Here is a 121,282-nt window from a genome sequence, read left to right on the forward strand (position 1 = left end):
TTTAACTTAAACAACTCATGTAAGTCGAAACTGCCTGTGAGCTTCTCCTGTACTATACGGTAATTCCTCTACTATGCGACAGTAAGTCGCTTAGTTATGACACAATCGTTAGCCTATTTTTTATAAAAGCGTCTGCTACGGAGCCATAACGTGAGCTACAAGGTAATGGAGCCTTTTATACATTGTCGTGTTTCTTTAGAAATAAACAACGGAGAAATAGAGTCTTTAAACGCTTCAGATGTAAAGTTATTCTCTGTCAAAGTGACGCCAAAATGAATGGGAGTCAATGGGATTCTAACGGGAGGTGAAGGCTTGTTAGCATCAAAATGGCGCCATAGGAGGTTTGAGTTCTGAAGAGAGGCTTACCCCCTTATCTCAGGCTTGTACACCGGAGGGGTAGAGTATGCACAGCGGGGCAAGGAGGCATTTCATTGGTTCTTTCCAAGGTGAACACGAGGCCGTTATTGGTGGGCGTATTTACAGGTTTACAGCAGCTACAGTGACGGGTGTTTTTCCCTCCTTTTTCAGAGCCCATAAGTTATTTATTGCTGTTAGGGTGTAAAGACCATTTCAAACAATAAGGTATATAGAAAAGTGTATATTACTACAATATAGTTACCAACCCTGCCTTTAAGTACCGGAACGCACCTATGCCACACTCAGTTAAGTTGTGGCTGGTTTCAGAGGTCATGTAACCACTGTTCCTACGGTGGAAAGTTACACATTAGTTAACATAACTATAAAATGAAAGGATGTTTGGCCGCCTTTTCATCTTTACTAGTTAACAGCCGGCTGTAGACTGAGAAAAAATGATTTAATTCACAGTGCCGCTCAAAGGCTGCAGCTACAGCTACCTGCAACTTTTCAGGTGGAATGTTTTTTTGCATTTGTTACTCGATGCATGAGTTGATGTCGCGATTGAATCTACACACATACTCTTAAGTGATGATTGTATTTTCAAGCGCTTAAAAAAATATGAATTTCAACCGGATTATGCAAATTGCGAATATTCTAATTCCTCACTTAGAGAAAAGAAGTGATGGGTCGCCGCTCCGTTGCACTCTGGGAGAACTACGCCCCTGTGTGTAACCATTTGATATGATGGACGTCTGCCAATGCAAAATATGACATTTAGAGGTCAGAAAAAAAAACAGTGCCAATCTCAACTCTCAATCTCGCCAATTTCCAGTATTTACTCTTCGAATGCGGCATTATGAAAAACGCTTCCATCCCCATGAGCCACAATCGTGTGTGTGTTGAACACGTGCAGTCTCCTTACGCTGCATACATCATGGATGCTGGTGTGTGAAATGAGTGGCTGATGTTCAATGCCTACACAATTTATATACACTATTTGATTCCACATTACAAGTTAAATTTCATTAGGAATCACATTTCCTGAATGATTCAACATATTAGCACACTGTTATGAATTATACAAAACAAGTGTACAGGAAACATTGCTTTTTCCATATAAACATGCTGCCTATAGTTGCTGAGATTGAACAGTACACACACACACACACACACACACACACACACACACACACTTGTTCGCAGTGTGCGTAGTGTAATCACCACGTGTCACACATGCATCTGCCTTCCATTATACCAAATGTGGAAATTAAGTCAAAACTAATTTTTGGTATCTAACAAACATTATTACTGTAAATAATTTCAGACACATCTCCCCTCTGTTTGTTTTCAACATAACATATCCTGTTGCTAGGTAACTGCTAATTGTTAAATGCAGGTACTTCATGAAGAGTAGAAAGAGAAGAGGGTAGAAAAAAAGGAAGGAGGGAGAGCTGTAGATACTGGTGCGACACACACACACACACACACACACACACACACACACACACACACACACACACACACACACACACACACACACACACAAAGCTGAGCAATATTCTGCAAACCAATGAGTCTTTTAAGGTCACAAGTTTCAAGGATAGAGTGTGTTGTATCAGTGAAGTGGAAGCTTGCTTTATTGGACTTATGGAAGTGCTGTAGACCCTCTGTCATCTGTCCTTTTTACCCCTCTTCTCCCTCCATCCTGTTCCCCCTCTCATTCTCCATAATACAGTGAACTCTCCTCCATAACTCACCGGCCCCTCTTTCTTTTATTACCCATTGCCCCTCCCACCACCACCACCTATCCCTCCATCCTAATAATTCAAGCTGACGCACCATATAAGGGGGCATTGGAGAGAGAGGTGAGATACAGAGGAGAGGTGAGACAGAGAAGTAGGGTTGAAAAAGGTTAGAAGGAAGGAAAGCAGTCTTTGTGTAAGAGAGTATCAGGAGAAAGATAGGAGAAAAGGAAGGAGTGACAGGACAAAGCAACGCCAGGAGGCAGACGGACAGAGAGGGGGAGAGGCAGATAGAGAGAAAGGTTTTGCCGAATGTTTCGGCCTTCAGAGGCACACGTCGGCTTTCTGTTCAGACGCTCAGACTGTCCATCTCTCCAAACCAGAAAAAACAAAAAATTCTTTACCTTTTCAGCTAATCACTGACAGTAGCAAAAGTACCACACTGTAGCAGTTATGGATATTTCACATTAAAGGCGGTATGCAACCTCACACGTGAATCTCTAGCTTACTAATATTTCAGTCAGACAACTCACATTTGAAATGTTTATTATAACAGCAGAACATTGTGTTTGGCGGCCAGACTCCAACCTCATCACTCAGTTTCGCAGTTTGGGTTTTACGTGAGATATTGGGGAGTGATGATAAAGTAGCTTCCCCCTGTCCGGAGCTTGCAGGTGGATGCTGGGGCTAACAGCGGGCAGCGATACAGGTGCAGGGCAGCAGCAGCGTTGACAAGGCAGAGATAGGGAAATTGTGCAGCTTAAATAGACAGCCAAATTGAGGGGGTGCGTTTGGTAAATGATACGGGGAGTGAGGCATGTCACGTGTGTACACGCAGTGCAGCTCGAGTTGGCTGCCTGAACTAGCTCGCAGGCGTCATCCTTTTCACCCTCACACCTCACTCCCTCCATCAATAATTTAATAAGCCTTGCTCGCTAGTGTGACTGAAAAATTAATGTGAGCTAGGTGTCGGGGGGCGGGGGGCTTCCAGGGATGATGGATGAGGAGGTGGGTGTCATCATAGCTGGGTGGGGGACAGGCGGGCTGCTGAGTGCAGGTATAAGAGCTGAGAGTAGGTCAGATATTTAGCATACAGAGTGGATGCTAAGTTAGTTAGTTATAGACCAAACCACCGTGACTTGTGGCTAACATTAAAATCACCTCCAGGTAGGCAACTGGCAGTTGATTTGAATTGCGGAGATATGGGAAATTGGCCAACTTGTTTATTTCTGTTGTCATTTTCAGCCATTACTGTAATGTTTAAAGATATATCGTTAAAGCTAAAGTGCGTAGTTTCTGTCGCCCCCCAGGAGGAATGACAACATCACTGTTGTTGCATCCACAGGATACAAGCCTTCCGTAATCACGCAACACCCCCACCCCTCCTCCACGCAGTTGCTAGTAGCCAAGGAGGACACGGAGGATTAAAAAAACATGACGGACTCTTCAGAAGAGGTAATTATCTTGTTTCTGCGCGCAAAGACGCCGGACGAGAACAATTTCTAAGCACAGCTATGCTGAGAAATACAGATACAGTTTTGTGAAGCTGAATAAGCTTTGTATCAACTTATTTGGCAACGGGCTTGAATGTAACAGACGTTCATTAATATCAAAAGTTACGCACTAAAGCTTTGAACACGTAGGTCCGACCTATCTGACATTACTGCTGTGCCTATTTTCTGTACTGTTTTGCTTTGCTAGCGTCTTTGATAAACCAAATCTAGTGTTCAAACAGCAACATCTCCGCGCCGGTCACACTGACTGCTAGCTGGGGTGGTCGCATTTTCTTTAGTCTGTGGCCCAACAGGTAAATTAGGTCTCCAACCTAATGTTGAGTGAAAGTGTTGACATATGAAAGCATCAAACATTAATTTTAGATGAATGAGATTAGAGTTTCCAGTTGTTCCTTGTCCCTGTTTGCTCAGCACATACATACGAGCAGGGATTTTCTACCCGCAAGTTATTGTAAACATTGTAATTGGGTCTATAGTATAGAGAGGCAAAGTCCCTCCCCTTCAGGTGGACCACCATGGGACCTTAATTTGGAAAAAAAATATGAATGGTGGTGAATGGGGAAAGACAAAAAAAATAATTTCCCGTTTGAATTGAGCCATGAATTACACATACAGTATGAGGTTCGTCAGTTTAAAAGATGATTTTGCAAGTCAAGAAAGTCTCAGTTTATTGTTAAACTGTTGAAGTATAAGACGAAAAAATACATAATTAGACAGACAAATCAAAGTCGCATGGATGTTGTCTGTGTGTATCGTACCAGGAATAACGTTACACAAGCAGAGGATTCAGCTTGTCCTTAAGCTTCCTGGCTGATAAAACTTCGCTGAATAAAATACAGCAGGTAGGATAACATTACGTGTGTTGTGGAACAGCGCTAAGCTGGCTAAAAATAATTTGCCTCTCCTCGTTCACTACCGTTCATATATTTTTCCGAATTGAGGTCCCATGAGGTCCACTGGAAGGGGACAGACTTCGCCGGATGTAACGTTACTCGCACAAACGATGAGTCAAGCTCGTTCTTTCCTTTCCCGGCTGATAAAAAGACACTGGATAGAACACATCGTGTAAGATAACGTTACGTGTTGTGGAACATAGCTAAGCTAGCTAGCTAGTGAGCAAGGTGAGCGGTTTCACACAAAACTAAGAGATACTACAACAAACCTACGACAAATCTATATTTGCAAAATTATCTTTTAAATTCACAAACATCATATGTGTAAGTCATGGCTCAATTCAAACATGATAAAAAAAAATATTTGTTCCTCCCCATTTACTACCATACATATTTTTTAGCAAAATTAGTTCCCATGGGGTCACTTGGGAACTTATGAGTCTGAGTGCAGAGTCTGACTGTGTTTACCTAGTTTGCTCTTGTCAGAAAGTTTTCCATCATGTCTCTGAACTTCCAGGTTCCCTGGCAGACATCTATTATCTAGCTGTGGTCTGTGGGGAGCGCAGGTGAGAGTCTGCTTAGAGAGACAGTCTAGCCACTTTATCTCAACTTCACTATTTTGGGAGGTAGGTGAAATGATGAGTCTGAGCTCCTAAATGCAACTCTCTCATGCTCTGGTTTTCTGAAAACCCTTTCTCCTCCCCTGTAGCTACACTTCAATCGATCAGTCTTCCTTAAAGGGGAACTATGCAGTTTTTTTTAGCTTAATTTACCTTAACTGAACAGCTTCGGAGTCATTGGAATGGTTATATGACTTTTTTCGAGTTGAATGGTGGTCGTCTCGCTCCCCCTAGCGCCTGTGAGTGGAAAACCCACCCTTGCAACTTTCGACCGGCGAGCAGCCGGCCTCATCGCTAAGAAGTATCGCGTGATATCAGGTCTCGCGATGTAACAAATTGCTTCACGGCAATGCACACATACGCCCATTCAGGAACCGGCTAACAAGGTAGTGATGGAGTTTTTCACACTATCGTCACGGCTGAGCCAGAAAGCAGAAAGCTAGGAAAACATTGTTGGAGGAACAGAGAAAGAGGAAACGGTAGACTGACCGAGCGAGGAGTCAGACGCAAGTAAACATAGGAGCTGCCAAATATCTATTCCGAAGCTGTAGGGGGAGCTCTATAGAGAAACCTGCGAGCAAAAGCAAGAAAAACAGTGAAGAAATAGCCGAAAGTGCATTGCGCCTCTTTAACTCCTTCCAGCTTCCCTCTAACACCTATACCTTTTTAGCCAGGCTAGCAGCATTGGTTCCGGGGATAGCACTGTCGTTAAAGTAGTTTTTGGTCCAGACTGAAATACCTCAACAACTATTTGATGGCTTGTCATAACAAACTTGTACAGGCATTCATGTTCCCTAGAGGATGCACCGACGGCATAATGACATTGGTAATCCCCTGACTTTTCCCCTTGTGCACATTTATGATTTTGAGTAAAATAGCTCAACAACTCTTGGATGGATTGCCAATAAATTTGATATGCATTCATACCATGCACAGGATTAATTGTAATTGATTATTGTTCTACTTGCTCCAAGTCTTTGTACCAAATTTGGCAAATACCGGTCATTAGGGGGTGTTACAATCAACTTAGACGCGTTTTGGCCAATAATTCAATGCATATAAATGGGGAATTTGCAAGTGCAATTTACTACAGACCTTGCAGCTCATATTTCCTGACGTTTGCCTCACCCCCATCGTAGTTTTTTATTAAATTTGGATTGTGCAATAAGGCAGGCCTGCTTGGTTCTTTTGGGGAATGATTGTACTGATTGGTGGGATTACTGTGGACGAAGTACACACGGAGATACACTGGTAAGAGCCAATGACGTTTAACCCTTGTGTTGTCTTCCTGTCAACCTTGAACACGCTTTGTTTTTGCTTTTTCCAACGTTTTAATTTGTACAAATTTTTTTATTTATATGTCCCATTTGTTCTGATATAAAACAAAAATTAAAAACGGGTGAATGCGACCCGAAGTCAACACAAGGTTAACCATGTATTGAGCTAATTTATATAGCTCACATTACGGTTTTGTGTGAACAGTTAATTTAATATTGTATGTGGCATTTTCTTTTGTGGGGTGCAAATGTTCCACCAAAACAAGTTCCTTGCCGAGACTATTTCGCAGAGCCACCGTCACTGTGTCCAGAGCTTAATGCCCCCACGATTGTGATTGGTTTAAAAAATGACCCAGAATGTATCTGTGGTGTAGCCACACCTTACTCCACAGCTGGCAATGCGAGACTACTACTAACTTCAGTAACCGGTGATCAGGGAATTGCCTAAGTGTTGACAGGTGTGTGGCCGAGCTGAGAGCTTCGACACTGACAGAACTGCACGAATTTCATTCTTCTCAGAGCCGAAATTCCACAAACTGTTTGAGTTAAGTGATGATGTGTCACGGTGCAAAATAACACTGCGTGAGCACGAAATGCATTTGTGGAGCTGGTTTACTCACGCAGGACACCCATCCTCCATCTCTGACAAGCTGAGAATGTGAGAGGTAGGGAGCGCCGAAAGCCTCGGTGCCTGGCAAAGTAATCACTGAGTCATGGATCAACAACCCTGTCAACCCCTGTAGATATATCGTGGTCATTTTGTAGTATGGGGCAGTAAAAATCTTAATGCATCTTTAAGTCACTCTGGATTGTTAAAATGTAAAAATATAAAATTTACAGACTTCACAGCCCAGCTCCGTTCAACAGTGATGTGAGGGGTTTTTAATAATGTGAGAAGTCAAAACATCTAATCACACCTCCAGTTTGAATATGTCTTTCCATCTTCATGAAGCATTATCATTCAAACTTGGCTAGAAGCTGTTTTTTATACAGAATAAATGAAATGTTTTAAATGCACAATGCTGAAAAAGAGCTTACGTATATCCAGACATTAGTAGCCGAGTTAAATGCACATGCTTTGATTTTCTATGGATGTTTTGCTTGTATGTATATTATTCATACATTTCAATACATTTACACAAGGGACCTGCTCAGTACAAGCACAATATTATACTATTGGTGACTGAACAGTGTCAGAGACTGCTGCTGCAAGATAAATGCCCTTCTTGCTGAGATGGGGGAGGGTTCTCTTCATTTACTTCCATCAACCAGATTTTTCAATCTGTCCCGCTTCCCTGACCTCAAGGCAGTTATTGCGCATTGTGAAAGACATACTCCACCTCACTGTTGATCTCTCTCGGATAAATACGTGTAAATACGTGTCAGTTCAGTTTGACAACTTTTTTTTAAGCTATAGTGTGTAGTTTCTGTCGCCCCCATGAGGAATTCTAAGTAATGACTACACGCAGTTGCTGGTAGCGTTTATCCTGTCAAATCAAAGAACATAAAAAAAAAAAACACGATGGACTCTTCAGAGAAGGTAATTATGTTATTTGTCTCCAACGCTGAACGCTGCGGTTGTCCTTTATCTGCGGTGACGTTAAACGCATCACTCGAGCTTCTGCGCGCAAATGTCGCCCGACTACATCGTTTTGTAAACATAGCCATACTGAGAAATACCGAGAGAGTTCTGTGGAGCTGATAGGCTTAATTATCAACTCATCTGGCAATGGCTTGAATTAAACGGACGTTCATTATTTTTAAAATAGTTGCGCGCTATCTATAAATTGCAGGAACGTCTGTCTGTGTGGGTATTATTCGCATATCTCTCGAACCGTCAGTCCGATGGATTGCAAACTTGACAGGTGTCTTGCTACGGGCACGAGTAAGTGCAGTGCAAGCAAGGTTGACGTTGTTTGGATTAGAAATGCAAAAGATATCGTTAAATATATATATCGGTAAAAGAAGCACACATTGGCTTTTGCCGCTCTAGCCACTGGCCACTCCCCCTCTCACACTGCATGCACACTGACCAGTTTGAATTGTGACTCACTCGGATCTTTCACCAGTTTCTTTAATTTAACTCGTGAGTCGCTCATACTACACAGACAACACTGTCTCTCTCTATCTCTATCTCTCTGCACGCACACACACACACACACACACACACACACACACACACACACACACACACACACACACACACACACACACACAGTCCGGTTCTGGAGGTGATTAACACATACAGTACAGGCCAAAAGTTTGGACACACCTTCTCATTCAATGTGTTTCTTTATTTTCATGACTATTTACATTGTAGATTCTCACTGAAGGCATCAAAACTATGAATGAACACATATGGAATTATGTACTTAACAAAAAAGTGTGAAATAACTGAAAACATGTCTTATATTTTAGATTCTTCAAAGTAGCCACCCTTTGCTTTTTTTGATAACTCTGCAAACCCTTGGTGTTCTCTCAATGAGCTTCATGAGGTAGTCACCTCAAGTTTTTCTCTTATTAATAAAAAAGCAAAGGGTGGCTACTTTGAAGAATCTAAAATATAAGACATGTTTTCAGTTATTTCACACTTTTTTGTTAAGTACATAATTCCATATGTGTTCATTCATAGTTGTGATGCCTTCAGTGAGAATCTACAATGTAAATAGTCATGAAAATAAAAAGGAAACGCATTGAATTAGAAGGTGTGTCCAAACCTTTGGCCTGTACTGTATGTGCTGTTTAGCGCTCATGACAGGCCAGGTGGGTAGCACACTACCATGAGTCCATGGCGCCAATGTCTGATTACTCCACATTTTCATTGTGATATTTTGTTTTTTTATTACATTCTGAATCTGCAACGTTCTCTGTCAGGTAAATCAGTAAGTTAATAGTAGACTATACAGGGGAGTTGCATTTGAAGTGGTTTGGGGGTCCTTCTGTAAGTAATTTTGGGGTACAATTTGGTCTTGATGAATTCTACAAGCAGCAACACCACAGGCCAAGCAATCGGCCCGTTCCAAACAGGGACATTTTCAACGTGCACCGCACTAGTAGCTTTAAAATTGAGAGAGAACACACAACAGGTCTCAGACAGGACTACTGTTGTACTGCACAGTCCAGGAGGAGCAGCGATGGTGTAGGGGGAAAGAGGAGAGAGCAGCCTGAGAGAACCCTGAGGGGGCTGGACGGCATCAGCAGGGTTGTGTGGAGCGCCAGCAGCAGTGTGGGTTGTTGAGGGGGCAAACCCAGACCCAACCACTCCACCATACAGTCACCATATGGCCCTCCTCTCCCCCTCTTCCTGGAATTCCTGTCTGAGAGCGGGAGAGAGAGCTTGTGTGTGACAGAAAGAGCATGCATTTAAGGGCCCTTTCACACCTACCGGTCTGGATTTTCTGAATTTATAAGTTTGATCCGAACCAGATTCACAGGTGTGAAACCTCCGCTGGACCACGGTTTTGGACCAAACAGACAAAATTTGGTCATCTCGGTCCGGGTCAAACTCAACCATGGTTTGGTTCGTTTCTAGTGTGAAATAAAAAAAATGTTATGGTTCGGACCAAATACGGGAAGTTACGGCATTCCTGCATTAAACAACCGAGACAAGAAGACGTAGCAGGAGAGAATGGGGTTGGGAGGAAACGTTTTTAATTGAAATATGGTCTGACATTGAGTACAAATTTTCTTCTTTCTTGGTAGCAACGAGAAAACTAGCCTTGAGTATAGCTGGTGCTGCAGGTAATAATGCTATAATAATAACAATATAGTGGCAACGACATGCATCTGATAAGTCATTCTTGTCAAGGCCAAAGAGTATTGTCTATACGCCGGATTGACAACACGCTGACGTCAGACGCACGTCCATTTACAAACCAATCAATGTCAGGTATAGGAAGAGGCAGCCCACATACTGTATATGATGACGACAGGACGCAAGTATATCATGTAAAGTTCCTTAGTTCGCTCACGTAATTGCAACGTTAAACCAAACCAAAACTAACACAATGTATCAAAACATCAACTTTGGTTCGGGCCTTGGTGCGGACTTTCAGATGTGAAAGGGCCCTTAGTGTGTGAAAGAAAGCAAGAAAGTGGGAGGAGGACTCTAACCTGGCTCCGCCCTCCTACGTACTTCAGCTCAATTTTCATTTCCCTTCAGTACTCCGCCTGGGTTTGCGGTATATTCGTGGGTTTTCTCCGGCCAAATATTTGGCAGTCCAATCAGCGAACAGAGGGAGTGGCTAAGAACGACGACGTTAAGGTTGTGCGCTAGTTTGAGTAGTTCGGTAATGGCGGCGGAGAAAGATGCGAACGAAGCCATTCGGTCCATTGTGGCAACCCCCCCGAATATCCAGAAGTTAAAGCCCGAGCAAGTACAATCTTTGCTGAGTTGTGTTGGTGGCCATGATGTCGTGGCCCTCCTCCCCACGGGGTTCGGGAACAGTTAGTGGTGAAGGAGTTGGCTAAGGCTAACGCTAGCGATGCTAAGCCGACGTCACGACGAAAGGTTAGCGATTGGTTCTGGCAGATCCAGAGTGGCTCTGGGCAGATCCAATAGTTTTAAACTTCAACAGAGTACCCGCCTTCAAGGAAGTTAACACTTGTCAATGGAGAGTGGCCAGACTCTCTGGACAAATGAAATGGAGCAGAGTCTGGTAGGACCAGGCAACTGGACCAGAGTCTGGTAGGACCAGGCTAGTGTACCAGAGTCTGGTAGGACCAGGCTAGTGGACCAGAGTCTGGTAGGACCAGGCTAGTGGACCAGAGTCTGGTAGGACCAGGCTAATGTACCAGAGTCTGGTAGGACCAGGATAGTGTACCAGAGTCTGGTAGGATCAGGCTAGAGTACCAGAGTCTGGTAGGACCAGGCTAATGGACCAGAGTCTGGTAGGACCAGGATAGTGTACCAGAGTCTGGTAGGACCAGGCTAGAGTACCAGAGTCTGGTAGGACCAGGCTAATGGACCAGAGTCTGGTAGGACCAGGCTAGAGTACCAGAGTCTGGTAGGACCAGGCAAATGGACCAGAGTCTGGTAGGACCAGGCTAGGGGGACTCAACCAAGGGTTTCAGATTATGCAAGCGTGAAATGAATCAAGAGGATGCAGAGGTGTGCGTGTCTGTGTCAATATTCAGAGGTAAACACAAAAAAAGCTTAAAAAGACAAATGTGTGAAACTTAGTTTTTTTTTTTATTATTAATACTCAACACTTCATTTTGTTCATCATGTACAAAGAGAAAGAATAGTCTTATTTGAGCACTTATAATTGTAGATATCAATATTATCCTTATTAGAAGTACCTTAATGTGTTTTTAATTTTTTTGCAATTTTGTCATGACGTGGTTAATTTTGTTATTGAGATTACTTTGATAGTTTCCATACAAAAAAAAAACAAGGTAAATGTCTCACCGCAGTATTCAGTATTTACACAACCTGTACAATTATTTGTTTTTGTGTCGTTTTCTGTTCGTATGGTGTAAAAATGTGGGTTGTTTTATTTTTTATTTCAAAGAAAAGGGCCACAAAAAGAGAAAAGAATGGCCAAGAATAATATTATGTATATCATTATGTATACAATTGATACTATTCATATGTTACACGTTTGTCAACCCACAGTAAATTGAATCAGGCTATGTAGTTTCAGTGAAGATGTGAGTTCACCTTGTGAAATACATTTAGTAGCAACCCCTTATGTCATTTTTCATTCAGCTAAAGCAATCCCTTCTTAACTGTACCAATGGGGAGGATGGAAAATAGCAATATTAAACAAACAAAACTGTACACAATTTAATAGAAAATGCTGCGTCAATATAAAGCAATATCAATACATATTAATACACGTACACACAGATTGAACTTTTAAAATATGAGTAACCAAGTTCTGCAATGAATTAGGGTGAATTGGAAAATGATAAGCAGCTAAATTACAAATGGACCTTCACAACAACTCAATCATATAATATCACAGTATAATCCTTCCTATCTGCATGTGCGAAAACGCAATTAGCAACTCAATATGATAAAAATACCGACTTCAAATACCTTTTCCTCCAAAACACACACACACACACAAAAAAAAAAAAGAGATACATTTTCACGAGTCAGTTTAACCGGTAACATCGATCCCTGTAGCCGACCACGTCACGCTCTTATTTGGTCCCGTGTGTCAGTAATCTCTGACGGACAGAACACGCGTCAGCTGAGGTGATGTGTACATCCTCCACCTTCAGGATGTTCTTTGCCACGGCCGTTTCTTGTGTTGTAAAAAAAGTGACACAGTGTTTTTATTTTTATTTTTTTTGCTCTACACGACCCATTTGAACAAATGCGTTGTGGCATGCTCGTGTGCGGAGAAGTGAGCCCTGGTACCGATTCGGCCGTTAGGGAAATAAAGACTTCTGACGAGCCGTGCTGCTCGGCATCGATGCTGCACGCTGGCTGCAGAGCAGAGCAGCTGGAGGTGGTAAAGGCCTGGTGATAGCATGTTTGCCACAGTGTCAGGCGCACCTTGACTTCCCGACCAGCAGCTGGAAAATGGCCTTAGCTCGCCCTTTCCAACGCATGGGGAAAAAAAACACACAATTTTTTTTTGCAAATTGCAAATAAGGGAGGAGGAGCGTGGTGGCTTGTAAGAAAATTATGCAATCCTACACGGAGTTTACGTGCACAGACACATTTTTCATATTTCAATCAACCCTGTAGACATGAAAGCAGTTGAGGAGAAGAGATAGAGAGAGAGATATGAATTTCTTCTCTCCGGGCTGAGGCAAAGATTATAGAGACTTATTGGAATCAGTACCATACAGAAGTGTGTGTGTGTGTGTGTGTGTGTGTTTGGGTGGGGGGGGGAGGAGATTTCTGACTACATGGGGTCAAAACTGCATATGTGCACAACAAATTATATTTCCAGTCTCGTACTGAGAAGCAAGCAGTACACAAAGTTGCACAAACGTAAGTCAGTGTCCGAGGCTCTCTAATAACAGTTTAGTAATATGTGAGCTTGATTGTAGCAACAGCAGTTGATTCCCCTGAAGCAAAACTCTCCATAACATGAGACATGACAGAACAAATGCTGCACCTTTTAATAATAAGGGGTTGCACAAATGCATTTCAGCTTTAAATGGATTCTCAATGAGATGAAACTACACTCACTCCTGGTTTTCCCACAAGATTGTGCTGAAATCCTCCGCAACATTAACGCCGTCAACACTGGGGAATGGCCAGCGTGCATTTGTGTGTGTGTGTGTGTGTGTGTGTGTGCGTGTGTGTATTTCTTTACCACAGTGATGTCTATCCCGAACACAGAGAGGGAAGAGGATAGGCCAGGCCGACGATGGCTCTAAATTCTGTGTGCAAACGCCGTTAAAGAGCCCAGGTGAGAAGAAAAAAAAAAGAAACGGGCAACAAAAACACAAATATCTTGTAAGTTTTTTTAACAAGGAGTGCTGCTTAAAAATGAAGGATCACAATATACTGCCTCTATATGCAAATATCATCTATGTATACATGTAATATTGTATTCCATAAATGTGTAGATAATTGAGTTGATCTCAAAAAGCATGACGAAGAGCTTACCTTAAAAGAGAGAATCTAACACAATTCAAGGGAAACTTAGCGAAGACTCCTAAAACTAAACTTTCCCCCTTTTTTATCACCAAACGTCTACACCTACAGTAAAGTATCCTCGATTTCCAACACGTTAGTGAAAATATGAAAAAAAGCATAATTCTTAACATAATAAGTATACTGATTGGTAAACTATTATAATTAAGTAAACATGAGACTTAAAGTAAAAAGGTGCAATTATATCACTTATGATTAGTAATATTTGTGTCTTAAGTATATTTTTGCATAATTTTGTCGATGACTTTTTTCGTTTTTATCAGTTTTTTATTATCATTTTGTTTATTTCTTAAATTGCTGTAAAACATATTGAAAGTTACATCCTGTCTGTCTGTCGACTGTACAAAGTGAAAAGAGTTTTAAATATATTATTTACAAGGAAAAGATTGAACGTACAAATGCTGACACTGATTGATGCCCGCTCCAAAGTCTCTCTTCTTCTGCTCCTTCTTATTTCCCCGTCATTTCCCGTTCTCCTTCATATACCGTCTCGCTGATAATGGTTGACCTGAACTCTCGAAAATGTGTGCGTATAAAAATTCCAGAGATCCCAATCTATTCATTAGGAGAGTCATGGGGTTGCGGGGGGGTGGGTGTGGTGGGTGGGGGTAGATGGATGGATCAGTTTGATTTAAGGCTAACTCGATCAGTCTCACTTTCATGGTGTTGTCTGTGGAGCGAGGGACGAGTAGGAGGAGAGGCTGTTGAACTTATGATTAGTTATCAGAAAAAAAAACAGCGGTTATCATTCAATCGTGATTTGCTTCCTTCAGCACAAACGCACGCACGCACGCACGCACGCACGCACGCACGCACGCACGCACGGCAACCTATTACATTGGTGCATTTAGATAAGGGTATAAGATAGAAGTCTGCAAGGACAAAGATCACACTCTACACACTCCAGCAGCTCCAGGCTCAGGCCAGAACTCCTTCGCAATCTCCCGCAGCCCTTGAACTTCTGACGCCGCCAGCTAATCGAAGATCAAACCTTTTAATAGTACATACACATTTACAGTTAATATAATCATCAGACAGCTCTAGGGGGGTTGAGGGGGGGGCATGGTGATGGGATGATGATGTCTACTGAAGTGCCTGAACCTACACTGAGTTAAAAAGGTCCTGTGCAATACAATGAGGCCTCTCCAGCAAGAAAAGAAAATACTATCTACATCAGTTAAAGTGAAAAAGCTGGAAAGCGTTCGCAAGATGGCCGCCTTCGGGACGCCTCTGACAGTGTCGAAGAGGCCTCTCCCAAATAGACATCCTCCTCGGCTCGGTCTTTAATCGGCATCCTTGTCACGGGGCGACACCATTTTTCCTACACATTTTTCGGTTTCCAGCAGTGCATATATTTATCATACACAATGTACAAACAAAGCGTTCTGTGCGCGCCTCTCAGACTGCTTACGTGAGTGAATAAGTTAACGCCTTCTACGAGATACTGGTGAGAGGCGGGAAAATAAATTACATAGAAAGGTGAGTGCCTGGTGAGTGCCTGGTGACTGTCATCATGTAACCTGAATAAAAGAAGTGGTCTAAAGGCTGCCGTGTTGTGAAGTGAGACGCGGTCGGTCTATCCGTGACATCCTAAAAATACATCTGGCTCGTAAAGCGCTGCCCACATTCGACATATGAAATCAATTTTCTTACGAAGTTAAAAAACATCTCCTCTTGGAGCTAAACCATCAGCTGCAGTGTCTCAAAGCCTTGCTGTAAATTCCCACAGCAGCTTTGGCTCAATAGAACGTGAAGAGAGTCTCCGAGGGGCCTAAGAAAGCGTGCCGGTCCGTCCCGGTGCTGCCTGCCGCGCGGGGACGGGCGTGTGAACCGGAGGACACATCCACTGGAGACCATTAAGGCTCGTCCTTCCTCTCAGCCTCTTCAGCTGTCGGACGGAACGCGCCGATCACAGTAACACAAGTTCAGACCGACAAAATCCGCGTGTGTTTAAAGTGTGAGTGTGTGTGTGTGTGTGTGTGTGTGCACTTCATTTGTAACGTCTTGAAACATCAAAGAAGGATCTGTCAGCTCTAAATAAGTCTTTCCAGATCCAGATTTTTTTCCACAAGGAGCAAATAAATGTATGAGCATGAAGTAGAATATTCTACAGAAACCACTGAAAAGAAGAAGTTAAGGACTCAGTCTTTCTGGCTTGTTGGCTGAACTCAGAACAGCCACAGCAGGCCCACAGGATACAACTACAGGTACTAAAACAGTAGTGAAATATCATACCAGCGGAACTTAAAACAAATAAAAAAACAAAACAACTTATATCATAAGCAGTGTTATCATAATCAGCGCTAACATCTTTGTTATTCACAATGTTATCAATATTATTGTTGTTCTTATACCCTGTTTTTTTTTCTATAAGAATATCTTATTATCATTCATGATTGTATTTCTCAAAGCAAACAAGATCAGCTCATTTGGCGAGGGGGGGGGGGGGGAGGAGGGGGTGGACATGGACAGGTCGGGCTGTCTCCTTCCAGAGAGACAAGCTGAGAGTTGTCTCCTGTGTCGCCGGCTCCGGTAAGCGCGACGACGTCTCCGTTCTGCGGTGACACAGGGGCAGATGGGATCGCTCGCTCTCGCCAGTCTTTTCCCCGGAGGCGCCTCGGCGGGGGAGCTCTCGCGTCGACAAGCCAATCGCATCGCACCAGGCTCACACGTCCAGTATCAAACTAAAAGATGAGCTGTCGCCTCTTTGCGATAACAGCCGAGTACATCGACTTCTGCGTCACCGGTGGGTGAAAATGATGGACTTGGGGAGTTGAGCACATTTGTGTTATGTTGAGGGAGGGAGAGGTGGGGGGGATGTTGATTGATCGTGAGTGGACATAAAAGTAGAGTAGCTTTGGCCGTGTCTGAGAGAGGGTTAACATCCCCCACCTCCTCAGAGTGTCCTGATTTTTTAACCCAGATTAGTTTTTTTTGCTAAAACAGGATTTTGTACTCTATGTTTTCTCTATGTCACAGTCTTTAGCTCTCGCTTCTTACCTAATCGTGCTGTCCCAATATGGGCTAGGGTTGCAGTGTGTGGACAGTGTCTTTTAAAATCATCCCTGATCTCCTAACACTAGTACATGCCTCTATTACTCCCCCCCACCCCCTCTTGCTCCCTCGCCATCCTCCTCCCTTTGTTTTGTTCTCACACGTCAGACTCAATGCTGGAGAGTTTCTCGTACACATGGCCATTGCTTCCGTTGAAGGGGCGCGGGGGGCCAACCCCCAGCATGGAGCCGTGGTGGTTCATTCCACCGTGGCTGAGCTCTTTCGGGAATCGGGGGGTCACGTTGGACATCACCCCGGCCGTGGCGGACGCCGGCAGGTATGACGTCGTGCTCATCTGGCTCCTGAAGTCACTTCGGCTGCTTTTGGCAACTTGTTGCTGCTGCTGCTGCTGCTGCTGCTGCTGCTTTTTCATGTAATATTGTTTGGCTCCGTGCATCAGACACTGGTCGTCCCCAAAGGTGGGTATAAAGGGGTTTTGGTTTACCCTGTCTGGGTAAAGAGATTTGGATAAAGAGAACCCTCCCCCACCTCCTCCTTCCATCAAAGACCTGTCCCGGTCTCGCATGTCTCTCTCTCCGATGGAGCGGCGGTGGAGGCCCTCGCCGCCTCTGAACAGGCCGAATGGCGAGCCGGGTCTTTTCCGGCCCTCACCCGCGTAAAACAATGGGTCCCGGTCTCTTTCCCTTTCTCTCTCCGAGCCCCCGTGACGCTCAAATATGTTTGCGAAGGGGCTGGAGCCCTCCATGTAGCGTTCTTTCTCCTTCAAGCTAACACTCCTGGGTGGGGGCAGCATCCCTCCCATACCCGCGCCGCTCATCCCTCCAACGCCCCCTAGGCCCATCAGACTTCCCATCCCACCTGACTCCTCTTTCTGAAGGTCCACAAACGCGTCATACGAGTGCTGCCGCCTCAGTTGTTTGCCCAATCCTCCACTCTTTCTCCTCTGCTGGCCCTGAGGTTGAGACTGAGGGCCTGCGCCCATGCCGCCTCCTCCTCCACCTCCTCCTCCTCCCCCGCCTTTCCCTCCCCCCATCTGTTCCAAGAGGTGGTTGTTGTCCTCGCTGATATCGTAGAGGTTTCCTGTCTTTTTACAGCCCTCGCAGCGCATGCAGGTCGCAGAGCTGGGGCGGCTGTTTCCTCCGCCTCCAGAGGACCCGCAGCTCATACCACCACCGTACCCAACACCACCACCCCCTCCTCCATGCATGGACATCTGCTTGCCCACTCCTCCCCCGCTAGCCCGACAGTTCCTGCACTCCCACTCTCCCCCTGCCAGCCCAGATCCTCCCCCACTCTTTGAATCTGACTTTTTGGGTTTGCCCTTAAGAAAGTCATCCACTGGAACCAGGGTGGTGCAGGTCGGCACTCCTCCATCTCTACTCCCAGTGCCCTCCGTCAGGTCCACATGTTCCCACTGAGGGACGCCCTCTTTGGGCCGAAACTGGTCCAAATAAAAATCCCTAACGCTCTCCTTTTCTCTGAAGAGATAGGAGTTCCCGTCATTGTTACCTCCTCCACCTCCTCCTCCTCCTCCTCTCTTCCGTTCAGCGGGCAAAAGCGGTGGGGAGGTAGAGCGGTGGCCGTGGTAATGGTGGTGGCTGATGTGGTAGGGTTTCCTCCTGTAGCCCAGCTCGATCTCGTCCAGCTCCCGTCTGGACTTGGCAGAGGCCGGCCTCTTTTTCAGGCTATCGCGGTACTGTTTGCGCTTCTTGGCATTACCCTCCAGGTTCCCATAAGTTACCGTGTGCGTGGAAATGTCCGAGACATCCGAGCGTATATTCCCATCGTCATCTCCTCTGCCTCCACAGTAGCCGTGCCCAGGGATAAACGTGGAACTTGAGGCGCCTCCCTTGAAGGAGAACTTCCCGTACAGGTCCGGCAGGCCTCCCTTAAAGCTCTGGCTCGAGGGGGGAGTCTGTCCAGACAGCAGGTCAAACTTGCTCATGTTCCTGTGGGTCAGTGCTGAGCATGGCTGGGTGGTGAAAATAGGGGCCATCCCTCCGCCGAGGCTGTCACAGTCGAACATGCCCCCCTCCAGAGAACTAGCACTGCCCAGACTGTGGGGCCTGTTGGGAGCCGGTCCGCTGAGCCCCAGTGTTGAGCCATGGTGGTGCAGGTAGTGGTCCTGGTACAGATTACTGTCCTTCAGGTGGAGGTTGCCAAACGTCCTCTCCACCTCACTGATGTAGTCGCTGAACATGTTGTCTTCCGGGATGTAAGGTGGCTTGCAGTCGGAGTGGCCCGCCAAGCTGCGCCGGTGTTCAGAGATGTCATAAACAGAGGATTCCCGGCGGATAAAGTCCAGAGCGCTGTGGGGTGAGCCGTTCACCCCCGACAGGGAGGCCATGTTCTTGGCGGTGCGTAGGAGGCGCATAATGTTGGAATGCGTGTTGTTCATGGTGGCTGATGGGGAGTTCAATGCCGAGCTGCTCTTCTCCTCAATCTGCACACCGTGGATACAGCTGTAGATGCCCTGTGTGGGGAAATAGAGGCATTAAACAGTGACATTTGGTACATTTACAGTAACCATCATTATTCACTAATATTGTAATTTAAGTTGACAAAAACAACAGACTGCAGCTGCATTGCACCGTGACCATCCCCCATTTTAGAACCTACGGTAGATGACATAACGTGAATAAAGCTCTTTCTGCCGATGCCGTCCATCCATTGATCATTAAACACAATATGTCACAAGTAAAAACAGATGCTATTTATAAACAGTAACCTGTAATATATTAGCCGGCGTGAGATAAAGTGAGACAGTGCATAGAGTATGAAGACTCAGAGAGTATAGTGTAGCTGCACAGTGGATGATCGATAAAGGCAAAGGGGCTGCAAAAAAAAACCTGGGTCCCACTTGTCAATACCTTCAATCAATGTGATTAGAATTCAGCTGAACAATATCCTCCGGCAGTTATTAAACACCTCAGTTCCACTGGTGCTCGACGCCGCAGCACAATTCCCTCCGAAGAAAAAGGCCAAGCCAAGGAGAATCCGGCCGAGCGTTAAAGTGACAAAAAAGATAAACTGCTCCATTTGCATTCAGTGATGTACGATACAATATTCAGATAAAAACGATTGTACGGAGGAGAGCAAACCAGGCATGACAGATGGGGGACAGTAAAAGGATCAGATCAATTCCAAACAATGATTTTGCTCAGTTTTTCTGAATTTCTGTAGATGACTATGGAAAGAAAAGGATACTACTTAAAGATCGATGATCAGCTGACCTCCGACCTGCTCGCCACTACAGAAGGCAGGACAAGAGGTTACAGGTCAGCTAGCTGTCAAGCTTCAACTCTTCCAAACCTCCTCATTTTATCCACTAACATTGACTCATTGACCCACAGCTCTCCTTTCCCTCGACGCTCGTTTCTGCTAGTTAATTAGCTCCATGGACAGTGCCTGCATTTCAGCCAAAAAGGCCTTCAGCCCTCATTCCGCTTTTATAGATAATGTTATTACTTCTTTCCATTTCACAATCTGTAAAGGACAATTCCGGCACAAAACCAACCTAGGGTTAATAACCGATGTGTACCCACTCAATCACTGACTGAGAAATGTTTTCATGCAAATGTGTTTTTAGCTTGAAAGAAGCTAGCGCGGACCGCCGATTAGCTTACAACGCTAGTATTCGGAGCACAGGGAAAGTTAAAACAAATTGCTATTTATACACCACTAAAAAGGCTCAAAATATCACCACACTTCAACAATAGCATAATGAGGGTCCCTAAATGTTAACCAAAGCATTGAAGTGTACAGACAGTTTATTGAATGAAGAGCTGCGGGAGCTCCGTGAAAGGGCTACGAGAGATAGAGAGCTACCGGTAGTCAATGCTGCAACGCAGCCTCGTACTTCGGGAAACTGGTGGTGTACCTGTGGACATTGTGAAGCTATGGCCGCCGAACAGGAGTGTCTGTGTTGCACAGAGTGGGACCTGTTGCGTTGCGACACCCAAGAGACGCTGTGTTTTGTACAGTCTGAAGATTTCCCCTCTCTGATAAACAGGGCTGTACTTGAAACTTTTTTCCATGTCCCGAAAATAAATTGGAGACAGCAACCCAGACCGGAGGGACCAGATGGACAGTTATCCACTGAGTAAGTAGCTATACTAGACCAGTTATGTTTTACATCTGTGCAATTCCATCCATCCATCCATCTTCGTCCGCTTATCCGGTGTGGGGTCGCGGGGGGAGCAGCTCCAGCAGGGGACCCCAAACTTCCCTTTCCCGAGCAACATTAACCAGCTCCGACTGGGGGATCCCGAGGCGTTCCCAGGCCAGGTTGGAGATATAATCCCTACACCTAGTCCTGGGTCTTCCCCAAGGCCTCCTCCCAGCTGGACGTGCCTGGAACACCTCCCTAGGGAGGCGCCCAGGGGGCATCCTTACCAGGGCGCCTCCCTAGGGAGGTGTTCCAGGCACGTCTGTGCAATTATTTCAGATATATTGAGAAAATTGCCTTTGACTTTAGTTTGCATCACCAGCTGTAAGTCATGACTGGTTTTCAAGACGGCAGCTGCATGTAAACATCAACGTGAGTGTCTTTATAATCTATCTTTTCAATAAACTGTCTGTACACTTACAAAGTTCTCAATGCTTCGGTTAACATGTAGGGACCCTCAATATGCTACCGTTGAAGTGTGGTGATATTTTGAGCCTTTTTAGTGGTATAAAATAGCGATCTGTTTTTACTTTCCCTGTGCCCCGAATACTAGCGTTGTAAGCTAGGTTCTTTCAAGTTACAAACACATTCAATTAGCATGAAAACGTGTCGAAAAAGAGAACGATCGAGTGGGTACACCTCTGTTATTAATCCCTAGGTTCATTTTGCCCCGGAATTGTCCTTTAACTAGGGCTGTGTATTGGCAAGAATCTGGTGATACGATACGTATCACGATACATGGGTCACGATTCAATATATTGCAATATATTTCGATACTGTGCGTAAGGCAATATATTGGGATTTTTTTAAAGTATAATTTTAGGAAAACTACTTACAAAAAAGACGATGTGCATAAAAGTCAAAGAAGTTTACTTTAGGTAAACAATTAAGTACACAGAAACTCAAACTGCCAGTCTGGGATTGGTTCTTAGTGAGCAAATTTGTATACGCTAAAGTAGGCCATTGTTAGCTTCTAGCAAATAGTCAGGCACTGCTAGGCACGGTTAGGCAAGAACTCTAGTGGTGCATCTCAGCATAGCCATCTAGAAGTCGGGGGATTAAACACAACATAAACGTGAACCACTGTTTTACACAAATATATCTGCACGTAAACTAAACATTTTAAAAATTAAAAAATAAATAAATCGATTTTTTTCTTACACCCCTACTGTTAACAGCCAAGTATGTAAAGCTTGAGAATGGCTAAAACCAAGAGCGGTTAACATAAATAAAAAAGGAGTCCTCATATTTAAGATATACTGGATTTGGATGGAAATCTTGAAGTGGAAGACAAATTTAAAATATCACGCAGGGTTTTTCCCCCACTTAGAAGCATCTTTCAATGTTTATCTGGTCCTTCTCTGTCTTATCTGTGTTCCCTTTTTCCATCTGCCTGTTTATATAACTTGTCCTCACTTCGCATCTTTTGTTTTTCTTCTTTTTATTGTCTTGATTACACCCCACCTGCTGCCAAATCTGTCACATCTTCCCTCCCATGACTATCTATGACAACATCCCATTTTGGGCCGACTTTTCCAGAAGCATCCACATTAATCTTTAGAGGATCTTCCCCACTTCAGGTTTTGACCGCGAGGTTGTGTTGTATTGAGAAATGGTGAGAGCAAGCTCAGCTCAAGCTTTTTTAAAGGTTCCATATTGTAAAAAATGAGATTTCAATGTCTTTGTTATTATAAAGAAGGTCAAGGTGCTATATAAATACTGTGAAAGTATCAATCCACAGAGAAATGCACACAGCCCGTATTCAGAAATTGTGCCTTTAAACGAGCTGTCAGGACTGATGTCACAACTATACTATATATAGGTAGAAGGTGCCGCTGCAGTGACGTTACAGTCATTCCCCGGCTGCAATGGTGGTGCAGAGACTGCCAAGAGTCCAGGGGTTGTAGACCCAAAAACGCTGACTCTTTTTCGGGAGGGGGGCTTAAAGAGACAGGTGCCAAAACAGAGTGTTTCAGACAGAGGGTGAATACAGGTATATTCAGACAGACAGTATGAAAAAAACAATGTGTTTTTTTTAATATTAAAGCATGTTACATGTTCTAGTAGAAACCCAAAATACAAAAATAAACCTGAAAATGAGCATAATATGGGACCCTTAAAGCTTTTTCTTTTATACAAACACACACACGCACAAATAAACAACAACCACAAATGAGAACAAAAAGTTAATACTGTAGTGCATCAAATCTTGTGAATGCTGCGTTGTATTCAACCGCTGATTTTGTCTACTCCACATGCCCACATAATGTAACAGTTGGCAGATTGCTGCCAGCCCAGTGCTACAGTAGCTGATTATTTGGGCAGGGTGTGTGTGTGTGTGTGTGTGTGTGTGTGTGTGTGTGTGTGGCAATAACTGTAGCCTGAGGGTTCCTAAGAATTTTCAATCCACCGGGGGATCGCAGCAAAATCTATAAGTGATTACACTGGTACAGAGAGGCAGGAAATCAACAAATAACTAGCTGCCCCCTATGTATAAATTGCATATACTGTAGAGTGCCTATTGTACATGCTGCAGCTCATAATTTAATACTGTGTGTGTGTGTGTGTGTGGTGTAAGTATACAGTATAGTGCCTAATGCTAATCAACCTAGCTGTGATGTGATGTGAGAGCTGTAAAAAAAAAGGAGTGATTAAACCTCTAATACATTTACTGTCATAAGAGGCTTTTTAAATCAATATAATTAATTTGTTTCAGTGTAGCAGGTGGGACCTGGAGGAGCAGGTAGCCAGGGGAGAGGGAACGCTAACCGACCATGAAGCCACGTGACTCACGCCAACCGTGACAGATGTCTCCTTTTTTACATTGCCAAGCTTAAATGTTAATTGCGACAATAACAATAAAGTTTATTGGATTATGCTGTGAAATTTAAAAAAGCGGAATCAATCTGAATGGTGGAGCAAGGGAGGGGGGGGGGGGGGGGGTGGTAGAGGAGGAAGAAATGGCTGAGGCTGGAGAGAAAACACTCGTGTAAATGAGAAGGAGACGATGTGAAGCTGTGGCCGAGTGTGGAAAGATAATAAACCGGAATTTCCACTGTTCGCAATGCTCTGTGCTCCGTGTGCAAATGAACACTCAGTGAACATTTCCCCTGAATATTTTAACATTCTGAAATCATACTGGCTGTAATTGCGGACACTCGGCGTTCATTTACGTTGTCACATTGTAGCAAAGACAGAGGTGATTTCTGTAAACGAGAGCGATCGCTGGATGTTACACGGAGCATAATTGCTTTCAGATCCAGTCCCCATACACATTACAATGATGTAATAATCAAAAACAACACCAAGCAGCCAGTCTGTGGAAATGAGAAGTCAACTTGACATTTTTTTGCAACTGATATTTCATGCTCCTTCTACACAAACAGACACGCACACGCGACCATAAACAAGGCGGCAGCAACAACATGAAATTAACACCATACAAAATAATCAAAGTTGGGCACTGGAGCGTAATATTAGAGCAGAGAGGGGAAAATGTTATGTTGGGTTTTTTTCGTAGCCTTGCTTTATTGGCACAAGCAGAACCGGCACCACAGCAGCGTATCAAATGTGTGTATGGGTGGAGGGGGGGCGCAGCGGTGTGTGCTCTCTGCTATAAATTAGCCACGTGGTTTAGCCTGCGGCGGTTCACCTTCAGAGGCACGCAGTGAATTACACCGAAGCCATGTCAAAACAATTGGAATGCAAATCAAATACCTCGGGGGTGACTTTGGTCTCCTGGGATCCAGTAATCTACCCTCTCCGGTTGTGTGGCTGATTTTTGTTGAGTGAAATATTGATTTTGGCTCAACATTTTTGTAAATATTTACCCCCACGGACGCCAGAAAGGCCTGACCATCTAAACAAAAAGGTAAAAAAGCTCCCCAATTTCTGTTTGGAAGTGCCACTTTTGGTGTGGCTACATGCTTATATATTATAAGAATAAAGCAGAGACATTACAGACATGACGTAGGGCTGAAAAGACAAGTAATGGAGGTTACTGTACAGACAGGAAGGAGTTGGTGGCAGTTGTAAATTAGAGACTTATAACCTATTTGGACATTTTGTTAATATAAAATTCTGACGAGAAAGTGCAGCTGGTAGTTGTTGACTTCGGCTGCCATATCATGCTAGAATTCCTCTTTAACTCTTGAATATCTCTTGTCTATGTATTTATCCTTTAATTCCTCATACCATTCTCAGCCTCTTCCGTCCCATTTAACAGTCACCAGTAACCAGTAACATAGCTCAAGCACGGCGTTCGTTGTGACTGTTTTCCCAAGATGGCGCCTGCTTGTATACAGTACAGTCCAAAAGTTTGGACACACCTTCTCATTCAATGTGTTTCTTCATTTCCATGACTATTTACATTGTACATTCTCACTGAAGTCATCAAAACTATGAATGAACACATATGTGATTATGTACTTAACAAAAAAGTGTGAAATAACTGAAAACATGTCTTATATTTTAGATTCCTCAAAGTAGCCACCCTTTGCTTTTTTTGATAACTCTGCAAACCCTTGGTGTTCTCTCAATGAGCTTCATGAGGTAGTCACCTGAAATGGTTTTCACTTCTTTGTCAGGGTTAATTAGTGGAATTTTTTCCGTTATTAATAAAAAAGCAAAGGGTGGCTACTTTGAAGAATCTAAAATATAAGACATGTTTTCAGTTATTTCACACTTTTTTGCTAAGTACATAATTCCATATGTGTTCATTCATAGTTTTTTTGCCTTCAGTGAGAATCTACAATGTAAATAGTCATGAAAATAAAAAGGAAACGCATTGAATGAGAAGGTGTGTCCAAACTTTTGGCGGTTACTGTACGTGAACGGTATTGTCTTTCTAGACTATCTTTTTAATAAACTGTCTGTCCACTTACAAAGTTCTCAATGCTTCGGTTTACATGTAGGGACCCTCATTATGCTACTGTGGATGTGTGGGGCTATTTTGAGCCTTGTTAGTGGTGTAGAAATAGAGATTTCTTTTTACTTTAGCCGTGCCCCGACGACCAGCGTTATAAGCTAATTAGTGGTTTGCGCTAAAACTGGTCACATTCAATTAGCATGAAAACATATCCCAGAGAACAGTCGACTCGGTACACATGTGTTATTAACGCCTAGGTTAATTTTGCGCCGGATTTGTCCTTTAAGGTAAGACTGTATGTTAAAGCAATAATTACGTTTGGATGTTTTAATTCATACTTGCGGATTTATCTTTGCCATCAGATGGGTTTAACACGATTACGGAATCATGGCTGAAAAACAGTGTAACAGTAGCAAGTAGAGAAGAGTCAAACAGTCAGACAAATGACTCAGTTTGACTGTACATTAGCTGGAATTTGCCGCTGAAAGCTACACTCATACCAGACAGAGTGGGTGTACTGAACGGGGCCAGGGTGTGTTTAATTGCTTCATGAATGCAACTTTTCATTTATGAGAGGAACACTGTGTTCTTTCTTCAAATGTTGCATATTCTCTTTTTAAATATTTAAGCAACAAAAAGCTGAAGTCAAAGGTCATGACAGTGTTTACACTTACTTGGCCATTAAAATTGATTCTGATTGACATGGTGCTCTTTGGATGCTTTTATATAGACCTTAGTGGTCCCCTAATACTGTATCTGAAGTCTCTTTTATATAGACCTTAGTGGTCCCCTAATACTGTATCTGAAGTCTCTTTTATATAGACCTTAGCGGTCCCCTAATACTGTATCTGAAGTCTCTTTTATATAGACCTTAGTGGTCCCCTAATAGTGTATCTGAAGTCTCTTTTATATAGGCCTTATTGGTCCCCTAATACTGTATCTGAAGTCTCTTTTATATAGACCTTAGTGGTCCCCTAATACTGTATCTGAAGTCTCTTTTATATAGACCTTAGTGGTCCCCTAATACTGTATCTGAAGTCTCTTTTATATAGACCTTAGTGGTCCCCTAATACTGTATCTGAAGTCTCTTTCCTGAAATTCAGCCTTGGTGCAGAATTACAGCCACTAGAGCCAGTCCCACAATGAGCTTTCCTTAGGATGTGCCATTTCTGTGTCTGTAGCTATTGAGGAGGAGAGGGGGGGGGCAAGGTGGAGGGTGGGGGTGTGGCCTTGACCAACTGCCACTTTGCTCGTTTGAAAGCCATGATGTCTCTCTCTCTCTCATGGGTGGGCCAAATTCTCTGGGCGGGCAAAGCAGAGAAAGGGGAGGTAACCTTGCTCCTTATGACCTCATAAGGAGAAGATTCCAGATCGGCCCATCTGAGCTTTTCTCAAAGGCAGAGCAGGATACCCAGGGCTCAGTTTACACCTATCTCCATTTCTAGCCACTGGGGGACCATAGGCAGGCTGGGGGAACTCACATTAATGTTAAAAAACCTCATAAAGTGACATTTTCATGCCATCTGACCTTTAAGGTTGCGTGGTAGTCGTCATTTATTCATATCGGCCACTACAAAAAACGTGTGATGCTACTGGGCTTTTGCTTGATTTGACGCTTGAAGACACATGGTGTAAAAAAGCATCAGCTCGGCTGTGCTGGCTCTGTCCTGAACAGAATTTAGTGGCAATCTGAATCGGTCAGTCAGAATACTCGTTAAAAAGTACAAGCCATGGAAAGCTAACTGAAATATGGTCTCCAACAGCGTTTGACCTTACAGATGGATACATTTATTGTTTATTCATTCAGTCTAACAACATTTTGTGATACCAGCTTTAAAGTTTGAGTAGTTTTCTGTCCTTCCCTTTCCCCCCCGGCCCTGTCTCACCCTGCTGATGGAGAAGACGAAGCCGGGCTGGCCGGAGCAGATGCCCATGAAGCAGAAGCGCAGCTGCCAGTAGAACCAGTGCTCGCAGACGAAGGTGATGAGCGACAGAGCCATGGCGGCGCCGAGCATGTAGAAGACGCCGGCCATGTTGTCCACGTCCAGCTGGCTGGACATCACCTCGTTCTTCTCGTGGTGGCAGATCCCCGTCAGCCACAGGGACTCCAGCTCCTCCATCTCACCTGGATGGAGAAGGGGGAAGGAGGGGAGGGAGAGATTGGCAAAGAATTGACGGAGGAACAACAAGAGGGGAGTGGGATGGAGGCAAGGAAAGGACGGAGATACAGGGATGGATAGAATGAGAGACAAGGAGACGAGACAGAGGACGGGGGGGGGGGGCATGATGACGACATGCGGAGAAGGGTTGTTATGTTTCGTACGGGAATTGAAATAAAGAGTAAGGGTGTGAAAAAAGTGGCAAGGAATGTAAAATATAAAAGGAGAGAGGAGGGACATGATGTAATAACAGGATGGGTATCAGAGGACACGAGGGATGGAGAGATGATGCAACAGAAGAAGGGAGGAGGGAAGATGGCGGGCAGACGGTGGTGGTGGTGGTGGGGGTTATGGGAGTTGAGAAGTGAAATTCAGCCTTGAGTTTCACAGCAAGCTTCATTACCGACAGGAATAGAGTAACACACACACACACACACACACACACACACACACACACACACACACACACACACACACACACACACACACACACACACACACACACACACACACACACACCATAGCTCACGTGTTAATTTCATTGATCTTTTTTGCACTCATTTCTGCAAATAATTGTGTGTCGCTAAGTGTTTACCACACAATATGTAAAAGCTTTAGCTTTAACATGTGCATGTACAGTAGCTATGCAAACTGTAAAAGACAAGTGTTTGCATTTGTGTGCGTGCATGTATGTGTGTATGTGTGTGTGTGTGTGTGTGTGTGTGTGTGTGTGTGTGTGTGTGTGTGTGTCTCCGTGCGTCTGATGCCGGTCCCTGAGCTTCTGGACTCTTTTGTGGGTCACCTTCTGTTTCATCACGAGCTGTTCTCTATCAAAGCCGACTGTGGCAGGACGGGCGATGCTTAATTAATCATACATTCAGCCGTCGTCGCTGCGCGTCAGCGCGATTCTTGCACCGGAGCACTGGCTGGCCTCTGAGCATCAACAAAAAATGCTCCACGGCATACAAAGTCAGGGCTGGAGGCACCACACACACACACACACACACACACACACACACACACACACACACACACACACACACACACACACACACACACACACACACACACAGACATGGAGTTAAAAAGCCAGATTGGAGTTAAAAGCCAAATTTTCTTTTTTTTAACTGAGGAAACCTTTTATCATTGATTCCTGGTATTGGTTTCAAGAGCGAGAGGCATTGAACTCAACTTTCCATCCAACAGCGTATCAGAAAATCACCAATCAAAACTGAAGTTTCTTTTTCACGACATCTGTGACATATTTTTTTTCCGCTCAGGCCTGCGTCAGACTACCCAGACTCCCGTTCAGCCCTGGTTCCAGGCCACTGGGCTCTCCACGTGAGTCTGATCGCTTTCTAGGCCACCAGGATGGGTGGTGGATGGTGAAGGCGTGGCAAAGTAACATTGAAATCCTGAGAGGGGTGGGACAGGGCCGCTTGGTTCCTGTATAAGTGCTTTTGCAGTGGCACAAGGGGGATGTTACTGCAAGCCGACCCATATTCAACACACACACACACACTTACAAATGTGCTTATAGAAAACACACACACACACACACACACACACACACACACACACACACACACACACACACTAGTCTTACCTACATGTTTGAAAAATAATTAAACTTCAATAAGTCAGAAACAATACATACACAATACTCTTATTGAATTTGTTTTTAGGTTGGTAAAAATGTGTTGGTAAAAAAACTGTGTTGTAACTAGTCAAAATCTTTATCTTCATTTCTCTAACACACACACACGCACACACACACACACACACACACACACACACACACACACACACACACACACACACACTCTCACTTACACAAATGCTCTAGGCCCTCTCATTTTCAGAGGCCTGACCCATATTCACATGTTCGCACACATATATATACATATATACACACACACACACACACACACACACACACACACTCATGCACACACGGTGTTAAAATACCCCGGGAGCTATGCTGGCACCCCTAACTGGGACGCACTATAGTGGGCCCCGGAGGGCCCTTGGTTCAGAATGCTCACAACACACTGGACCGTGCCCAAATAATCTAGCAACAACACAAACGCAAACTTACTGTACACAAGCGCACACACACACACACACACACACACACACACACACACACACACACACTAAACTTCCATTACAGTTAGTTAAGACTGAACGATCCACAGTAGGCAAACAGCAGCCTGCTGCGAGTCTGTGTGTAAAAGAAGAGAAAGAGGACCACGTAGTTAAAAAGCTCGACTTCATCTGCAGGAGCAGATGAAGATAAAGGCAGACATGGATGTCAACTCAGAAGCCACAGCACCTAACCACGCTAAACAGACAGAGGTAAATGCTGTGCAGGGGAACTGCGCGGAGGACTTAGCTCTATTAAGCTGTATATCAAAACTGGACATTGTGAAATTAGACTGTTAGTGTAAGTCAATAACCTGAGCGAGCAGCTGTTGGGTTTGACATTTGGACATGTTTATGACGAAGAATTTTTGCTTGAAACCATAAAGCATGTACTATACGGGTTAGGAAGGGACATTTTGAACGCATTTCCATCCATTCTTTTCTCGTTGCAAGGCTCATTAATGCTCCAGCTAGAGCTGACAGGAATGAAGTGTTTCAAAAGAACAAGTCCTGGAGAGCTTGGACAGACTCCCATAAAAGGACAGCATGGTCGTAAAGCACAGGGCCCCTATGGTGGAGCTAAATCTTAAATTATATTCCTAGCAGCACTGCCTTACCTTTTCTGTCTGTTCTTAATATGAATGCGATTACATGTACATTTGACAAGACCCTAAAATCTTACTGTCTGAGAAGCCGGTTTTTGCCTGAGTTTAGAATAGATGTTCTTCAAAATGTTGTATGATACGCTAATTTACATGAGAAGTAAACGTAGCCACTGTAATTTGTCCCTACGGCACAGCCTGGGGCAGGATTTGTTCAAAGCATATTGCCTCAAATGAGCTCTTAAAGGATAATTCATGTTTATTAGCCTACAATTTGGATCTTATCTCTTTAGGTTTGGCCATTGTATTGTACTGTTTATTATATATAACGTTGTACTCACCAAGTTAACTGGGAATTTTTTTAAACAACCCGGGTCAGCCAAGATTGTTTGCCAACGTTCACCAAAATTATCTGTTGTGAACATCCATTACAGTTTAAAGACCAACTTCCTGGTTCATCTGTGACCTACTATACAGTACTTACTGTAGCTGTGCACGCATACAATCACTGCGCAAGAAGGGGTTAGTCCCAATAATTCAGGTGCATAGTCAGAATCTTTATCTCTCTACCACACACACACACACACACACACACACACACACACACACACACACACTATTTCCGCTTTCTATGTACACATTCAAGCCTTCCATTCGTTTATTTCACTCATCATCATTGCATCATTAAAACCCAATTTCAGAAGGTACAATTATCATATGTAGGGCCACGTGATATGGGGAACCCCAAATGAGCTACTAAAAGCTTTTGGAGGGGGGCCAATTACATGAAATATTCAACAAATAATATTCAGACACTAAAAACTCAATTTAAAATAGCCACAACATAGACAAATACCACAAAATACAGACGATCCCAGTACAAATATAACACTATTATATATTATATTCAACAATCATTTGTTATAAGCAATTTGTTGTGCGATTCGGTGCGAAAATGAATGGAAACACCTTAAAATGTCTCAAATCAATTTGATATACCAATTTGATTGCAAAACAGCATGTGACGTTATTAGGCAAAGGTTTTTATTTGCTTTAAAAGGTCCAATGTGTGGGAATTTCTCTCATCTAGCGCTGAGATCACATATCGCAATCAACTCTCTCGCACCACTCAGTTCAAAGTGCGTATTACAGCTACGGTGGCCTTCACGCTTCAAAAGGCCGGTCTCTTTTCAATCTCCTTTTTCTGGGCGAAGAAGAAGACTCCTGTTCCTGAAATTTGGATTTTGGAGTGTGGTCCTCCGTGTTTCCTTCTTCAAACTTGTCGGGGCCGGGAAGCTGCAATACCTGTTAGCAGCATTAGCAGCACCTGTGAGTTTATCATGTGACAGCGAAAACGCGACAGGTGGAGCAGTATGTCCTGTATGTCCCTTACTGGCTAACGTATTTCTAGATGGAGCATGAATATGGAGCGTCTACCCCAGTTCATGCGGACGCAAATGTAAAATTTCCAGCCAAAAGGAATACTTGGAATTGATGGTGGAGGTAAATATTCATGAAAAAACAAGTTGGTGAACGGGCAACACAGATTTTGATAATGAACGACTAAACACGTTACACACCGGACCTTTAAAGCCGTCGTATGGAAACACACTTTCACCGGCTTTATTCGCATGAATGTTTTTAAGCAAACTTCAGATAATATGATTGACAAGTGGATGGAAACATAGCTCGTGTTTCTTGTCCCGTCAGACTTGCTGCCATGTTCTTGCCATGTAACTTGTTGAGTACAATGTCATTATAACCCGGAGCGAAACAGTGGCCAAAGTCAATAAACTCCAAATGAAGCCAGACTTATCCTTCAGTGTTTGCTTCAAGGCTGTTAGTAAGAAGTTCTGTTCCTTCCCTAGGAAAATATTGCATTATCTCTTTGACTAACTCGTGCATCTTTCGAGTTATTATTTATACAACTCATCACATCGGCACAGCTGTGTGCGTGATAGAGTCTCTGCTTGCTGAGTGCATTAAACTGTGAACCAGCTTTGAATAAAACAGCAGGCTGTCTCACCGTCTCCGAAGAGCTGCAGGATGGCCAGGTCCACATGTCTCTTCCAGAGCGACTCCTTCTGGATGGCGATGCCGTACCCCGTGGTGGCAAAGATGTAGCCGCTGCCAATGGTCACCAGCTTGCAGCCCTCGTCCCTGCCGGCCATGTAGTTCAGCACGGCCGCGTCGTAAATGAAAGCATCTAGTTTGCTAATGAAAGAGAGAGAGAGAGAGAGAGAAAGGGAGAAAGATAGAGAGAGGTAGGTTACAATTAATTAGCACTGAGGAGTCAGACATCCCAGCTACAGCATTCCAATTAACCTGCTAAATAGCACTAAGCTGCTGATAAGTGTAATAGACTTCCACTTGGTTTGCCAAAGGCTGGAGCTGGCACGCAGACTGGCGAAAAGGCACACTTGATGAAAAGTGAAGAGGGGGAGCGAAAGTATTATAGGAGTTAATCAGCTACTATATGTTTACATGAAGATAAGTAGGAAAGATATAAATAGGGGACTTAGGCGTTGCTTCTTTGTTTAACTATTTTCCCCACACTTTACTCTCTATTACAATATAATGACCATCGTTTGAAACTGCCATGCTTTTGATTCCCTTAAAAGTAATATTTCAATTCCGCCCCTTTAATAAATTCAACAGAATAAAAAATTCTAAAAATTAACAGGTTTTTAATATAATAAACTACAGACATAAGACATGCTTACATGCCTGAAGCCAAGGCATACATGAGGGACTTAAGTTTCAAACATATAAATGGGATCCTCTAATTTGATTTTTTTATTAAAAATCAACTGTGCAGTTTCTCACCCGGCCTTGAGAGAGGCCAGGGCCTCGTTGACGTTTCTCTGATGAAACTTTGTCATGTAGGCGTGCATTTCTGGATAGTTGTTCCTAATGTTTCTCTCCGTACTCCCGTTTGGGACCGTGCCGAACCGAAACGGAGGCGAGAAGTCGTTGGGACTCTGGAACTAAACGTGGAAGACAGAGTATGGAGAGAGAGAGAGAGAGGGGAGGAGGAGGCATGTTTTAAATAAATTCAAGGTTAGAAAAAGAAGACAGGGTGGCACAGCCTCAAACAGAAACCTTCCATCTTACCTTTTTGTCGGAGAGACCAGTTACCTGGTCCACATATTCCTCCTGGATCATGAAAGCAGCCAGGTTGGCAGTGTAGGAGGCCAGAAAGATGACAGCAAAGAAGGCCCACACGGACACCATGATCTTACTGGTGGTGCCTTTGGGGTTCTGCACCGGCACGGAGTTGTTAAAGACCAGACCCCACAGCAGCCAGATGGCCTTACCGATGGTGAAGGATGGGCCGTGAGGCTCTGGAAGAAACACAGCCGTGGTTAAAGAATACATGACGGATCACCGTTGGTTTCTAAACCGATGCGTGGGAAACACAGTTGGTCTGTTTTTACTGGTGGGTCTCCAGCTGAGCAGTGATTTTGTTTAGTAGATATTAAACTGAATGCCGCATTTATTTGATTCCTGTACTGGTCTAAAAGTTACAGTAGTTTTTAAAAGGCAACATATTGGTCCTGTGATAAGGTCCAGGAATTTTGGACCGGGATATATGATAACCTACAGTATGTCAGATTGCAGGGACCCAGGTCCATTCAGCCCAAGATTATTTGTTCTGGGAGATAGGTCAATTCTAAGCGGGATGGATAAACACATAACAAGCTGGGTCCAGACTAGTTTTTGGGGCATTTTAGGCCTTTATTTGTATAGGACAGCTGAAAACTTGAAAGGGGAGAGAGAGGGGGAATGACATGCAGCAAAGGGCCGCAGTTTGGAGTCGAGGAGTAAACCTCTATATATGGGCGAGCGCCCTACCAGGTGAGCTACCCAGGCACCCGGGTCCAGACTAGTTTAATGACAGCCAGACAGATTATTTGAAGAGGATGGAAGAATGAAGGGGGTGCCGTCAATCCAAGAGTGGGCTTGTGTGATGGCTAGGGTGGTGAAAAAATTTAAACATCATTTAACGTCATTTAAACGGTTTTCCAGATTGGATGTCTACACTAGATAATGGGAAAGTACCTGAACTTTCTGGAAGGCTCCTAAAAAGCTTTGTGCTGGAGAGAGACGTGTATGATGGGCTTATGGTGTTGTCATTTATACATATGTTTATTTGGTTTATGGTTTATTGTCTATGTTGTTACTATTTTGTTGAATGGTCTTAAATATTGGGGTTACTGTGTCATCTTTTCTTGATTTTTGTCTGGGTGGGCAGTGATGACGAGGCGGGGGGGGGATTTTTGTCATGTTGCGAGGTGTATATTTTGTACGTGGTTAAAAAATTTAAATAAAACAGGCAACATCTCATGAAAGTTGCCCTGGTCTGACGTCTATTCAGTGTTACTTTTCAGCCATGCTAGCAGTCTGTATGCGTTTATTACTAATTGCTAAAATTAGCTAAGCTCATGAACATGGTAAACATACTTGCTAAATATCATTATGTTAACTTCTTTGTGCGCTTGTTGCCATGTTAGCATTCAGTATTTGGTACACTACAGCTCCACAGAGAGGCTAGCATGGCTAGTAGACTTTTGTTATTTGATGTCACTTATAGAGTGCTGCAGGAATGAGTCCTACAACCCAGATGAGTTAGCATTTTTGCATTTCTGGATCCCTGGTCTCGAAGTCAGGGGGTTTCCTTGTATGCGTTTTTGGTTAGATGCTTGAAATAAGTTGTTTGGTTTACACAAGCTTGAGAGAGTTACACGTTTTGTGCGATATAAAATGTGTCAGTTATCACCCCGTTCGTGAATTTTGAAGCTTTTATCTGTCTTACAAAAGACGGTTGCTAAATGAGACTACAGAAGTTACATTAATCGTCACCTTCAGCTTAGTGGTGGGGACACTGAAGTCATGTGACCGTGGTCTAGTTCGTTTATAGCCGTATAACATTAGCTCTTTACGTCCGTCGATTGCATTTACGCTTCAGAAATCGTTAAAATGGTGGTCATTTTAGATGACCAAGATTATCTAGCTGAACCAAACGTGTAAGTATCATAAAGGTTTGCTTGCCATAGAGCTCATTTTCAGCAACAATCCAAAAAGCCAACAGAAGAATCCCATTGGCTTTCTGTCGAGGGAACCAGACCGATGCTAACTTCTTGGTTGGCCTACAAAAATACATCATCCCTGCAGCACTCTGTATCAACCACAGGCTATACATATACTGTATATCACACATATGAATGTAATTATTATATAATTTATTTTTTGATAAGTTAAGAATTGTGTCCGTCCAATTCATCCATAAGCTGGCAGCAGACTGCTTTATTCCAGCCATTATGCTGCGATAACGCAGTTGGCTCATGTTTGTGTGGGTATGTGTGAGCGTGTGAGAGAGAAAGAGACAGAGTGTATGCAAGCATGTGGGTGTGCATTGTTGTATGGGGGCTTTTGTTCATGGACAAACTGGCTTTATCGTGCCAAATATCTCCTTTTGTGAAGTTTGCAAGAAAGTTGGTTAGATGAATCGGGCAGAGAGACTTTACAAATCTGCAGTCAGGCCATTGATACATTATTGCGTCGAATCCTTTGAGTCCAAACTTCGATCTGCACTCTTCATGATACCAAACTCCCACAGCGCTACAAGCAGATAAAACAAGGAGGCACACAGAAGAGAACAGCGCTTTAGGTAGGGAGTACATCTCCTCCAGAACATGATGAACAATGAATGAAAAAAAAAAAAGATAGCCATTGTCTATATATAGCCACATCAGACCAAGAGTTGTGGGAAGACAATGGTTTTTTTTTTTTTTTTTTTTTTTTTTTTTTTTGGCTGGGGAGATCTAACACAAAGCTAGCCTCTTGCTGTCAGAGCTGACACATGATTTTGAAAGTATGGAAATACATGCAAGTGACTTGTCTAGTGTGAAGGAAGCAGCACTGGAGGTGTGTTGACACCCAGACAGTGAGACACACCTGTATATTATTTTATTTTTTTAAAAGCAGCGTGGAGGAGGAAGAGGAGGAGAATGAAGTCATTGGGTCAGCGAGGACGGCTGGTGTATATTTGGAGGCGGCATCCAGTGAGTTTGTGTCAGTATTTGTGCACAGTAAGACAATCTGTACAAAAGCAATCTGCTCTGGTAATGTTATAGACGGAACACATTAACCTGCTAAGCTGTACCCATGCTTGCTTTGTTTTATTGCAAATGAGTAGTTGGAGCATTACTCATCGAAAAACTCTTTCTGCGGAGGCCCAAATTGCCCGCCGCCGTAATGTTCTCTGCACACTTTGGATGCTCATTCGCTGACTTCACAAGCAAAGATGAAATGATTTCAGTGTTTTTCTTTTTTCCTTGTTGAATGTTGTAATTTGGAGGACAGAGAGCACTCGATTTGGATTTCCACCATCAGAATAGTTTTCGATTGCCAAAACTATTTGACTGCTTTCATGCGCTGGTGAAAATCTCCCATGCAGGACCTTCAAGTTGGCTGCCAACCATTCTCCCATTCACACGCGAGTCAGAAAATGAGAGAGCTAGAAAATGCCAGAAAATTAAACCCAACGGGTAACTAAACACCGGGGACTGCTGGTGCCGGAGTGTGTGTATGAGCCGTTATCATTTAATTTATCAATTAATCAGTGCAAATGGTAGCTTGATGCCACAAGAAAGGGACAAACTATTATTAGAGGCATCTGTTGTGGTTAGAAGTGTGATTTTTCAGATCCACTAAACATCATTACTGCTCATCAAAAGACAACCTGTCAACTACAAATGTGCTTATATAATTTGCTTTTTGATTTTGATTAAATGTAATTGCTGCCTGGCTCATGCTCACAGGCACAACATTTTTTTTTTTGATTTAGTCATAAATCCCCCAAAAAATGAATCATATCGCAACCACTCAGATTTTTCTGTGCAGTACAGGATATACAGTAATATCTAATAGTAGGCCGAGATCAAACTAGCTCTACTTCGACCAGCTAAAAAATCATAACTATTGTCGCTGCCGGGCGAAAACCTTGTATATCCAAAACCGTTGCTTTTAAGGGAATGAAAAAAAAAGAGAGGCTAATTTGAAAGTATAAGGGTGACCATTGATTTATGAAAAAAAATTCAAATGACAAAACATGGAGATGCAAGGTTTCTGTCCGACAGCGACGTTATGCATTGATGCATAAGCATTAACAATGTAATCATGTAATATGTAATTATATATCAGTCACAGGGGCCATTTTCTGCAAAACGAGTACTTTTACTTTTGATACTTAAATTACATTTTGGTAATTACATTTTGGGGTGGGAGATTGGGGCGTACAAAGCACAAGACCTGTGGTTTATTTTGAATATTTTAAAAGCTTGTGCATCTTGGGGTTACACTTTACTTGAAGGTATCTACATAAGAGTGGCATGACACTGTCATGAACGCGTCATAAACATCTGCCGTTGTTTACTTTTTTCTTCTTCTTCTAGTCAGTGTCGCGACCACCAGCGCAGGTATAAATAGTTACGGCGATTCCATGACGTCACATTTGCGCACGCCAGCTGGGCTGCGGCTACTGTATAACGGCCTTTAGGATTAGGGTTGATGTGTCATGACATTGTTCATGACAGTGTCATGTCATGCTTATGTAGATACCTTCAAGTAAAGCATTACGCATCTTGTGCTGTGTATCAGTGTGGACTTTTTCAACATTTCTCCAACAGCTTGATGTGATGACCATGAACCCAGTGCTTGGAGCTGCCTACAGTATGTTCAGTATGAAGAATGTGTCGGCAGATACACTCATTGTGAACGCGTTGTTGCCACGTAGATAAACGTAATCTCAACAGCATTGCTGTAGATTTCCTACTAAACCGATTGACTGTGGAGTTCTGAGAAGTCTAACTTTAATTCCAAAGTAATACGTCACTTTCAGCACATGTTGAAACGGTATACGTCCCTCCGGTAAATTCAACCTTAGCGTGCCCCTCCCATCTGGTGTGTTCTGAGCAAAAAGAGTGAGAGATGAGGGAGGCAGCGCGGCTCGAAGACTGGAAGAGAAAATCTCTGCATACACATACATCTATATCCTCAAACAAGTGCAGCCCCCCAACAGGTACCCTGCCTGTGTGTGTGTGAGTGTGTGTTTCTCTGTGTGTTGAGCAGAAGCCTCTCACCTCTGCCGTCAGCCAGACAGCGGTTGTAGCCCACAGGGCTGAAGTACTCGAATATAAACACAGCCATTGCTGACACCAGCAACAGCATCACGAACATCATCACCCACACATCCGCACTGAAGGGCTCTGGAGGGCGAGAGAGGGAAGAGAGGAGAGGGAGAGATGAAGGGAGTCGAGGGAGACGAGGGATTGAGGGAGGGAGCGTGGACGGACAGAGATTAGGAGAGGAGAAGAGAGGGGAGAAGACGGAAAAGAGACGAGGGACATGAGGAGAGGGAGGAAGAGGGAGAAAAGAGCGAGGGCGGCAGAGAGGGAGAGAAAATGAAGCGAGGGAGGGAGAGGACAAGAGAGATATGCAAATGAGCGCCAGATTGAGAAGAGGAAGCAAGAGTCAGAGAAATGGAGTAGGAGTGGGAAATTTAAGAGGGCAAAGAGACAGGGAGCGAAAAAAAAAGAAAAGAGAATAAACAGTTAGCCATATTATCATGCATTCCAGTCTGCCTCCTCATCATTCAGATGCATTAGAACTTGGCTCTAATCACTCGTGTCCACAACAATTACTTTTAGTTCAACTTCCAAAGGTGTAAAAATGGAAGTCAACCTGAAGTGACCTGACAAAGATCCATACAGCCCTCTGGATCTGTGACGAGTGTTGGCCAAAAGACAGTTAAATCAAACTCAAACAATGGCTCTTCTCATTCCAGAGAGTCTTTGGAAGCAATCTGGTGTCTCTGAGTCAGAAAATCTGCATCAAATTGGCATGAGTAGGCTTTGTATATTTCACAAATTTGCAGAAAATATCCATAATTCACTATCAAAAATGACCTAAAACCGCATGTTGCGCCTCGATGTAAATGTGACGTACGGTTTGTGACTTTATTACACTCTTTAAGACTTTTACTACTTTTTTAGCGACCTTATGGTGAACATAGATCATTTTTTCACATTTACTACCTTTCCTGCATATTTTACTTTGCACCTTGAGTGGTTTAGGCTGTAAAACCTCTTCTTTTTTTTCAAAATTTGGCATTATAATAATTATAACTAGACATGTAAGCAGGTATATCAGGGTCTAAGCACCCAACCTAACCAGAACCAAAGCCCACTGTCTCTGGGCAACCAGGCAGAGGAAATCGTTATTGAATAAATCTCAACCCTTGTGTTGTCCTTGAGATCAATTTGACTCTTTTTTTTATATCAGAAATATGGGTTTCTTTCAATCAAGTCCCCCAGAATAACATGCATGAATGGATGTACGTTGTATGGAACATGAAACATTCTTCGCAGGTAAAATCAATGATTACTTTCATTGAATTTTGGATGTTTTATTCAATTTTTCAGCATTTGAAAAACATGTTTAAATTGTTTCAAAACAGCATTTTGACCAAACTTTGATATATACCAGTCTGGAATCCACTCAGCATCCTATGATCTTAACTATTAGTCAAAATAATTCAGAATTTCATCTTCTTTAACTCAAAAAATTAGGTTTAATGTCATATAAATTAGGTTTATTGACCATGAATGAAAAAGGGTGGAAAAAAAGTGACAAAACGTTTCTAAAAAGCACACACAAGAAGTTCATTTTCAATTTTGCCTCTGAAGGACAAGAAGTGGTAGACGGGAAGAAAACACAAGGGTTAATCAGCAGGTAAAACAAGGTCAAACCGCCTACTTGCACACTTCAAACACATAGCCTTGTTGGTCTCCCCTCTTGTTGCACATGCGCATGACATACGTCACGACAAAACGTTAGCGATTGGTTCTGGCAGATCCAGAGTGGCTCTGGGCAGATCCAATAGTTTTAAACTTCAACAGAGTACCCGCCTTCAAGGAAGTTAACACTTGTCAATGGAGAGTGGCCAGACTCTCAAAATGAATGGGAGTCAATGGGATGCTAACGGGAGGCGATGGCTTTGTAGCATCAAAATGGCGCCATAGGAGATTCGAGTTCTGAAGCGAAGCTTACCCCCTTGCATAGTCACAATATCATAAAATAAAACAACATGGCCGTCAGGTGCCCATCTCTGCCCCCCCCCCCAACGTCTGACCGCTGGCTGCTGCGCTCCTCACCTAAGAAGGCCGAGGGTGAAACGGTGCCGTTGCTACGGGACACCATGACGCTGATACCCGTCTCGATGAAGGGGACGGAGAAGTCGATGACCTCCGACCTCTCCTCGTTGATGGTCAAGGAGCCGACGGCCATGTGGGCATTTTTCAACACCACCTAGTAGGGAGAGCAGAAAGACAAAGAGCATCCATTATTTAAACATCCATTATCCATCCAGTAATGAGTGGAGCACGCTTTTAAGGGAAAAATCTGTCCTCAATCTTCGACTTATCCCTGAGGGGGGTGATGTCTTGTTTGGTGCTGCCGCAACAAAAAACATACCAACAAATTCAATCAGGATAGTTAAGAATAGCTTATAGTGAAGAAGAAAAAACACAAGCCTAAAAAAACAAGCATAAAAATAGCTCATCAGTTCATTTGAAGGCAATTGTGCTGGGAGTCTTTCCAAATGTGGGTATTTCTTGTTAAGGAATGTGATAAGACAAAGCAGGAAATCGTTACAGCCATCCCTGAGTTCTAAAGGGCATTGTGCAAACATTTTAACATCGCTGAGAAACAGCTTTTCACGATGTCCCTTTGCATTTCTTTGTCCATTCTGCCGTTGGCTCTGTTGTTGTTTTCACTGGATGAATGAATAAATGTGCCTCTTCAGCAATCGAATATATCAAGAGCAAATTAGGTTTTAGTGTCAGCCCTTATAATCCAAGAGCAATATGTTCCGTCTGGATGGATTACTTTGATCACACTGATGTTCAGCGATCATACAGACAAAATCCATTGTAGAACGGGGCCAAATAGCCATTTTTAAACCGACGGCTGCGCAATTTAGAAACATGTTTGCTCTGAGTAAAAGGGAAAAGCTAGCAGCGCTAGCGCAGTTCCTCTCGCTTCTCTGTTAACATGTATAAAGCAAGCAGCAGATTCAAGCACTCTGTCTTGGTTAGCTGTCAAAAGGTATTTTGGGAAATGTAGGAAATCAAATCTGACATAATAGCAGAGCGAGCTGGTTTTAAGGGCAAGTGGAAACATAAAAAGAAAAGCAGAGAAAGAATTAGAATGAGCAAAGTGAAGCAAAGAAACTTGAGAATGGAGACATTAGAGACAAAGATAGGGCAGGGGGACAACACACACACACACACACACACACACGGCTCGGAGTGGACACTCGTGATGCGCACCGGGGGAGGGAAAGACAGAACGAGGGAGGAAGAAAGTGGGTTACCACAGTGGGTCATGGCTGCTTGAAATAGCCCGGCCCAATGCCTCTCCTTCCTCTACCTGCCTCCCTCCCGTCAGTACTTGTGCACAGGTAGTATATTTAGCCCCACATTTTGCAGCCCTACAGCACAGGGTAAAGTGGGACGAGACTGTCTTACTGAGTTACTAAGGCGTTTGTGACTGTGTGAGTCAAAGCTCCAGAATGTGCTTCAGCGCAAGAGCGTGTGTGTGTGTGTGTGTGTGTGTGTGTGTGTGTGTATGTGTATGCGTGCCTCCGTGCGTGTGTGTGTCAGTGCGTGTGTGTCTGTCTGCAGATGAGTGAGTCAAAAAAGGAAAAAATTGAAAGATTGACAGAGAAGGGAGCGATCTTCTGTTCTCTTACCTGTGAAGTGGACCTTTACAGGCAGGGAGAATATTACACATCTTCTCTGCACATTATCTGCGGTTTTCAAAGTGTTTGTGTTTGTGTGTGTGTGTGTGTGTGTGTGTGTGTGTGTGTCAATTGTAACTTTTCGATCTCGTGTGTTCTGTCAGCATGTAAGTACGGATGTGCATGTTCACTTGTGTGTATGCTGGTGCCCGAATGTGCGAAATGTGTCCCTGGGGAAGAGAGCGAGTCCATCCAGCAGTGTACTCACTTCCTCTCTCTCTCCTCTCGCTCTCTCCATCTCCCTCCTACGACTTGTTCTCTCCGTGTTATGAAAGTGACCCATGTGGGTGTTACTGAGAATGAGCGAGCGCGGATCTGCGTTTGTGTCTCAGCTGGTGTGTGTCTTTGTGGGACCCGCTAGCAAGGCCAAACTCATGTAATCAAGTGTATTGCCTCTAATATTTTAAATTAGGAGTATTCGGGGTGGCACAAGTCAATGCAGCCCGTAAAATCTGACACTGACTGCCATAATTAAGTTATGACAAAATGTCGGCCTTCTTAAAGTGTCCATTGATTTTTTTTCCGTTTTCTTTTTGATCTTCTGTCTTTCCAAGCTGTGGCAAATTGTGTTAAGGCCCTCAGTGATCCCTGTGTGTGTGTGTGTGTGTGTGTGTGTGTGTGTGTGTGTGTGTGAAATCAGTCCAGATTTTGGTCCATTAAGTCTGTGAGATATACTGTAGTTTTGGCTTTGTTCCAACTGGAGAAGGACACGGTTTGGTTTTGTTAGACACAGCATATACACGGTGAGGTGTGTGTGTGTGTGTGTGTATGTGTGCGTGTGTGTGCGTGCATGTGTGCGTGTGTGTGACATTAAGAGTGTGTCCTCTCTGTGCACATATGGAAACAGTGTATGCCTGTGACCATGTGTCCGCATTCATGCATGCATTCTTTTATTTTGGTGATTGTTGCATAAGTGGAGCTTGTGTGCATGTGTGTGTCTGTGTGTGGGTGTGGGTGTGGGTTTGGGTGTGGGTGTGTATGAGAGGAAGCTGCTCAGATGAATGCCCCCCTCCCTCCTCCTAATGACTAATCGTCTGGGGAGGTGAGAAGGAGACAGCGTTTGATTACAGGTGGTCACACTTACAGCTCAGAGCCCACTAGAGACACTGGCCGGATGACTTAAATGGTTTTATATAATAGAATAAATGGGTCCGTTTAATGTAAAATGAATAGCAAAAGTTTTACCGCACGAAAAAGAAATAGACACATCAGCTTGTCTGTGACTTCTGAAGGTTGGTCAAACTTCAGTGTCCACACGTAGAGGTAACAGAGCGTGCTTTCAACCTGTGACCTTTTAGGCCACTATCGATTGGTTTGCATTTTCCTTCATTAACAGATCGCCAACGTCAGACAGCACGAGTGCGGCTCACTCTTACAGGCTGAAGTATGAGAACTGACAACGACCTTACCTTAGGACCAATGTCGATTAAGTGAACGTTTTAGAGCCCAAAGTGAAGTGCTGCAGCTGACCAAACTGCACGCGCCCTTGGGTGAGGCGCTTAGCCCATCTGACATAAGTGTTAGGCCAGTTGGGCAGAGGGCTGACCCCGGAGAGGAAAGCTCATAATTCAAGGTATGAAAACGCACTTTTGGAGAGAGAATGAACCCTTCAGGTAGCTCCTATAAAAGCTAAATATAGCCCGTAGTTCATCGGGCACAGAGGGGAGAGCACAGACTGTAACTCTGTCTGCCCTTTGACCTTTTCTTCACAGTGACTGCATGGTAAAGGCACCTTACACATGGCTGCGTGGCTATGAGCAAATACAGCTATAACTGTTCATTAAATGAAATGCTCTTAAATTAATGGCACGGTCAAAAATAAATGGCTAACTGAAAGTGTCCAACGTTGTTTAGAATAAGAGAAAGTCAATACGTGTGAGAGGAATCTGCATGTTTAATGTCAGTGTATTCAATCGTTGTATTTCTGCTAGAGGTGTGGATTTGGGGAAGAGCTGTTATGAGGAACTGAAGATGTGTGGCACACTTTGTTAAAATCATTATTTAGTTAAATCATTTACTGGAAAGTGTAATGGAGACATAAAACTGTCTGAACAGAGTGGTAAGTCAGAGTTTGTGTTTTGCAAAAAGTGTAGGCGCAATAGGCTGTAGCTTCAGCCTACACTTTTTTCATTCGGTTGAGAAAAAAAGTCTTTGTTGGGAGTAATTTAAATGTTTTTTGTTTTTTTTCCCAAATGGTTGAATGAATTTAAATTCCAACATTTGTACAGAAGCCGACTGCTCTGTGCACCACAGCCTGTTGTGTAATCGGAGCATTTTCTGCTTCAAACGGAGGGAAAGAAGCTGATGTCTTTCTGCAGACTACTCCGCCACTCTGACAGCCCAAAATGTCTTAACGCCACATTTTAAACAGCTGGAACATCAATAAGGATAAGATGGTGTTGCAAAGTGTGAATTAGGTGCAATCTTCATTTGCACACTTTGCCAACAAACTACAAATGAGATGGTCGTATCATTTACGCGTGCGTGACCACGAACAGGCACAAAGATGCTTTACTGTTCTTGTTGACCCGAGAATCTGGCAGCCGTCCACTGACTGAACGTTTAGTAGGAGTTCAGAGAGGAGAGCTATCTGACACACACACAAGAACTGCCGAGGTAAAAGTAGGAGACAGACCATGAGAAGACAAACACAAACACACACACACACACACACACACACACACACAGACAGACAGACACACACACACACACACACACACACACACACAGACAGACAGACACACACACACACACACACACACACACACACAGACAGACAGACACACGCACACACAGAGACAGACAGACAGACAGACAGAAAAACACACACACACACACACACACACACACACACACACACACACACACACACACACAACACAAACACAGACAGACAGACACACAGACAGACACAGACATACACAGAAACACACATACACACAGACAGACAGACAGACAGACACACACACACACACACACACACACACAGACAGACAGACAGACACACACACACACAGACAGACAGACACACACACACAAAGACACACACACAGACATACAGAAACACACACACACACACACAGACAGACAGACACACAGACATACAGACAGACACACACACAGAAACACACACACACACACACACACACACAGACAGACACACACACACAGACACAGACAGACAGACAGACAGACACACACACACACACACACACACACACACACACACACACACACACAGACAGACAGAAAGAAGACAGACACACACACACAAACACACACACACACAGACACACAGACAAACAGACACACAGACATACACAGAAACACACACACACACACACACAGACAGACAGACACACACACACACAGAGACAAAGACACACACAGACATACACAGAAACACACACACACACACACAGACACACAGACACACACAGACAAAGACACACACAGACATACACAGAAACACACACACAGACACACAGACAGACAGACACACACAGACATACACAGAAACACACATACACACACACACACACACACACAAAGACACACACAGACATACACAGAAACACATACACACACACACAGACAGACAGACAGACAGACAGACAGACACACACACAGACACACACACACACACACACACACACACACACACACAGACAGACAGACACACACACACACACACACACACACACACACACACACACACACACACACACACACACACACACACACACGCACGTGTCCTCACCTCTCCCACCATGCCGTTCCATGTCCCGTTGATCTTCTTGCCGTGTTTGCCGTTAGTGACCAGGTAAAGGTCGTAGGTGAACTTCACCTGCTTGGCGATCTTCTTCAGGATGTCGATGCAGAATCCCTTACAGCAGCGCTTTATGTAGATCCCCGAATCCTTCGTCTGATTGCTGCACAGACGGACAAACAAACACGCAGACAGACAATTATTTCATTAAATATGGACTTCTGTCTGAATTTGGCAAGAGTTGTGAATCGTAGTGGCGATTTAGCGTCTCTGGCTCGGCCCCTCTCACGCCGATGAAGTGTGAACGGATTCTACCTCTGGCACCGTCAAGCTGTCCTGGGAAATTAACATCATTCGCAGGCAAAATTGAGGCAGGTTTTTTTCTTTTTAATTTCTACTTTGGTCAGTTCTGCAGTAGGTAGATGTGTGAGTCTATAATAATCTAATACTTCACAGAAATGTTTTCTTTTATTTTTTCGGCCATTTGTAACTTACACCATTCAATCAATCAATCAAACATAACATTATTGCTTTGAATTGCAACAAGAGAAACAAACAGGACCGAAAAGGTATAGGCTGAAGCCTGATCTTATTACACCTACCCTTTTAACTTGAATTATTTTCATAGTCTTACATGAGCTTATTTTGAATTCATTATTTTTTATTTGATATAGACCTTCCACCCAAAGAATCCCAAACATTGTATCTACCATCTGGTGTTCACACTTCTGTTGTATATATTTGTTAATCAGCTTCTGTTTAAATACTTTTTTGAATGTGTTATTGTCGTTTTTCTCCGACCCTGTTTACACATCCATGGTTATTTTTTACAAACGGAGCCATTTCCCTTCGTTTACACGCAAACCGAGAATTCGCCTCTGAAACCGAGTCTTTCTAAAAACTCTGGCCAGAGTGGAGATTTTTGAAATCTTGAAATAAACTGAGACAAACGGAGGTTAAGGCAGGTGAGGAAGAGAAGAGAGAGGTGTTGTTGCTATTTTCGAGATTCTGATTGGCTAACGTGGGCTTGAGCTTCTCGTTACACCGCCACCTACAGGTCTGGCGTGCTCTTGACGGCATATATACACGTGTACGTGTAAACAAACACTTTTCTGAAAACTGACAGCTGTGCACGATGTTATTTTTGAAAACGGAGAGGTTGAAATGTCCGTTTATGAAAATAGCCGGCCACTTGGAAACGTAGCATCTGACACTGGGTACATCCGAGCGGTAATTCTCACAGGATTTTGATCTGTTTCCGGCAGGGTACAGTGTTCCTCATGCACGTCCCGCTGAGCGGATCCACGTCTTCCACGATGACGAACGGAGCCTCTTCCAACGTCACGATGGACAGGTGGTCGTCCTCCCTGTTCGCTGCCCCCCCATATAGTTCATAGCGAGGCCACACGTGGTACTTCATGGACAGGGAACCATTCTCCCATTTACCCACCTGCACAGAGACATGTAAGGCAATCAAACTGAATGTGAGACACAGATTACCTCGTCTTTTTCTCGGTCTGGTTTCTAACTGCAGTCATGGGGGGCTCAGTCTGGACAAGTGGCTCATCGACTTCAATGCTAACGTAACAGAAATGAATCACTGGACAGGAATCAAATTAGAAAATGAATTCAGATTAAATTCCACGCTGCGATGAGTCCAGTCTATCAAAACTAACTGCGGCTCCTGCAAACAGTGTGTTAAAACAAATCACAAAAGCAATGCTGCTTGTAACGCAAACAACTCTCACTTTGATTTGGGTTTTATTGCCTCATTTTCTGTTTTCTGGGTTTAACTGTGACTAGTCCATCTGTCAATTACACGAGAGTATGGTCACACATGAACAGGACTGATAATGAAATGTGTAAGTGAATATAGAAAGTTAGTGGGAAGAGAGGAGAGAAGACAAACTAGAAAAGAGGAGAGGAGAGGAGAGGAGGAGAGAGGGGAGGAGAGGAGAGAAGGAAACAAGAGGAGTGTAGAGGAAAGAAGAGGAGAGGAGAGGAAATGAGATGAAAGGGGAGAGAAGGAAAATGAGAGGAGAGGAGAGCGGAGGAGAGGAGAGGAGAGGAGAGAGAGGAGAGGGAGCCAGCATAGAGAATGAGAGCAAGGTTAATGGGAAGGACGAGAGTGAAATGGGGGAAAGAGCCGAATTCAGATCAAGAGGAGAGGGTAAGGGAGAGATTTGGATGGAGAGATTAAACGAAGAAAAAGAGAGATGTGAGAAACCGCTACATTAGCAGAGAGAACGAGTCAAGTGAGAAACAAAGCCAGAGATGGAGTTCTTTCAGATGCAAAATGCCGGGAGGACTCTTCTGTAGAGGAGTGTCCAGCTGTAGTAGGTCTGGAGGGCCCTCCAGCCCTGTGGCTCTACTCCACTGAATAAACGCCATCAATTAGTAAAATCTTCCCCCAGATGCCCATCTCGTGAAACCGTACCTGCAGACTCTGCCTATGCCCTTTTCCTCTAAAAGTGCCCACTCGGCCACTTTCGCCGAGAGAAAGATGTTGGAGGAAATGGATATGGCTCATCAGCTAATTGGACACACCGTAATGGGAAGAGAGGGGCAGGACAAAGAGCTGAGGCGTGGGTGTGCACACTCGTTAAATATGTAAATGTACACACACACACACACACACACACACACACACACACACACACACACACACACACACACACACACACACACACTTTGCACTCCAGAGAACACAAATTTGCCAAGACTGCCTGGAGTGGACAAGCTAAAGCTGTGTACAGTATCTCTGGGGCACGATGCAGCGCCTCTTTTATCTGGACACAACAAGAGTGAGCAGAAGTTAGTGAAAGAGAAAGACAGGGATGGAGAGAAGGTGAGAAAGGAGGGGAGGGAGATGGAAAGAAAAAGGGTTCAAATCAGCCCGGAGGGGAAGTAAACTGGACTGGACACTACAGAGTCTCTGCACTACTTCAAAGGTGCAGTGGAAGCATGGTTGTAGGAGCTGGAACTCATTAGGATCCAAGAAAAGTGGTTCAGCTGGAAGTCAAGCTAAGAATTAAACATGAGCAAGGGAGCGGGAGGAGGGGAGGAGGGGGGGGGCTGCAAGGGGAGAAAAGAGAGAGAGAGAGAGAGAGAGAAAAAGAGGGGAGACAGGAGGGGAGCAATTCACCTTGTTCTCTGATCAGAGGACAGAATATAGATTAGAGAGGCAGAAGAAAGAGAGAAACACTGAGAATAAAGAATAGGGAGAGACAAGGCAGTCAGACTGCAGGACGCAGACACAATGGGAGCTGAGCAGAAGGAAACACAGATGCAGGCCGGTGACTTTGCAGGTGGCGCGGAGCATTAAGTCCGTTTAAGGTTGTCGGTTCGGTATGACTCAGGGTTGCACTACCACCTGTACCCAGAGAGTCTACCCTATCCATGGCTCCGCCTGCACAATTGAACAATCAAATGTTTTAACCTTCCATTATTTAGAGAAAGCTGACAGAGCACAGATAAAGTTGGGTTTTTATTCATCATGGGGCAGCGCCCCACTAACAATACACGTCATTCATAGCTGAACGTTCACTCTCCCCAGTGTAAGGGCCACAGTTCTGTGCTTAAACCACGCAGATGCTTATTTGCACACATAGAATCCAATCTATCGGTATCTTCTTGTACGTGCGAATGTGCGCCTACCAACAGACCCCTGGTGGAACACAGGCGTAATTCTAAATTACAGACACGCAAATGGCCTGAAATTAACACCCTACCACGTCCCAAATGCAGGGGAATTTTGCCATTGGCGGGTGAAACTGTCGACCTTACCTTCCACGTTGGCAGAATTGAGTTATTCGTTAAGGCCCAGACACACCGATCAGACGGCCGACCCTCGGCAGAAAAGGCTGATCAGTCTCACCGAGTTGGTCAGAAAAGTTCCTCGGAACACACCGAAGCGACGAGACGTAATACGTCCAGGAAAATGTTGGCGTCATTTTGTCACTTATTGGGAGCAGTAGGCTAGACGGAGCCGGTTACCTCCAGGATCTGTGCTAAGCTAGGCTAGATGGAGCCGGTTACCTCCAGGATCTGTGCTAAGCTAGGCTAGACGGAGCCGGTTACCTCCAGGATCTGTACTAAGCTAGGCTAGACGGAGCCGGTTACCTCCAGGATCTGTACTAAGCTAGGCTAGACGGAGCCGGTTACCTCCAGGATCTGTGCTAAGCTAGGCTAGATGGAGCCGGTTACCTCCAGGATCTGTGCTAAGCTAGGCTAGATGGAGTCGGTTACCTCAGGATCTGTGCTAAGCTAGGCTAGATGGAGCCGGTTACCTCCAGGATCTGTGCTAAGCTAGGCTAGATGGAGTCGGTTACCTCCAGGATCTGTGCTAAGCTAGGCTAGATGGAGCCGGTTACCTCCAGGATCTGTGCTAAGCTAGGCTAGATGGAGTCGGTTACCTCCAGGATCTGTGCTAAGCTAGGCTAGATGGAGCCGGTTACCTCCAGGATCTGTGCTAAGCTAGGCTAGATGGAGCCGGTTACCTCCAGGATCTGTGCTAAGCTAGGCTAGCGGTGGGTGCGTCAGACAGAGTTACGACACGCACAGAGATGAGAAGGGTATGTATGGACTTATCTAACTCCGGGGGATATGCTGAATAAGACAAAGTCCCGAAAAGTCGGCGTGGTCCTTTAAGCAAATCCAACCACAAGTTCTGTCTTCCTCGCAATGTTTGAGTGTCAACAGGTCTGACTATTACAGAGATCAGTTTTAGTGGAAGCCGGTGTATGTGACTAACTAAAGCACAATCCTCTAAGCCGGTGGTTGCCAAAGGAGGGTCCCCAGCAAAAAGGGGGAATCATTTATTTTCACAATAATACACTTCATACAATTTCTATAATTAAACATCTAAAAGCAAAAATCCTTATAGACAGGAGAAAATCTTTTCAAATGGGGGTCAGTGGTCTAATTTGTGTCAGTTTAGGGGTCCTTGACATGGAAAAGTTAAGGGTGCCACTGCTCTAAGCTACCTCAGTTACATTAAGACTGTAAAAAGGCAACTTTTTGGCAGAGTCTGCAGCACAGGCAAATTGAAGCATGAGTTTGTAAAGATACTAGATAAATGATGGGTGGTATGTAATAGCCTCCCAAACTTTTTAAAAATGAAAAGACAAGCATTCTTACTACATCTCCGCTCTGGAGCCTGTGCTGCAGCGTATTGCTCAAAGGCACCTTCGCCGAGTTGATAATATCTAATCGGAGTGGCGCCTATAAAGCTTAAGTCTTAAAATGCCTAAAAAGTGAAAATCAGATAGGAGATGAAGATAGACGGACCGATACTCGCGGACCAATCAGGTACTATACTTACAGGATACAGCTGAATATACTGTACATGCACACTTGGTCCTTCTCTGTCTCCTATGTCTCTCTCACCCTCTCCCACTGTCTCTCCTTGTTGAGCAGAATGATGACCAGCTGGGGGTGCATCTGGTATCCGTCCTCGCTGAACGACAGATTTCGACCCTCGAAAGTCACATTCATCAGGTACCTGGAGAGGGAAAACATCGAGGGGAGAGACAGAGAAAGACACTCGTTGAGACGTACATCACTTCCTGAAAAAAACATCTCAATGTCAGTGGCAGCTCCGCAACCGTTTACTCAATTCCCCAAACGTTAAAGTTTCACGCTATGTCAATTTATCCTGTAAGCATTTCTCTTTTCAGACAAACCCGTTGACATTACACAAACCAGCCAATGTCTAGGCAGGGTTTTTCATAAATAGACAAACATACATTAGCCATCAGCTTCAGACACTTGCGGCTAGAGCTGGGCAATATATCGATATTATATAGATATCATGATATGAGACTAGATATCGTCTTAGATTTTGGTGTTGTCTTTTACTAGTTTTAAAAGCTGCATTACAGTAAAGTGATGTACTTTTCTGAACTTACCAGTCTGTTCTAGCTGTTCTATTATTTGCCTTTTCCCCACTTAGACATTATGTCCACATTACTGATGATATTTATCTAAAATCTGTGAAGATATTTTGTTCAAGCACCAATTTTCAACCCTAGAATATCGCCACAATATCGATATCGAGGTATTTGGTCAAGAATATCGTGATATCTGATTTAGTCTATATTGTCCATCCCTACTTGCAGCAGTGATGATTTTAAAACTGGACTGAAGAATTCATTAATTTCAGCAATGATCTATCCAATCATCCCAGGTTCAGTGTGTGGTTCAACGCTATTGATGCAATCTTAAAGGAACAGTTCCACATTTTGGGAGATGTGCTTATTTGCTTATTTGTGTTGAGTTAGATGAAACGATTGCTACGACTCTCATGTCTGTAAATCAAATATGAAGCTACAGCCAGCTGCCGGTTCGCTTAGCTTAGCACAAAGCCTTAAAAAAAGGGGACAAACATCTAGCTTGGTACTGTCCACCTCTAAAGCTCACCAACACATTACAGCATATAAGTGTTAAAACGTTCAGCTTATTTTTTTACTAGGAGTTATGTGCTCAACTTTTTCTTGGCTGGGAGCAGTTGCCAGGCAACCAACTGAGATCCGAGCAAGTTATTAGTCATAGTTCATAACCCCTTGTTGTTTTTACACTTAACACGGTTTATGTTCAGATAGATATACAAAATATAAAGTGTTAACAAGTCAGGTGCTAGTTGGGGGATTTTGTTATCATTGGACAGAGCCATGCTAGCTGTTTCCCCCTGTTACTAGTCTTTGTGCTAAGCTAAGCGCCTTTTCTGCATGACTGACTATCAAAATATCAAGGAAGTAACAACAACATAGTAAGCACTCATCCATCCTCATTTACCATCATCATGGTGGCAGTGGTGGCCTCAAGGTTAGAGACACGAGTTTGTGACTGGGAGGTTGTCGGTTCAATCTCCAGACCGACATGATAAAATCTGGGTGGGGAAAGTGAAAGAGCAGTGCTTGTCCCTCCCTCACTACCACCACTGAGGTGCCCTTTAGCAAGGCCCTTAACCTCCAACCGCTCCAGTGGCCAGCAGATCAGACTGGGGTCGTACTGGGCAGCTTCCAGGTATGAATGTGGAGCCGTGTGAATGTGATCAGGGTGTTCCTGCTAAAAGAGAGGCTGCCTCTCAGTGATCCTTCCCTGAATAAATAAAGGTTAAAAAAATAAATCATCACATCGTCATGTCTGGGAGTTTCTAAATATTAAATCATATCTTCTCCTCTAGCGAATTTGTATAAACATGTCAATTAAAAGTTTTTTTTAAATTAAATTTGCTCTTTAAATAAGCAAATACAAATTAAATCTTTCAAAATCAAATATGTATTATTAATATTTATATGTATTTTTGTTATATCTAGCTGGACACAAAAAAAACACATTTAAATTGTTGAATATTTGGTTACATCACCTAAAAGATTTTTAAGTCTTGTTGTGTCCCATAACGACATATCCTAAAGCGAGCTCTGGAGAGAGGGGCGAGGAAAGGAGGCGCAAAAATATGCAATGCAGCTTATGTAACGTAAAAACAAGAACTATATAATGCACCAACAGCAGCTTGAAGGTTCACTCTGTGTGTGTGTGTGTGTGTGTGTGTGTGTGTGTGTGTGTGTGTGTGCGCGTGCGGCTCTGTGTGTCTGCTTTAGTCTGTTTGTGTTTGGCAGAGAAAGAGAAACCGAGAGAAAGCAGCATTGTTTCTGTCAGGTGAAATCATTTACCTCCCTTCAACTGAACACAACACACACACACACACACACACACACACACACACACACACACACACACACACACACACACACACACACCGCTGTATTCTCTTGCAGTGATTATGATGAACGTGCGTGGGAGTGTGTAAGTGTGTGTATATGAGGATAAACAGGAATGTTTATGTCAGGTAAACTCAGATCACTTCACTGTCATCCCACACACACACACACACACACACACACACTCTTAACTCTTTCACCCTTTACTCTCTTCTTCCCTCCCTCTTTTGCTCTCTGACTGTTTCCATGGAAACACTCTGCCTCAAAACCGTGCACACAATACATATATATATATATATATATATATATATATATATATATATATGTACAGTAGATGAATATATAAATGACAAAAAAAGGTGTGTGTGTGTATGTGTATCTGGCTTGGTGCTGATGGGGTCTGTATACAGCGGACTGCGTCCTGTATCAGGACACAGGATCACCAGCAGAACCAGTTTGTGCGGCTCGGTCTTGACGTTACACACCACCTCAACGCTACGCTCAGAGTTCAAACGGTTTCACCTTTAACCGCGTCTGACCTTCTAAGCTGGAACAGATCACAGATCAGATCAGGAGGAAGCCACGCAGAACACACAATAGTCTAATTTAAATGTTTAGGGTTTATTTTTTTGTTTAACCAGATCCTATGTATCCCATGGCGGTGTGATTTATGTTATAATCCAGCAACTACTCTAATGCCAGCTTCCGCATTCTATTTCCTGTATTAAATATTGATATTTTCAATGGGCTGTGATGAGCAGAATCATCCGGCATCATAGCGTCTCATGCAGTCCCGTGTGTCCAGCTAACTGCCCCGTCCTGCAGGGCCTTGGCACAGATACAAAGTGCACAGAATCTGCTGCATAAATCATAAGCCATTTACAAAATGACATGATGCTGCGGCCCCTTTAATCTTTACCGAGCAAGCTATTGTTGCGTGCAACAATGTGGGGCCTTTGTGTGTGTGTCTACGTGTGTGTGTGTCTACGTGTGTGTGTGTGTGTGTGTGTGTGTGTGTGTGTGTGTGTGTGTGTGTGCGTCCTACACACGTTGACAGCAGTAACGGAGCGAAACACAAGCATATGTGTGTTGCTATGGCACCCACAACCACTGTGACTTCCAAGCCAATCTGCTGTGTTACTATGGTAACGGTAATCTCACAGAGGGTGGAAGGGAAATTGAGAAAGAGAAGAGAAAGAGAGAGAGAGAGAGAGAGGTTGAATGGGAGATATTACTACTATCCTCTCCTCTCTCATCACACTGGGTTTACACGAAGGTTCCACATTCGCTTTGTGTCACCTCCTCGGGACTTCCTGTATCGTGACCAATCAAACTGGACACACATTTGCCTAGTGTTAATTTCGTCAGACGAGAAGAGACTAAATATGTACCGGACCGAATAGCAACGCAGATTTTGGTGCCACTCTCAGCTGTAACTGAGAGTGGGTCTGGGCAAGCTTCATTCACAGTCATTGTAGGAAAAGCACAGGTGTATTCAAAACCATTACTGATGGCTGCATTCCACTTAGGAGAGACCCTGGTATTAAACCATTAATGATGGCTGCATTCCACTTAGGAGAGGTCCTGGTATTGGTCATTCTGACTCACTGAAATATCTTACTGGGACACTTGATGGAACTGAGCCATCGTTAAGGTTATCAGTTTCAGCTGTGCTGTTCCTGCTATGACAAGTCAAAATGTCTGCCCTGAAAAAGGTCCATTGGATAGTCCTTCAACCAATCAGACCAAGAGCCGGGTGACGCAGCAGCGACAGCGACATCAACGGCTTGCTGTGCTTCAGGTGGCTGTCGTGTTGAACGTAAACAAAAAGCTGCTCTCGCCGTCGCTGCGCTATCGTCATCGTGTAAAGACCGCCACAGCGGTTGTGATTGGTGCCTCAATTTGGAAAAATTTGAAATGGGCTTGAGTGGGCTCTTGGCCAGACGGACTTGTAGAGCAAATCTCAAATTTGCCAGGAAGTTTGTCAGGGTTTTCCCAGGCTAGTTCCGAAAGTGAATTTTCCACATTCAATTGCTCCATTGACGTTTCGACATTTCGAGACACGACACTATGTAACTTTTAGCCCTACAGGTTGTCTCATTAGAACTACAACTCGCGCTACCCGACGCGAGTTGTAGTTCTAATGAGACAACCTGTAGGGGGACCGTCCCGGGTCCTACATCAACAATCATGACCATAAAAACATTTGACTCGCAAATTGCGAACAAAACGTTTTTTTCTTAAAACAAGGTTAATGTCACACGGACTACTGGCTTCTAAAGGAGCGTACACCTTTGTTTCACAGTCCCGTAGCTCGTGGTCAGACTACCTTGGATGGTTTAGACATTGTGGCTAACAATCAAAATCCTTATGGCGAAAATGAATGGGATTTTGTTTTTTTAACTACCGGAACCACGCTGTTGATCTCTAAACAGTAAATCCACATCTGGAAGCTGCCAGTCAGTCCTCCTGTGGGCCACTGAGCAGGTCCACTGGGGCAGCTGAGTGTTAAGTCCTTTGCTTGAAACTGGATGACAGATTCCCCGCCTTCTTTGCCATGCCAGAGACACAAATAAAGATGTGAACACAAACCTACCCCCACCCCCATGCTCAGAAATAGCCCCCACCCTTACACTGAACAAAGGCAGTCAACACTGTTCTGCTCATCTACCTCATGTATAGTTCAATCTTACAATTACAATATTGTTATTAATAGAATACCATTGCACTGAACTGCCTTGCATTATATTTATATTTAAATCTTAAATCTCTGACTATACTGATATTGCACTATTCCTTCCCTCTCTTCAATTGTTAAAGTATATATATTTTTGTAAATTTGATTGTATTGTTATACTGTATACTTAACAGTATTTTTTCTATTTCTTACTGTCCTTTCTGTCTTTATTCTGTATATGTTAAGTGATTGGGACTAGAGTGTTGAGTCAAATCCCTTGTTTGTTTACGCAAACCTGGCCAATAAAGCTCATTCTGATTCGGTCTATTTTTTTAAAGCTACTGTATGCGTCATTAGGTGGCATGACGTAACGTGCATGCTAAGAATGCTGTGCACACATCCAGCCACCCACTAAACCCCTTGCTTTGATATGCAGTTGAACTCGTCCAGGTTCCAGCTCAAAGCTCTGGGAGAGGGAATCTCAGCGGTACTGTACAGCAGGTGAATTAAAATTCAAACAGCAGGAGCAGCTGTCTCCACCTGGCGAACCAAAGCGAGTGACGCTGACCGGACTCTACGGTAACAGTACCTCCGTTGTTAAAGCTGCAGTGGGAAGAATGCAAAATAAAAATAAAACCGCCAGAACTTGAATAATGGTGAGACTATTCCTTCAGCTCTCCCTCTCCCCCTCTTTGTCGCACGGGCTATGCCTTCGCAGAGCAGCCAATAGGAATGGTCTCTTCCTCTGCAACCACCTGCGATTGGCCAAAGTCTCCCGTTGACAGCTAGATTTTCTAAAGCCTGAAAACAGAGCCAAAGAGGGGGTGCAGAAGTCTAGTTTTCTCTCAGACCCCTTGAATTACAATATGCTGAAGAATTTCATAGAATCTTTGTCCAACAACAGTACAATATGTATAACAACAATAACGCGCCTGCCACAGCTTTAACGGCCTCGCATTTTTGCAGACATTTCAACGAATCTTTCCTTCCATTTCCTTTTATTTGAGAACCCTCGCCGTTGTAAATCAAAACAACTTAGTGACACACACACACACACACGCGCCATGCTAACTCCATGGCCTGACACAGATACGTTTTAGCGCATGTTCTGGTGTGAATAATGGAGAAGTTGTGTGAAATATTGATGACTCAGTTTCAATAAATTAACCCCGACATGAATTAGTCATGAATTACACTCCTTAGCAATTACCGTGGTGCAATGTACTTATTGGGTTTGTAGAGGAGGAATCTATATGGAGAATGATAACCTGCCCCATATGGCAGACACAGATACTGTAAGCTTTGCTGCTGCATGCACACTTGGGGTATACAGTGTGAATGTGAGGGGAGGTGTGAATTTGTTGTGTGTGTGTGTGTGTGTGTGTGTGTGTGTGTGTGTGTGTGTGTGTGTGTGTGTGCATCTAGTGGCATGTGTGTATTCAGACATGGGAACTGAATGTGTAAACAGTGTAATAAATTGTGCTAATGGGAAGAGAGCAAAGAGATGACAAGACAGGAACAAGCTATACAGAATGGAGGGGAGAACATTCCATTTATTTTTGAAAGATTATAAACAGCACTTAATTAAAAGTAATCACAATGCAGTTCATTCAAAATGGTAGCCCGAACAGAGTGGATTCTCTACATTTCAGAGATTATTGATAAAAGACTTGAGGCAATATTGTTCTCCTCTTTTTCTAATTTCTGAGCATTTGGAATAACACTTCATAAGCCTTAAAGGGCAAACTTAACTTATAAGAATGGATAATTATAAAAGCCTGCAGAAGAAGGAATTGAGGGGAATAAGGAAACAGTAAAGAGAAAGAGAGAAAATAAAGTGATAGAAACAGAAGGAGAGGCAATGATTATGTGAGATAAAATAAAGTAAAGAACTGAATAAACCTGGCAGAGAAAAAGCGATTTAGTGACAGAGACAGAGAGGCAGCGATAAAAATAAAGAGAAGGAAGCGGGAGGAAAGAGGAGAGCATCCTGACCTAGTTCCAATCAAGCCCCATCACAAACAGGTACCTTTTTAACACCTCCCACTGGCCTGCCCCACAAACACACACTCATCTGGCCTTTATAGACTCTAGCTAAGTCTGAAACAGCAAGAGGCACACACACACACACACACACACACACACACACACACACAGAGTGACACAGACAGACACACACACAGAGAGAGACAGACAGACACACACACACACACACACACACACACACACACACACACACACACAGAGACACAGACAGACACACACACACACACACACACACACACACACAGAGACACAGACAGACACACACACACACAGAGACACAGACAGACAGACAGACACACACACACACATACACAAAGAGACAGACAGACAGACATACACACAGAGACACAGACAGACACACACACACACAAACCCAGGTGGACAGTGTCCGTCGAACTGGCACACACTCATCCCTCAGCTCAAAATGCTGTTCCAGAGTGAACTGCAGAGTGCACACACACACACACGCACACACACACACAAACAGACTCTACTGAAAGCCTCACTGGGGGCCACAGAAGTTCAAAAATGTCCACAGAGCTTAAAAGCACTTGACACCTTTCCAACTCCGAGCTCATTTGGAACCTGTCCACGTCTGGCAAGGTCAGGGCCGCTGTTGTCAAACTCATGATTCTCACACTGTTGTGTATTGCTCACCAGCGGCCTCTCGTTCTCTCTCTCTCCCGCACTCTCTGTCTCTGCTCTCTTCTTCCTCTTGCTGCTATCTTTATTTGTCAGGCTCATACTGTAGCATTAGCTGGAATGTCACAGAGCTGGCAACAGTAGACTTAATTTACTTAGCCGAGCGACGCCTCATTCTCTCGTGGTATTCTACGAAGCTCTAAGGGTCCGGACAAGGAAATGCTAAGCAGAGAGGGATCGGCATAACGTGTGGCTTATAGAGTCAAGTAGATGGCCGTGACCATACAGCAACTCTTCATCAGTCATCAGCAGACTGAAATGTAAACTAGATATGATTTACATATTTCGATGCATCCCTTACTGACCTTAGCCGTTTGTAAATCTACAAGCTTGAAAGACATGTGATGTGTGATGGGAACTACAAAGTCATGTGTGATCATCTCCATTAGTCACACAGAAAGTATCAGACTGGGATACACACAGCTGTAGAGACCCAGAAATGTAGTTTCTTTTTTTTTTTTTTCAGTGTGGCACATCTGTACTTGCTCATAACATGCAGCATTTCACAAAGATGTAAAATGAATGATCAGCAAGTGTCGTCCTCCTTTCCTTCACAATCTTCTGCCCTGCTTCCGATATTTCAATCTGAATTTTCCACTTAAAAAAATCTACTGTCAGTCTCGGATTAAATCTGAAGCGAGCATGGCCAATTTTAGATCCTTTTAGGGGGCTCAAGCCTAAATTTCATATCACCCCCCCTAAAAATTACACTAAATTAAATTATTTTTAAAATACGTTAACATATGAACTCAGCTATAGCAATTAATTTAGGTGTTATTGCAATTAAGAGTGCATCAAAAAAGTTAGTATGCGCCTAGTCTATATCCACGACGTCCCACTTCCGGGACCTTTTGGCCATATAGCCTTCTCACCTCCAGTTTGGTCCACATAAAGCCCAAAAAAGTCAGCAAAGAAGTTCCTTAGCCATCATAGAATTTAATTTTTAAAAACAAACTGTTTTCGGATGTCCGTTACCTGCCTCTTCCTTTGTGTTTCAATTCTAACCTCCGGTGGATTTGTGAGGACTATGGTTAACTGCTCCTCAGATCTCTGCAGGGTAAATCCAGACAGCTAGCTGGACTATCTGTCCAATCTGAGTTTTCTGTTGCACGACTAAAACTACTTTTGAACGTACACAAAACAAGTTCCCTCCAGAGGCTATTTAGCAGAGGCACCGTGGCTCCGTACAGCACTTAGCGCTGCCCATGACGATTGGGATTGGTTTAAAGAAATGCCAATAAACCAGAGCATGTTTCTCTCCCATCCAGGGGCTGTCGGCGTTCATTTTGGCTGACCTGACATGTTCAGTTGCCGGCAGGGCAGTCGGGACTCACCCGGAAATGGCGAGCGGGATGAGGTGACTAGAGTCTCTCAAAATCTGACAAAAATCTTAGTTGAGCTGAAATGAAGACAGATTCAGCAACTGCATGGCCTATTTCTACGCTTAAAATGTTTTCAGAAACATGTTTCGGTGAACTATTTTTGTACAATATGAGATCGTTTTCTGAACAGCCGCCATGAAAGTCCAGGTCTGAATTTCCGGAGAAAACAAACCCATGTGACGGTTTTCATTTCTTGGGCGACATTACAGATTAGTGCCGCTTGAAGGCAGCTTTATTTCACAGAAGAGAGAGAGAAAGAGAGAGAAAGAAAGGAAGGAGAGGAGCGAGACAGACCGAGTGCTTTGTTATTGCAAGAAACATCCAGCGATTACACAGACTCCCGGGCAGTTCCAACTATGAGGGTTTAGTTTAACCTCATAGTGTTTTAAATCTTTCTTGTGGCAGCGATGGAGGCAGTGATGTTTCCCGTTTACTGTACGGGACACTCGCACCGCCTCAAACCAGAGCTCAGAACACACCGACAAGTCTGATCTCTGGTTACATGATTGGCCAGCGCAGCGTGGCGTGGGGTTGCGATTCTCCAAAAGTTGAGTTGGTCTCGACTTTTCGCTGCAGGCCCGCTGCGTTTTTTTGAGTGGCTCTCCTGCAGCAATCCCTGCCGCAGACTAAACCCCCATTCAAAATGAGGGGAAAGACCTACGTTTTTGCCGGACCGTTGGACCAACGCAGGCAGTCCCAACACCAATGTCAACTGCTAAGAATTAATTGTGACTACCCGAAAGTGCCATTGAATATAAGGGTGGTCCTGCCCTACGAAAGGGCCTTGTGATTCCCTATCCAGCCAGCTTTCATCTCCTCCTCCATTGATTCACTTCGTAGTGAACCCACCAGGTGGCGGGTCATCCATCCCGCCGAACAAGCAGCTAGCCAGCAAGCCAGGCAACCAGCCGTTCATTCACTTTCTAGTAAATGGACTGTAGGCCAAAATGATAATTTCTTGATTGAACACTGGAAGACAAAGGTTATCACCAAACAAATTTAGTTTTCCGGCAGCGAGGGGCGAAGGATCGCAGCTGATCTAATCATCAACACAGCTAAGTTGATTATAAAACTGCAGGTCTGGAGCGCAGACAGTGGTGAGAGGAGAGGAGAGGAGAGGAGAGGAGAGGAGAGGAGAGGAGAGGAGAGGAGAGGAGAGGAGAGGATTCCCTTTATTGGACCATTTTCAGAGAAGAATCACAATCACAAAAATCTAAAACAAGTCAAGAAAAGAAAATCCTAAATGAAATAAAAGAAAACACAACAAAACCTGTCAAACAAATACAAATTTGCTTTCTTAATCCAAAATTAAACACCAACGCTCCATCCTCCCCCACAAAGCATAACACCCCCCCTTACAGCGCACAAGCGACTGAAATCCATCAAATTGTTATTGTTCAATAAAATGTGAATGGTCTGTTTTTTTCATACTGTATTTTTGACAGTAAATCCTCGATTCAATTACATTTTCGCTTCTAAGGTCACCGTTCGATTCTCGATTTTTACATTTATTTTTTTCAAAGCACAGGTTGCTATGCCATTTTTAGACTAGACTTTTATGCAATATAATATCTGACCTTTGTTTGCACTGTACCACACTACATTGTCAATAACTTATATATATCACCTTTGTTTGCACTGTACCACACTACATTGTCAATAACTTATATATATAACCTGCCATCTAGTTTCTCTTTTGTAACTGCAGTCTTCTTCACAGAAGATGACATTCAAGTTCACAACAAAACAAACCATGTCCATAGTTTTCTCTGAACAATGAAGTGTCTTGACAAACTATTTTCAGAACAGTTGAAAATATACCACACAGAGTAGCTGTGCCAAGAGAAATCTCAATCATTCCCAATCTTACAGAGACGGAGAGTGTAGGTATATGTAAGGAGATAACATGGACACAGGCTAATTACTGATCACTAACATGATAGTTAACATTAGTAATTAAACCTAAACAGCTAATGTAAGTCCAAACTGCCTGTGAGCTTCTCCTGTACTATACGGTAATTCCTCTACTGTGTGACAGTAAGTCTCGTGGTTATGACCCAACCGTTAGCCTATTTTTATAAAAGCGTCTGCTATGGAGCCATAACGTGAGCTACGAGGTAATGGAGCCTTTTATACATTGTCCTGTTTCTTTAGAAATAAACAATGGACAAATAGAGTCTTTAAACACTTCAGATGTAAAGTTATTCACTGTTAAAGTGGCGTTAAAATGAATGGGAGTCAATGGAATGCTAACGGGAGGTGATGGCTTGTTAGCATGAAAATGGCGCCATAGGAGGTTCGAGTTCTGAAGCGAAGCTTACCCCCCTTGCCTCGAGCAGGATACACGGGTGTGTTTTTTTTTTTTTTTCACTTGGCAATTCAAAATTCGAGATTGTGACTTAATTTCGGTCGATTTCGATTTCAAATTGAAATCGTGACACCCTTAGTTCGTGGCTATCGCCCCATGCACAATCCTCCATTGAAGGTCCGCTGCCGAGCAGAGGAGGAGAGCAGTGTTGGACAGAAAAGAATCAAGTTGAACAAAGACTAACAGAAAGCAGATGTATAAAAGTGTAGAGAGTAGAGAGAAGCACAGAAAGGACCACAGTAGAGTTGAAAAGAACAGAGCGGGGCCTGCGGTCCACAGCGAGACGCACACCAACAGAACAGGGGAATTGTATTCTGGGGCATAAACTCCACTGTTATCTCAAAGCAGTAAGCAGCAGCGGTAAAAACAACAAATGCAAAGCTTCAGAAAGGAGCGAATAAGCAAGACAGGGGTTGAAATGACATCTAAAGAGTTTACTGGAACGGACAACAAAGCCTTTGCTGCCTTAGTGCAGGATGCAGTTAAGCTCGGAGCATGAGCGGGGAAAAAAATGTATCCACATCCCTTCTACACAGTGCAATCCAACAAGGTGTGTTTCAGTTTTCAGGTTTCTGTAATCTCCTGCTGCTGTATCAGTGTGAAAACTGGTGTTTGTGGAGGAATGTGTGATTGCAGTCAGCAGTGAAATTATGGAAGAACAAGACATACAGTATGTGTCTGTAGGGCTGGCTTTCGTTCAAAAGGTTTCAATACCGGTACCGATACCAATACCGAGACTTTGATACCAGTTACAAATTTTCGAATCCAATTTTATATAACAAAAAGAAATTACAACACTACACGTTACGGCACACGTTACGGAGTTTTTCCTGCGAGTCTCTACGATGTGCAACGTTAGACAGCCAATCACAGACATTATGAGATCTTGGTAGAAGCATGCTGCGTGCTTATTGGCTCACTGACAACGATGCGACTCCTTAGTTATTGAAATTGGGTATTGCATAATGCTGCATTTTTAGATACTCAATACTTTAGAGGCAATTCGGTCGGTATGTAAAAAGTTTTAGATTCGGAACCCAGCCCTATGTTTCTGTGTGTCTGTCTGTCTGTCTTTCTGTCTGTCTGCGTCTGAATACAAGTGTGAGAGGTTTCAATATGTATTTCAGTTTGTGAGTGTGAGTGCTGCTTTTAAAAATCCCTGAAACCACAAGTGGGAAACAGGATTTTTCTATAACAGCTACCAGACTGGTGTACTAGAAGGACAGCTCCTTAGCACACACACACAAATACTCTACAATACCTGTACACACACACACACACACACACACACACACACACACACACACACACACACACACACACACACACACACACACACACACACACACACACTCACACACCTGGCCTTCACAGTCTCTCTTTAGCACAATAAAAACACAGACCCAGCTACAGTCGACACACAGAGTGGCAGAGGGGTGAAACTGCCCCTGAATATGATATAGTGCTGAGCTCTGGAGCACAGCACGACAGGGGCTAGTGTGTGTGTGTGTGTGTGTGTCGTCGACTAAAACGCCATTGGGACCAATTAGGCAGCGCGCAGAGCAAAGAGCCGCCGAACGCTGCACTTCACAACCAGTTCAAAAGGCCTGCTGTTGGGACAGACAGCTGAGGGGGTGGGGTTGGATTTTCCTGAGGAAGGGGGAAGGTGAAGGGGGTGTTTGTGTGTGTAGGGTATTATTACGTGGGGGATGATCACAGTATGCAGGGGATGAAGGGGCATGAGCGTGTGTGTGTGTGTTTTGTGTGTGCGCGCCAGCATCTGCTGCATCCGTGGTTGTGCTGATCTGTGCCAGGACTCGGGTTGACGTCACGCCACCTGAACCTGTGCACCTTCTAAAGCAGCTGCGTGTGGCATTTTAGCATCCATAAATCATTGCCACATTAATTTGGAGACATTAGTGTAATTGTAAACAAAGGACTCTAAACAAATGAGACCACTGCTGAGACACGTGGCCTCTGTACTTTATTATACGTTGTAAACCACAGAGCTAGTTTTCACGGGATGGGTGCAGGCTGCTTTTGGGGAAAAAAAGTTAGCTTTTCTTTTAAAGCACATAAGCAAGAAACAGAACATTATTCCTGCAGTGCACTCAAGAGTTTCTCACTATAACAGACACTGTAATGATTTCAATTCTGATAGAGGGAGAGTGTGGACAAGTGGCAACATTCAACAGGAAGTGTCACAGCCGCGTCTTTAGTTATTCCTTGTGTTTTCTGTGTGTGTGTGTGTGTGTGTGTGTGTGTGTGTGTGTGTGTGTGTGTGTGTGTGTGTGTGTGTGTGTGTGTGTGTGTGTGTGTGTGTGTGTGTGTGTGTGTGTGTGTGTGTGTGTGTGTGTGATGTGGGCGTGGCGCCCCGCCCACTCTCCCTGACCCGGACTGCTATTCAGCCTACACACATGCTCCAGGCCGCACACCTGCATCTACTCATCTACTCTGCAGCACATCAACCCCGGTTCTTCATCGACTCATTAGACAGAGCCAGGCTAGCTATTATCCCCTGTTTATAGTCTGTATATATATATATATATATATATATATATATATATATATATATATATAGCCAAGCTAACCATCTGCTAGATGTAGCCTTACATTTGTCAGACAAATATGAGAGGTGTCAATCATCTCATCTAACTCCCGTGCGAGAAAGCAAAGAAGCTTGTTTCCCAAAATGTCAAACAGTTCCTTAAGCCAAGTCATTTTCCTCCATTAAAAGACACTGTCAACCAGTGCTACAAATAAATGAACAGTATAGAGCTACTAGGGGTGTAAATAACCAGTTCCATCAAGATAACAATATTATATTGATTCTTTGGACGATGATACGATATTTGCTGATATCACAAAGTCTGCCGTGATGCAATTTGGTTTGGAATCATTTCAAGGCACTGTGATCAATATGAGACGGTATCATGTGCCCAGTTAACACAATCTCTTATATTTCCATCAACTCACAAAAAGTAACTAAAATATAGAATAGAATAGAACAGAATGCCTTTTATTGTCACTATACACGTGTACAATGACATTAAAAGCAACTCCTTTTCCAGTGCCAACATGTGCGTAAAATAAATATAACAACATGAAATATAATAAGTAGTGCAAAAAAGGGGGGGTAAGGTGCACATTTTTGAGTCGTTATATACATATAAAAACATAAATATGGTTTTATATACAGTGTGATATACAGTGTGGGTTATTGAAAATGATCTGAATATTGCGTGATCATATTTAATGAGTAATAGATTTGACAATTTCATTGTTGAGCTCTTCCAGACATTTAAACATAAAACAAACCACTCTTTTGAATAAAAAAAAAATGTATGTATAAAGTGGGAATTTCAGAATAAAGGCGCATCTTAAAGGTGATGTGTATCGATTTTCACCTTGCATCGATGATACTGGATCGTTGATCATTGAACTAATATATCAATCCAGATCGATCTATCGTTACACCGCTATGATATTTCTCTAATAAATTGGGAAATCTGTGTGTGTGTCCGTCTTTGAAATATCTCATTAACTGTTCATCCGATCTACTTCACATTTGGTTTCCTTGGTACCCGACGAACTCAGGGTTTAGAATTTGGAGCACTTTGGACAGCGTTGGGAATTGGATATTAATAAACTGTGAATTAAACTAAACAACCGAACAATAAAGGTTAAGGAAAAAAATTAGTGAAAAAAAGCACTGCCATAATGCTGGCTCTTCCGTGTCTACCCTTCACAATAAAAGCCCAGCTTAACCCTTGTGTTGACTTTGGGTCAAATTGACCCGTTTTAAATTTTTATATCAGAAAATATAGACGTAGAAATAAGAGCTGTAAATGTGTAGAAGAAAAACAACAATTTAAAACGTTGGAAAAAGCAAAAACAAACTGAAAAAAAAGGCATCAAAAACGTAGGAAAAAAAGTGTTTTTTTCAAGGTTGACGGGAAGACAACACAAGGCTTAAATTCACTCAAAGCATTTTGCTAAGAGGAAACATAATAAAAAGGGATTTCTCTCCCTCACAATACGTCTGTGATTACTCCACATTTTAATTGTGATATTTTGTTAGTAAAATCTGAATCTGCAACGTTCTTTTTCAGGCAGATGTAGTACAATGTTTTCCTCTGAATTAGAAGTACACAGTAAGTCAGTAGTAGGCTATACAGTACAGTGGAGTTGCATATTAAATGCTTTGGGGTCCTTCTTTAAGTCATTTTGGGGTATAATGGTTCTGGAGAATGCTACAAGCGGCAATACCACAGGCCAAGCAATCAGCCCGTTCCAAACAGGCACATTTTGAACGGGCACTGTACTGGTACAGCTAACAGGGTACACGGTTTACCAACTGTCCATCACATGTCCACAGCTTCTGCTGTCCAAACTGCTTTTACGTTCCCTCAACCCACACGATCCAGCCTCACTCACCTGAGCACTTCGTTGGGGTTGCCTGAGATGGGGGTCTTCTTGTCCGGAGCTCCGTGGCACTCAGACTTCAGCAAAGTGTGAGGTCCGCGGTCCATCATCATGGTGGAGGTTGCCATAGTGATGATGGCCACGCCATCGCGAACGCGGGCCTCCAGGTTGTAGTCCCACTCGTCATAGGACACAGAGAGCAGGCCTGGACGGACACAGCAAGAAGAGGAGAGAGGAAGGATCAGAGGAGGAAAGAAGAAAGACAGAAAAAGGTGAGATGGAGGGGGGGTGACAGAGGGATGAGAAGTCTATGTCGACCACGTTTCATATCCGGGATCGCTCCGGTGTCGCCGGAAATTCCCGCTGGATGTCACTCTTTTTTTCCACAGATCTCTGCAGGGTAAATCCAGACAGCTAGCTAGACTATCTGTCCAATCGGAGTTTTCTGTTGCACGACTAAAACAACCTTTGAACGTTGTTAGGGAAATGATGATACATACTTTCCCTCTTGTTATTATTAAACTGTTTGCATAGAATAAAATTATACTGAATACTCTAAAGATAACATGGGAGCCACTGTTTTGTCCTTTTCTGAGCACTTTGTGTTCCTGAGGGCATACAGTCATGTAAAAAAATTAGGACACCCATGCTAAAGTTTACTAAAAAGAGGAATAAAAAAATTATGTTTTGCAAATTGATCTTAATGCCTTAATTAAAACAATTAGGAAAAATCCAACCTTTAAGGACACCAATTTTCTTTTTGAATGAATCATGTATCGTAAATAAATAAATGTTCTTCCTTAAAATACAGGGGGCATAAGTAAGTACACCCCTATGTTAAATTCCCATAGAGGCAGGCAGATGTTTATTTTTAGAGGCCAGTTATTTCATGGATCCAGGATACTATGCATCCTGATAAAGTTCCCTTGGCCTTTGGAATTAAAGTAGCCCACCACATCATCACATACCCTTCACCATACCCCCACATCATCACATACCCTTCACCATACCTAGAGATTGGCATGGGATACTTTACATAAAATCATCTCTCAATGCAAATCAAACCAGCTATTAGGCTAACTGAAATAAAACCATGCCAATCTCTAAATTGGTGTCCTTAAATGTTGGATTTTTCCTCATTTTTTTTTAAAGACGCAATCGACTCTGACAAGATAACAATTGACGACATCTACTCTGTATCATGATTTATTGCATCTACACTTGGTGTCATAACAAGCAGCTGTAGAGAGCTTTTCGTTAGGTCACTGTCTGTACTATTCTGTAATGCGGAGACTGCCTCCTTGTTGGATTCTCAAGTAAAATTAACTTTGATATATCTTCAGTTGCTCCGTCTATCTTTTGATAATGAAATTATTCTAACAAACGTACACATGTTCCACCAAAACAAGTTCCTTCCCGAGGCTATTTTGCAGCGGCACCGTGGCATCCGTACAGCGCTTAGCACCGCCCATGACGATTGTGATTGGTTTAAAGAAATGCCAATAATAGGAAAAAGTGAAGAGACAGAGAGACAAATGAGAGACAGACAGATGGAGGGATGGAGGGATAATTCTGTGAGGGTATACAGAGTGTAGATGTTTTGAACACACTCCGAGAGCCAGAGTACACACTACGTGATGACTCAGAGAGCAGACGAATAGCGCTCCCGTCCCGCCTGACTAAGCGGCTATCACCTTGCTGTGTTTGTCCATCTGTCTGTTTGTTTGTTGGCCTTTGCCTTCGTCTGTACGTCCGTGTATCTGTCCTTCAGTCTCCTGTTCTCTTTTGACAATCTGTCTGTTTATGAACAACGTGTAGGTCACTGTCTCTCTGTCTGTCTGTCTGTCTCTCCGAGCATTTTTTCTAGGTGCCCTCCCAACCACCCGTTGGGCCATTCAAATGTTTGCCAGGATGCCCATCCTTCCTCCACCCCACTTTTTCTTAACCTTTATTTACCTATATTTACGCACTAAGTTTGAACTTACATTACATTTTAAATTGCCTCATAAGCTGTCTGAGAGTTGCCACTAACACAGTGCTGGAAATATAAAAAAAGATTTCATACAGAAACAACCGTGCAATGCAAAGAATGTTGACAAAATGCTACCGACATCAAAAATGTGGCTGTCCAACCTCAGGAAACAGCTGAAGGTTTGTAAGTTAAAGGTCCCATGGCATGAAAATTTAACTTTATGAGTTTTTTTAATATTAATATGAGTTCCCCCAGCCTGCCTATGGTCCCCCAGGGGCTAGAAATGGTGATAGGTGTAAACCAAGCCCTGGGTATCCTGCTCTGTGTTTGAGAAAATGAAAGCTCAGATGGACCAATCAGGAATCTTCTCCTTATGAGGTCATAAGGAGCAAGGTTACCTCCCCTTTCTCTGATTTGCCCACCCAGAGAATTTGGCCCACCCATGAGAGAGAGAGAGAGACATCATGGCTTTCAAACGAGCAAAGTGGCAGTTGGCCACACCCCCACCCTCCACCTTGCCCCCCTCTCTCCTCCTCAATAGCTACAGACACAGAAATGGCACATCCTAAGGACAGCTCATTGTGGGACTGGCTCTAGTGGCTGGAATTCTGCACCAAGGCTGAATTATGGGAAAGAGACTTCAGATACAGTATTAGGGGACCACTAAGGTCTATATAAAAGAGACTTCAGATACAGTATTAGGGGACCACTAAGGTCTATATAAAAGAGACTTCAGATACAGTATTAGGGGACCACTAAGGTCTATATAAAAGAGACTTCAGATACAGTATTAGGGGACCACTAAGGTCTATATAAAAGAGACTTCAGATACAGTATTAGGGGACCACTAAGGTCTATACAAAAGAGACTTCAGATACAGTATTAGGGGACCACTAAGGTCTATATAAAAGAGACTTCAGATACAGTATTAGGGGACCACTAAGGTCTATATAAAAGAGACTTCAGATACAGTATTAGGGGACCACTAAGGTCTATATAAAAGCATACAAAGAGCACCATGTCATGGGACCTTTAAAAGTTAGCTTACGCAGGGGTGTCAAACTAATTTTAGTTCATAGGCCACATACCCCGAATTTGATCTCAAGTAGGCCAGACCAGTAAACCACTCAGTGTTGGCAAACGCAAGTTGCTTCTGCTACGACAGCGTTCTAAGGCCATTGTAGGAAAAAAAATAATGTTACGGACACGGTAGAGAAATGACACTGGCTTACCTACATCTATTTTTGCTATATTATTAATCAAAAATAAATAAATAAAAACGCAGAGAAACACTACAAAACTTTGGCTATTACGTATGCTATCTATTCAAACACGGCTGACATTTTGATAATGAGTTTCATTTATATTAAACTGCCGCTATTGATAATGTGATTAACTCGTGACAAATAAGTCACCATTAATTGATGACACACAGTGCCGGCTGCCCAGCACTGAGCTTAGCGTGCAATGTTTATCTCTTTTTAATGAGCAATCATTTAGCTCTCTTGTTCACCGCTGTCAGGATTTTATCGGGCTGGAGCTAACAGGTAGGATTGTCCTTGGGCTCGGCTCACAATAAATTGGATCTTTATTTATTATTTTATTTGTTCAAATCCTTCATGCACGTTGGGTTTAGGTCACAGGTCCCTCAGGGTCTAATGTTTTGGACATGTAAGGGTCGCGATCACCCAATCAACCACTCAATTACACTAACAGGATTTCTCCTGCGTAGAGGAAGTTTTGGCGCCCCAAAGGAAAAATACCAGCACCAAAATGTATTGAGAATCTTCTCTAAATGTGTTTAAGAGCAATTTACCAAACAACCGTTGAACAAGCAGAATATAAACTTTAATATGAGAGCTAATCTCAGTTTTATCTCCAGAGTAGGGCTGAACCGGACTCTCCCAGTGATTGATCTAAATATTAATATTATTTTTTTAACCACTTTTGTTAACTAGGGTTTTATTTACTCAAGCATAATAAAAGTACTTTATTATCACTTACACATACATGTAGTGAAATTCATTCTCTGCATTTAACCCATCCCTCAAGGGATCAGTGGGCAGCCAATGACAGCACCCAGGGACCAACTCCAAATCTGAGCCAGTGCCTTGATCAAGGGCACTGACTGGAGAACCTAGTACATGTTTTTGATGGTGGGGGTAAACGGAGCACCTGGAGGAAACCCACGCAAACATGGGGAGAACATACCAACTCCACACAGAAAGGCCCGGAACCACCTGGATTCGAACCCAGAACCTTCTTGCTGTGAGGCCACAGTGCTAACCATTGGGCCACCATGCTGCTAATAAACATCTTTGTTCAAATTGTCAGAAATAACATGCGTGGCTGTGGCCTGGTAATGTTGCATTTCCCCCCCCGACTCATTTCCTGGTTCTCCATAAACAACATGAAATCAAGGAGAGGGTTAACTTTTCCTGCTACAGATTTCCCACCGTTAATTCGATATCAATTAGGTTAGGAACATTTCAGTTACAATACCAATTTAGCTTGGATATGAAAGAGATTCTACAAGGTTCCCTCTTACCTGGTACCTTCTTAAAAGTACCAATGTTCACATTAAGAACAAAGCAGTTACATTAATGTACTTTTCATTTAACATGAACACACAATAAAGTGCAGCTGTACAGACTCTACAGTCAGTGAGTAATGATATCTTGAGGTGACAGAGGGGCACCTTTGAAAATGGCCTTGCCAGTTTTTCCCTCACAAAAATGTGGCGAAGAAGGAATAAGAAAACGAGTGAAGGAGTCGCCGTCACAGAGTGGGTTAGCCTATCTGATGTTAGCTGTAAACGTTAGCATGCATGGCTAACCAACTGCATCAAATTAGCATGGAAACCTTCCACATCAGCAGCCTGCTCTTTAATGACAGCCAGACAGATTATCTAAAGAGGATGGAGGAGTGGGCTTGTGAGATGGCTAGGGGGATGGTGTTTGGAAAAGATGTCATTTAAATGGTTTGCCAGATTGGATGTCTACACTAGAAAATGGGGAAAGTACCTGAACTTTCTGGAGGGCTCCTAAAAATCTTTGTGCTGGAGAGAGATGTGTATGATGGGCTTACGGTGTTGTCATTTATTCATATGTTTATTTGGTTTATGGTTTATTGTCTATGTTGTTGAATGGTCTTGAATGTTGTGTCATCTTTTCTTGATTTTTGTCTGGGTGGGTGGTGATGACAAAGAGTGTAAGTTGTTAAAAAAAATAAAAATTGTTAATCACAAAAAAGAAGAAGCCTGCTCTTATATAAACTCTCTGCACCAAGTGCCCTTTTATGACTTCTGAAAATGGCCAATAAGTGATTTTTCTGTTCGGGACCCATTGGACGCCTCTGGGTCCGGGTCACGCAGCTCGCAGTGAAGCACGGACTGCCTTCAAGTCAATTTATCTGGCTATCTGTATCTCTCTCTGCCCATCAGTCGGTCGGCATCTATCTGACAGAGTATGACCACATGTCAGCCGGTGCACTACCATGTCAGTGGGCAGAAATAGACAGGCGGCCTGGCAACCTGCCTTCCTCGAGGGGGCCTCGGCACTGACAGCTCCGGCCCTCCAGGACCACATCTAATGTCACACACTGTTGACATTTTCTCAACGCTCACTCCCATCGCTTGTGCCTTTTTGCACACTTCACTTTTATTATTTTATGGCAAAGATTCTTTCATAGGAAGATGCGTAGCGGGTGTGTGCCGCCAGTGGTGGAAGAAGTATTGAGATTGTTAACTTAAATAAAGGTACTACTACCATGACACTGTAAAAGTACTCTGTTACAAGTAAAAGTCCTGCATTGAAAATGTTACATAAGTTAAAGTAAGTAGGTTTTTTCAGGAAAATGTACTTAAAGTACTCAGTGCAGAAAAAGCTTCACATTTTAGAAACTGGGAACCAATGAAAAGCACCAAAAAGAGCACCAAAAAGAGCATTAAAAGCGCGACAAAAAGGGTCAAAAGACAAATCTTTTTCACCGTAGGCTGTTATATTGTCGGATAGTTTAATTTATAATAAAACATCGGATTTTATAAACTACAGGTGTTTTGTGTGCAAATCCGTTAATTTGTAAAGTACCTAGTAACTTAAGCTGTCAGATGAATGTGGTGGAGTATAAAACTACAATATTTCTCTCTGAAATGTAGCGGAGTTGGAATAGAAAGTGGCATCAAAAGAAAAGACTCAAGTAAAGTACAAGTACCTCAAGTAAATGTACCACTGTGTGCTATGCATGTGCATGAGCCGTGCGGTGTGTTATTTTCTACATCTTGGGAACTGCTGCGTGACCTGTGTATGTTCATACATCTCTCAGGACGTGTTTGAATGTCACAACACAGACATGTCAACGGGCAGTCGTACAGCGGAACTGGCTGTAAACTGGCTACTGCCTCAGTTTGAAGGCAAATGCTGTCTCCCTGTCACAGATACGCACACATATACAGTATACAAGAAAAAAAATCACGACGACTGCAGGCAGAGTATCCAAACGCAGGCAAATTGAGTTGGAGAACGCAATGGCAGAACCACGTATCACTGAGTATTTTTGGAAACGGCTTATTATTGTCAGTGATGTCAGATTGGGTGGTTACGTTGGCACAGTCTGTGCAGCAGTAGTGTGTAACTGATCAGGGAAAGACAGACAAGCTGTTAGTAAAAGAGAGAGAGAGAGAGAGAGAGAGAGGGGATGGGGAAGAGAAAGAGGGACAGAGGAAGCAGACAGCGGCAGAGACACAAAGATGAAGAAGCAGAAGAAAGAAAAAAAAAGCTGATGGGAGTAGAGAGCTAGGAAAGAGTCAGAGGAGGCTGAAATAGTGAGACAGAAACAACAGAGAAGCGAGGGAACAGCAGCATGAAATAAAGGGGGGGAGGAAAGGAAGTAAAGGAAGTGGGAGGAGAGATGGCTCCCCAGAGCGCCACTTAAGGAAGGCATCAGTGGAATTACCCATGAGAATTAGAGGTTCTTCATCACACACGGTGCAAATTATTAAGTGTGTCTTGTAAGCAAATTTGCCCCACAGCTAGCGTGCACCTTCTGCTGAACCCAGAGCTGTTGGATTCACCCAGAGCACACGCTGCCACACCATCCGGCACATGCTGCTCCACCGTGTCCTTTCGCACCGAGTTAGTCCGGGAGTCGGTGTGGTTGACTGCCACTACAGGCTTCATGTGGCTTTTAGGATGTCGAGGTTGAAACTCAGAAATAAGGGTTGGTTGAATTGTGGAGTTTCACAATGGAGTGCCTAATGTCTACAAATATTTCCGTGCCTTGCCACTCTTGTAGAGCAGAATCTTCATCCTGTAGTCTGTTAAATATTGTCCATTCTTATTGCAAAAAATGCATTTGGTGCTTTTACCGGCAGTTTGCTATTGTCAGGATGTCAATGCTTCTGCAATAACACAATTTAAAAAAAAATACATTAAATTAGTAGTCTTTCAGGTTAGGGCTTCAAGTAAAGATTATTTTCATAGTTGATAAATCTGTAGATTATTTTCTCGTTTAGTTGTTTGGTCATTAAGCTATAAACAGAAAAACCACAGCAGGAGAGAACCCTTGTCAACCATTAAAGTAAAAAAATAGTCAGAAAATAGTATGAGAATTAACAGAAATAATAACAAAGTTGCTGCATGCAGTTAAAGGACAATTCTGGCGCAAAATGAATCTAGGGGTTAATAACATATGTGTACCGAGTCGACCGTTCTCTGGGATCTGTTTTCATGCTAATCGAATGTGTCTCTAGCTTTAAACAAGCTACCGCAAAACCGGTGATTAGCTGCTAAAGCTAGCTTTCGGTGCAGAGGGTTAATCTCTATTTCTACACCACTAACAAGGCTCAAAATAGCACCACAATTCAACGGTAGCATAATGAGGGTCCCTACATGTAAACTGAAGCATTGAGAACTTTGTAAGCGTACAGTCAGTTTATTAAAAAGAGAGTTTAGAAAGACCGTAGCGTTCACGTTTACATACAGGCGCCATCTTGGAAAACAGTCATGAGCAGTCGAACGACGAACGCCGGGCAACCAGTAATCAGTAACATAGCTCGAACACAGCGTTCGTGGTGCAGCATGAAAACAGATCCCAGAGAACATAATTTATTAAACCCTAGGTTCATTTTGCGCCGGATTTGTCCTCTAATGGGAGAAGCTGCATATGAAAGTGGGGATGTGAATGTGGATTCATTTTGTGTTGTTTACCTAAGTACGGACACAACGTGTCCATTGTTTGCTTGTTTCAAACGTTTGTTAAGAAGGACATGTGAATGTATCAGTAGAACTATATGTTATTGACAATGTGAAATGATTTCTTATATAGTATTTATATATTGTATTGACAATGTGGAAGAATTAATGTAATGTTGAATGTCTAGTGTTTTATCTTTTGTGTGGACCCCATGAAGAATAGTTGTTACTCGGCCGTGGCTCGTTGCATTTCCCCGACTCATTTCCTGGTTCTCCTTCTCCGTAAACAACATGAAATCAAGGAGAGGGTTAACTTCTCCTGCTCCAGATGTCCCACCGTGTTCAGAAAGAACAGGGGAGACACTTTGGTTCTCTCACTATGACACTTTCTCTCACTCGCTCCGAAGCTAATCGCCGTCACTCTCTCACTCACTCTACCACACACAAACACGTGCGCACCGGCCCTGCTATTCTCTTAAAGAGATCGACGCACACACCAACGCACAAGTATAAACTTCAGGCCACTTACGTAGGCCACGGCGAAGGCTCTGCGTGGAGTCTCCGCAGGACCATAAATCACGTTTAGACTATAGGCACATTCTGAATCCTATTCATCACGCAATAAATAAGTGGATGACATTTAGCTACTATCTGTCATTATGTCCCATATGATTAATCCCATGATAATTCAATGTTAACTGAAAGAGGTTTTTCCGTGTCCATCAACACAGCCACTCTGCCAGCTCCACTTTGCAATCATCCAGGCAGTATATGAGCTAGTCACGATTATCCCTCTGGCAACATAAATCAAGAGCCAAGTCGTTGTGTGATTTACATAACTGATTTGGTGATGTATCAAACTTTATAGAGTGTAACCTTAATTTGGAAGAGACAAACTGACACACACACAGTTTTACCTTCAGGTAAACACTCGCGCCCTCCACCCTATGAGACACACACAAAAGCACAAACGCACAATCGACTTGATTGCACTCACCCGGTACTTTCTCACGCAAATTAAACCATGAACCAATCACATATTTCTCAGATAAATGAACACAGACATCACACTCATAGGCACACAAACAAGCTTGCAAAAACACGCTGCTAACTCCCATTTAGAGTAAATCGTCCATGGATGCCAATAAAGGAACGAAAAAAGAAAAAAAAAAGTTTGAGTTATGGTGCTCGAACGGCACGACGATCTCAGGTTCCGCCTGGCAACCATTTCCCAGAAACTGCTGAGGACAGACGGCAGAGTAATATCTTCCCCTCGCTGCAAATCAACCAAGCACCAACAAATTATCAGGCTCGTACTGGCTGTCCAGCGCAAATATACTTCCCGCTCTAAGGTTTTTCTGAGAGTAAAACCGGCTGAAGTCGTGGAAAGTTCCACGAGTTCTTACGCTGGCACCATCACCAACGGTTAGAGTCCCGCTGAGAGTTGGCCTTTCTAAAAGTGCCCGTCCACCCCCGAGTACTGAACGTCTGGTTACATGACGCAGGCTGACAGGTGTCTCCGGCGGACTGCGTGAGCAGGTTCAGAGGTTAATGCACCCCAACTTAGATGTCACTTTGGTTCCACATTTGACCTTCAAAGGTTAGAACAACCTCCAGTGGTGTGTGTGTGTGTGTGTGTGTGTGTGTGTGTGTGTGTGTGTGTGTGTGTGTGTGTGTGTGTGTGTGGGGAGACACTCCTCATTTCTTAGTAGGAAAGGTCAGTTTGTTTTTTGTTGTCTTGCAGGAAAAATCCAAAAAGCGGAAAATACAATTTTGAAAATAACATCTCAAAGTAGAGCCGGGGCGACATGGAGAAAATTAAATAAAAAAAAAACAATATTTTTGACTCTACCTCGATATCGATTTTGCGGAGATATTGTAGGGTTGGCAATTGGTGCTTTAACAATTATTACAATAAGATTTTAGATACATAATCATCAGTAAGGTGGATATAATGACTAAAGTAGGTAAAGGCAAATAATAGAACAGTCTGGTGTGTTCAGAAAAGTACATCACTTTACTGTAATGTAGCCTTTAAAACAGGGAAGTCATATTGTGTCATATACTGTGTCATATCACGATATCCAAAATCTAAGACCATGTCTAGCCTCATATATCGATATAATAGACATATTGCCCAGCCCTATCTCAAAGGCTCAGTGTTTTTTCTGTGGTGTGTCAAGTAGGCCATGTGTAACGGGCCGGCTACATTGGAGTGGATGTTCCAACATTACGCTTTCACTATAAGTCAATAAAAAAAGGGCACAAGAGCAGCACGTAAGTGGTGCCAATGCACCGCAGAGATCCCCTCTATAAGCGTAAAAATAGGATAGTCTTTATTTAAAATATTTTACATGAGGTGTGCCTTTCGCACATATAATTCTTTTAAACTGAACTACCGATATACAGGAAATGACTTATTGACTGTCAATGAGTGTATTTGGCAGTTTGGTTTTAAGAGTTTCTATTTTTATTAATTGTTTCCCGTCACCTGCCTCCTTTGATAGAAGCTGGAAATGGATTGATGTTTTACAGCGCTGTGCCAGGTCCAAAAACTGAAGAAACAACAACAGTCCCAATGCATGCATTCGTGGTATTTTTGACGCACTGTGGATAAACATCAACTAAACGCTGCATGTAATGTAATTACTCTTGTCACAAAGGGCTTAGCATTTGAGCTCAAGGCAAGCAAACATCTTTCCATCCTGAGATTGTGTCAGATAGAAATGGGATCCAATTTGAATTCCTGATTCTGACTCAGTTTCCTACTGTACTGTACTGTATAGCACCCACATACTGTACTCAACAGGCGGACAGTGGTTCGAAATCCATACCATTTAATCCGAAGCCTTAAAGGGTAACATTTTTTCAACCTGGATCCTATTTTCCTATGTTTTTATGTCTAAGTGACTGATGGGAACAACAGTCTTTGACATCGGTCCAGTATTAAGCGAAATCGCTGCAGTCGGCGAAACAATGTAAGCTAATAGGGCAATTGTCCAGCTTGTATTTACCTTCACAAAAGTGCTTGTTTTGCCGCTGACAGACTCAGATCAATATTCTAAGTGTCTCAATAACCAATGTTAAGATTTTGCGTGTACAATTTCATATATATAGCTTTTCCTTACTGTCTTCTTCACCAGTGACAGGCTGTCATATATGTTGACAGACAGATTTATATAAATGGTCTCAAGCCTAAAGCTAGAGGAATGTACCTGCACACACATGGGCCTCTAACGGCATCTCAATATCACAGCTGAAAGAACAGTGAGAGAGTTTTGAACACTATTCTATACAGAAAATGTTCAAATGATAATAAATAAAACTGGAGGAATCATAATTCTTTAACACTTGGAAGTAAAGCTCTGAGGGCCCCGTCTGAGGGCGCAAAGCCCGACCCAAGTCTCTTTGCTAGTTTAAGACCGACGCAGTTGTCAGTTTCCCGTCCAGCGCCAGCGTCGTTTAAATAGCAAATGCACCTGCGCCCATCTGTGGCCCATGGCCGTGCTGGTCTTACAGGGAGGTGTGTTCAGGTGCATTCTGGGTGTATTGCTATCTTGAGGCAGCGGGAAGTGATCGCGCCATTGATCAACAAAAATCTGGTCTAAAGTCAATAACGCAGCATTTCATTGTTATTTTAATAATACATTGGTAATATGCACTTAGGCTGTTACGCCCAAAACATACCTCTGATAATGAAGACACTAAGGACAACCCTTTAGGACCAGGCGCCCGGCACACGGAGCCTTTTTTCCGCCGTCAAACTAGCAAAAGTGTATTCGGACACGCCCTAAACGCACCTGCGCCAGGAGCTTCACACCGTGCGCTTAGATTGTTAAAATAGGGCCCTGAGACTTGTATTTGAGTAGGCCTGTTGTAGTGGATTTCCTACCTGTGGGGAACTCTGCAGGCACTACAATAGTGTCTCCAGCTACCAGCGAGGGCACTATCCACGTGTAGCCGTAGCCCGTGATCCCAACAGAGTGGGCCACCTCGAAGATGGTGTTGGCTTCTTCTTTTGTGCAGTAGAGAAGAATGACGGGGCTCTGCAGCTTCTTCAGCTGGTTTTGGATCTTCGAATCTCCGTCGTCTACGGACATGTCGAGCAGTAGAACTTCCTCCAGCTCCCAGCCCACGAAGCTGTTCTCGATGGTGCTACGGATCTGGATGGGACGGGGGAAGAAGAGGCCGATCACAAGAGGGAAGACACTCGTACTTTTTCAATGCAATTTGCAGAGGGGGAAAGTAAAAGTAGTGTTACTTTGACAAACTTTAACTTTAGGGTGCCCTACCACACAAAACCGTTTTTACTTGCATTTTTTGAAATATGTTAGGTCAATATGTGTTTGTGTTATGTTGTGAATGTGAAAATGAACTGCTACCTCCTCTGTCAGCTCTAGCCACTGAAAAGAAATAAGCGGAGAAATCAGGCCTATTACAAAAGCTGGTCAGTCTGATGTCATATTGCCTGAGCTCATTACTATTCATGAGCTCGCACAGTTGGGCTGGGTAAAGGATTCTGACAGCCAGGCTCTCATTGGCTAGCTGTAACAAAGGCATTTTTTCCACAACATTTTTTTAGAGAGTTCATGGTAGAACTTCAGACATTACCACAAAGTCATGAAATATGTGTAGCAGGGCACCTTTAAGTACCAGTCAAAAGTAACTCATTTGAAATGTAGTAAGAGTAAATGTTTCTTAGTTACTTTTTAACAGCGGGTAACAGATGCGATTTAAAATTAATACAGTACTTACTTAACTAAAAGAAAAATTCCAGATTTTTAAAACAACTTCAAAAAGTAGAAGTACACAAAAAAACTACTTAATTACAGAAACGTAAGTCATTGTAATTAGTTACTTTCCACCTCTGGTAATTTGACATTGTTCCACAGTAAGTTTTGCATTGTCCTATGAGGATTGACAAGGATGAAAATCTTCAAAATTGGGAGTTCATACCAAACATTGAATGCTTAAAGTGCTCATATTACGCTCATTTTCAGGTTCATAATTGTACTTAGAGATTGTACCAGAATAGGTTTACATGGTTTAATTTTCAAAAAACACCATATTTTTGTTGTGCTGCAGATTGCTGCAGCTCCTCTTTTCACCCTGTGTGATGCGCTCTCTGTTTTAGTTACAGAGTGAGGCATCTCACTTCTGTCCCATCTTTGTTGGGAGTCACACATGCTGCAGTACCTAGGTAAGGACTACTAGCTAGAAGCTAGCGGTTAGCCACCTCGTTCTCAATGGCAAAACACTGCTACAACTGGAAGTGTGGTATTAGCTAAAGTGGTTAACACGCACCAAATGTTTCAGCCGATGACGTAGAAAGCCCTTTGACCAGCTCACCTGGAGACTGAAGCCAGGATACATTCAGAAACCCATATCTTATTTATATGTTATTAAATGTTTTAATATTGTCTGATTAAATGTTGTTTTGGACCCCAGGGAGACTAGCTGGTCATCTAGGCGTCAGCTAATGGGGATCCTTATAATAAATACAAATATCTCACTCAAAACAGCATGGATGTTTTTTGTTTCCAAATTTGTATGCGTGTGGAAGCACCAGAGACACTAAATAACACCCCAAATCCCAGAAAATTTCTTTTCTTTTCATAATATGGGCACTTTAAACATGTGTCTAATCAGCTTTATAAATATTATATTTATATATACAGTATATTTCCAAGAACAGGGCTGCAATATTTCTTTTGTGACATTAAAGTGGTCAGGGAAGCAAACTCATCTTCTGTTGTGTCTGTTTTGCCTTTTATGTTCTGATCATTTGTAAGTAAGTCAAGTTTATTTCTAGAGCACATTTGAACACAACTTAAGCTGACCAAAGTGCTTCACAAAGAAGCGCCAAGGTGCCGATAAAAATCATGCAAAATGTTGAAATGAAAATAAAAAAGTAGAAAGAAAACACACACACACAGAAAAGCATCCCAATCAGCGACAACAGCAAGCAGCAATTTGTGCGCCTTGTCTCAGCCGAGTGCGGTTACCTTGGTGACAAAGTCCTGGTAACCCGGGTAGTACGTGGTGACGATGGAGAAGATGTACCAGTCGTACTCCTCCATGATGTTTAGCATGACCGAGGCCTGCTGCTCGATGGAGGGGCCGAACTGAAAGAACATGGAGTCGTCATCCTGGAAGTGACAAGAGAGACGGACGCACAGAGGAACAAAGAGACACAGTGTCAGTGGTTACGTAACAACTCCTGGCCTCCACTTTAATTTAGTTGGCTTTACACACACAGGAGAGCAGATACTACTTAAAGGACGGCAGTGGTTTTGTAACATTATTGGTGGGGAACATTAATTTCGCTGCCTTTATTCTCTCGCTCGCCGAGGAGAAAGGCGAGAGGACACCAGTGGGCTTGTAATGATACCGGTCATGAGTTTCATTAGTTGCCTTTATGACTCCTTTAATGAGTTTGTGCACGGGGGCGGCTGGAGCAAATTCTGGGGACTGGAAGCCGCGGTCCTTAATCTCGTTGCTCATTTTCGCCAATTTGTTTTATTACCGTGTTGGAACAACGCAATTCCAACGTAACCTGCAAGGTGCTGGATATTAATGACACTGATTGTCCTAGAAACACACGCACGCACGCACGCACACACACATACACACACACACACACGCACACAGCTACTCGGGACACGCTGTACATAAAACATTCACTAACTACGTTAGTAGTAGCCTTTCCCTTGGAGAGGCTGAAACCAAATATGAGAGATACAGAAGGTACAACAAACCGACCGGCAGTGCAGACTGACACTTCAACAAACATCACTCACAGGCTGACATCGAAGCCTTTTGCGACCAGTGTTGAAATGGAACATCGAGCTGGACAGAAGATGAGGAGGAGGTGAGAAAACTCTCGTCTAGACGAGACTCTGCAGCTCTGCGACTGTGTGTCTGTGAGCCCAACTCCTGTACGCACGAGGCACAAAGTTCATGTTCTTCTAATGCGGCAAATGAAATGAATGGGAGCGATTTTTGTCGTGCGTTTCGATTGTGCCCTGAACGTGGGTAAAGTCAGTTGTACGGTAGTCTGGATTGACAACAGTTCATTTCAAAATCGGTTCGTACCGGGACACAACAGCAACCTTTGGATTGTGCAACAAGTGCAGGCCTGCTTGGTTCTTTCAGGGAATGATTGTAAAGATTTACAAATAATATGTTTGTACGTAGAACTGGGCAATATATCGATATTATATCCATATCGTGATATGTTTGCTTGTTTATGTGATATGTGATATGAGATTTTGGACATTGTAATATCGTGATATGACATAAGTGTTGACTTTTACTAGTTTTAAAAGCTGCATTACAGTAAAGTGATGTACTTTTCTGAACTTACCAGCCTGTTCTAGCTGTTCTATTATTTGCCTTCCCCCCCACTTAGAAATTATGGCCACATTACTGATGATTATTTATCTAAAATCTGAGGGTGAAGATATTTTGTTAAAGCACCAATTTTCAACCCTATAGAATATCGCCGCAATATCGATATCGAGGTCTTTGCTCAAGAATATCGTGATATCTGATTTACTCCACATCGCCCAGCCCTAGTTGTACGGCATTTACTCTCTAACTGAGACGTTTTGGGACCGATTGGTGGGATTGCTGTTTGGACGAAGCTCACGTTACTGTACTGTGTGACCAGTCGACTTCAGTTTAACATCGTATGTGCAAATGTTCCACCAAAACAAGTTCCATCCCGAGACTTTTTTTGCAGAGCCCGGAGCTTAGAGCCGCCCAAGACGATTATGATTGGCTTAAAAAAATAAAAAAAGGCAAAAAACCCAGAGCTTCTTTTATTCTCCTATCCTGGAGTGTATGTGTGGAGGGGCCAGACCTTACTCCGCAGTGCTGTGGAGATAGGTCTGGCAATGTGAGACTAGGCAGGCGAAATCTCTCTGGCTCCTTAGGGCGCTCCCTGTGCTTCAGTCAACATCAAAGGCTAACCTGCCCCTCCCAGGGGATGCACATGGGTTGATCCGCCACCTTATTTCTGCATTAATGAGATCAGGGCTATACCACTGAGGTGGCATGTTGAGAGCTAACGGTGCACATGTTGCAAAAGCCGAACTCTCTTTCAAATAACGCGCTGCATCTGTGAGGTTGCCATTATCGCCCCGTGCTGTGTGAAATATGAAACGAGTGCATCTAATGCTGCTTTCGAAATCATGAAATAATGATGCGCAGGCTGACGTTGCGCTCATGTTTCTCTCCGCTAACTGTAACCCATTTGTTCCTCAACTTTCGATCTCTTCTCTGCTTTCTTTTTCTCTTACCCTTCATCCATCTCCATCTATCTCTTCTCTCGCTCTGCCGTCCCATTCATACCAGTGGAATTACTGCCAGGGCACACAGTTATAATTGAATTTCCAGATTCCTGCACTCCCGCTCTACCCTTTATCCTCTGTACAGCACCCTGTTTGCCACCCATGTCCTCTGGCTTCCTCTTTCTATCTCTCTCTTCTTAAGAGCAGTATAAATGCACTGTCCAACACACTCATTCAGAGTGCTAGAGGTCTGCAGGATTTTCATTAGCCTTTAAGAAAAATACATGCTAAAAGAAGAGCACGACAGAAGCAGAAACATGGAAAGAATGAGGGTAAGAAAAAAATCACTAGTGGGAGAGCACGTTGAATGATAAGAAACCTTGGGTCAAATGAAGTGCTGCGAAACAACTCTCTTCATTTACAGCAACAATAATTAGGGCCTGTCCACATTATCGCCTTCTGTTGGCACAAGGTGATCGATTAGTGAGTATTAAAATTCCCAAAGGGCCAGCGAGTCAGTCAGCCAGACGCAGGAAGCCGGCCAGCAAGGCTTTGAATAAGCTTCTGAGCCGGTCACTGTCTTCTCTGTGGATCCACGGCTGACGTCAGCGCTGGCTACTGTATACAGACAACAATACACTATACGCCGCACAATACGGCAGGATGAATGGCCAGTGGAGACAGGGGAGAGAGAGAGATGGAGACGGCGAGAGATTAAACCCGTAGAGGAGGAAATCGATAAGAGAAAAGAGAAAAACAGACATAACTAAAAAGGGAGAGAAGAAAGAAGTAAGCACGCGGGAATGAAAGATAGAGATGTAGAAAAAGCAGCGAGGATGCAGCTGAGATTTGAAAGCCTCCAGAGGGACAGGGGCAGAGGACAATGTGGTGACAATGGGATGAATGGAGAGGAAGAGGGCAGGCTGGCAGACGGCTGTGATCCGGTATGGAGCCAGTGAGCAGCAAAGGGGCAGGAAGCCAGGAGCTGGTGAAGGAGCAGGGAAACGGAGGTGTGTGTGTGTGTGTGTGTGTGTGTGTGTGTGTGTCAGGCAGTCAGCCAGCCAATTTAGGCAGGAGGAGGCTAAGCCTGAGTTGTTCAACCACAGAGGACTGATGCTGTCAGAGAGAAAGACGTGACACGTGTGCCTTCCTCCACGGGAAACGTGTGTGTGGGTGTGGGTGTGTGTGTGTGTGTGTGTGTGTGCCAGTTTGTGTAGTTGATGTCTGTATTGTGCTTCTTATTTTGCCTGTGTGCACCTGCATGTCTGTATTTGTTTAGGCGTGGCCAAAGTAGGGCTCTCTTTTACATATGTGTGTCTGTGTGTGTGTGTGCGCGTGTGTGTGTATTCCATGGTTGACAGGCCTTGGTCTGCCAGAGTTGCCTGCTCTGCCCCAGAGCCTCCAAATGAGTGCACTCAAACACTCCTCGAGCAGTTTTTTGACTCGAAGGGGAGAGAGAGTCAATAACTCAGGTATTTCAATTACACACACAGGGACACATCAGTGACTGCAAAAGAAATAGACCCACTTCCAGTCTTGCTTTGTAATATTCACATAAACACACACAAATTTGAATGGCTTTAAACACAGACTCCGACATACACGCAAGCACGCACACACACACACACACACACACACACACACACACACACACACACACACACACACACACACACACACACACACACACACACACACACACACACACACACACACACACACTTCCAGTCTTGCTTTGTAATATTCACACACACACACAAATTTGAATGGCTTTAAACATAGACTCCGACATACACGCAAGCATGCACGCACACACACACACACACACACACACACACACAGCTGCATTCAAAATCCACCCTGTAATAGAAAGGGCACACTCAAACACACTATACAAAACGACAATTCACGACTGCAATCACAGACTAATACGAGGGTGCTGCTTTTGGACACGCACAAGCACTCATACACACTACATATACACACACACACACTTAACAGCACGATGAAACAGCATGACTCACAGTGTTAAACTGCTAAGTGTATTGTACACTGATCACATGAAGCAAATATATACGGGGGACATGGTAATAGGCTTTTATAGTTCAGGTGCATACACACATTTGCGCTACTATTCGCTGTGTTCTGTACATTCTGTACTGAGTTCAAATGTTACCACAGGAAGCACTACAGTTTGAGCTGCACAAACCATGTGTTTTCATTCGTTTACATCAAACTACACAATAACACCAGAGAATTTATTTTCAGGTAATGTACTGTTTGTGTCGGTTAGATGTTTTTAATGTTGTATTCGAGCACCCTGATATTAATATTCATATCAATATGTATTACAGGGTAAGTTTGTACTGATGTGATTTGGAGTTTAAGGTTATATTGTTTATATCTTTTTGTCTGTCTTGGTTTTGTAACATCCTGAGTTGTTGAGACATGTTATCCCTTGGATTGAATGCGTTTTGTAGATGCATGCACACAAAAGATCCTCAGTGTTATTATAAACACGTCACACATTTATTTTAGTTTTTACAGACTATCGAGCAGCAATTCGTTTAAAGGGATATTTCACCGTTGGAAAGATGAATATATCTTTAAATTGGTTCACTTATGTAGTAGAAATGTGACATGTTTTTAGAAGTTGGTGGCTTCTATGCCCGAGAAAAGCCAGAAAAAAACCTTGCTTTTCCTACAAGGAAAATTATGTACACGATTTCCTGACAGACTGGACTTTGTGCAACTAGCGCAAGCACAATAATTTACCATTATGACTTACATAAACATACATAAACTTCCTCTATATCTTGCTCTCTCTCACCACTGTAGAGTGACCCCACCAATTAGCTACAAGAGACAGAGACAAAGCGACGGATGGATCGTTTGCATAATCACATTTTTCTGGAGGGACTGCTTTAACGTAAGGCTGTGGATGTGTGGATTAAAAAAATAATAATAATAATACTAATTCACACCAAGGTTATTATAGTTTTGACTTCTCAATTTCATTTTTTTTCAGGGTGCGTTTGCTAGCTTTAGTTTAGTTTCAGTTTATCGGAATGCTCAAGTTTAAGTTTTTAGATCTTCAGTTTTTTAACCTGGCAATGTAGTTTCAGTTTAGGTTTAGTTGTTCTTCAAGGTTTTAGATTTTATTTAGTGTAAGTTTACTAAAAATATTTTTCACTGCTTATTTTCGTTAACGTTTTGGCCTACTATAACCCTGATAAACAGACGTTGGGTTTAGTAATGTTGGTTTCACATCAGGAACAACTCTTTGGAACTGTGAAGTTAAAAAAAAACAGACAAAAATAGGATAATACACAATAAGAAATCCTCAACTTCTGTGCCATGTGTTATTTTAAGATAACCGCTCGGATCAGGGTGGATTACACCTTACATGCTGTGTGACTACCTATCCTGAAATACTGATATAACATAGAAAAGCTACGACAGATCATGTGGGAGAATGTGGAATACATCCTAATTAGCCCAGAAAAAAATACTAGAATGTCATTCCCTTAGCAACACTATTGATTTCAAGGCCTTTTTAACAAACCGCTACATGTACAGTAGATACCATATAGGTATTTCTTCTTTGTAAGGATGTAGCGATGAGGCAAAGACAGACAGTAACAGTGAGAGTGAGTGGAAGAGAGACAAAGACTGAGATAGAAAGGTAGAGCAAGCCAGAGAGAGATGATGGTGGTGTCTGTTGCTGGGAGGTTTTTGGCAATGCATATTTCTATCCTGCCTATAAAGGCTGCTTTGAACTTGAGGGGGGGGAGGGGGGTGTTGCTATTGACTGCTGCTGCACTGCCTGATGGAAAGAGAAGCCAGAGAGAGAGAGAGAGAGAGAGAGAGAGAGAGAGTGGGAGATCAAGACTGAGAGAAAAAGCAATGGAGGGATGAAAAAAGAGAGAGCTGGAGTGGGAGGTGAGGCAGGAGGAAAGGGGGAGGGGGGGGACAGCTGGCCTTCACTTGAATATAGGGAATTTAAAAGACAGTGGGCAGAAGATATAAACTCAGCACAGCCACAGGCCTTCACACACACACACACACACACACACACACACACACACACACACACACACACACACACACACACACACACACAAACACACACAAACACACACAAATGTTTCAGATAAAGCCTGTGAGCACTGAAATTACATATTGCACTGAAAATTACATATTGCACTGAAAATTACATATTGCACTGAAAATTACATATTGATGAAATTACATATTGATGACAAGCCCTCCCCTTTGCTCCTAGTCATTCCTCTCTCTCACCACGCACACACGCACACACACACACAGACACACACCATCACACACACCATCACACACACCATCTCTACCTCAATTAAACCTCCTCTCATTCCCCGTCCCATCTCTTTTCCCTCTACTTCGCTCCTCTCGTGCCTCATCATCACATTTCTTATCATGGAAGCCTACTTATCTTTAATCAAACACGTACAAGCTTAATTAGCTCGCACATTTGTCAGACCATCATCTAATTAACAGTGACCTTATTTTAAGTACTTTCTGAACCTTAATTAAAAAAAAAAAAACAGGTCTTCATTAGTATATTTGACTCATTTTGCCTCAACATGATTTTGATTGCAATGTGGCCACCCAGTCACAGCCTCTGTACCCATCCAGGGGTTTAAAGAATGAAGAGACACAAAAATCCCCAAAGTCACAAAAAGAAATTGGAAGGAAATTAAAAAGACAGAGGGGGTGTTTTGTTTCATATTTTTGACGCAATTAGACGTTAATGCCACTTACACACACACACACACACACACAACTGCACAGATCGTTTCTCTCTGGCCCATTTCTGCTCTAAGTTTAGCAGACGACTCACCCAGGGGCCTCAGCAGTCTGATGCTTTTCCTGCTGCTGCTCTTGTTTGTCCCCTGGTCCTTGTGGAACGGTAATAGTTCTTTCTCTGAGTGTGTCTGTGAGCGTGTCTCGTAAAGTTAGGCCAAGGAGACTAAATAGGGTGGCTGGAGGGAAGCCTGAGTCTACAAAATATATGGACATCGTCTGGCTTTTATATCTGTGTATTTGTCTGTGGAAATGTTTGGCCGGGTGAGGCTGAGTGATAAATAATGAGGTAGAGAAGGAATGGTAACCTATGTTCCACAACATTTTGTAGGGTTAGGGTTATGCAAGGTTTCGCGGAACTTGTTTTGGTGGAACATGTGGACGTTCAAAAGTAGTTTTAGTCGTGCAACAGAAAACTCCGATTGGACAGATAGTCTAGCTAGCTGTCTGGATTTACCCTGCAGACATCCGGCCGAAATGATAGACATTCGTCGGAATTTCCGGGAGAACCTGAACCATCCCGGAAGTGGAACATCGTAGATATAGACAATGCGAGGTTATGCATATTTGCATATTTTAGTGCATATTGTAGATCACGTATACTTAAGACAGTAACAGGGCTCTTGTTTTGAAATTAATCAGATATCTAATGGAGCTAGCGTTAGCTTGATTAGCTTCCAGCTTGGCGTTATTTCAGCTGACAAAATCATTATTGGTCGACTAGAAAACAATGATCTGTTGTTTTAAAAGAAATCGGACACCGTTGTCACCGTACGCTGCTGTGTGAGAACGAAAAGCTTGACATGCGTAGAGAGAGCAACTGAGTCTGGCTGGGCTTAGCTAACGGTCAATTACGCTGTTGCTCTCATACCTTGCACAGCCAAAACGTAGACAGACTCGTACGGGTTACAACTCACAATCTCACAAGCTCCGTTTTCCTTGTGTTTGGAAAGCACTGGAGAATTCAGTTGGACTAATCAGTAAATCCAGAGAATAAAGTGACCTGCTGCTTCTCCAAACTCTTATTTTAGATGCTAGAATGAAGCAACAGGTTCAGAATAGGGTTATGTTACTGTCTCAATTAAAGTGTAACTCTCGCCAAAATGTAACCTAGGGTGTTTTTGGGAATATACCCGAGTCAAACTTTTCTATAAAAGCATAATAAGGACGGAAGCGGCATTTTTAAGATTTACCGTATTTTCGGTCAAATGGCCTTTTGAATGGGAGTGCTAGGGACACTACTATGATAGCATCAAAATCACTATTTTTAAACCGCTAAGAAGGCTCGACACAACATGAAATCCAAGTATCACCAGGGGCTCTACACATGAACTCAGCGTTGAGAACATTGTTTGTGTTCACAGAGTTTAATGAATGAAGGGACTCCTTTTTCAACCACGAGATCAATATTGTTTTTCACTGACGACAAAACAACAAATTATCCGTGCATTTCTATGGAACTAAGCTTTAGGAGCTTTCCGTCTTTACTCTCCTCCCTGTAACGTTGCATTCGGAGATCGACTCTTTTTGACTGGCGAGATGGCGGCGAGCAGAAAAACCAACAGCTAAAGTGAGTGAAACCTTTCTTTTTAGTAAACTCTGTGAACACAAACAATGTTCTCAACGCTGAGTTCATGTGTAGAGCCCCTGGTGATACTTGGACCAAAGTCTCATGTTGTGTTGAGCCTTCTTAGGGTTTTAAAAATAGTGATTTTGATGCTATCATAGTAGTGCCCCTAGGTCTCCCATTCAAAAGGCCATTTGACCGAAAAACAAGAATACGGTAAATCGTAAAAGTGGCGCTTCCATCCTAATTATGCTTTTAAACAAAAAGTTTGACTCGGGTACATACACAAAAACAACCTAGGTTACACTTTAAGCAGAGAAGCGTTAAACATCTAGTGCACATTGTGTCAAACTCATGGTCCGCGGGCCAAATCCGGACCCTCGCAGATTTTGACCGGACCGCATATGAATTTAGGTTCACAATAAATTTTGGCCCACCTAGTTTTTAGCACTTTTGCTGATGCTTTTGGCGCTTTTTTAAGTTGTTTTGGTTGCTTTTTTCAGCCTTTGTTCTATGATGGCTAAGGAACTTTTTTGCTGACTTTTTTTAGGTCTGGCCCTTGATGTGATTCTTCCTTTCCAACGTGGCCCTCAGTGAAACTGAGTCTGACACTACTGACCCAGTGTTGAACCTGTTTGAAATGATGTCCGCCAATTCATCCACAGCCACACCACAAGTTTTTAGAGATCTGTCTCAAAGAAGAGCCCCACAGTGCTAATGCAGGACACAAATGTACAGATTTAACCTTCATAATCCTAAAAGTTTCAAATACGCAACTCTCACAAAGCTTTTTAAAATGTTCCCCAGTAAAGAGGGAGGATAAGTCATGCGGTCGGGAGTCAAAGTGGCGACAGTGAAGACGCTGAGGTTCAGGGGGACCACAGAGTGTCCCAGGGCGGCTGTAAAGTGGTTTTAGGGAGTCAGGGAGGTGAGCACGCTTCTGTAGTCAGACATCTTTCTCCCTTGCTGTAAGCGGAGGGGAGGAGGGGAGGAGGAGAGAGGTGGTGGCGGGAAAAGAGACAGAGAGAAGTAGCAGGGAGGGAACGAGGAAATGAGGGAGGGAGGGGGGCAGTAAGGTCCAGATGAGGGATGTTATTAATCCATTTATTCCCTCTCCACTCTCTCCGTCTGTCCTCTGCTATCTCTTCCACTCCTGTCATATCTTCTGATTTCAATCTTCCACTACGGCTTGCCCTCGAGTCTCGGCTCTCCATCTCTCCGCCTATTATCCCCGTCTCTCCCTCCTTCACTCCCCGTCTTCCCTCCCGCTCGCCTTCTTCCCTCCTTCCTCCTTTTCCATTCTTTTGACAACCTCTGTAACTTTTTTCATCCTCCACGGCTGAGTCTCTCTCTTCTCTCTCCTTCTGTTGCATTCTCCCTCCCTGCCTCCCTCTCTTCACATATCATCAGCATCCCAGGGTGCACCTGGGCTGTGCTGTCAGTTGTAGGCCCAGAGCCATCATCATGCTGGGGCTGTTTCTCGCCACTTCACACTATGAAAAACTGAATTATCCCTCACAAAACACATACGTTCTCCTCTCAATTGAATCCAATATCGTCACCTCACCCACCCCCCTATTTTACAGTTCATCTACGATGCATTGGTACACGCAACAAAGTGAGGGCCGAAGGTCAACATTTACCCTTAAAAAAAAAACCTGTCTCCAGCCTATAGAAGACAGTGACACATAAAACCACCCGATATCAGAGGAAAGAGACAGAGCGAGGAGGAGGAGGAGAGTGCGAGAGGCGAGTAGAGAGCAAAGGGAAATAGAGTGAGAGAACGGTTGATATGTGCTTCTGTGTTCTTTTCCTGGCAACACGATAAAGGCTCGCTCTCAGTCACTGTCAGCGGCGAGACCACCCTTTCTCCCTCCTCCTCCACCCCCTCCTTGCCGCTACAATCCCATCCCTTCCCAAAGCAAAGACTACCCTCTCTATCTCCCTCCTCTTTTATCTCCACCGCTCTCCCCCCCTCCCCTCCCCTGCATTTTACATTTACATTTCAGGCGTTTAGCTGGGCGCTTTCATCCACAGCGACTTAACAAGTGCGACTGCGGAATACGCCCCGAGTCCTCGTTCTCCGACACCTCAGGAAGCATGGGGTGCAGAGGTCGACGACGCAGCGGCTCGATGACAAACGGAACACATGTTCTGTATATGACTGGAATAGTGCTGTCCTCGACTAAAGAAATTCTTAGTCGACTAACACTTATACAATTTTGTCGACTAATCGATTAGTTGATTTAATTGACAGAGCTGTGCGCTTTGAGAGGTGGTTAAGACTAGAAAAGCACAATATAACTGTAGTTAATTAACCATCTGTAAAACTGAGTTTCTCCACAATTAATCCTGCAAAAGCACCACTTTAAATCTTGTGTTTACCATAAATGTGCTCAGAAGTTTCCTGAAATAAGTAATTAAGCATGAATAAGCATAAAATGACTAATCGACTAAAGAAATCTTAGTTGACTAAGATCAAAACGACAGATTAGTCGACTAATCGACTAAGAGGTGGCAGCCCTAGACTGGAACAACTGGACTGAAAGAAAGAAATGACTAGGAAGCAGCTGGGAAAGGTTTACGGCGCTTTCACACCTATAGTTGGGTGGACTCGGTGCGGTTCGGGGGTGAAGTTGCAACATTGTCGCATTTTTTTTATTTGGCTCGGTTTGCTTTCACACTGCGCTTTGTCAAACGCACCAAACACTGTAAACACACGTCACGCGCTTGAGACGGTAGCTTGTTTATTGGACAAAATATCCGAAACTGGTCGACACTTCTGGTCTCAGAAATAATGGAGCAAACACCAAGCCAGCAACATATGGTCAGAACAGCCTATGGATCTGAAAGTTACCATCCCTTAAATCATATATAAGCAGTGGTGTAGTCTAATGTATTGCATGTATTGTAATTGTAGTGGGTATACTGTACTGTATATGTATGGGCCTATATATATGGGTCAGAATGGGCCTTTTGGGGGGAAATTTAGAGCGTCAAAGACTTAATTTCCTGCATTCTGACCATAGACTGTATACTATTATTATTAACAGTCTATGATTCTGACACACTTTTGTGCACCAATTTACGGTGCAAATACCTTTATTTAGCAAAAAGGAAAAAAGGGAAGTTCTCTGCGCTTCTGCAGACCACAACAATCCGGTGCAACCAAGGCAGGACACAACAGTATAAAATAGCAAAAAATAGCCGGTGCAACACAGATGTCTTCTTACTTGATGGTTTTATTTCTTAAGGTGCATAACAGTGACTAACATTTCGATGTAAGATTATATCTTCATCAGAGTCCTTAGGGTTACGATATCTTTATTTAGCCTATGCAAAGAAAAAAAAACACAGATGACAATTCAAAATGTATCAAAATTATAATGGAAAGTAGTTGTTATGTGCCATTGCACATTTTTAAGTGGGTACATGGAGATCCTGGAGCTTTCTTAGTGGGTATACTGCGTATACCTGCGTATCACGTAGACTACACCACTGTAAAAAAGTCCATAAATTGTGTGCAAGGTTGAAATTGCAGGCTAGTAAATGTGGTTCACTTTCTGTGTTTGGGTCGGATTGGGTTCTCACCCGAAGTGAACCGAACTCTAGTTCACTTAAAACCGATTTTAAGCGGACCAGAGTTTGGTTGTTTGGTCCTCACCAGATTTTGGATGAGCTTTCACACGGCCCCAAACCAAACGGATTATCAGCCCAAAGGCTTTAACGGACCAAACGAGGTAGGAGTGAAAGCGAACCTTACGTGTGTTCCATGTCTCATCTCTGATTCATACAGACCACCAACCCATCCCTCACTTGTTGGGCTCCCCCACTGAGGACTCTCTTTCATACGCTGTGATGAAAATTCAAATTCAAAACTGCTTTATTGGCGCGACAGCGGCATAGTGGGGGTGGTCTCCACAACAGAACATGTTAGAAGACGGGCTAAGACAATAAGCCAATCTGTATGCTCTTCGTCTCCTACCTCGCTCGTTCCAGTCTTCCCTCCCTGACTAACTAACCCTGTTTTTGCTGCCTAAAGCCGCGCACAAGCACTTAAAACCCTTTTCTCCTTCGCACGCCACCCTCCCTCCTTTTTCCCAGTCTCTTAAGATGCTAACGTGTAGAGACACTCCCTCAGTATGTCACCATCACATCCTTTCTTAGTGTGCACTTGCGGTTACCTGTGAGAGTGTGTGTGTGTGTGTACACCGATGTGTGTTTGTCCTCATTAAAAAAAAAAAAAAAAATGTAAAAAATAAGTGGAGCCAGTGAAGCTTTAAAAAAAGACAAGAGAGCGGAGTGCCAGAGATGTGAGAGGTTGTTTAGCTTTAGGGCAGGTGGAGTCCAAACCTGCCTGCTGGACGTGTGAATACTTCAGACTGTATCTTTCATAATCCTGTGATTCATTCACTTCCTCTGCATCTGTGGTATCTGAAGAGCCTATGAGGTTAAGAGTCTGTATAAAGCTCAGATGTGTTAAAATCATACTACAAGGAACATGTGTAGGAGAAATTGTTCTTCTGTTGTAATTTTAAACGTGTGTTTTACTCTTTTTGTTTTTCGAGACTTTTATTAAGTCTCGAAGGGGGGACATGTGTGGTATCTGAAGAGTATAAGGTTAAAAGTCTGTAGAAAGCTCAAAAGGAAATGGACTACTTAAAGCGCTTTAACATAGTAACATTCACCATTCACAAGCTGTGGCCAAGTCTGCTGTACAAGGTGTCACCTGCTCATCAGATAAACATTCACAGGCATTTACACTCCGATGCACAGCACTCAGGGTTCAGTGTCTTGCCGCCCCGTGATGTAAGTGTAATGATTTTCCTCTCAGCAGAGTGATGTGTTGATGTGATTCTGTGATTGGTGGCTGAGTGGGATCAATGCATTTATGTGTAGTGTTGGAGCCCCTCAGATGGACTCGGACCTTTACTTGGCAACTCACATGTGTTTACTCTATCTAACATGTTACCTAAAGGTACCCCCTTATAACCCTGTTCTTGCTGAATCAAGACAGAGTGCATATTGGTTTTGTACTCGTCATTGAAGCTGAAAACTTGATGTAATAAAACTTAAATACAATCAAGACAGCATCAGCGGATTTCCTCCTCCACACATCATCACAGCATCGCTACTCAAGATACAACCCATCCTTCCATCTCTGTCTCGCATCACATTTGTTTTACTGGCATGATCATTATTAAAGTTAAAAACCCATTTTTGACGCTATTCGCGTTCTGCATTTTTTTCTTTCTTCAGCAATAGCCATTCAATGCATTTACACTCTATTCTCTTTATGTAGTGTTTTTCACAGTTAGTGGCGGAGTCTGCCATTACTGAACTACATTTACTGCAGACTTTTGCGACTTTTGCAGCTTAAGCCTTTAAGCATAATATCACGTACAGTATATAACCACCAAGTGCATATTTTAGATAACTCTCACGACAGTTACAGTTCTCTTGTCTCTTCATTCTTGAAATGAATCAGTTGGAAACTCTATCCACGTTGTTCCACTTCCCTGATTGATCCGTTCTCGTTGGAAATTCTGCTGGATTTCATTCTTTTCAGCCAGATGTTCGTTACTTTCCGTTTTGTCTGTGTTGTAATTTTTAAACTCCGGTGGATTTGTGAAGACTATGGTTAACTGCTCCTCAGATCTCTGCAGGGTAAATCCAGACAGCTAGCTAGACTATCTGTCCAATCTGAGTTTTCTGTCGCACGACTAAAACAACGTCGTACACGTTCCACCAAAACAAGTTCCTTCCCGAGACTATTTAGCAGCAGCACCGTGGCTCTGCTCGGAGCTTAATACGGCCCATGACCATTGCGATTGGTTTAAAGAAATGCCAATAAACCAGAGCACGTTTCTGGTCTGGCAATGCGAGACTAGTTGGAAACACACAACAACAGGACTCAAATTTCCTTCACACATATGACAGATTCCCAGGAAACCATGCCGCATGTGATCTTACTCACTGATATCATACTCACTCTTCCCTCTTCTAACATTACTGCTAATGCAAACCAAACTCTACCTACTGCTGCTGCTGCAGTCCCAATAATGAAGCCGTTCTGCTGTGTGGACTAGAGCTGAAGATCTTTGCCCGAACCCAACGGGACCCGACAGGACCCAACAGGTTCAGTCTTAATTTCTATTATTTTACACGGGCTCGGGCTCTGGGTTGCGTGGTAAATGAGCGGTCAGGTGATGCGTGTCGATTAGAAAAGAAAAGAAAGAAGACTTTGTTCTTTTGTCTTTATACATGCTGCAGTGTAGCAGGAAGTGCCTCTACCTTTAGTTCTCTGAGTTGCCAGGTTTGTCTGTGTTCACCACTCTCAACAGCCTGGTTATGGTCACTCACTCTATATTTACTTCATGTCTTTCTGCATTTTTGGGTCGCTCACAGAGCCCAGATAATCGGCCACTTGGTATTGTCGCGTTATTATGGATCCGCGTGACTTCTAGGAAAGGCCCGCCCTACGAAGCAGTTCGACTGGTTGCAGTTAGGCTAGCCGATTGGTCAGGGGATGGGACCTGAACAAATTGGGTAACGTTGCCTTGCGTAACGCCTGGCCAATAGTAGTGTGTGAATGCTATTGAAGGGCGGGCCTTTCCTAGAAGTTGCGTGGGTTCCATAATAACGTAATATTGTCGGGTCATTGCTAAATAGCAATAACGTTTTTTTAGTAGATATCCAACAGTTGACATACTTTTCTTTTTCTTCTCCACATTATGGGCCCTATCTTTCACCCGGTGAAGCGCAAAGCCCGACCCAACAGTCTTTGCTAGTTTAAGACCAACGCAGTTGTCAGTTTCCCATCCAGCGCCCACGTCGTTTAAATAACACACATATGCAGAAGATTTACAAATACAAATATTACGGTTGCAAATCCTCCATCATAATAGCAATGCTCCAAGGTCCAAACGCGCTTGGCTTTTAAAGGGAATGGGAGATGATCTCTGATTGGTTGATTGCATGTTACGCCCAAAACACACCTCTGATTAATGAAGACACCAAGTATAACCCTTATGAACCATGCGCCCGGCGCACAGACTATTTTTTCTGCCGTCAAACTAGCAAAAGTGGATTTGGAAAGTGGCTTCACCCTGTGCGCTTAGATCGTTAAAATAGGGCCCTATATTATATAATGTACTGTACTCTATTATGCATGTAGACACTGCAGATGCATGTTTTGTACAGGGCTTTATGTTGTGCAGGCCGATGCATGCATGCACACATGCAAAAGGGGGTTACTTCTGGGTGGTTTTTTTTCCCCCGTCTGCAGACACTGTTAGATGTCGGTATACAGCATGTGTGCCAGCGTGTAGCTTCCCATACAGTAAGTGCTTTGGTGCATGCACAACTGTTTGCATATTAAGTCTGTATTTGTGTGGATCTGCAGAGACTGGAAGATACATCTGTTATCTGTTTTGCCTCTTGAATTTTGTATGGTTTTGTTTTTCTTGTAGTCTGGGCCCTTCTCTGAGGGTGGTGGGGAACGAGGGAGGGATCTGGAGAGAACGGTTCAGAGAAACATTCTGCAGAGTGGTCACAGCATGATGCATTCCTTCAGCACATTTGTGGTATATATAAGTGAACTGTTATGCATCCACCTGTGGATATACTAAAAAAAAAAACTCAATTAAGTCACAATAAAAGCTGCTAAAGGGACTAGGGACTAGAGATGTTAGATTTAGCCACAGGCTACAACCTTGTCTATTTACATACATGTTCATTAATATGCACTGTCTTAAATAAGTGAATCTCAATCTCAAGTAAATGATGTAACTGTACTTTCTTGTTCTGACATTTGCCACGTTTGTCTCTTCGCTCCTCTCTCTCTCTCTCTCTCTCTCTCTCTCTCTTACAAACACACACTCTAAGACACACTTGTGGCCCGTCTTCCCTCGCCCTCTGCCGTGCTGCCGTGACAGGCATCCTCTGTGGCTGCCAAAGCCTTTTAACCACAACAATATCTAAATGGCACACAATGGCCCATTAGAGTCATCCAGCCGTTAAACCAGCAACCGGCAACCTTCTGCCTGGCAATTAGGAATATTTCACTCACCCTCCCACCCCTGCACGCACGCACACACACACGCACACACACACACACACACACACACACACGCACGCACGCACAGACACACACACACAAACACACAACACACACACACACACACACACACACACACACACACACACACACACACACACACACACACACCATCCTTTATTCTCTTCCTGTCCTTATCCATGTGCTCCCTCTCTCTTTCATCTCTTCCTCTGCTTCGGTTTCACGTGCACACTCTCACTCACGTGCACTACACCTCACACCAATCCACTCTCTTTCTCCATCCCCCTGGCTTCTCTCTCTCTCTCTCTCTCTCTCTCTCTGTCGCCACAATCACCCTACAACAGCGGCACACAATCAGTGTCACGATCGATTAACAGATTTCACACCGCTGGACACGGCGTTTACAAAAACCTGATGAAATGAAAGGAAGGAGCAGGCCGAGATAATAAGGAGAACAGAGAGAAAAGGTTTAGCGTGTGCCGGGTCAATAGTAAGTGGATCGCCACATACTGAAAGCACATCAGACCTGCAGAGGTGCTACAGAACATGAATGTGAGGGAAGAGAAAGAGGTTTGGAAATAAAAACAGAGCCTACGGTGGAACGGCTTTGGCAACGACGCCCGTCAGTCACGCAAATAAAGCTCACCTTTGAACCTTTGAACTGAGGGGGAAGAGAAAAGGGGATGGGAACAGCAGGACCCAGGAAAGACTGGCTGACAAACTGCTCAGATTCATACCCCCCCCCCCCAACCCCCTGAATAATAAGCATAGTGGAGAGAAGATTATTTTCTTAATTGGGGATTTTCTACTAGCTCAGACAGTGTGTACTTTACTTGGGTATCTCCATGAAATGCTTCTTTATTCCACTACATTTCAGAGGGGCATTTAGTCATTTCTACATTTGGATCTACTATTTGATAAATGTCACTAGTCACTTTTCGATTCACATTTCGAATGACTAGACTACTGAGGAGTGAACTGAACTAAAACTGTGTGATTAAGAGCTGTGACCTGGACTGGCTGACTACCCCCCTGTGTACCGAACAGTTCTGGACGAGGACCCGTTTGTGGATGACCTGTGGATTAAAGACAACGTGAATGGATTATGGACATTGCAGCAGTAGATGGTGAAGTGTTGTGGAAATTCCCCTCATTGTCTGCAATAAACTTTTCAACTGTTTTCCAACTGTACTCCTGGTGCCGGCTTATCTTCTTGAACTGGTGACGTGGACACCCACACCCCTGGGCTTGCCACAGTGTAAACCGAGCCCTGGGTATCCTGCTCTGCCTTTGAGAAAATGAAAGCTCAGATGGACCAATCAGGAATCTTCTCCTTATGAGGTCATAAGGTTACAAAATGTTATAAAATGTTACACAGAAAATAGAGTGTAAGACAGCTTTTTGATGTTTAGTTACTTGATTTAATTTAAGGAACTGCTCCATTTAAAGCCAAGAAATATTCACCAATCCCCCCCCTCCCTTTATCGGGAAACTTCCTTCATCCATTTATGTTGGATTGTATTTGTGTAGACAAATTACAAATTTTTGCAAATGCAGCTGTCCTGCTGTGCAGATTATGGGGCTCAAGATGCATAAACATCCCAGCTTTGAGTGCAGATGGAGCGTCTCTCTGTCCCTAATTTCCCTAATCGTCTCTCCACCGTCTTTAGTAAAGACAGTTGTGGTCACATGTATAGATTTTTAGAAGCCTTAACTCAGCTAAAGCTTGAAAGTGTAAACCAAATGATAAAAGCCAAACGCAACCTAAGTACAAATATTCAACCTGACTTTCTGCCTTTCTGCCTGGTTCACTTTGCTGCAAATATCAAGCTACACAGAGTTCACAGCTAAGACATATTTGCATTTTATTCATGAAAACTGTTGGAAGTCTGAAAGAAAGCAGTGTGTACTAAAGACATGCTGGTGACGTTTGAACCCAGGCCTGCAGTGGCCCATAAAGCACCAGGGATGAGACTATCAACCACAGGTTCTGGGCATTGCATCTAACATGTTTGATGAGGGTTTGATCATCCTGAATGATGATGGTTAAAAATAATCAATCCGTGCACCTCTTTCCAGCCACTGATTCACAGCTGGGTTTACAACGAATGGAAGCCACCTATAAACCCTTTACTGGCCTATTAACCCCTTGGCTGTGATTTCATACGCATAAACACCTCTGATGTATGGTTTTCTACATCCATAAGCGCTGGTTACGATTTCACACCTTGTCAGCCGGCTCCCATCCCCCCGTGTCTCCTCCCTCTCTCCTCTCTGCCTGACAGTTGGTTGCAACAGCAGCCACAGGATTTACACTGTGGAGGTGCGAGCTAGTCTCCCTCTCCCTCGCTGTGCCTCTGCGCTCATGCACGAATGCACGCATGCATGAATGCACATGTACAGACTCAGTGCTGCGGTACGCTCAAAAATGCACATCTGAAAGCAAGTGTACGTACACATAAGGTGCACCTGTGTACATTCATTCACACACACACACACACACACCAGCTGTGGCATTAGAGCCAGCTTTTGGCAGTCACGTCCGCTTTCTCCTCGCCTCCCTGCACGCTGTGTCAATGAACAGAAGTTGAATCCTGCATCTGGAGACTGTGCTGGTGACTCACACACACACACACACACACACACACACACACGTATATGTCTCACACACTAATACACTACTAAAAGCAAAGCATGTGCCCGTAATGGCAAATATTTATTGGACATACAGACTGCAGTATCATCCAGCCTTCCAGACACCAAAAATAGAATTTCAAATGTTTTCCCATCTACATCTATGCTACACTATGTGTGTATTGCTATCCCCTCTCACCTTGTTATTATTACTGTTCTCATACCTCTCTGTTTGCTTCGTCACGTCTCTCCTCAGCATCTTTCTCCATCCAAAGAATCTGAATTCTTAAAACGTATTAATTTTGAAAAGATGCTAAAAATATCTGCCAAAACATGGCATAACTGTGATGCATTAACAAACACAGAAGAGGGACCAGGTTTAGCGCACATCCAGGCAGAAAAAATACTCAGGTGCAAGACAGAAAAAAAAATATTTCACAGCACCGCACAAACGAGGTCGGCACACTGTTAGTCTGCAAATGAATAGTTCATTTCTCTTTTTCTCTTTTCAAGGCAACGTTTCTATCTACAAGATCTTCCTCGGGGCAAAAAACACATTAACACACACGCACACATTAGCAACTTAGCCACTGGGTTTGTTTTAAGAAAGAATCAAGCTATTACACATAGAAAAAGAAACATGTCGCGCCTTGTTTTTAACCTGCAGCCACCATGGTAACACATATAACGGAAATGCGGGTAAGACACACGTTAAGTGTAAACACAAGCAGCGCCGTCGCCAACATGGATTCAATGGAGAAAGGCAGGTGGGCTCCATTCACCTGACAAATCCCACCGCAGGTAATGGAGTTACAGTGCTGCGCTGTAAGCCGCTGTGCTTTGCGTGATAGTGAGTGTGCGTGATGAGTTGCCTGGCCTCAGAAAGTACTTTAAGGGTATGAACTCTGAAAGCAGCCGTGATGTATTGCACAATCACTGGCTGAGGGAGAGTAGAATAACAGTATTTACCGAGCAGGGAAAGGAGGTGACATTATAGTACATGCACAAACAGTATATGAATACATTAATGTACATGCACATATAGATACTGCATACAGTCTGTTAAGGACATACTTGGAACCAACATGCAAAAACACTAACTGCCTACTGTCCCACTATATTCAATATTTTATTAAACAGAACCGCTTGCAGTATGCTAATCGGGCCGTTAAATAAGTTAGTTAATGCCTTAATTAGCAAATTCTTCTATGTCATACATACTTGTCCTCACATGCCAAATGTATGCTATTATTACAAAATCATTTTTGAGAAGTTATGGAAGAAAAACATACATGTTTTGTACCATCAGAATTCAAATAAATGCAAATTCTACTTTTTCAAAAGGAATCTTCCATGATTTTTCTTGAGTTCTGAATTTCTAAATTTCTAAAAAAGAAACAGACATTTAAAGCCAAAGGGCCCTATTTTAACGATCTGAAACGCAAGTATCAAACGTGAAATGCAAGTAGCTTTGTGGGTGGATCTGGGGCGCGGTTGATAAATGACTTTTGCGCCTGACGCAAATCTTAAATGGGTTGGTCTGAAGTAGCTAGGTGTGGTTTGGGCGTAACGTGCAATAAACCAATCAGAGCGTCATCTCACATTCCCTTTAAGAGCAGGCGCGCTTGTTCCATGGCGGATTGCTATTATGACGGCTGATTTGCCTGGCGCACGCCAGCGGGAGCTGTCCGGGATGCAGCAAAGTAATAATTACTGCCCGTCTTGGCCGGGTGGCGATGTTGCTGAGGCCTCTCGGGCTCATCTCCACAGTCTGGAGAGGATTGCTGCAGCCATGGAGCGTGGGCCTCCAAACACACCACCTGCACCTGTTGTGCCACTTCCTCCTCCCCCCCACTCCATCTCCGTCCACCCACTCCACCAGGAGCGCATCGCGCATTACTCCTGGACCAGATCATGCCGTGATTCAACATCACGTCTCCTTAAGTTCTCTAATATTTCCTCATTTATGTCATCAACACATCCATGACACATGGAAATGTCGTGTAAAACACAACAAGTCACAAAGAATGCTGGGACTTTTTGAGGACTGTACTGTCATGTGCCTCCTGACCGATCCAAACACCTGATGCGCATTTTCAGTAATATTTTTCCTTGTAATTATGTATGGTTTGCAAAATTGGGAATTGCAGCCTAAGTGTAGATGAGAGAAGCAAAGTGTATGCGCGCTGTGCACACACTACATTACAGCCAAGCATGCGCCCTTAAAATAGCATCTGAATAACGCGCTACTGACTTTAGATTAGCGCTACTGACTTTAGATTAGCGCTACTGACTTTAGACTAGCGCTACTGACTTTAGACTAGCGCTACTGACTTTAGACTAGCGCCACTGACTTTAGACTAGCGCTACTGACTTTAGACTAGCGCTACTGACTTTAGACTAGCACCACTGACTTTAGACTAGCGCCACTGACTTTAGACTAGCGCCACTGACTTTAGACTAGCGCTACTGACTTTAGACTAGCGCTACTGACTTTAGACTAGCACCACTGACTTTAGATTAGCGCTACTGACTTTAGACTAGCACCACTGACTTTAGATTAGCGCTACTGACTTTAGACTAGCGCTACTGACTTTAGACTAGCACCACTGACTTTAGACTAGCGCCACTGACTTTAGACTAGCGCCACTGACTTTAGACTAGCGCCACTGACTTTAGACTAGCGCTACTGACTTTAGACTAGCGCCACTGACTTTAGACTAGCGCCACTGACTTTAGACTAGCGCTACTGACTTTAGACTAGCGCTACTGACTTTAGACTAGCACCACTGACTTTAGACTAGCGCCACTGACTTTAGATTTGCGCTACTGACTTTAGACTAGCGCTACTGACTTTAGACTAGCGCTACTGACTTTAGACTAGCACCACTGACTTTAGATTAGCGCTACTGACTTTAGACTAGCGCCACTGACTTTAGACTAGCGCTACTGACTTTAGACTAGCGCTACTGACTTTAGACTAGCACCACTGACTTTAGACTAGCGCCACTGACTTTAGACTAGCGCCACTGACTTTAGACTAGCGCTACTGACTTTAGACTAGCGCTACTGACTTTAGACTAGCACCACTGACTTTAGATTAGCGCTACTGACTTTAGACTAGCACCACTGACTTTAGATTAGCGCTACTGACTTTAGACTAGCGCTACTGACTTTAGACTAGCACCACTGACTTTAGACTAGCGCCACTGACTTTAGACTAGCGCCACTGACTTTAGACTAGCGCCACTGACTTTAGACTAGCGCTACTGACTTTAGACTAGCGCCACTGACTTTAGACTAGCGCCACTGACTTTAGACTAGCGCTACTGACTTTAGACTAGCGCTACTGACTTTAGACTAGCACCACTGACTTTAGACTAGCGCCACTGACTTTAGATTAGCGCTACTGACTTTAGACTAGCGCTACTGACTTTAGACTAGCGCTACTGACTTTAGACTAGCACCACTGACTTTAGATTAGCGCTACTGACTTTAGACTAGCGCCACTGACTTTAGACTAGCGCTACTGACTTTAGACTAGCGCCACTGACTTTAGACTAGCGCCACTGACTTTAGACTAGCGCTACTGACTTTAGACTAGCGCCACTGACTTTAGACTAGCGCCACTGACTTTAGACTAGCGCCACTGACTTTAGACTAGTACCACTGACTTTAGACCAGGTTTTTCCTGGTCAGTGGCGGAATTGTTTTCTGAAACTGCAAAATAGCACCAGGGAACGTTTGCGCTGGAACACGCCTCCTCTTTTTTCGCTGAACCGCCCCCGGGAGCGCAAATACATTCCTTAATTTACCGACGTGTGTCTGTGGAGGGAAAAGTCCGCTGTGCGTCGGGTGCAAAATAGGAACGATACATGCGTCGGTGTACAAAGGCAATTGAGTGTGAGACAGGGCCCAAAGTGTGTAGTTTCTGACGCCCCCCCCTTGAGGAATTCTAAGTAATGACAAGAAAACTGCTGGCGTGTCCACTTGATAAGCCTTCCGTGATCGCCGACCACCCCCACCCCTCCTCCACACAGTTACTAGTAGCCAAGGAGGACCTGGAGGATTAAAAACACATGACGGACTCTTCAGAAGAGGTCATTATCTTCATTTGAGCTTCTGCGTGGGAAAGTTGCCGGACACCACAATCTTCTGAACATAGCCATACTGAGAGCTCCAGAGAGAGCTGTGTGGAGCTGATAGTCTTAATTAGCTTTGTTACAACTCATTTGGCAACGGCTTGAATGTAACGGACGTTCATATCAAAAAGTTACGCACTAAACCTTTAAAAGGGGTTACAGAGAAAACACAAGACTAAAATAATCAAACACTGCTACAAAGGTAGGTCCCATTACATGCAATGCCAATTAGCAGCATTGGTCGGCTATTAATGAGGTCTGGAAATGTGCACTTTGATACACAAGTTTTTAAAGCAAGATGAGACAACTCACAGAGCTTCAAAGACGCCAAAACGCCTGTGTCCAAACTGCAGGTGCACTGGCCAAAGAACTGCACATCTATTTATGGCTTTAAGCTGAAACTAACCAGCCAGGACGGTGATGGACATACACAGCACAGGAGGACTGACAAATGCTTAATGTCACACAGGGGATACAGACTTCAGCCTGGCACTGGAGGCTAAACTACTAAACTATAAATACATACTAAAACAGTTACGCTCCACCATGAACAGCTACGACAGTAATATACTACTTACACACTGATGCATTATTATTAACTAATAATGTCATATTAGCCTATAATAATACTTTATATACACTCACAGCCATTTTACTGCACAACAAGTACTTTTACTGTAGAATTTTAAAGGTCCCATGGCATGAAAATGTCACTTTATGAGGTTTTTTAACATTAATATGCGTTCCCCCAGTCTGCCTATGGTCCCCCAGTGGCTAGAAATGGTGATATGTGTAAACCGAGCCCTGGGTATCCTGCTCTGCCTTTGAGAAAATGAAAGCTCAGATGGACCAATCAGGAATCTTCTCCTTATGAGGTCATAAGGAGCTTCACCACACCCCTGTAAAAGAGACTTCAGATACAGTATTAGGGGAGCACTAAGGTCTATATAAAAGAGACTTCAGATACAGTATTAGGAGACCACTAAGGTCTATATAAAAGAGACTTCAGATACAGAATTAGGGGACCACTAAGGTCTATATAAAAGAGACTTCAGATACAGTATTAGGGGACCACTAAGGTCTATATAAAAGAGACTTCAGATACAGTATTAGGGGACCACTAAGGTCTATATAAAAGAGACTTCAGATACAGTATTAGGGTACCACCTTTAAAGTATGTTTTGCACTGAAGACTTCTTTAAATTCACTTAAGACTTTGAATGCACGACTTTTACTTGGAATGGAGTATTTCATACATGTCTGTAGAGGTACTTTTACTCATAAAGGATCTGAATACTACTATTTTACTGCCATTATTGAGGGACATAAAAAAATGTGTCCCGACTGTTTTCTGTCCTGGCTCCTAAATGGTAAAATGAGCCCCCCCCATTGACAGCAGGACGGCCAAAAGTCTGAACATCTTCCGCCGCAGGCTAAAAACACATCTCCTCCGAATGCACCTTGGATAATAAAAATATAAAAAAACTTACAGTTGCACTTTCATATGGCTCTTTGTAATTTGGCTTATTTAAAGCTAATCTACCTGCACTTACTTCTTGCTGTCCGGAGTATGTACCTTCAAGGTTGAAAGCACTTAATTGGAAGTTGCTTTGGATAAAAGCGTCAGCTACATGACATGTAATGTAATGATAGGTGCATTGAGGAAAACAGGGATTATATAGAACTCAGTGGAGTTCCCCGAGCCTACAGAAAACCTTTAACCCGAAACAACGGGAAAAATCCCCCGGCCCAATGCAAAGCATCCTGGCTCCACCTCTGCGATATTAAATATATTCCCTGACCAGGATTCTCATTAGACGGAAAGAGGCAGGTGCTTCATCACTGGCATTTTGTTTCCATCGTGCCATCGCGCTGTCCCCCTCTGAGTAATGCACTCGGCGTGCGGCGCGAAGCGTGTCTTAACGTTTGCTTTATTTGTCTGGCCTGTGCCGGTCAATAGGTCTGGAAGCAGGTATAAGGAAGGTAGAAGGACGGAGGGACAAGAAGGGAGCCAGGGTGAAGAGGGAAGGAAAAAGTCAGATGCCAGAGGGTGCCCGGGGAGTGAAAGAAGGAGAGACGACAGACAAATGCTCCAAACCTTGTTTAAGTTTGCATGACTTTTTCTCTGTCATCACACATTTTGTTCCTCCAGCTTTGTCGCTTCACATCCGTCTCCCCTTCCTCCCATCTTGTCCTGCACATGCGTCACTCGCGTCCCTCACTTTCTATCAGCCTCTATCCTCTTTGTACGCTGTTATGCTCAGCACGCACGCACGCACACACACACGCACACACACACTTTCCCACGCTCAACCTTCTTTACTTGTGTGTCCTTAAAACGTCTTCCCTCCGTCCCTGCTGGTGCTGGTGTATCTGAACTTTATCAAAACCCAATCGGTCCATTCTCTTTCAAGTTACGCTCTGCCTCTCACTCCCCTGTGTTATCTTTTCCTCCTGTTCCTGATTGGACTATTATTACACCCCAAATTGATTTTTGTCCTGACGATTCAGCATTTAGCATGAATATTTAAAGTGGAATTTCTAAAGTTATTATCCTCCAAATGGGTTATTATGCACAGCACCCAGCTGGAATTTATAAAGTAGAGTTTAGCGTGTTGATTTTTTCAATTTGGCGAGTCTTCTCAACCCTGAATGCTCTTTCCCTCTCTCACGCTTTTTCCCTTTGTCTCTTGCCATCTCTCCCTCTGTCCTACTTTTGAACCCAGTTATTCTATCCATCTCCATGGCCTCCCTCCAGACCCTCGTTCTCCCTCACTGTCTCCCCGCCAACCCCTCCCTTCGTCCCCTTGCCCTGCCGCCCTGCTTCCATCTCTTTCTCTCACTCTTTCCCGCTATCTCTCTCTTGTCCCGCTTCTTCATCCCCCCCCCCCCATCTCAATCTCCCTGCAATGTAAATTGCCTGGTTTGGGAGGACAGTACAGTGCCAATAATGCCAAAAGCACTTAGAAGAACATAATCAATCTCTCTCTCTCTCTCTCTCTCTCTCTCTCTGTTTTTCTCACCCTATTTTATATTCCCTCCATATGTGGAACAGGACTCAAACTCTCTGTCTCCTTTAATTCCCTCTCTATCTCTACACTCTGTTCTAATCGAGCCCTTTTTTCGTTTGAATATTTTATCCACGCTCTCTAAAAGTCTGTCTTCTTTTAACTTGAGCATGACATTATACACTATATGGTCTGGTTTGTCATGGCTTGGACTTGGCACCTTTATTCCAACAAAGGGAAATCTTAAAGATACCCTGTGGAGTTTACCACTAGCAGCACTGCGCGTGGGTCTCAGTTTTGTTTGTATCGCGCACGCGCGTGATGATGCGCAAGCAGGGCGACGCAATACAATCTATCTTCCTGCTTCCTGCTTCCTGTTTCATCAGTTATCCCTGTCCCCTCCACCTCACCACAGCCCAGTCGTGTACAGCAGCATCGAGCGCTCCTGGCTCCTCCACCTCCAGAACTTCACAGAAATTTATCACAAAAGGCTGCATCAACAGATGGTCCTACCAGACTCTGGTCCATTTCATCTGACCAGAAAGTCTGGCCACTCTCCATTGACAAGTGTTAACTTCCTTGAAGGCGGGTACCTCTGTAAACTATTGGATCTGGTCAGAGCTACTCTGGTAGCCTGGCTCCGCCCTCCTACGTACTGTCTGGTAGGACCAGGCTAACAAGAGGGGAGACGACAACAACTATCGGCTTAGCATCGCTAGCGTTAGCCTTAGCCAACTCCTTCACCGCTAACGGAGCGAGCTGGAAAATCAAACTGTTCCCGACCCCCATGGGGAGGAGGGCCACGACATCATGGCCCCCAACACAACTCAGCAAAGATTGGTCTTGCTCGGGCTTTAACTTCTGGATATTTCGGCAGCGTTGCCACAACGGACCGAATGGCTTCGCTAGCATCTTTCTCCGCCGCCATCATACGGAACCACGACTCAAACTAGCGCACAACCTCAACGTTGTCGTTCTCAGCCACTCCCTCTGTTCGCTGATTGGACCGCCAAATATTTGGCCAGAGAAAACCCAGAATATACCGCAAACCCAGACGGAGAACTGAAGGAAAATGAAAATTGAGCGAAAATGCGTAGGAGGGCGGAGCCAGGCTACAACAGACCCTCTTTTGTAACAGAAAAGCAGTGCCACACAGAGGCTACATTTACATTGCGTTTTGATTTTTAAGCAGAGTTTTGAGCCAAAAGCGGTTTTCTGTGCACGCAATTGTTTTTAGCTCCAGTGGAAGAACTAATCACCTTTTAAACAAACACGCCCAAACCGCACATCTCATGAACATTCTCGTATACTGGGCATGCGCGTGCCGGTGTAAACAGGAGGCAGCATGTACAGTACAGGCCAAAAGTTTGGACACACCTTCTCATTCAATGTGTTTCTTTATTTTCATGACTATTAACATTGTAGATTATCACTGAAGGCATCAAAACTATGAATCAACACATATGGAATTATATACTTAACAAAAAAGTGTGAAATAACTGAAAACATGTCTTATATTTTAGATTCTTCAAAGTAGCCACCCTTTGCTTTTTTGATAACTCTGCAAACCCTTGGTGTTCTCTCAATGAGCTTCATGAGGTAGTCACCTGAAATGGTTTTCACTTCACAGGTGTGCTTTGTCAGGGTTAATTAGTGGAATTTTTTCCCTTATTAATAAAAAAGCAAAGGTTGGCTACTCTGAAGAATCTAAAATATAAGACATGTTTTCAGTTATTTCACACTTTTGTGTTAAGTACATAATTCCATATGTATTCATTCAAAGTTTTGATGCCTTCAGTGAGAATCTACAATGTAAATAGTCATGAAAATAAAAGGAAACGCATTGAATGAGAAGGTGTGTCCAAACTTTTGGCCTGTACTGTATATTATACTTTAAACCAAAACGCAGCAATGTAAATGTAGCCTAAATCTGCGCACGTAGAATTCCCCGGATATTTATGCTCAATTATTTGCAGAATTCTCTGCAGAACACATCTCCCCCACAAAATAAAAAAATAAAAATAAAAACAGTCCGCTAAATTACGCAGATTTTAACTCTGGATCACCGCTGAAAACTGTAAAAATAAAAAATAAAAAATCCACAGATTCTGTTTGGGTCTGCTGAAAAGGTTTCTGTAATATAGTTTTTTGTGCAATACTCTGCATCTGTATTTTGTACAATACCTTCTTGATTTGTAATTTATTTATTTGTAATTTATTTGATGTCACTTGTTCTTTAATACCGTTTTTTGTGTGTGTTCTTTTTTTAAATACTTCTTGGGAAAACAACACTGCTCTTGTTCAGCATCCCAATTTATTGATGTAACTAATGTTTCGGTCCCTCTGGACCTTCGTCAGGAGCGTTTGGTTTGGTTTCTAAAATAATAACGACAGAGGCTGTGCAGTTTCTGTGTGAGTGTATGAAAATAATGACTGGTGGTGGAATTGTAGTGCAAGGGGCACCAGCTGAAATCTTTCATAGTGCACCAAATTGGTCAGGAGAGCCATTTGTGCAAATATGTAGCTAACCTCATCTACGCTGAAAAGGCCATTTTGATAATATCATGTAGCAGAAAGCCGCACAACATTCTTAGAGGTTAAGTAGGTTCAAGATTTTAAAGCAATCGGTCAAATTTCTCTTTCCATCGTGATTTTAAAACTGCTGGCTCAGCCTTGCAAAGCCCTTCCTGATTAGCTTGTTGTTGCCTGTTGTAGCAATGCAAAGGGCAGAAATTCTCTCTTCACTGGAACCATATTGCATGATATGTAAAGGCACGGCAGCTTTATTTGTATAGAATATTTTAGCAACAAAGGCAATTCAAAGTGCCTTACACAAACCATTAAAGAGCAGTTAAAAACAATAAAAAAAAACAGCTCAAATGGAATAAGACAGGTATGAAATAGCTTCCAAGAATCAAAGTAACAGTTATGGCTGAACAATTAATCGCATTTGCAATAATATGGCGATATGTTAAAACGCAACTTCCTAGGCTGCGATTTGGTCACGTGACTTGCGAGAGTAAATCAGTCTGCACTCCACAGAGAAAGCATTGACTTGGCACGCTAACGCTACGCCGTACCTTGAGCAGATTTCTGTCATTCAAACAACTCTGAGTTGTAGTTTAAAACTTCTACAGCCATTTTAATAAAATGAAGGGTTTATTTCGGGCTCAAGTCTATACATGCAGTTAATGGATACAGGCACGCAGAACTGAAGGCTCGGTTAGCAACCATTAGCTCTAATTAGCGGTTAGCTCCAGTTAGCTAGCTCCGTTATAAACATATGGAGTGGAGGAGACTGCCGCGGAGAGGGGTAAAAACCAGACTCTGATAAAAACAGATAAATGACGTTTGGGGAGCTTTCACAACAGCGTGGCCGCGGTGTTTCTACGGTTTTATTAGTACAGTTAATCCCACGGCAAGACCAGCAGCAGCATGCTACTGCTAACGTAACGATAGCCTCTCTGAGCAAGTGCAACGTTGACGCTGCCATGCATGCGGCACGCAACTTCATGTGGGGAGGGGCTGGAGGCAGCTGAGTAAAAAATACACCGTTTTTATATATATATATATATACTATATTTTTACTTATTTAACTGTCTAGTAAAGTTCAAAGACAGTGTTTAAAAAGTGCAATCCACATGTTTACATATGTTTATTACAGTAAAAAATAATCTAAATACTACTAAGTGTGGTAAAGCCACATATTTGTTTTTCTATTTCTGCAATCTGCACTTTAGTTTGTGTGATTTGTTTCTGACTTTCATATGAATGTTTCCACCAGGCTTGGACAGTGCTCAATATATTACTGTGACTGAAGTAGTTACAGTAAATAAAAGATGTCATTCATATAAATTCATGCATCACCTAATGTCATCATCACGTCCAGTCCTAGCCTCCAGGAAAGAACAGTTTGTTTAATCTATCTAATTGTGTGTTGTTCATACTATACAACGATTTACTGCTTGTCTTTGTTGAATAATACAGAAGTCAAAGAGCTTAAAAAAAAGACAATTGCTTATTAAATCGCAATCGCAATATTGGTAAAAAATAAATAAATAAAATAATCGCAATTAGATTATTTTCCAAAATCGTTCAGCCCTAGTTGCAGTGCAGTGTAAAACAGAAAAGATCTTAATTAGTTAAAACTATATGAATGAATGATGTTTTCAATTTGAGTACATACAGATCGTTGGCAGGTGGTCTTGGTAAAAGCGGGATAATACCCTCCATGTTTGTATGTTACATAATTTTAATGGATGATACTGGAGCTAAGAAACAACTGATGCTACACTTGTCAGGTGTTATACTTCACTTGTTAAAGCCCTTGGCTTTGGGATGACATGTCCATGTCCACATACTTTAGGCCTTTTGGCGTGTCTCTTTGCGTTACTGCTACGTGTTTCGTTATACGAACGTTTGCCCAACTTAAATTCTCCTCTTTCCCATCCCCAAACCCTTCCATCACATCCCTCTATTTGTCCCTCCACCCACCTTTCCTTCACGCTCAGAGAGAGTTTTTACCTCACAAAAACTATCCACTCCCACTCTCTCTTTTCACTCTCACTCTCTCCCTCTTTCTCTCTGTCCCTTGTCAGTCTGTCCCTCGCTCTTTTCATGTTCATGCGCACCTTTCTCCAGGAGTCAGCTGCTGCCCTGACAGGTTTAGGGGGAGACAGGAGGAGAAGAGAAACAGAGATGAAGAGACAGAAGGAGAGATGAACGGGGAAAGAGGAAAGAGATGGTGACGGGGGGTGGAGGGGGGTGGAAGAGAAAAAGTGAGAGAGGGAGAGAGAGGCTGAGAGAGGCTAAGAGAGGGAGTGAAATACTTCTAATTCACAGAGACAGGCTGCGTTTCCGTGGCAACGTGGTTTCCATCGTAACAGCCCTGCTAAGGATGCCATTAGTGGGGAACAAAAAGAGAACGACACTCACTGCCGGTATATAGAGCGCACACACGCACGCACACACACACACACTCACCTACATGCATTTATATGTCCTACTACACTAACAAACACACACAAGTACTGGAGAAAGCCACACACAAACACACACACACACACCCACACAGTGCTCTATTTCCCCCCCCCCATTCAACTCAACATACGTCCTGCTGCCACTTCCCCACTGCCCACACAGGAACTCAAACTAACACAGACATACACTAATCTGTCTCACACCTGCGATCAATCCTGCCGCGGCTCTTATATAACTTGAAATGAAATCATGCCGAGCTTTGAGCCGAGCAGCGAGGCCCCATCATGCCGCGGGGCACCGAGGCTCCGAGAAGCTGCGTCCATATTCATCCAGTGCGCTGAAAGGATGTGTATGCTTTGATATACACGTTTTGTATTGCTGACCGTATACACACATTTGCATTTCAGGACTCGGCCCCAGTTCTCTTATCAAAAGGAACGCAGAAAGAAACAACCGCAAGAAAGAGAAGAGATTAAATTGGTAAATCGCCAGCGTATACACCACGGAGCGTGAAGGTCAATGCAGCAACACCAAGACTGCAGAAATAACCCGTCCCTTCCGACAATATTCATGTCTGACAGCGAGAGGCTGAGTGGGTGAATAAGAGTCGGGCAGAAAAGGTTTTCCTTCAGTATTCAGAAGACATGTAGATAGTTTGTTACACAGAAGGCATGCTGCATCGCCACTCAGTCATGCTCAACAGCATCTTGATAGGTTGGGCAGAAGGAAAACGTGCAGACAAGAGATGTTCATGTTATTAATTCATAACAAATTCCAGTCAGGAAGTCATATTACTATCTCATCTAATTTGGGGCACGGTTGAGGACTGCAGATGCCCTCTATTTGGCTCGGAGAACTTGAACAAGTTAAAGAATCGACTGTAGGTTACTGGTAAAATGCGCACTGTGCACAATTACGCTCTCTAAGTCCTGATACTAGACAGCATGTTGATACTACTATAGGCAGCAGGCATGTTGCTCACTCTCTGCTTTGCTCCGGGGCATCAGGGACAATAACCTAGTTTCCACTGCAGGGCCGAAAAGCCAAACAGAGCTTGTTCATAACCTGCTGCGCGTCACTGAAAATTCATCTCAAAATAAAAATGTGATTTGTTCCGTTCCTTTATCGCCAAAAGGTTTCATACAAACAAACGTTTAAAAAACGGTTTTATTCCAAAATGGGAGAAGGGAAAAAAAAGAGCTTTTGAAGTAATGGCATGAGCACAAAAGATATCAGGGGTTACTATTAGAGATGGTCCCATACCGATACCAGTATCGGTAACAAACTCTGTACCACAAATCCTGGCTCCGATACTGCCTAAAACGCTGGTATCGGTATCGGGAAGTACTGGAGTTCATGCACCAATCCGATACCACGTAATAAAGCCCTAAAGAAAATCTACGTTAAAGTAGTTTATTTATGTTCTTTTTCCATTATAACTGAAGAGTAAAACTGGAGAATAAAATGAAGTTCTGGGGCATTCATTGTTTGTGTTAGTTCATGTTTCACAAAGAGTTTAACCTGAACCAGACCGACAACAAAGATAGAAATCATATCACATCCATACAGGGATAGTAGTATACAGCTGTTAAAACATAATAAAATATATGATACACTGGTATCGGATCGGTACTCCGTATCGGCCGATACACAAGTTCAGGTATCTGAATCGGTATCGGGAAGCAAAAAATGGTATCGGGCCATCTCTAGTTACTATAATTTACTAAAGCATTTTTGAAATGAAATCCTCGCACTGTAGATCATGCCATGCTATTACATTTACATTTAATCATGCTCCCCTCCAACCTTGCGATGGAAAAGTGGGTGAGTTACACTCGCTCCTGTGTGGATTACTTGTGAGAATGTGCTCGAACTCTACGGCCAGAGGACACAGCGACTCACTGATACTATAAGGGTCCTCTGTAAAGGGTCTAATGTTATCAGGCCTCCAACACGGAGAGTCATGATGTTGATACCGGCATCGGAAGCAGCACATTCCCAACCCTGGGCGTTGCTCCGGGGCACGGGAGATGCTGTTCTGCTCTCCGTACAGGAACAGACTATTCACATCCAGAATTGGGTCAGGTGCAACCCTGTGTGTATACAAAGCTAGGTTTACACATAGAGAGCTGCGGCTGTCGCTGATGTGTGGTAAGGGGCGAGGTGGGGGGTTTGAGGTGCGTTGCTGTGTGAACTGCATGTTTCGTGACTCCATCCATCAACGGCACAAACAATTCTGTTGACGCTGTCGGCGTTTCCATGTTAGTCAGCAAGAAGATATGTGGGAGAAACGTTGACGTGTTTGTGATTATGTTGAAAACAGTGTGGTGCTAAAACGGATACGGGTGAATGGTGAACTTGATAACAGAAAACTCCTGCAGGGGGCGGAAAAAGGGATGTTTGTGCCCAGAGATAGCCGATTGGTTAATCCGGCCACCCCTGAAGCCTTGCGTGTCCCCTTAAAGACCTTGGATCAAATGCTGCCACAACTTTTTTTTCTTTTCAGTTTAACTCAAAAACATGGCAGTTAAGTAGAAGCCCATATACAGATTGTGATTTTCAAATGCTACTGAGGTGTTCATTAGCATTTGAAGTAAATCACAATATGCAGAGGGTAAACATGACAGTGACCACATTACCAAAAAAAAAAAAAAAAAGACCTTTGAAGTGACTACATCATAAACGGAAAGGCAACTACAACTACACAAGAGAATCGCATTAAATCGAAGGGCAATCAGCAGAATGTGCATTCTAATTAGCCGTACAAGCTCAAAAAGACATCTGACAGTCAACATTTTCATTTACAAGTTTCAAAGCAACATGGTTTCTCTAACAACGTTCTAAAATTACAGCAGTAAAAATAGCCTCAGAGCTGAGAGCAGACTTGGTACCTTGATGCAAAGTTTTGAGAAATTAAACTGGGACCACAAGACATTCACTCAAATGGAGGTTAATTAATGGACAGTGACAGACCACCACCGGCCTGTAGCCGTTAGATCTGCTGGCCAAAAGTTGAAAGCTTCTTAAATTGGGGACGGGGACAAAAATGGCTCCTCAACTGTGTTAACAGCAGAGGAAGTGAACCCAGTTTTTAAAAGGCTTTCCCTCCACAGTATAGCTTGGTTAAAGTTTTGGCAAATAAACTATGGTTGAGGTACAGTATGAGATAGGCAGCTAAGGAAGGTTAAGGAAGGTCATAGTTAAAGCGCCCATATTATGCTCATTTTCAGGTTCATAATTGTATTTTGAGGTTGTACCAGAATAGGTTTACATGGTTTAATTTTCAAAAAACACCATATTTTTGTTGTACTGCACAGCTCTCTCTCACTGCTGCAGATCCTCTTTTCACCTTGTGTTCAGGTAGCTGTTTTAGCTACAGAGTGAGACATCTTTTCTTCTGTACTATCTTTGAAAGCTCAGATGTAGATCATGTCAGCTAGCTCCATAGACAGTAAAAGAAAGGCTGTTTCTCCAACTTCAGTCAGTTACAAGGCAGGATTAGCCGGGAGACTTTTAAACGAGGGCGCACATGTAGTTCTTTTGTAGATTAGGGTGAACTTGTGTGTGTTGTAGCAGTGCTTTGCCATTGAGAACGAGGTAGCGTGCTAGCACTAGCACAGCAAACATCAACTTGCAACTGTCTTACATATAATAGTATTTCCTTTTATTTACATTTGTGGGTATTTCTGCCTTTATTGGAGAGGAAAGCTGAGATATGAAAGGGGAGAGAGAGAGGGGGTGGAGACATGCAGGAAAAAAGCAGGTTGGACTCGAATCCTGGACCTTCTGCATCGAGGAATAAACCTCTATATATGTGTGCCCGCTCTACCAACTGAGCTAACCGGCCACGCATATAATTGTAATTTCTTTTGCAACCCTATTATCCAAATGTACTGTATTTATCAAATAGTTTTCCAATTCTGAATGTTTTATTGTCTTTCTATATTTCTTATGATTGTACTTTCTGTGTTGTTGTTCTGTATTTGTCTTGTCATCTGACTAGATGACATTGAAAATGAGGGTCGCCCCTCAATGATCTATCGAGGATAAATAAAGGTTGAATGAATGACTCACCAACCTGCCACCCTGACCTCCACACCCTACTGGACGTAAATCATGAGGTTGGAAATGATTTAATGTAATTCCTACAGTGCAGTGTTGAGCTATACATTTGTACCTTGACTCATGAAAACAAGGCTCGGGGGTTTACCGCCAGCTGTAGAACTTCGTGGTGGCTCTCTTGAGGGAGTCATTTGGTCCAATGATTGCTCCCCATGGTCACATAACCGTCAAGGTATATATGGCTAGATGGCTGTTGCACAGTACGACAAGGTGCAATGTACTAATTTCACGATGTTGCCACATTTCTGGGACCGCACACATGAGTGGTTTCATGAACAGAAGAGCAAATCAGACACTTTCTATGGTCTCCACAGACCAATGTAGATTTCCACTTTCTTCATTACTCAAAAGAACTACAGTCTCATTTCTCAAAAAAAAACCCACAAAATTCAGGAGTTGGACTGCAGCAGTGCAAGGACAACTGAAAATATTCTGAGGGCAAAATGTTGACTCTTCCTCTCACTTTCTGTGTATCTTGCTAATCTTGCTGCATGTATATTTTGTGTAGTCCAGCCTACACAGTATATATATATATTCAGTTTTTTGTTTCGTGTGGCCACATAGATCAGGCTGAACACAGCGCAAGATCTAATCGTACAAGCGGATACAAATTTTGTTCTCTTTTTTTTTTTGGAACACTTATCTTTGTTGCTGGCATCACTTACTGAGATAAAGGTTCAGCTACAGTGTGATGCCGAATCTACTTGATCCAAAGTGATGCCCAACACGCTGTAGGTAGGTGCTACTATCAACTGGCCCTTATCCAGAGCCAGGGGAGAATACAACACAGGTCTGCTCTGTTACTTCCACATTCTTATCGAACAAAACAACCTTGGCACAAGTTGGAGAAACTATTCAAAGACTGTGCTGCTACAGTATCAGCTGTTTCTCTGTGAAACTATGCTAAGAAGCTAACCACAAATATTACGATGTCATGAATGTGTGGATAAGGTCAGAGACGTTTCAGAAGCGAGACGCCCTAACTCAGATTAACTTCCTGTATCTGTGTCCCGTGGGTTTCTCCACTGCCACGTCTCTTTAGGAGACTAGCTGCAGCTTCTGAGTGTATTGGGGGGTACTTTGACTCCAGTACACTTTTTCCTGCTTCCAACGTTACATGATTGCTGGACGCACCAAACTAACTTTTCTTCACTTTCCTGGAGCACGAGCGGATAGCATACAGGAACAACGCAACTGTTGTGTAAGTTTGCCTCTAACTTTCACCACTTATAACTTGTTACGTTAAAGTGCTCATATTATGCTCATTTTCAGGTTCAGCAGCTCCTCTTTTCACCCTGTGTGTTGAGCTCTCTGTTTTAGCTACAAAGTGAGGCATCTTACTTCTGTTCCATCTTTGTTGGGAGTCGCACATGCGCAGTAGCTAGGTAAGGACTACTAGCCAGTCAGAAGCAGAGTATGAGGGCCCTGACAGTACCTAGGTAAGGACTACTAGCCAGTCAGAAGCAGAGTATGAGGGCCCTGACAGTACCTAGATAAGGACTACTAGCCAGTCAGAAGCAGAGTATGAGGGCGTGCCCTGACAGTACCTAGGTAAGGACTACTAGCCAGTCAGAAGCAGAGTATGAGGGCGTGTCCTGACAGTACCTAGGTAAGGACTACTAGCCAGTCAGAAGCAGAGTATGAGGGCGTGCCACGCCACGTGAAGTAAAGGCTGGACTACAATAGAGCTGTTTGGAGCAGTTTGTGAACAGTGTTTTCTGTTGGAGATGGTAAGTCCCTTTGGGGGGGACTTTGGGCTTTTTTCACTTTGTGAACATATAACGTGCACAAAAAAAGCAAATCATACGCCATTACCAGGGTACCTGTGATGTTACGCCTATAACGTATAGCTCCGTCACCAAAACCGAAAACCTGGTCAATATATTTATTACAGCCAGATAGTAACAGGCAACTGTCTGATTAATCCACATTTTAATTGTGATATTTTGTGATTAAATTCTGAATCTGCCACGTTCTCTGTCAGGTAAATATAGTAGCACAATGTCTTCTTCTGATGTAGACATAGCCTACACTCTAAGTCAGCAGTGGGCTATAGAGTGGAGTTGCTAAGTGGTTTGGGGTCCTTCTGTAAGTCATTTTGGGGTACAATTAGGTTTTGGAAAATTCTACAAAAAGCAATACCACAGGCCAAGCAATCGGCCCGTTCCAAACAGGCATATTTTCAACGGGCACTGTTGTAGTATTAATAAATTATACAAATATAACTTTTCATCCATCCACATGACGTTCACTTCACTTTCAAACGATGCCGCGCCCATTTAGGAGACAGGAAGTGTACTCTTTCTTAATATTGCCACCACTTAATGCACTTTATAGAGAATCTTTGGTTTAAGGACTTACAGGCCATATTTCCAGTTACCTGTTGAATTGTGTATAATATGTAACAAATATATTTAAAAAAAGGCAAACTATTAATGCAGGCTTGTATGTTTTTCTTGTTGTGCTATTTGTTGTCCTGGTACACAGCGTTCTGTTTATTAGCATATTGCATTGTCTAAAAGTCCCCCTCAGCGCCCTGCCGCCTCATGCCAATAAAAGTCTATTAAGCCGGTTTGACTTTGCAAATGCAAATCAGTCTTTGACTGAGAACAGGCCAGCCAAAGCTCCAGTCTACCAGACAAGTGTCTGATGTGACAGAGAACAAATACTGGAACTAATGCAAATAACTAAATGCCCAGTGGGGGTTGTTTTATTGATAACATATAATAATAATAATAATAATAATAATAATAATAATAATAATAATAATGATGACAATACAGAACATGGTAACGGTGATGAAGATAATGGGATGACAAATATTAAAATGTCCAGAGGCATGATAATAATAATGATGATTTACTTTATGATGCTGTTTAATGAGGATATTTTAGTATTCTGCCATCCCAACGACTATTAGTGTGGTAGATTGAAATTAATTGAATTTTTTTTTTTTTTTTTAGCCATGCTTATGACATGGCTTTAAGGACAGTAAGGTCAGTCTGTCGGTGGGTCCACCTCTTTGGTCCAAACTGAAATATGTCGACAAATATTCAATGGATTGCCATGAAATTTGGTACATACGTTCAGGGTGTCCAGAAGATAAATCCTAATGACTTTAGTGATCATTTAGTGCCACCAGTAGGTCAAAGTTATCACATAAATTCATGATTTTATTTAGCCATGCTTATGACATGGCTTTAAGGACAGCAAGGTCTGTCTGTTGGTCGGTCCACCACTTTGGTCCAAACTGAAATATCTCAACAAATAGCCTATTTAATGGATTGCCATGAAATTTGGTACAGACATTCAAGGTGTCCATTGGATATATCCTAATGACTTTAGTGATCATTTAGTGCCACAAGCAGGTCAAAGGTATCACGTATATATATCCCGTGAAATCAACATCTACCAGATGGATAGAATACTGTACAGACATTCATTGTTCCCAGACGATAAGTCCTAATGACTGTTCTGACCCTCTGATCTATGAAGTTTGCATTTGTGGTTT

General features: G+C 43.3%; 1 protein-coding gene across 1 annotated transcript; it reads right to left on the reverse strand.

Moving 5' to 3' along the window:
• Positions 1-17,176: 17,176 nt before the first annotated feature.
• Positions 17,177-82,606, reverse strand: grin2ba (glutamate receptor, ionotropic, N-methyl D-aspartate 2B, genome duplicate a). Its single transcript, XM_028599103.1, has 14 exons — positions 82,517-82,606; positions 82,108-82,251; positions 79,995-80,265; positions 67,952-68,144; positions 52,004-52,118; positions 47,857-48,065; positions 46,607-46,778; positions 41,201-41,354; positions 39,128-39,253; positions 34,098-34,327; positions 33,810-33,970; positions 33,010-33,197; positions 27,964-28,202; positions 17,177-19,515 (listed from the first exon to the last, which is right to left on the reverse strand). Exons 1-14 carry the CDS (start codon positions 82,604-82,606, stop codon positions 17,179-17,181), a joined length of 4,629 nt encoding a protein of 1,542 aa, XP_028454904.1. The 3' UTR covers positions 17,177-17,178.
• Positions 82,607-121,282: the final 38,676 nt, after the last annotated feature.

Source organism: Perca flavescens, chromosome 15 (genome assembly GCF_004354835.1).
Source record: "Perca flavescens isolate YP-PL-M2 chromosome 15, PFLA_1.0, whole genome shotgun sequence".
Taxonomy (NCBI): Eukaryota; Metazoa; Chordata; class Actinopteri; order Perciformes; family Percidae; genus Perca; species Perca flavescens.

Bases quoted from the DNA above. Each gene is read 5' to 3' on its own strand.
- grin2ba (XM_028599103.1), bottom strand. From the start codon at position 82,606: ATGAGCAACGAGATTAAGGACCGCGGCTTCCAGTCCCCAGAATTTGCT. The intron at 39,254-41,200 runs GTGAGGAGCGCA...CTCGCCCTCCAG, and splicing joins TTCACCCTCGGCCTTCTTAG to AGCCCTTCAGTGCGGATGTG. The intron at 28,203-33,009 runs GTGAGACAGCCT...TTCTCCATCCAG, and splicing joins CCTGCAGCTCTTCGGAGACG to GTGAGATGGAGGAGCTGGAG.